We start from the raw sequence: 144,179 nt of genomic DNA, 5'->3' as shown, positions 1-144,179 counted from the left end.
GCCATACATGAACAACTGATTCGCATATTATATTTGTTAAATATCTTTGATAATGGGTTATTTTTGTTGAAATGTTTTTTTAATAGATTTATAAATTCTCTGCCGATGTTTGTTTTAACTGAAGTACAGAATGGGGGATTATACCAAATTATATTTCGCTTTATTTTACTTTTATTGGTCGTTTTGTTTTTTTGCTCCATTGTTACAAAATTAAGTTTATCATTGTAACCGCATTTTTTCATTATTAGTTCGTAATCTTGCTTTGTCTTCAAAAAGTTTTCTTCGTTGCTTGATCTTTTATTTAAACTTTAATTAATTATTTTTGGTATTTGGTTTATAATATTTTTTGGGTGGCTGGAACATTTATTTATATACATAATTTTTGCGTCTGCTTTTTATAAGGCATATAGGAGAGATCATACAAGTTGAGCTTCACATCCAGGTAGTCAGTCGTCAACATTGGTGATTCAATAGTGACTCGTAACCCCATAGACTTGAAGAAGGCGTGTGTTTGTTTTTTTAGCCTTTCAACTATAAAGTCAGAAGAATTGGGCAGTACAGCTAGAACATCGTCCCTGTACAACCCAACTCTTTCTAAACCAAAGATATTATTCAACCCATCTAACAAAAAAAGACCTACTAATTCACATAACTCTACACCCATGAACGATCCCTGCGCTACATCAAAAAGAGAGCTGGTGTTATTTGCTCTCTTATTTTGCCACAGGTTTCCTTGTTCATAAAGTACTGATTTACATGCGTTTTTTATTAGACTTAAGTCTTCAGTAGGTACGCTAGTATAAATACCAGCAAATTTTAGTGATTTTATTACCAATTCTTCGCTGATAGAAGGATAAAAATCGACTACACCAAACTTAAAAAACGCATGTACTAATGTACAATGGTTTCACTCTTAAAGTGGCAACCATGTAAAAGACTAATGAATACTATCAAGCTATTATTTTAAAGTATTTGAGCATTAATTATGTTAGAAAATAATTTTTACTTTTTTTACGATACAAGTAAGTATTAATTTTATTTAGTTAACTAATTACTAATTTTTTTAAAATTCAAACTATTAAAACGCAAAAAATGTTTTATAAAGTCAATGTTTTTCAAAGTGGAAAAAGTGATTCATAATATAAAAAATGTATAAGGTGACCAAAAAATGTTATCAAGCTCGGTTTTTATAGAGAGTTAAGTTGTAAGTAAAATAATAAAAACAGTAAGTTAACTTGCTTAAGTGATTTAGGTAGTACAAAGTTTATTAGACTTAGTACGTTAGTCACTTTGATTTTATTCCAAAGAATATGTATAACTAAATAGGCATTTATTGTGTAACTAAATGTCAATAAAAATAGTAAAACTGAATAAAACCAAAATTTACTTCACTGTGACTAAAACTAAAAACAAAATATTTTTTAATGCAACTAAAACTAAAACTGCGGCCCGCGAAAATTTTGAAAACTTGAAATTTGGCCCGCGAGCATCAACTGCCTGCCGACCCCTGGTTTAACATCAACTTTCATTTATTTACTTTAGATTTTTGGTGACAACATGTTTGAAGATCAAGATTTTTTAATACCTAGCTAATTTTAAACATGAATCAATACCATTTTTTAAACGTGATGACGACAATCAAACAATTCTCTATATTAATTGTTGAAGTAGAACACAAACACAACTGTTTGAACTAGTATCAAACATTATTCTAAAATATTGTCTGTGCAATTTCAATTTTCAACTTTGTTCTTTAAATAGTACTTTAATATGAGTTGAAATATTCATTTAATTTTGTATCTATTCTTGGCACACTTATTAATTAATTTCATTCTATACCAAAGACTAAAAAAGCTATCTGTTTTCATCACCATCCAAAGTTTTTTTGGTCTCTTATTACCGTGGACAAGACACTTAGAGACTAGAACCCAATTTAATTTTATAATATTAAATAGTTTCTGGAAAAAACTTATTAAGCTTTTATCAACATAAGAACAACTTCAGTTGTAAGTTGCAAGGTCTCCTTCACCAACTTTAATCCAAATTATAATAGATAATTTTACTTAGGTGCATTGATGGCGTGGGGTATTAATGACGGCTTTATTAAACCTTTCTAAGATGATCGTTACAAGATCAAAACCAGGTGGTCGACAAATATACAAAAAAAAATTAAGTCTTTTAGAAGCAAAAACGTAGTGTTTGTATTGCACAGTGGGCTAAAACTTGGTTCAAGCTGCCATTGATTTAGCTGAAGAAAATATTTTAAGTGTTAAACATAGTTCGACAGATCTTGATTTCTTTGTTTCAAAATTGGTTTTGTTATTTTTTTGCTTTAAGTATTTAAGAAGTTATGTAAGTTTAAATCCAACCAGTTTTTGCCTTAAACAGCTCAACAACTACTCCGAATTCTTCATAACTTTTGTCAAAACTGCTTGCATAAAGTTACAGAAAATTGTCTGTAAGACTTATTTAGAAAAAAAATTTTACTATTTTTTTTTCAATTTGGTTTAATTTGTATCGGAGTATAATATAATTTTTAAAAAACTAAAAAAACTTTTTCGTATATTCAAGTAGACTTTTTTTCAAAAAAAAAAAATTGCTCGTATAAACTAAAAAAATAGTTATACTCCTAATGATAGATTTATTCGTAAATTTGTATATAGAATCGTTGTCGAATTTACTAAAATATTATTATAAAAAGATATTTTACCACTAAGGCGATTGAGATGTTCTCTCTTAAAATTACCCTATATTGCCCTAAATACATCAATGAAGTTTAAAAAAAAAACAGTTATTTTAAATACAAAATATTTTTTTTTTCTTTTTAAATTTTCAAAGATTTCTAATTTTTTTAACTAACACTAAACCAAAGAAAAGAAAAAAGTCTAAAATAAAATAGTTTTTACAAAGCTTTTAAGGTATTTTTTAGCAGTTGCTGTAGGCCTTAGTTTAGACATAAATTTGAGGTTTTTTCAGCTTAATTTTATACTTCAAAACAGCAAAATTTTACTACATTTATGCTTAATAACTTTTAATATATTTAAAGCAGAATAGAGCTAAACCCAGTTTTTAAAGGAGGTAGCCCAGCTATGAACAACTAAATAAATCTCTTGAATTATTTTTGAAGTCACTAAAATGTACAAAGGCCACTTGCCAGCCCACGGCGTATTGCAGTCTTTTAATTATTATTTTTTTATTACAGTTTTTCTTTCAACAAAGCTCATACTGCCTTTATTTTTTCTTTATTATTATACATTTAGTTATCTAAATGTCTGAATTAAAAATGTAAAGTGTAGATGAGTGTAAAGGCATTTGTTCAGTGTGTTTTGCGTTAAAAATATTTTTGTACCTGATTTTTATCTTTTCTTTTAAACTTATGTGTTAAATTTCAAATATAAGGTTTGAGCATACCAATTCGATTATCGGACTACAAGCCTTCGGTAGAATGAGACCCGCACCCGGGTTTGATTCTTAATAAAACTCGTCAGTCAGCTGCAACCGTGAAACTTGGAATTGTCAATAAACAACAATTTATTATGCAATTTTACTTTATTTTAAAAACTAAGTTTAAGTAAAAGAGCTCGTCAGTGCTTAAATAAAATATACAAGTTGTAAAATAAAGTCTTGATAGAATGAATTTATTATTTCTCCTCTAGTAGTTGAAATCTCTTCATTTGTTTTCTGAAAATAAGAATATATAATAATTTTATTATATTATTGTTTTTTAGTAATATTGTTTTCTTATGTATTAGGGGATTTTGTGTATTAGTAATCTGATGGTAGTAAACAACTTAAACCAAAAATGTGATAAAAATAAACAATAATAAAGCACTAATATAACTTTATAATCATATAAAAAACCTGATGTAATTTTAATAAAAAATGTTTTAATAATAATGTATCCTGCTAAAAGGAACATCACAGGAAGCATATTTTTCTTTGTGGGTAGTATTTAGCTTGTGAGCTACAGTTTGACAACCCAAAGTACAGAGTAGTGAAAATTAGATAAGAATTTACCATTATATAGATATTAATATATTAACTATATTTTTTTATTGAAAATCATATTTAAACTAGCATTCAAGTATCTCTTCATTTACTTTAAGTTTACAATATTTTTAACATAAAAAATAAAAAAGAAACAGTGACCAACCTAATAGTTAAATAGTTGGTTAAATAAAAGTTTTAATATTATTAAATATCTAACCATACCTTTGTCATAGATTTTTTAAAGCTGTTTTTAAAAATATATTTTTGACTGCTAAAACTAGTTTGTAACATTTAAAAGTATACTTAGCTATGGAAAATACCAAAAAAATCTTTAAAAAGAAAAAAGGATCCATCACACTACAAAAAAATCAGGTGAGACAACTACAATAAATAAATATCTTTTTCTCTGTTGTAAATTTCATTTACAAAAAGAATCCAGTACGTTTTTATCTCTGTAAGTACTAGCTTGAGATCATTGCCTTTTATTTTGCTAAGATTACTTAAGTTTTAAATTTAATACACTTTCTTTTGATATTATTACAAACAATATACATTTTAAAATTTACTTAAGACTAAAATATTTTGTTAAATAAGTTATTAGTAGGTTTATAGACCTAGAAAGATTAGAGCAGGGTTTCCCAAAGAACAAATACAAAAATTTATGGAGCCATAAGCAGCAAAGGGGCCAAAGAGCATGAGCAGTTAAGGGTTACAAGGTGGCTATGAGGTCTTAATTTGAAACTTAAACTAGATATTCTATAGTTGATGAGGAAGATCAAAAAATGACTTAGGTATTTTTAGTAGTAGTTTTGAAACTTATAGTAGATATTGTGGTAAACTTTTAGGCAATTTAGGGGACCATAAGCTGTTAAAAGGGGAGCCACAAGGCCATAATTTGAAATTTACACTAGACATTCTGGAGTTGATGATGAACAACAATAAGAATAAAATGCCTAAGGCGTTTTAATGGTAGTTTTTTGAGAAATCTTGTTTTAGGGGACCATAGCATTTTTAATTGTCTATAGGGGGCCTTTTGAAAAAATGGTTTTGGAAACCCTGGATTAGAGGCTATTTCAATATTTTTAAATAGTCCAGAATTATGTTAACAAACAGAATTTTGATATATTGATTGACCATTTTGTTTTGTAAGTATAATACTGAGTCTAGTAGTTTTTTGTGTGTTGATTACTTTTTTTACTTGTGTTGTTCTCATTAATGACTAGTAAGTGTTAAAAGTTTTTGTTTTTATTAGTGAAAAACTATGTAATGTAGTATTTGCAAAATTAAAAACCAAATCACAAGAAAGCTATCAGACATTGGATTCAATATTACAATCAACGGAGGTGAAACCTTTACTAACTTCTTGGACATCCAATTAAACCTTCTAACTGCTGACTTCTGCTCATACATCAAACCAAATGCAAAAACTGTTTATGTTAAAAAAGACTCAAACCACCCTAGAAAGATTTAGGAAAATACTCCAAAAATGGTTAAAAAAGGAATTTCAAGACTAACAAAAAGCAAGGTCTCATTTGATAGGGCAAAACACATTTACCAGAATTCTTTAAACAAGGCAATTTCAATTATAAGCTTAAATATAATCTGACAATTGATAACATCAAACTTAAAATAAGAAAATGCATATTTCACTACCCACCTTTTTGCAAATTAGTGAAAACAAAATTTGGAAATCTATTTCTAAAACTGCAGGACAAACATTTTCCAAAATCAACTGAACTCTACAAAATCTTTAACAGAAATTCCATCAGAATTTAACAGACTTTTTTAAAAATTAATATCAAAATTTATACTAAAACTTTTATATTATTAAAATTTAAGACTATCTTAAACTTAAAATATCTTTATATAATATAACTATGTACCACAGGAAAAACTGGTGAAAGCTATTAGTACTTCGAGTTTAGAACCTTCTACAATAAATCACATAGTTCAATATTTTAATGCAAAAATTCCTAAAAGTTCAGATTATGTCGTTAGTCATTTTAAAACTGAACAAAAAATAGTGGTAATTGCAAAAAGTCAATACTGGTTAAAATGGCTTCATAGTAATCTTCTAAATGAAATACGGTAAGTTTATTACTGTATTATATATTATTCAAAAGTTTTTAAATATAATTTAATTATAAATGCAATCATAAAATGTACTATTGCAACTGTAAATATTCTTGTTTCTATTATGGAATAAAAGATCTTTTTAGTGTGTAACAATGCTAAGATATTTATAGCTTTCAATTTATATGATTGAATGTACAACTTGTGAAGCGGATCTAACCTATCAACAGAAATCTCTAGTCGAGAATGTATTATAGCTGGGAAACAAAACTTATAAGTTCACTTAAAATTTTTTCAGAACCAGTCCATCACTAGTTGCCAACTTCAATTGTTCAAATGTGTCAACAACAAATTTACAACCAACTCAACAGTATAACCAACCAATAGCAAATTTTAAACAGCACCCTCAACAAAGAATGTCTTTTAACAACAGTTTGCCTGTTTTTCAGCAGCTTCCAAGAAATTCACAACATTTTCTTCAAAATCAACAGGTGTATTTTTACCAAACAACTCAACAATCTATTACACAAAATCAAGAAAACTATTCTGTTTTGCAAAGTAGGTTTTAATTGATATTGTCTACAAGTTTCTAAAATACTTTAAAAGTTTTACTATTTTTGAATTAATCTTCAGTTACTTACTCGTACTTAAATAAGGTTTTCTAAACTAAACTATTTAACCAATAAATTTTATAACGCACATGGTATTTTGTTTTAAAACTAAACACTTTGTTTTTTAACACACTCAGGATTGTATTTTAACAATCCTAAGTGTGTTAAAAATTATAAAAAGGACAATTTTTCAGTCTTAGTGAGAGCGGAGAACTCTTTTCAATTGCATATTCTGGAAGCCTTATGTATACAATCTTTAAGGCCCAGTTTATGTAAGCAGAAAAAGTTTGTTTACCAAACTAGACTTTTTAAATCCTTATATTAGTAATTTTAAAGTAATAAGTTTCTTGTTAAACTTTATTTTTAAGCATAGTTTTAATTTAAAAAATTTTATTGCTTCTTTATTTAGATTGTTTTAATTCTACCGAGTTTTATTAGTAAACCAAATTTGTTTAGCATTAGCACTTATTTAATTTTTAACATTTGATTATTACGTCATTTTATATCTTAAAACTTTAAACTGCAGTATAATTTTATTTCAATTTGTATTCATTCCAATCCAGTAGGAAACAATTTCTGACGAGTCCTACTTGAAAGTACTTAAATACATTTAAAGATAATGAAATGCATTCTGTTATATATTTTTAGTAAGTTATGCACCGGAAAAAAGCTGTTCAAATCTTATAATTGAAATTAAAAATGGTGGACTTAAAACATATCAAAGCAGTAAATTTATTAAACAACACAAACTTTTTGTTTTACAGTTAAACTAGTAAGTTTTAATATACATTTTTTTAGATTTTAACTCTAACTGTTTATAGAAAACAGCGGAACTCATAAAGTGGCAAACAAAGCTTTTAAAAGGTCTAGAAATGAGGAAAATAAACAAATTCAACATCAACAACATGGTTATATATTTCATAACTTTTGTGTAAACCTTGTCGCAACAAATTGTCCTAAACCTATTAAAATAACTGACTGTAAAGTGAATTTTTACTATCTATAGTTAAAATGTTAAGGCCATAGGGGGGTTAATTAATATACTAAATATATTGAAAATTAACTTTGGCTTTTATATGAAAGCATTAAGTACAAACTAAAAGCCAGTTTTTATAGAGTTGAAAAATATCATTTAAATTTTGAGATATTTTATTTTTTGTAAAAAGTTTCTGATACAAATGTATGGACCGCAAATTTTTGTGGGGTCATTTTTCTTGGAAAATTTTTAAATCACTAAAAATCTATCTCCTCCTTTATTTTTCAAGCAATCTTATTCAAATTTTCAGAAATTGTTCCTTATATTAAGAGAAAAAAATATATATATATGAATTTTAGTAATTTAATAAAATAAAAATTATATGAATAAAATTAAAAAAAGAGTCTTTTTGTTTCAAAAAATATACATTTTTACTTAAAAATGTTAAAAGCCAAAGTAACTTTTTTTGTTATTCCATAAAGATTAGAATGCATAAGTTTGAAGAAGATTGCTTGAAAAATGTAGAAGGAGATAGATTTTAAATAAAATAGTATTTTTCGGCTGTTTTAGTTTTCCCTTCCTATAGGGAGCCTATTATGCGGCCCGACTTTGACTGGTCATATCTCAAAAAATTATTCAAGTTTTTCAAAAGCATCTTAAAGCTTAGAAAAAGTTCTATAAAATAAGATCAACCTGTAAAAAACATGGCTCACCCCCATATGGCCTTAAATGCATAATGCTATGTATTAAGAAAATATACATTTACTTATATTTTGAGTACATGGAAGATATTACAAAAATTTCTTAAAATAAAACGATAAATGCAAAATTTGTTAAACTTTATGTCTTTGTTTTAGTTGAAAACAATAAGAAGCAAGCACTCTTAGGGTCTTTAAATGAACGTGAAAAATGTCCTATTTGTTTGGAATCATTTGAAGGTAACGACCCTGTGAAAGAAAGTGGTGTATGCAGGCATGTATACCATGCTAGTTGCCTAAACAAATTGCTTGAAGTAGTATTAACAACTTATTTTTTATTTTAATATACTGTGCGTTTATATTTACTTCTTAAAATAATTTATAGTTTCAAAGGTCTACTAGCTTTAATTATTTTCTCTATTTACAGTTTTTGATTGGTTTCATTAGTAAACTTAAAACACTTTGTTTTCAAAAATAATTTTCTAAACAAAATTTTATCAACTTTTATATTTTGAACTATATCTAGTAAGAAGTTTTTTTGTTATTTTTAATATTTTATTTTAAATTTTTATGCTTACTAAGCTTTTTTTTTGTAAATAGTTGAAGAACATGAATATATCATGCATATATTTGCTAACTTTTCAAGCAAGACTAATTTTGTATTGTTTTGCGTTACTTTTTTCCAACTCTTTTCACAAAAAGTTGCCTTAACGCTATTAATGTAACTAAGCTAGTTGGCAACGGTTTATCATGACTATGTCTGCCTAATAATGAGTCCTAATAAAGACAAAATCAGGTTGCAGAATGCTACGTGGGTTGCTGTTGCTAGTCTTGTGGTCCATAGTTCATTTTATTGTTTACTTACCAGTTTTTTTTTTTGAAATTTATGATACATTTGTATCAATTTCACTCTAAAATATATAGATTCTGTAAGTTAACAAAATTAAATTAAAATACATTGTTTTAAAGTTTATTACAGCCTTCGATTAATGTATTTCAGCATGACAATAAGTGTGCCGTTTGTCGTTTGGTTATTGTCAAAAAGTTTGGTCCCTCACCCAATGGCAATATGACCCTGGAGTACTCTATAGCCTCTCTACCGGGATATTATGACTGCGGTATGATTATCATTCATTACATAATTCCTAATGGCATTCAAGGAGTTAGAGTTTTTTTTTTAAGCTTATATTAAAATTAATGTAAACTTTGTAGCTATTGTTTGATTGTTGCTTTTATACTTTTTTTAGTTTTTTTGTTAAATAAGTACTTTGTGAACTTAAAACATATAATTAAAGAAAGTTGAATGAAACAAGTTAAGGGCATAAGGGAACAAGTTAAGGGCATAAGGGAACAAGTTAAGGGCATAAGGGGAGGGTCCAACATTTTACCAAAAAACAATATTGGCTCTTATATGAAAGCTCTCAGTATATACTATGAGTCAGTTTTTATAGAATTAAAAAAAATTAAATAATTTTTGAGATTTTTTTGTAATGTTTGTAAAACATTTCGATACAAACTTTAGGACGGCAAATTTTTTGAGGTCAATTTTCTACAAAATTTTAAAACTTACTAAAAATCTATCTTTTTTTTCATTTTTTGAGCTAGAGGCCTCAAGTTTTAAGGAAACATAACTTTTTAAGATTAAAATACTTTAATGTTGCAATTTTAAGAATATTCAAAATAAAAATTTTAGTTAAAAAAAAAAACAAAAAGTTGGAGTTTTTTATTTAATAAAGTTTTTATTTCTCACAAAAAAAATACTGCATTAAATCAATTTAATTGTGATAGAATTTTAATAAAATAGTCTTTTTTTGGTTTGCGCCTTCCATAAGATTGCTATTGAGCAAACTGACTTTGATCGCTTATATCTCAAAAGTTACTTTAAATTTTTTTGAGCGGTTAAAAATGTCTGATAGCTGAGATAAAACTCTACAAAATAAGACCAACTTGTAAAAATCAAGGTGGATCCCCCTATGCCCTTAAATTAATTTTTATCCTCTAAACACTGGTTACAGGACAATTCAAATTCTCTAAAAAAATTAAAGGGCCATAACTCAAAAAATATATAAGTTTGAAAAAAAAGCGTTTGTAGGTTCAACTAATACTTATTAAACACTTTTTTTTTGAATGAAATGCTTATAAAATTTTTTAAACTAAATATTACCATATTTTCTAACTTAATTTAGCCATATCTTCTAGTTATTAAAAAAAAATCAGTGAAAAGAAGAGTGTTTTTAGGTATTAATAAAACCTACCCTATATTTTCCAAATATATCTTACTTTTTGAGTTATGGCCGTTTAAAAAATATTTTATTGTCCCAAATTGAATAGTCGTGCACCCCTTAATACTGTATCATATCTAAGTTTTGTTTATAAAAAGTATTAACTTATTTAAAAAAAAGTTTTTTGTGTTAATGACACAATCTTAACGGTATTTTTATATAAAATAATATAATAGTGCATAATTATATATACAAAAATGCACATTAAGTTATTTACAACATGGATGTACAAATTGTTACCCTTTTTTTTATAGTATTCTTTTTATATTTTTTTTTAATAAATAGTTTTGAGTATGGCCTTTTTGTCAGCTAATTGATTTAATATTTTAAACTTGTTAATATTTATATGCTAGTAGTCTTCATGACATTTATATTATCATTACAATAATTATAAACTTAACAATAACGACAACTTGCAAAGTACTTGACTTATAAACTAACATTGTTTCTCTATGCTATACTAATAACATATTTCTACGGAGATCTGAAAAAATATACTTCAAAGAGTAGAAAATATTTGTGTATTTTCCATAAGTATAAACATTTTAAAGTATAGTTTTAAGCGTTTACTTATAAAGATCCGAGCGAAACAAGTTCACTGGAATATTTATTAAAATAATAACAATTTTAAATAGTACTCTTCATTTATTACACTAACACATGTTTCTGTGTGTTAACAATTTAAGGGCATAGGGGGGGGGGGGGGTAAACACCCTTTTTTGGTTTTTGATCTTATTTTATATAGTTTTTAATAAGCTAAAAAATGCTTCTTACAGATTTAAAAAATTCAAAATAAATTTTGAGATATAACCAGTCAAAGTCAGAGCCAACAATAGGTTCCTTATGGGAGGCACAAACTAAAACGGCAAAAATAGACTATTTCACTAAAAATCTATCTTCTCCTACGTTTTTTAAGATAACTACCTATAACTTTTAGGAAGTGTTCCTTGATATATTTAGAAAATTATGTCAGAAGGAATTTAAAAAAAAATAAAAATTTTATATAAAAAATCAACAAAAAAAACAGTTTTTTTTTTGTTATAAAATTTTTAATTTTTTAAAACTCTGTTCCAACAGAATTTTCTAAATACTGCAAGGAACATTTCCTGAAAATTTGAGGTAGTTATCTCAAAAAACGTAGGAGGAGGTAGATTTTTAGTGATTTCTAGTTATTTTACCGTTTAAGTTTGCGCCTCCCATAAGGAACCTATTGTTGCCTCCAACTTTGACCGGCTATATCTCAAAAATTATTTTGAATTTTTTAAACCTGTAAAAATCATCTTGTAGCTTAGTAAAAGTTATATAAAATAAGATCAAAAATAAAAAAAGGTGTTTACCCCCCCTATGCCCTTAACACACTACTTCAACGAAGATCTGTAAAGGAAATACTTTAGGAAAAGAATAGAAGCTAAAGTAGGTGTGTATATGTGTTTATTAAAAATAAAAATAAATACTTTATTTCTTGCAGATTAATAATCAATAGTATGCAGGGTTGCCACTCGGTCAGGAAAAGTCAGGAAAAATTTAAAAAAATGACAAAAGTTAGGAAAAAATAGGGGGTTTTGAAAAAAAGTCAGGAAAAGTCATAAAATTTGATAAAACAAAAAAAAAAGTCAGTTTTTGTGAGTTTAAATTTACAAAATTCCTTGTTTTCCAAAGCCTTCAAATGGTAAAAATTAATTAAAAGTGCTTTAAAGTCAGAAAAAAATTCCAAAATTTTCATAGAAATTCAAAAATAAATTTAATTTTATTTCCAATGCCTTCACCTAGTATAAATTAGTAAAATATCCTTTATAAAACTGCAAAAATTTCCTTTTAACATATTGAACAAGTACCCTACTTGAACAAGCAGATTTTGTAAGCTTTTTAGTATTGATGATCTGTAGCAAGGACACTTCCATAGTGAAACTGTGATATATACACAAAAATTTATCTAGCATAATTTTAGAATCAAAATGTTTTTTAATTAAGTAAATAATTGAGTTCTTTATAATTAAGCAGTTAGTTTAGTATTTTATGTAACAAGTTAAGGTGTATACTTTACCTCTTTATAATTTTTTCAAAGTTGTTTAAATTTATAGAATAAGTTATAAGAGAGGTATATGCCAATATTAAGTTTACTTATTATTTGTATTTTTTGTAGAGTGACTTAAGTTTTTAAAGTAAATTAGATTATATTTATTTGTTTCAAATTTTATACTAAATGATAAGAGGAAATATTTTATACAACAGATATATAGTTTACTTTTTTATGTCTTTTTTTTACAGTTCCTTATATGTCGTTTCGTTTATTTAGAAACATTTATGCTAGAAAATTCTAAAAAATTGTGTTTTTTATTGTTTTAAGGTTTCAACTGTAAAAATTTGTTATTGTTTTAAGATTTTAGTTGTGAAAGTTCGTTATTAATTCAAGGTTTTATTTGTAAAAGTTCCTTATACGTGGTTTGTTAATCTAGATACATTTATGCTAGGAAATGCTAAAAAAATTGTGTATTTTTTCAGACAAGCTGTGTTTATAAGGTATAATACAAGTATTTTGCTGATAGAGCTGTTTATTACAAACATCAATCATACACAGATGGTTTAAATGATGTACTGGAAGTTTGATGATAGAATTCAGCAAAAAACTGTTGTTTTTAACCTGTATTAAAGTTAGATTGAAAGCTTTATATAGTTTCAAATGTTAGATTATGTATTTTAGAATAAGTTTAATTTAAGAGTTTGATTTAGAAAAGTCAGGAAAATCTTGGTGAAAAGTCAGGAATTTTTTCTCAGCTTGATCAGTGGCAACCATGAGTATGTTAGTTAAGCCTAAATTAGATAAAGTAAAGTAAAATACAAAATAATAAAAAATCATAATATAAAACAACTCACATGCAACTCAAGATATTAAGCCCTTTTCAAACATTCAAAAAAACATCCAATAATTACGTCATATTATTACGCTAATTATATACATTAACATTCAAACAAGTCATTTATCTTGCACTGCAAACGAGATAATTTTATACATAATGTTTGGAAAAAGTAGTAAGGCAGTTGGATTAAAAAAAAAATATTTTTGCAATTATTTTAAAAACACAATACACATAGTTTTTATTTCTTTTTAATAATTTATACATGTCACTTTTCATTCTCCAACATGGTCTTCGTATCTTACTCAACTATATATTTTTAATGTTCCTTTATGTGTCAAGTTCGAAGTTGGAAACATGCATTTAAATAAACGTGCTTTTTTACCTACTACGCCCAATAGATTGGCGAGATGATTTTTTACTGCAGGTTTATACTTAACACATAACCACTTTGTTGTTTTATGTTTTGCATTTTTTAATTCATATTAAACAGTAAGAATATTTTAGTTTAAGTGTCTCAAATCTTCCCTTGGTTGTGTGTTGTTGTTCGTGATTTTTTTGTCTTTATCAAAATCGTTTAAATAAAAAAGTTATTTTTTATTTAACAAAAAAATCTACAAATTTATTAGTATTCGTTATATTGCCTAAAGTACTTTCAAATTCTTCTTCAGTAGGTAATTAAAACTGATAAATTCAAAATTTTCTTGCATATAAAAGTTAAAAAAAAGGATATTATGACGTAAGTATAAATCAAGTTTTAAGATAAACTTTGTTTTAAAAGCCTGTCTTTTAAAAGTTTTTTCAAATAGTAAATCTTATTAGTATCTCTAGTTTAAACTCGCAAAAACTAAATGTAAAAAAAAAAAAAAATTAAATTAAATTAAATCAAAGAGAATGGACTAAATGAAATTAAATTGTTAAACTTTGATGTGTTTGACTTAATGTTTTATAAAACTTTAAAATGTAAAATAAAAATAGTAATCGAGCTTATTGTTGGTTGAAGTTAAAAAATCAAAAATAAATAGAGTAAATAATCATAATAAATAAGTCGATAAAAGTAGTAGTGCATATTACCTTAACTTGTTAAGATATTTTAGAAATGTATAATCAAAAAACTTTATAAACATTTAAATAATAGTAACCTAGTCAATTATCTGTAAAGTGGTAATATAGTTTTGTTTATATTTATTGTTGCTTGGAGTTTATTGATCCATTTACTTTCTAAAAAATCTAAGTCTGAATAATTTTTAGTGGTGTCTACAAAGATAATCGAAAAAGCTTCTTTTAAATCTTTTTTTGTGTTTTTTTGCGTAATTTATTTTAAGTGCTGCTCTATCACTAACATTATCTGTGATTGTACTCTTCTAGATGTGTCTGTGAGAGCACCATCTTTGCGAAAAGGACGTGATTGTCTGGCCGACATAGAACTCTTCGCATTCACTACATTTCGCCGCATATATCCTAAAATTTTTGAAATTTAAGTTTTTTTTTCAATTTTATCGTTTTTCTGTTTTTTAACTTTACTAAGCTTGTTTTCTTTACCATTGTATCTTTGAAAAGCAAACATTTACCACAAGGGGATGAAATCCCTTCTTCATTATTAACTTCATGAGCTAATTTCTTGTAGTTAGTTAGTACAGTTGCAATAGTCTGCGGTCGTTTGTATGTTATCATCACGTTTTGATTCAATTGTTTTTCTCTTTCTGTTAATTTAAGCAAGTTTGGAAAGATTGTCGTCCAATTGCTTACGTTTTTGTTACTTTCCTTCGTTCTTTTTGTTGGTGGTCTGAACCGATCTTTCCATTTTTCTGTTTTTTCCAGCATCTCTACTACTAAACCCTCGCAAAAGTATGATTTTAAGCACTTATCTTTCAATAGTTTCAAAGCTTTCAAATAGTCACAATCCCGTTCACACAACCTTCTTAATCTTATAGATTCGCTAAATAGAATAGATTTGTAAATTGAGCGAGGATGATAAGATCTTCCATTGATGTAAACCCTATTGATAGCGGTAAGCTTTATGTAATTTCTTACATAAAACCCACCTTTTTCTTTTTCATCTATGATGTGATTGACATCTAAAAACTCCAACTCTTTGTTTTTACTTTGGTGAGAAATTTCTCTAAAAATAGTTTTAAATCATACTTTTGAAACACAAATTTAAGCTTGTCTTTGATATTATCTGTGGCTGCTCTTGTTGGGTAAAAAAGATAATGTCATCGATATAACGCTTGAAATGTATTGATGTTTTTAACTTGTAATATTATATGATGTAGCGCAATATTGGCAATTGAAACAGAATTGTTATCTCCGGTAACAATTCCGTTTACTTGCGAATAGAATAAAATTAGTTTGTCAAATGCAATCGAAAAGTGCACAAACTATTCAAAACAAGTAAATAAAACTTTAGTCGATCTTACAATTTTTTGTTAAGAAAATGTAGTAGTGCAAAACGGAACATCATTCTATTCGCAAGTAAACGGAATTGTTACCGGAGATAACAATTCTGTTTCAATTGCCAATATTGCGCTACATCATATAATATTACAAGTTAAAACAATTTTAAAAAAATCAATACTTTTCAAGCGTTATATCGATGACATTATCTTTTTTACCCAACAAGAGCAGCCACAGATAATATCAAAGACAAGCTTAAATTTGTGTTTCAAAAGTATGATTTAAAACTATTTTTAGAGAAATTTCTCACCAAAGTAAAAACAAAGAGTTGGAGTTTTTAGATGTCAATCACATCATAGATGAAAAAGAAAAAGGTGGGTTTTATGTAAGAAATTACATAAAGCCTACCGCTATCAATAGGGTTTACATCAATGGAAGATCTTATCATCCTCGCTCAATTTACAAATCTATTCTATTTAGCGAATCTATAAGATTAAGAAGGTTGTGTGAACGGGATTGTGACTATTTGAAAGCTTTGAAACTATTGAAAGATAAGTGCTTAAAATCATACTTTTGCGAGGGTTTAGTAGTAGAGATGCTGGAAAAAACAGAAAAATGGAAAGATCGGTTCAGACCACCAACAAAAAGAACGAAGGAAAGTAACAAAAACGTAAGCAATTGGACGACAATCTTTCCAAACTTGCTTAAATTAACAGAAAGAGAAAAACAATTGAATCAAAACGTGATGATAACATACAAACGACCGCAGACTATTGCAACTGTACTAACTAACTACAAGAAATTAGCTCATGAAGTTAATAATGAAGAAGGGATTTCATCCCCTTGTGGTAAATGTTTGCTTTTCAAAGATACAATGGTAAAGAAAACAAGCTTAGTAAAGTTAAAAAACAGAAAAACGATAAAATTGAAAAAAAAACTTAAATTTCAAAAATTTTAGGATATATGCGGCGAAATGTAGTGAATGCGAAGAGTTCTATGTCGGCCAGACAATCACGTCCTTTTCGCAAAGATGGTGCTCTCACAGACACATCTAGAAGAGTACAATCACAGATAATGTTAGTGATAGAGCAGCACTTAAAATACATTACGCAAAAAAAACACAAAAAAAGATTTAAAAGAAGCTTTTTAGATTATCTTTGTAGACACCACTAAAAATTATTCAGACTTAGATTTTTTAGAAAGTAAATGGATCAATAAACTCCAAGCAACAATAAATATAAACAAAACTATATTACCACTTTACAGATAATTGACTAGGTTACTATTATTTAAATGTTTTAATGTTTATAAAGTTTTTTGATTATACATTTCTAAAATATCTTAACAAGTTAAGGTAATATGCACTACTACTTTTATCGACTTATTTATTATGATTATTTACTCTATTTATTTTAGATTTTTTAACTTCAACCAACAATAAGCTCGATTACTATTTTTATTACTATTTTTATTTTGATTTTACATTTTAAAGTTTTATAAAACATTAAGTCAAACACATCAAAGTTTAACAATTTAATTTCATTTAGTCCATTCTCTTTGATTTAATTTAATTTTTTTTTTTTTTTACATTTAGTTTTTGCGAGTTTAAACTAGAGATACTAATAAGATTTACTATTTGAAAAAACTTTTAAAAGACAGGCTTTTAAAACAAAGTTTATCTTAGAACTTGATTTATACTTACGTCATAATATCCTTTTTTTTTAACTTTTATATGCAAGAAAATTTTGAATTAATCAGTTTTAATTACCTACTTAAGAAGAATTTGAAAGTACTTTAGGTAATATAACGAATACTAATAAATTTGTTGATTTTTTGTTAAATAAGAAATAACTTTTTTATTTAAAACGTACATATTAAACACAAATTCGTAATTTATTATATATCTAAATACCGTATAGGATATTTTTAATCTTACACCCGACTCCCTTTTTTAAAACATTAATTAATTATTTTTGTTGTTATGTAATGTATATGCACTTTAAGTTGTGATGTTATTATGTACGGGGTAGCTTAATTGTTGGTCAGGGCTTTGAATGCTTAATACGAAGTTTAGTCTTTGTGATTTGTTTTCAAAATTTTAATTTGTTATTTTAAGTTGTATCTAACTTTATGTATGCTATAATTCAGATTTAACCATTATAAACATTTTATAAAAATATATTATCCCAAGTTTCAATAACTATTAATTGACTTATTAATTCAGTATTTAATGTTTGTTGTTTTACCTCTTTTTATTTACAATAGATTACTTATTATGTTTTTAGAATAATTGTAAAAAAAAAAAATTTATTAGTTCTTTTTTCTTGTTCATTAGATATTTAGTGTTACTGTCATTAAGTCTTACGTTTCAAACTTGCCATAAAACAGTTTTTCACTATATATTGTGTTTTAAATTTATCATTTAATATGTTTATTTTTTGACAACTTTTGATTTGTATTTGATCAAAATTGAAAAATATGCAATAAGCTAAAATCATCTTGCTTTAACTTTGTTATAGTTCAGATATAATTTTCTAACATTGATACCTAACTTACATTAAATAAGCAAGCAATCTGTTTTAATTGTAAAATTTATTTTAGTCAAAAATAACTTTGTGTAGTATATATAAAGTGCAATGAGGTGCTTTTATCACTGTTGTATTGTATATTACAGTAAGAATATTTTAGTTTTAAATATCTCAAATCTTTTCTTGGTTGTGTGTTGTTCTTCGTGATTTTCTTGTCTTTATCAAAATCGTTTTAAATAAAAAAGTTTTTTTTTATTTAAAAAAAAATCTACAAATTTATTAGTATTCGTTATATTGCCTAAAGTACTTTCGAATTCTTCTTCAGTAGGCAATTAGAATTGCCTACTAATTCAGTATTGTATATTAAATAGATTGATATTTTTTTGTTAATAAAACAGTTTCGTTTTATTGAATATGTTATTTTTTGTAGATATAAAGTTTACTGAGTTAGTAAAAAACAACTTTTAATTATTAAGTTTATGTTTGTGCAAGTATAAGTAATTCTATTAAAGTTTTTTTTTTAATGGTTTAATTTTGAAATATAGAAGTATTTTTTAGAACAGTAGTTTTGAATTTATTTAGATTGATAAAATTATTTCAACTATATTATTTAAAAAAGATCTTTTTATAGCTAATTAAAAAAGTCTCAAGTTAAGGGATTTTTTGAAAAAAAAAATTACTCACCCCCTGACCAAAGTACCACCCTACGCCACTGACATACACCTACTTTAGCTTCTATTCTATCCTTACAGTATTCTTTTTTTACAGAGCTCCGTTGAAGTGTGTTAACACACAGAAACATGTGTTAGTGTAATGAAGAAATAGTACTGTTTAAATTCATATATGAACTATAAATGTGGGTGAAGTAGTTTTGTAATACAACTTAAAATTATTACATACATCCTCGCTTATCCAGCCGGTTTCAGTCGAGAAGTAGATTTAATTAATTCAGATAAAATCAATGTTTTTAATTTAAAACCTAAAATAAATAAAAATTAAATAGTCTATGGTGTGATTTGTTTTCTATTAAATGATTTTAAACTTTTTCACATTTTTGTTTAGTTTATTTTTTGTCTGTTTTAATTAGTTGGTTCGTTCAAAAATTTGAATAAATTATACTTATAAAAGATATAGAATGCGTTTTATTACATTCATTGAATTATATAAGATAAGTATATTATTAAATAAAAGTGATGTCTTGTTATTATCCATCCTAAAGCTAATCCGGTTATAATTACACAAAATGCCTACCCAACATGGCCGGATTAGCGAATATGTATTGTACTTTAGGGTGCTTATTTTTACATCTACTTTTGATTTTCCAGCTGAATTTTTTTTTTTTTTTGGAAATATCATAAAAACACTGTGTACAAAGTTTTAAATGATTTTAAGAAATTTTCACCTTGGTATCAACCGATTTTCTAAAAACCACCCCAACTCAAAATGTATGAGATCCAAAAATTGTGACCTTGAAATGTTTAGCTCAATTTTTTTCAATGTGGCTAATTGTCACAAAAACACACTGTGAACATTTTAAAATTAATTAAAGAAAGTTTTATGGTGGAATTTCTTGTTTTTAGAAAGAAAAAAAAAAAGGAAATTTAGAAGAAGTTACAAAAAGTGATAAAAATTACATAAAATCAAGAAATTATACCATAAAATTTTCTTTAAATCGTTTTAAATTGTTCACAGTGTGTTTGTTTTATTTAAGTTTATGTTGATAGAAAAAGCACTAATAATTTTATCTTCTATTCGTTGAAGTACTTATTTTTTCCAACAGAACTCCCTAAAAGTGTGTTATAGTTTAGCATAGAGAAATAAAGTTAGTATTGATAAATCAAGTACTTTGCAAACTGTTGTTTTTTTTATGTTCTTATAAAGTTATTTCGTTTGGATCTCTATTAACAAAAATGATTAGCATATAGAATATAAATAAAATTTGGTCATGTGCTTTTGTGTATTTGTGACCTGTGTAAGTTGTTGTGAATTAAATGTTAAATGATTAAAAGTTTGGACATCATTGATATTGTACACTGTAATGAAATTTCTAATAATACATTTGAATATGCATAATAAGTATACTAAAATATCTTGAAAAAAGTTGTCAAACAATTGTTCTTTAAAAACTAAATAAGAAAACGTTCGTGTATTAAAAATAAAATGAGTAAGCTATACATACTTAGTTGCAAATGATACATAAATATATTAATAAATTTTCCTATAGTAGTATAAATAAGAAAAGTTTAAAAACTAAATTTATATCAATTTAAAAATTAAAAAAAAAGCAGAGCTTTGCTTAAACGTTTAAAGTCTTTATTTTTTAGTTTTAGTTAAAAAGTATCATAATTAGTATCTATTTAACTTATTATAAAATGATTTTATAAGGTTTTTTTTAATTGAGATTAAAGTTATTTATCTAGTAGCTTTTCAGTGTAATTTTAATAAGGTTACCTAGTTGCTAATAAATAAATCAAAAACCACGATATTAATATTAACACTTTTTTCTATCACAGTCTCAGCATCCTAACCCTGGCTTTCCGTTTTGTGGTACAAAAAGAGTTTCCTACCTACCTAATAATGAAGAAGGAAACAATGTTTTGAAGTTGCTACAAAAAGCTTGGGAAATGAAATTAACTTTTAGGATTGGCAGAAGCTTAACCACTGGTCAGACTAATGTTGTGACCTGGAATGACATTCATCACAAAACTGCAATCAGTGGTGGACCGTAAATAAGTTCTAGTTCTTAAACTTTACATATAATTTTATATCTTATCACAAAGTATATGTTTAAAAACACTTTTCAACTGTTGAAAATAGTACTAAAGCTTGAAATTTTCGCAATCACTTTATCAAGGGTGACTTTTCACAAATTAAAACAAAACTAAGTTAAAATTATGTAAAAATATTTTTTTTTATACTTAATTATACTTAAACTAAATCTAAATAAACGATAAGTTTAGGTTGAACTTAATTAAGGTTTGATTACAAGTCTAAAAACATTTATTTAGACCAGGGTTTTCCAAAGTGGGTCATTTTATAAGTTTAGGATAAGCTGCAAAGGGACCAAAGAGGGGGGGCATTAGTAGTAAAGGGGCCATGAAGCTTTAGTTTAAAACTCACTTTAGATATTGTGGAGTTGGTGATGGATAGCAAAAAAGGTCTAGGCGTATTTAAGGGTAGTTTTGAAACTTATATTAGATATAAGGGAAACATTTTAGGAAATTTAGAGGCATAAGCTGTAGAAGGGGAATCACGAGGCCATAAATTGAAATTTTCCCTAAGTATTCTGGAGTTGATGATGAAGAGCAAAAAAAGGTCTTAGACGTATTTACGGGTAGTTTTTTGAAAAATCTTGTCGGAGGGGGCCATAGCTTTTTTAATTTCTTCGAAGGGGGATTTATGAAAAAAAGAAAAAGAAACCCTGGTTTAGACTAATAATTTAAAATGCAATTAAAGTTACAAAACAAATTTTCACACGAATTGGGAGATTTTTTAACTATATAACAGTTTTTTTCACACTAACCTTTCCTGATTTCATTTTGGTAGCCATTATTTATTATCTACATAAAATATCTTGAAGTTAGCCGTTAGCATCAAACTAATGCATTAATCGGGTAATATTTCTAAATAAAAGATTAAAATAAGTAGGTTTTTTTTTTTGCTTTTTGATAAACTTTTAGCCATTTAACACTGCAGTAATTTTTGTTGTAATTTAACTTGAAGAGTTTTATCCTGACATTACAGTTCAACAATATGTGCGACAATTCTTACGTAAATAGTGCAGGGTTGCCAAAAAACCTGGAAAAACCTAGAATTTGAGAAATTTTGAAAAAAAAACTTGGAATTTTGAACTAAAATCAATAAAAAAACCTGTAATTTTAAACAACTTATAGATGTTAAGTAGTAAAGTTTTGCTTGACACAAAAAATCTATCATAGAGATAAAAAAGATTATCTTCATCAACATTTTTGTTTATTTAAAAACACATTTAAAGAAGCTTTAATATCTTTTCAATGTCTTTATACTATTTAACACAGTTTCATACCTTAAACTTAATTTTAAACTAAAAGTATACCCAAAAACGTGTACTTTATGAAATCTGGAAAGTTTTGAAAACCTTGAGAAAATTTGCCAAAAACATTTGGCAACCCTGATAGTGTTTTACAATTTGTCATATTTAGTTACATAATTTAAAAGAACAAGTAAACTTCTTAATCTAGAACAGGGGTCGGCAGGCAGTTGGTGGTCGCGGGCCAAATTTCAAGTTTCCAAAGTCTTTGCGGGCCGCAGTTTTAGTTTTAGTGACATTTGAATACTCGTTTGGTTTTAGTCTTAGTCACACTAGATAAAAGTTTTACTTTTATTCAACTTATTGTTTTAAATGACTTTTAGCTATACACAGAATGCCTATTTAAATTAAAATTTATTAGAATAGAATTTACATTGACTAATAAACTTAAGTGTTAATAAATGTACTTTCAGAAGCATTTAAAAAGTTAAACTTAATACTTTTGTAATTTTACTTACAACCTAACTCTCTATAAAAACCTAACTTGAAAGACAATTTATGGGTAACTTTTATACATTTGTTACATTATCAACCGTTTTTTCAAGAATATTAACTTAAAAAAATTTTTTGCGTGTTAAATAATTTACACTTACTAAAAATTTAGTGATCAGTTAACTTAATTAAATTAATACCTGTTTGTATTCCAGAAAGCTAAAACAAATTCTTCAGAATAATTAATTCTCGAATACTTTGATAAGATATTTTATTAGTAATTAGTCTTTTAAATAGTTGCCATTTAAAAAGCAAAAATGTCTGACTTGTATCAAACCAGCCTAAGTTTATTAAAAGTTAAAAAAGCTAATAAATAGTTGTTATCAAGCTAAAATACCTAGTTAAAATATCATCATTATCAAAAAGTACACAAAGTGTAAGAAAACAAGAAAAAAATACAATTAGTAAGCTACACTACAGTCATAAAAACTATTCTGAGAATTGGAAGATTTCTTTAAAGTGTTTGAAATAAAAGTTTCACAAACATCTGAGATTTTAAGCTTTTATAACAGCCTGTTTGTGTAGCAACCAAATTAAAAAAAGTTCACAACATATAGAAATAACGAAGGTTATTAACAGTAAATAAATTACTTGCCAAATAAAATATAAGTTAGCTGGAATGGATAATTAAGTTTCTTAAACAAATTTAACAAAAGTATAAAACTTTATTGAGTCATTAGCGAAGTAGAAAAACTTATTTTTTTATTAAACATTATAGCAATTCTTTATCTGCAATATAAATATTTCATTTAAAAATAGTAATTGTAAAATACAAGACGAGCTTAAAATAAAATTAGTTTGGAGTTATTGCGAGAAAAATTAAAATCAAATCACCAAAGTCAGTTCGAACAAAGCACATGATTACCTTCAGTAACTACAGAATGATCAGAAAAAATTGTTAAGTTATAAAGTAGCAAAATTTATTACTTAAAATGAGATACCGTTTATAGTTGAAAACTTTTTAAAGAATTAATGTTGGCGGTAAGGAAAAACTTTTGTTTATTTCTTTAATTACAACAAGAAGTGGTGTTTAGGAAATTCATTAAGGTTATAAAGTCGCATAAATCAAATTAGGACTTTAATCAATCTGTTAACATGGGAGCACTGATAGAAAAACTATTGCTCATCTGAGAATGTTAATTAGAGATGTTTTTACTAACTTTGACATTTTAGTAGAATTTCTTGGTTTAGTTCCAACACGAAGCACAACAATCGGTGAAATTTTACAAATAAAGGTGAAAAGCACCAATACAAAGTTTTTGGAAGTACAATTCCTACTTTTATTTTTAGTAAAAAGTTTAACTAAAGTTTAAAAAAATGTCTTAAAAAATATATCTATATTAAACAATACTGTTAAGTTACTTTAATATATTTTTTAATTAAAAAAAAATTCATTTGGTAATTTTTTTTTGTCAAATCGAAATTTTATTACTTTACATGTAAAAGTTGTTTGAAATTCCAGATTTTTCAAAAATTCTCAAATTCAATTTTTTTTTCCAAAATTTTAACATAAATTTTCAAATTCAAAGCTTTTCCGGGACTCAAATTTTTTGGCAACACTGATTGTTCACACTTAAATGTACACAATAATATAAACAATATGTTTAATTATATTAGCTGCAAAACTTAAAATTTAACATATATTACAACTCAAACTAACACTGTGGATTGAAAAAAACATACATCATAAGTTTAATTTGCCACTCTTTTAAGCAAAAAAGCCAGCCTGAGTCAACAAAAACTTTCCTGATATTTTTGTATACAAAAAAAAATTCTAGTCAAAAACTTAAAAAATGACTTAGTTGGCCTGAGATTTGTAGTCTTCAAGTAGTGATAGTCTGAGTGTGTGGCAATGTTAAATTGTTTATTTGCTTGAATTTGAACTATTTTGATTAAAAATGTACAAACTTAATAAAGTTACCATCCCTAAATCTAGTTTGTATTAAATAGATAGCTTTAAAAAACAGCAATTGTGTGAATTGATATGCAAGGCATTAAAATTAACTTAGTTTGACAAAAACAATGTTTGAAAAATGAAAATGTATACATAAAAAAAACTATATTAATTTATGTTATATATATTGTTTTAAATGTGTCTGTACAAATTTAGATATTACATGTAGAAATAACAATGTAGAAAATTATGCATAAACTAGACTTAAACTAACTAATATTAAAGTATTAAATAAAAAGTGGTTTAAAATATGAGCATCTTTTTAAGTTGGTGTGCATAGAAATTAATTTAAAGTGCAAAAAAAACTTATAAAAAATTAAAATGTGTCGAAACAAAAATAAAATAAACCTCATTTATTATTACTATGTTTTTTTTTTATATGTTTTTACACTAAAATATAACATTTACAAACAAAAAATCTACTAAAGAAACTTAGGTATAAAAAATATTGAAAAAGAATATCTAAGATATAAAGAAAAGACACTTCAGTTAATTACTGTGCATTACTTTTGTACAACATTGAAAACACTTGCATTTAGTTTGTTTAATAAATAGGTATTATGTAACTAACTTATTAATCCCAAGCACTCTTTACACTCATTTTTCAGATAACTTCTTGCTGTTGTAAATAAGAAGTTATTATGAAACTGAGAAAAAAATCCTGTTAGAATGCTAATCTGTCTTTTTCACATTTTTAAACTAAAGCAGTAATTTGTTCTAAATATTTTAAAATGTTATACAGAGACTTAAAACCAAGCTAATCAAATTAAGCCGAATTACCGAAAAAAAATTAATTTGAAATATATTTTTGCTTAGCGGGCCACATTTACATGCTCGCGGGCCACAAAAATTTCTTTTGCGGGCCGCATTCCATTCAAAAAAAAAACGTGCTCGCGGGCCGCAGATTTATCCTTCGCGGGCCGCAGTTTTCCGACCCCTGATCTAGAAGCTATGTCTAAACATAGTTTGTAAATCTCATTTTGATTTTGTTTGGTGTTTAAGTTATGTTTCCAGTAATATTTTAACAATATAAAAACTTCTTTACAAACTGTGAGCCCTTATCTTTTGTATATAGATGCTGTTTTATATTTAGTTATAGCTTATTATTTTACAAATTTAAGTCAAACGTAAAATGTTGTAATTGTTAGTTTTCTAGTAAAATGCTTTCCCTGATTCGTTTTTTAAAGCATTTCTTGATTTTATTTTCCGCATTTTAAAAGTAAATTAGTGTTCTCTGTGAACTGACTTAAATCATTATATTTTCAATAATGACAAAAATAAATATTTAAAGAAGACATTGACAAATATTCAAATTTATTAAAATTATTGTTATTATAAAGTTTTTTTTTTAATTATACTTCAAGTAATTTTTTTTTTTAATAGTTTTAGTTAATTAGTTTTAAATTCTAACAGTTAATCTGTGTTGAAAATAGAAATGCCATCATAGTCTCTTGTGAAAAAAAAAACTTTTTTAACAGCTAACAATGAAATGTAAATATTTATACCTGGAAGTAAACAAATAATTTATACCAAACCAAAAATAGAAAAGCTAGTGTGAAAAGAACAGTTGTATTAGTTTAAAAATGTATGACCTATTTATAGGTAAATTGATATTTTTATATTAGTGTAATAGACATTTTTATTCATTAGTTATCTTTTTAATTAGTTTCCTAATTTAATTTTTATTTAGGTTTGTTTTGATTGCAATTTAGTTTCAGACAAACTTTAAGTATTTTTTCATAATTTTGAAAAAGTGCCGTGCATATTTGACCCGTTCTCACAAAACGAGTTACATAAATTTTAAACTACTCCAGTATCTAACTACTAATTCTACTGAAGAAACACTGCTGAGATGTATAAAAAACATATAAAAAATAACAAGTAGTATTTGCCTGAGCTTGATAATATTTATAAAACCTTTTGACGTATTTCAAAATTTATATGAGTAGAACAAATTAAGTTATATACATATGAGTATGTAAGTTTTACTGGTATAAAATTTATGGCTCAATGCAAAACTTACCATATTTAATTGTTAACTTTCAATAAAAACTTTTTTAATAAAATAAAAATAAAAAAATTTAGTACCTACAGATTGTAATTGTTATATTTACAGTTATGGATACCCGGACGCTACTTACCTTCAACGTGTAACTGCTGATATGAACGCTCTTGGTATTAAACTTGATTTTTAACTATTCTAAGAGTATTTAATTTTTTTGTAATATTATTGAAAATTTTAATAAAAGGGAAACATTTGTTTTAATGTGTAATTCAAGTTAACTACAGAAATTTAATTTATTGTTTTTTGATAAAAGTGTTATTTAATAACCACAAATCATTCTGACTGTGCCTTGGAATAATTTGAAAATATGTTTGTTATATGCTAAAACTTATCTTTTTGAAATTAGAAATTTTTACATTACTAGTAAATTCTTTATAAAAGTAGACCAAAAGTAAAAATGTAATTTGTTTTTTTTTTAATCATTTATCACAAAGTTAATTTAAATAACTTATTTTTAAATTGATACAAGGATACAAGGCCCAAAGCTTTGTTTTTACATCATGATTTTTTTAATATGTAGTTTTATCAATTTAAACTAAAGTTCTCTAAAGCATTATATTCTATGCTGTTTTTATGCCTTATAAAATGTTGTAATTTTCTTAAATAAAATCTTGCAATTTTATATATTATTTAGTATTTTGAAACTTTTTACACAGACTTTAAGTTAACAAAATTAAGTTTTATTTTAGATTTTGTAGTAGTTTAAAACATTAATGGTTCTTTTTATATAGTTTATGAAATACTTGGATATATTTTCTTAAATTTAAACGTAACTATAAAAAGTAAATTTAAAAACCATATTTTTGTCTAAAAGTTTTAGTGCTATTAATACTTACTTATAAATTTTCAAGTATTTATTTTTGCTAAAATTTAATAACTTTATTAAAATTTATTAGTAATAAAAAAATAATTTTTTCATCACATAATAATAAACAGAATAATAAATGTCTTACATTTTAAGCCAGTATAATTTACACCCAAGTTTCCATAAAAGATCGATCTAATTCCCCTTTGGGTGAATTTAATAGGTGATTAGGCAATAAGTAGTAAATTAGAAAATAAGGAGCAATTTTAAGTTATTTGACAGTTACTTTTTTTTTTCGTTTTTGTAAGCAAACACCTAAGCTAACTATTTGATTTTTTTCAGTAAAAAAAATGTTCTACTAAATTACAAATTAAAAGCATAGTATTTTCAAACCATGGATTTTTAAAATTTTAAGCTTAACGTTTGTTAAAGTATTATAAAATATATTTTTATTGATACTAACTAAGGTGACAGTCTTTATGAAGCACAAGTCATCTTTTTTAAATTTTAAATAAGTTTTGTATTAGTTAATCATATTTTATCGCATAATAAAGCTGTGCTGAACTTCAGTTTCTTAACATATTTTCAGAAATTGAAACTTTTTAAGAGATGAAAAACATTTTTTCGGTATAAATTCTAATTCTTAGTAAAAGCTTTAGTCATCAGTTTTGCTGAATAGATACAAACTTAATTTAGATTGGTGGTCTTTACGGTAATTGAAATCTGTGCACTTTTAAGCAGAAAAGATTCTTTGGACCCCAAGCTCAAAACTTGTCGCATTTATACCAAAGACCATTTTTAATTAATCTTTAACACCGGAATATATAATGTAAATTTAAAAAGTACCGGAAAATTCTAGTCCAATTTTCTAAGTTTCTCTAAAAAAAAGGCCCAACACATTTTTATTTTCTGGTTCACCTCAAACTCCAGAACATTTAATTTTGAAAACTTATCGCAACAAACAGTGTTTGTTAAGCACGTTTTCTAAAAAAGGTTAATGGAGCCTACAATCATTATTGAATTTACTTGAAAAAAACTTAACAATTTGTTTTGCTTTGTAAATATAAGAATTTTTATTTAGATTAGAAATAATCATTGAAAATAGTATTTTTTTAAACTAAAAGTCGAACCTTTTTTCTTCTTTGTTCTATATAAAATAAACACGTTTTCTATAAAACTTAATGGAGTTCTTATTCAATTAAAAATATCTCGAACAATTTATCTTGAATAATATATATGAATTATTTTGTTAAGATGAACCAACTAAAAAATAACTATTTTGACCTAAGAGTCTAACTATTTTTTTCTGTTTATTCTTTATATAGCAAAAACGTTTCTAAAAAACTTAAAGGAGTTTACGGTTCTTATTCAATTTACACAAAACATCTTAAGCAATATTTGTAGATTTAACATGTTTTGTTTAAACAAAACAATCAAAAAAATGTTTTTATAACTTAAGAGTCCAAGTAATTTCTTTATCTACTTTTTCTAAAAATAAACTTCTAAAAAATTTTATAGACCTTACAATTCTTACTCAATCTAAATAGAAAAACATCTAAAAAACTTGTTTTGCTTTGTAGATGTGATATATTGTATTTAGATTACAAAAACAACGATTTTTTTTAACTTTTAAAAATGCAACTGATTTTTTTCTTGTTTATTCTAAATAAAATCAACATGTTTCTAAAAATTTTAATGGAGGTTACAGGTACAAACTATTAATAAGTGAATTAAAAAAAATATAGCTTAAAAATATACATTAAGTAATAGAAATAATTATTTATGTACGAAGCAATATAGTCAGTTTAATTTTTCAGCTTAACGACAAACTTTGGAGACTGTTTTTAAGTAAAAATAATTTAGTAAAAATACATATAAAAAGTTTTTAATGTAAAGAACCTTTTATTTTTCAGTATTTAAATATTAAAAATAACTACACTTTGGATCCCTTAAAAACAAGAGAGTCAAATAAAGTTTAAAATACAAAAAAAAAGGAGCCGTCAAACTGAAATAAAGCTTTTTCTACCTTGCGTTTTTTTATCAAAAATATATACTTTTTAACAGTTTTTTATATACAGTTAAATGCTATTTCTAAACAAGTTTATGGAAGGATAAAGTGGCTGAGTAATTAGGAAGTAGGTTTTATTCAGCATGAACAACAAATGGACGGGAAAAATTGTGACATTCATGTCGTTGTAACGTGTCGGCCTTCTCCGGCGTCAACAGGCCTGCCGAGCGGATATCGTTGAGGTTTAACAATTTAATATTTTAAGTAAACAAGAAAGTGCTCTAATTTAAGTTTAGTTAGAAACATTTTGATAAATTCTGTGCAGATGGCTAAAGAGTTCTGAGAGTATTTCCGATAATAAAAAACCAAATAATACAATAAGGTTTAGCAATACGGCACATAAATTATATAAAAAAGTAAAAAAAACTAGGTTATCTTTTTTAACTGTTTGAGGTTTGTAACAGTTGAAAAAGTGCTATAAAAAAATACTACTAAAGTATATTGCTAAAAATTTTTTTGCAGTTTCATTAACAGAGAATTAAAGATAGAAGCAACAAAAGATAAAAGATTACGAAGCGTATCGTAAAAATTTTCAAGTCTGTTACTTTTTTGATTAAAGAATAAAGTTGTTTTAGCTATATTTGAACATATTTAAATACTTTTTAAACAGTAGAAATTGATATAACTTTTTTTTTGATTTTTTATTTAAAGAAAGTTTTTTTTCGTCAAGCAAGACGAATAGCTTAAGTTGTTTTGTGTTAAAATCAATCAATAGTTTAAAACTCAATAAAAATTTTTTGAAACTTGGTCTATTTTATAAAGAAAAAAAAAATTACTTTTAGATCATCAAAAATTTTTGATGCTTTTGTTCAATCTAAATAAAAAATTATGTACCTACAAAACAAGACGATTCGTTTAAGATATCTTTTGTGTAAACTGAAAAAGTATTGCTAGTTCCATTTAATTGTTTTAAAACATTTTTTTTATGTAGAATAAACAAGAAAAAAAAATTTGGAATTTTACATCACAAACAAAAATTATTATTTTTCTTTAATCTAAATAAAAAATATCATATATATAAAGCAAGAAAAATCGCAGTAAGAAGTGTAAGATCCATTGAATTTTTAGAAGTATGCTTGTTTTATAAACAAACATAAAAAATAGCTCGACATTTAGGTCATAATAAAAAATTGTAAATTTTGTTTAGTCTAAACTAAAAAATTCATATTTATAAAGCAAGACAAATCGTTTGAGGTGTTTTTTAAATAGATTGGATAAGAGTTTTAAGTTCCATTATTTTTTTAGAAAAGTGTTTTTTTTTTATAGCTTGAACAAGAAAAAAAAAGTTGAGCTTTAAATTTCTTTTTGTCACTACTGTTTAGTCTAAATACAAATATCATATCTACAAAGCAAGACAAATTGTTTGAGATGTTTTCGTTTAATTTTTTATTTAAGAATTGTAAGCACCATTAAAATTTTTTGAAAACACCTTCATTGCAAAAAAATGTTCAAAATACAAGAATATCTGATATTCAATGTCTGCGAAACTCCATCTTACTAATATGCTGTAACAGTTTAACCTAAGTAACCTAAAATAAAGTAGAATGTAAAAAATATGTTTAAAAGTTTAATTTTTTGTCTTGCTTTGTAAATTTAGTTTCAAACTAAGTTATAGTTTAGTTGTAAATAGATGTAAAATGAAAAGAATAGTAATTAAATAAAATAAAACCTAGTTTGTGATAAACAATTTATTAAGACCTTTATTAGCAAAGTATTAGCAAATAGTTTTTGAACGTTTTTACCATTAGTAATTTAAAGCAGTGGTTCTAAACATTTTTAAATATTTGCACAATAAAATACTGAAAAAAAAATCTGTTCAAACTAAACTATATAAAGTATAAAGTTTGCTATAGAAAATATACTTTAATGTTTTGATTGACTTATAATATAACGGGCTAATATGTGTTGTTAATTTTATTTGTACACAAGTTCTTATCTTAAAAATTTATAAAACATTTTTTCATCCAACTATTCTTTTGTACAGAGTAAATGAATTTGTATGAAAACTGTTATGCAAACGTTGAGAAAAAGTAAAGTTCAATTAGTTTTTTATCATTCGCCACAGAAAGTTTAGTGAATTTTTTAAATAGAAATACTTTTATACTTATCATTATAAGTTGCATATTTCTGAAATTCATTCAATGAACTTAGCATATTGTATAATGTTTGGGACAGATTTTTTATTATAAAGTAACATGTTTGATATAGATGTCAAAAATATTAATCGCATGTGCGTTTTTTATCAGAGGTCTGAATTAAACAAGTTCATTGGAGTATAACAAAACAACAATTTTGAAAAAACTTCTTTTATTTAAGTGATGAAAGTTTCTATATCAACAAGAATCATGATATCACGAAATAAAAGCAAGCAGATTAATAACTTATTAAAAATAATAATCGTATAGAGCATTAGTTTACAAAATTTAACTAGTATGCTTCAAATATAATAATATAAAAGATTGTGTGATAGATAGCTAAAAAAGACTCAAAATAATTACTTCTATTATTTTAAACGATTAAATCAAATACAGTTTAAAAATACAACGATAGTTTTGGATCGTTTTAGATATTATAAGTACAGTAGTCTTCCTCTTGAATTTTCACTTCCCATTGAGTTCGCACACTTTACCCAAAAAACTTGTATTCAAAGTGCAAAATTGTATCTTTTAGATATAAGTTTTAGATAAACTATTTCTAACAAAGTTCTAATGAAAAAATACTAAATATATAGTTTAAAGGTTTTTTATATTAAATGAAGTTAAACAAAAAGCAAAATGAAGAAAAATTTGAAATACTATTGAATTGTAGTGAAATTTTGAAAAAAATAATTAAAAAAGAACAGTGCAGTTAAAAGCTTATATCTTTTGATTAATTATCAGTATAAATATTGTAAAAGTCATAAGTAAAACTAACAATTTAAAAAACAAGGTTGAAAATACTAAAAACTGTTTTTGAATATAAAACGTGAAACTTTATATGTAGTTTAATGGTTAAACATATTTAATTAGTTATTCAAAATATCATTTAATATATTTTTCTTTAGTGCTTTCAACATATATTACAAACTGTTTATATACTTTAAACACTTACTTTTGTATGTAGTTAAATATTTAAACATTTTTAATAACTTCAATAAAAAGAATACTAAAATTAATGTTAATGTTATGTATAGATTGTTTTTTGATTTCTTTTAAAACACAGTTGATTATAAACGTATTAAAACAAGCCATTTTGTAAAAAAAAAACTGATCACGATTTCTTGAGTTCACACTTACTGTTAAGTTCACACTATTGGGTATTATTCAAAGAGCGAGCTCAAAAAGAAGACCATTATAATAAGTAATAAGTTGCTATATTTAAAGCTTACTGATAAAGTTTATAAACTAATGCAGTATATGATTAGATATATTCCAACAATTCTTAGTTGTCATTTTGTTTACTTAAGTAGCAGTTTTAGAAAAGGTACATGTTTTCGGTTTTGTTGAAAAATATTTTTTGAAATTTCAGTCAGTTACTAAGTTTTACCGCTAAACAGATTATTAAACTGCATTTGTGTAACGAAAATTACAAAATGAAAAACTTTACAAAAACTAAAAAAATGTAGTTAAGGTATTGAGAAAAAGTTTAGAAAAACATGTTGATTTTTTTTGTGCTATATAATGGTTAATTAGGATATTGTACAAAACTTAAAATAAGTATAAATAAAATTGAGTCGGAATTTAAAAAAACGTTATAAATAAAGCAAAATTCATTATACGTTGTTTAAAAAATAAGTTTTAATGATTAAGCTTAGAATTGTATTACTATGCAGTTAAAATACATTCAAATGAAAAAGGCAAAAAAAAAGAAATTAAGGTAGTAAAATAAGCATAAATATATGTTTTTAGTTTAAAATAAACTAACAGAGAAAAGTTTAAAAACTAGAAGTATAGTATAAGTCATATAGAATCTAATAGAACCACAAAAAAAATTTAATGTCATCTTAAAAAAATGTTTGTACAGAAATAGAAAAAAATTAATACTGAGGGTAGATACGACATATAACTTTTTTAGAGCAGTAAATATTTTTTTCTAAGTGTTGACCCATAGAAAAATCTTCAAAACAACGTGGACATTGAGTAATAAGTTCTTCTCTTTTATTTACATATTATTTTCATCTGATACTAAAATATGAAGCAAACAAACTATAATGAAATATAATTTAACAACGTGAAATAGTAGTACGTTATTTCAACACGTAAATATGACGTTACATTAAATAAAGTTCAACTAGTAAAAAGTAAGTTAGTTTAGTTAGTGTTTAAATAAAAAACGTGTTTCATTGTTTAAAAAAACCAACATTAGCTTTAGTTTTTTAGATACAAGATTTAAATTTAATAAGTTAGATGTTTTATTGAAACAAAGGTGTTTTTATACTTAAAATTTCATAGTTATATATTAAAGGTTTTAAAATTTTCGTTAGGCAAGTTTATTTTAGTTGAGTTAAACTATAAAAGATATCCAACTAAAGCTAGGAATACTGTTTAAAAAGAGTTTACTATCCAACATTTATAGCTAGTTTAAGTGTTAATTTTCTACATGAAAACCTAGAAAAAATATTTTAAAATTTTAATTATATAAGATCCAACACAAAAGAATCTGAACAAAAACTTATTATTTTTTGTTCTAAAATGAGTTTTATTTATTATGAGAATGTTTTTTAAATTTGTGTAAAACTGTCACTGAAGATCTACTTAAAATTTAACTTTTAATAGTTCTACTTTAGACTATTTTTTCAATAGTAGAAGTTCTTAAACTGTTTACAAAATTCAATTATACTACAATTTAACTCGTTTTTAATCTTACTATTAAATAAGGAAAAGTTCATTTGTTATATTTAATAACGTTTTAAGCACATATTGTTATGTCAAAACAAAAAGAATAATTTAGCAAATTATTTTATTTTCTTTAAGTATAAAAACTACCATTAAATGTTTATTTTAAAATGAGTTTCGTAAGGAAAGTAGAATATTTTTTTTATAAAAGTTGAATTAAGATAAACATAATAACGTAAAACAAAATAAAAATAAAATTATTTGATTTCAGATTTAGACAGTTAATTAAACAAAGGGTTACTTTACAAATGTATAATATTTTTTAATGTAAATATGTAATATTTTATAGATAAAGCTATCGTTTTTTTTTTAAGTAAGAGAAGGGCTAATTGCAACATTGTTAATGTCCTCTAAATTTCTAAAGTATTTTAACTTTTTGAAGTCTTTTCATGCAAACATAAAACCAACCATCCTGTATGATGAAAGCTTTTTTGATTCCGTTTATAATGCAGGGTAAAACAAGGCAAGTACTTGGTTAACTTAAATCCGAGTTTACTTTTTAATATTTTTTAAGCGCGTTTTCTTATCGTCAGTTGTATGAGACATGCTTAGTTCAAACCTGCGCACTAACCCACCCGATCAATTCCAATCAATTCAAACCCTTATAAATCTAGCTTTGATCAATTTCCATCCTATCAATACCAATATGATAAACTACCACCCAAATCGTCCAGATCGATTATTTTTCACCTAGTCAATTTTGCACCTCACTTTTACACATCATCACTTTTGCACGGAGAGTTACTTTTGTACAGCCTCAATTTTTTATAGGTCTCTATTTTGAACGAGTTATTATTTTTGCAGGGAGTCATTTTTTCCCAAATATTCAACTTTTAATAGATGCACTTTTGCATTAAGCGTTATTTTTGCATCGCATCGCATCACACCTATGCAATTTTTTACCCAAGTCGTCTTTTTCACATGAGTGACATTTTTGTACGGCTTCATTTTGACAGGTTAACTTTTTTTAAAATTAAGATAAAACTAAGTTGACGAAAATTATCTAGTTACGTTTATAAAAAAACTATAATTAAAACTAACCTATTTAAAAATCAACCACGTATAAATGTAAAACTGAAGCTAAATAATAATTAAAATAAATTTGAGATAAAATTAAAATAAAACTAATTATAAGTTTTAAAAAAATCAAATTTATTTTAGCTTAGTAAAAAACTATATATTGAAACTTATTAGAAAAAAAACGCGGGATTTAGAAAATTTATTCTTTAATTACTTTTTGTCTTTTTAGAATAACTTCTATATTTTTACTTTAATATTCATTGTTTGTTTATTACAAGGTCCGATTATCAACACTGCTAAACGCAAACGATTATTTTTTGAAAGAGAGTCTGATAACGTTATTACTTTTCAAGACAATTTAGCTGCTGACAATAAAAGTTATACAGTTTTTTTTTGTTTTACTTGGAATTTAGCTACAAAGTCTAAAATCATACTTAAATTTTTTTAATCTTAAGATTGATATTTTTTAATGTTATAAAAGAATATAAATAAGTTTAAACATTTATAGTTGATAATTTTTAGTTTACTTTAAAATATTCATTAAGTATAAATTTATTCAAAGATTACACCGACTTACTTGTTAAACACAAAATACTTAAAGTAACTATAACACGAATCAGTACATACATTCTAAAATATATAACTTCTACGTTGTACGGTAAATTGAGTTTGTAAAACATAAACTTATAATAAAAATGTATAACAGTATTTTACACATGAATGTTGGCAGAAATTATGAAACAAAACAATAGTGTATTTAAATTATTTCTTAAATCTACACTTACACTCGATACGGAAAACAGTTATAAACTAAAGTAAAACATCAAATAGTTTTAATTTCTAGTCTATACGTTACTTTTATGTAAAAAATAACATCTACAAATGTTTATGTAAGTTTATTGAACGAAACAAAAGCGCTCAACATATTTGGTTCTAGGACCTTGTGCACGAAGAACCTTTCGGTTATCTAGTCACACACTATGGATACCTTTTAGCATCTTATCCAGGACAAACAGTTTCAAATAAATCAAAAAAAAATCGTAGAAGTGTCTTAACATACGAAATTAAACATTTTTCAGAATAAAGTGTAATAAAGTTAAACTACTATACTTTTAAACTAGGTATAATCTAAACTAAATCTAATATAAAAAGTATCAACTGATTCAAGGTACACATGCAAATACTGATTCTTGTTTTTTTGGTAGTTTTAGAGCAAAACTTATTTTCATATCAAATAGTCTGCAATGGAATATTCCAAAATCTAAAATGTTTGAAAATCTATAGTTAGACATATATATTTGATTCAACTTATAAATATTACTCTAAACTAGGATAACTGCAGGTTTTAATAATTTTACAACATACTATACTTTATAAAATGGTAGAAAAGTGTAAACACTTGATAGAATTTAACAAAAGACAATTCTGTTTTTGGAATACTGAGTCAACTTACAAAGAGAGCAAAAATTATTGCAAGGATTTAAACACTAAGCTTGTATCTATTAAAGAAGCAGAAACTTGGCTAAAATTGAAAAGTAAAGCAAACAAAACAACATATGATTACTGGACTGGGTTTGAATACTGTAGAAACAAAAAGTTTACAGAAAATGAAAGTTCAGTATGTAAAACGTACAATTTTTATGACGCTGGAATAAGGTACAATGAAAATTTTTTACGAAAAGCTTTAGTTATTCGTTTTGGGCTTCCTTGGACTAGTAAACCTAAGGCAACTTTAGGTTATATACACAAAAATGTTAAGAAACGATTTATATGTGAGCGTAATAAAAGTTTAACGATACATAATACGATTAATAGAAATACTTCTGTACTTGATATCAATAGAAAAAGACTCGTTAGTACTGGCGAAAATGTATCTATTTCTACAAACAACGTAGTAATGATCGCAGTTGTGTCAATATCTTTTGTTTTAATTTTGGCTTGTTTCTTTCTACTATTTTATACAAAAAAAGGTAAAAAGATGGTTGATAATAAAAGGTACACTGCTTCAAGAAGATGGACTGATGTAAAAGCGAACTTTAAAATAAAAAAAGTTAATATAAAAGAAGCTTTTAACAAAAAGAAAGTAAGATTACGCCTTGTACCTTTAAGTGACCGACAAATGGTAAAGTAAGTACTGAAACTTTCTTTTGTAAACTTAAGCTATAAATTTACTAATATTGTATAAATCAAAAAAAATCTCTTTAGTGTTGAAATGATTAATGTATTTTTTTTACCTACATTTCAATAAAGAAATAATCAGGCAGAATAAAAACCATTTTAAAACTATCAAAAGGTATAAACTGGGCATTCTTGATGTGAAGTAATATGTTTTATATCACCCCAGTAGATTTTATAGTTATGTTTAAACTTAATGACACATTTTATATTTCTAACTAAAGTTATGGCGCTTTTTTAAACATTTTAAAATTTATCTAGATTTTTAGATTGAGTAAACAAATCTAAAACTTTTGATAATTTAAATATTAAAAGTTACTACGTATGAGCTTTTAGTTCAACATATTAAGTTTCAGCTTTAAATATAGTTTATTTTTTAGTTATCGAGTCATACTCTACGTTTACAGTTTAATGTCTCGTCCTGGATTAAGACACTTTTAATATTGATGTTTTCACTCAGGGGCATTACAACTTTTGTTATAGTTTTTTATATCTAACTTAGAAAAAATCATTCTTATTCTAAAATCTATCAGATGTCATGTTTTCATTAACTAAAGTTTAATTTTTTTTATTATAAGCGATAAACCTTATACTTACTTGTTCAAGCAAGTTCACTGGAATATATAATAACACAAGTTTTCACAGTACTCTTTTTTATTAAAATAACATATGTTTCTGTGTGTTAATTATGAGTTAAAACACTTCAACGGAGCTCTGTAAAAAAGTAAATACTGTAAGAAAAGAATAGAAGCTAAAGTAGGTGTATATGTGTGTTTACTAAAGATGAACATAAATACTATAGATTAATATTTGTTAAAAGATACAATACAAATTTGATATATTGTTAGTGCTTTTGAACATAATACTGTGACGTAAATGTTAGTTAACTTTTTGTATACTTAACAACCGTTTAGTTTTGTCCATTAGTATCTCTTGGACTTGAATGTAAGCAGTTTATATTTTGGTTTGTTATTTTAATTTGTATTTAACTTTAGCTTTATTATAATTTAGATTTAATCGTTACTAATATCATATGGTTTTGGAGTGAAAAAGAGACCCGTTCCCGGTGTTATAACAGTCAGATTTAACTTCATACATAGTATGTCTTATTAACTATTAATCTATAGTAATAATGTTTATCTTTAGTAAATACACAATGTGAGTTTTCAGAATTCAAATTCAGAGTTTTACTCGTTTATTATTAAAAATTATTTTAATAACTAAACTTTTTTAGAAACTTTATACAAAATAACATATTAAAATGGCTTGAAAAATGGCTTGAAAAGTTTTTTTATTACTAATTAAACATCATTATGTTTTAAACAAACAAAATTTTAAGTGATTAGTTTTGTTTTTGAGATTTTCCACTCTTATGATGTTTTTTACTCGTTTATTATTAAAAATTATTTTAATAACTAAACTTTTTTAGAAACTTTATACAAAATAACATATTAAAATGGCTTGAAAAATGGCTTGAAAAGTTTTTTTATTACTAATTAAACATCATTATGTTTTAAACAAACAAAATTTTAAGTGATTAGTTTTATTTTTGAGATTTTCCACTCTTATGATGTCCTAATTAGATAAAAAATTTATGAAGGTATCTTCAGAAAAAATACTTGACTTTCAAGTTTTCCAAAATGCCCTTAAACATAGACCTACATAAAAAAAAAAGTTATAGTATTTTCGTGATATGTTTTGTAAAAAAAAATACAAATGAGGTCATTTTAGGTGTTTTTATTTTCAATTGAGTTAGCCGTGGTGAAATTTTCTTCACATCATCTAAAATTTTGCACAAGGTGTTTTTATGATATTTCCAGAAAACAAAATTTTTTTAAGCCGAAACATCAAAAGTGGCCGAAAAAATAAGCACCCAGTGTAATACACCTACTTAGTTTCTATTCTTTTCTTAAAGTATTTATTTTTTACAGATCTTCATTGAATTGTGTTAACTTGTTAACACTTATAAACATATGTTAGTTTAATAAAGAAAGTGTACTGTGAAAATTTGTTAATAGTAATTATTTGTACAAATATTATAGTCTAAATTTTAATGTTTTCAATCTGAATGTGTTAAACTTTATTTTTTGTTTTAAATAAGTCTGTATTATAAAAACTAATAATTTCGAGTATTATTAAGTAAATATAGATAAATTGAGAATAAATAATTGTTTTTTTTACAAAAGAGCAGAAATCAATTTACACACAGACTAAAATTAAAATAGGTTGAGTCTTTTGATCGAATAAAACTAAATAAAAAAATCTGAAATTTTATTTGTCATAAAGCTAATTTTTTTAACCTCTTAATTCTAACTTTTACCCTAACGTTTTTGATAAAAAATCCAAACCTAATTAAGCATATTCATCTAGTTTGAAGAGACCCAAATTTCAATAGAAAATGTAAGTATACTATATTTTAAATTAAGAACAAGAATAAGTATTTTACCTTTCAATAAAACAATATAAATCAGTATCGTTATTGAAAACAGCTACTTATAGAAACGTTTAATTAAAAATATAGTTAGTCTGAAAAAGTTTAACGATACTAAGTTTACACTAAAAATTTTATTCAAAATATATTTGAGTTAAAAAAAAATTTACTATAAAAAACTAAAAACATACAAAAAATATTACTACAACAATCAATTGAACGACAAAAACTTAAGTGATTTGTTAAAACAAAATATTAAATTAAGAGTCAAAAAAACTTTAGATATCATAAATTTTGAGTGTCACCTAAAGAACTTACCACAAATAACCGTAAAATTTTGATTAAAAAAAGTTTCAAGTATTTCTTTATGAATAAATAAAATGAAACCAAAATAAAGAAGCACCAGTTAAAGTATAAACGTAGTTAAAGAAATTAAATTCTACAAAGTTAGAAAGATTTTTATATTACCAAATAAAAGAAAAACGCTACTAAGTTAAAAAAAACATGGATAAAGCAACAAATACATTATAACATCCATATAGTTCAGGGTTTCCCAATTTGGCAATAACTAATTAGGTAAACATCTAGAAAAGAGGCAATAAAAAATTTGTAGATGTTTTTTTTTAATTTCTGCCATGTTTTTAAAATCCGGTTATATTTTGGGAAAACCTGGTTTATATGCAGTTGTCAATTTATTTATCGAAATTAAAATTGTCGTAACCTTAAATTTTTGAACTTGAGTTGTCAAATTTGAATAGTCGAATTTTAAAACATTGTAACTTGATTTTGAACAGTCAAAGTTAAGATTGTCATAATTTGAATTGTTGTACCTTATATTAAATCAGTTTAAAACATAAACTTTTTACTTTCATTTCACCCTAGGGCCTAGATGATAATTAACCCAATATATTCGCTGTTTGTAAACAGCAAGTTGCAGATGTTATAAAAGTTGATACATTTTGACCTTGATTTTTTTTTGTCAGATTAGAACTTTATAGTATTATTAAGTTGTAATCTACTTTTTTTAAATAATTTGAATAATGCACTTAACTTGTTTAAAAAAATATCTAAAAAATTACCGGCACTACATTTTTTATGGTTAAAACAGTTTTACTAAACTATTAGAATTATTTTAATTTCTAATTTTATTCTAAAACTCGACTATGATACTTTACAGTAGTACAGCAGTGAAAAATATAAAAGTGACAAGAAATCAACTTAGTGGGAAAATAGAAATGGTAGATAGAAAAGAAGAGTACAAAGCAAAAAGTTACCGAAAAAGTGATATAGTTTTAGTAACAAATGATATACAACCTTCAACATTACATGAAAATAAACGTGGTTCAAGGTCAACCTCTTCAAGACAGTTTTCTGTTTACGATGACTTTAGTTCTGATTACTTTAGTTCTGATTCTGAAGACAGGTTAAAAGAAATAACTACAACTCAAGCACAAATTCATGATAACAGCTATTGTACAAACAAAATAATAATTAATGAAGATAATGAACTAATAGAAAAAACAGCTATGTATGCTGTAGTTAACAAGAAACAAAACAGCAATTTGAATTGAAAATTATTAAGTATTTGGATTGTTAAACGTTTTAATCTTAATTAGAAATAAACCTTTTGAGCGTAATACTAAGGTTAAAAGTTATTAAGATTTGATTAACTTGACATCTAACGTAAAGATATTTAATTTTTTTCATGAATAGGTTGTAAATAACGTTTAACGTTTTTATATTGAATTTTATCCGTACAAAGTTTATGCTTCTACACTAAAAATATTCTACTCTTATAAGCTAAGAAAATATTTTTTCTAGTGTTATTTAAAAAAATCTTTTTCTGAAGTGTTGCTTATGGTGTTAGTATGATTTTAAATTCTAATAGTTTAGTGCTATCAGATACTGAGCAGTATTTTAATCAAGGAAGAAGTTAAAAATATAAGTTTGTTTAACCTAATTTTATCAAAATATTTAGGATTTTGATAGCTTAAATTTAAATGTTTTGTTAAGAATTTATTTTATTACTGGAGTATTTTAATTAAGAGTTAAAATCAAAAAGTTGTTAGAATAAATTCATTTAACAATACATTTGTTGTTTTATTAGACTTTTTAAATGTTTTAACATTTTTAAAACATTAACTCAATATACTATACGTTTTTTTATTTTAAGCTTATACTTATAAATGAAATTTTGATAAAACGAAATTACAAAAATTTTTTGATGTTTGCAACTTAATAAAAGCATTATTGCATAAATTACTATTAAATAGGTTTATAAATAGTTTATTTATTTTATAAAGCCTATATAAAGATGTATCATCATAAGATATATAAAAAATACAAACATAAATATTTTAGATGTAAATATTATTTAATTGTGTACTTTCAATTTTAGAGATTACAATTGAATGTGTTATCGCATATTTACTTTAATTTTTTCCAGATTTTATTAACAGCTGAAGACCTTGTTTGAGTGATACATTGTTTTGTTAGTAAAATTTTAAAATTTTAGTCACATAATTTTATAAACAGATAGATATATTCACTTTTTGAACGTGTTAATATATTGTAAATAAGAAACAGGTTAAAATTTTAAAACTTTTATTCAATAAAACGAAAGAAATCTGTAAATAAGGCAAAGGCATATATTTTTTATTTTCTAAAAGTTACTACACGTAGAGTTAAAAAAAAACAATACTAAGAAGGCAAGCTTAATAACTAAATCTAGGTGATATAAAAACATCAGACAACACATTTTTTAGCTAATAAAACAAGGAAAAAAATTTCTGAACCAATTATAACTAAAGTATATAAAATATTATAAATCAAAAGTACTTCAGCTCAGAAATCTACATTAAAACTTATTTATCATTGAATTTTAAGTATTTTATTAATTAAAGAACAACTTTAAAAAACAATAATCTCTGTTATCAACAGTTGTAATAAAAAGGCACAAATTAAGTTTTAATAAACTATTATTTAACTAATATTTTTATCAAATTAATTCTATAACAAAACAGCAAACATTTTTAAAACGTAAAAATATTTTTTAATTCGCAAAAGAATGAAAATATGATGTTAAAAAAGTGTTTCACAAAACTTTAAAATAAAAATTTTACTTGAAAACATTATAAACTTAAACTTTTATTTTAAAACTAAGATTATTAATTGCCAAATGGTGTAACTAAATTAGCCATTAAAAAAATAAGTTTACACTATTTAGTTATACAGCAGCTATAAGCCTAACAATTACAATTTTAAGTTAATTTGGATTTTGGCACATAATATAAACGAAAAATTTTTGAAAGCATTAGCTCCCAAACCTAAAATAAAACATTTATAATATATAAAATACAAATTTGAAATAGTATGAAAAATATATGAATTTAATTCACATTATAAAAAATTAATTTTTAATTTTTTTTTTTGCAATTTAAAAAGACCCAAAACTCAAATAACCATTTAACATTAACAAATTACCACTAATTATCCAACAATAGCAGTTTGTGGAATTGAAATATTGTTAGTGGGTGTCAGAGGTATGTCGTTAGAGGCAGTCTCGTTGCAAGTAGGTAAAAAATTGCTACTGACTATCACCTCATCAATAACTTCATAACCAGTAGGAGATTTGAGAAGGTTCTTGTGTAAGTCTTCTGGTAAATCAGTTTTGAAGTCGGTGTTGGCTAAAGTACTACTAGTAATAATTTCTTCATTATTTGACTTTTTATGTATTGCATCACTGTCAACAACAACATTTTCATTAATTATCAGTTCAGATTTTTGTTCTGTTACTCTATCGAGCTGATGATGATTAAATTGTAAAAAAACGTCATCATTTCGTTTTATCATCATTAGTTTTTTCTTTTTAATTCTCATCTCTTGCATAGCTTTCTTCCTCTTTTCAGATGCTTCTTTTCTCCGAGCTTCCACTTCCGGCGTTATTGAAATACTTTTCAGAGCTGGAACCTTGTCGAGAATTATTACTATGATAATCGTTAATTTACTATAACTCCAACATATGCATTGAAAAAACGCTTATTTTAAACTTTTTTATTAAAATGCTAAATAAAACATTATTCTTTAAATAAGTTAAGATAATTTTTTATCATTTCAAAAATTACACAAGACTCAAATTTCATAACAATATATATTTCGTACTTAACTCATCTATTATCTACTGAGCATTAAAAATAAAGTTTCAAATCTAGAAAATATAGTGAAAATGCAATCAATGTAAAGGTCATCATTTTGTTGATTACACATTTCGTTGATCTTACCTTGATTACATTTTCACTATATAAGCTAGATTTGAAACTTTTTTCTTATTGCTTAGTAAACAACTGATGGGTTAAGCACGAAATATATATTGTTATGAAACTTGAGTTTAGTGTATTTTTTGAAATAAATTATTGAATTTCAAATAAATGTTTAATTTAAAATTAAACATACATAACATTTTAAAGAGTATAGTTTTATGTGTCGATAAAAATATAAGCTATATCAAAATGTCACATAACTTATAGGTATTGTATATCGAAGTCTTTGTGTAGTAGTTATATAAAATACTGGTACACAAAATTTCAAACTACAATTATTTAAATTTTATATTATTGATTAGTTTTAATTTATTGTAGTTTAATTATTTTAATTGTTTTTATTCTATAACATTATAACCTATTAAGTTCAAAATCTTTTTTTTAAGTTGAAATAACTGATTGAACTATGCCTTTTAAAACTTACAAAAATATGGCTGTATATAGCAGGGTTGCCACTCTTTGAGTCAAAAAATCTTCCCTAAATGACCAGAAACTTCCCTGAGTAACCTTAAACTTCCCTGAGTTTCCCTGAGTTTTTTTCAAATCCTTAAAATTTTTATTATTCATTAAAAAATTACAATGTTAATTCTAAGAATATTGAAGAACTAGCCGGAAGGCTAAAAATTCTAAATAAGCACTTGAATATAAATAAAATTAACTTTTTTGAACAAAATATCGAAACTTGATATACTAAATCTCATTCCAGATCTAGAAAAAAAAATTCCTGAGATTTTTAAGAAATCTTAAAATTTCCCTGAAACTTTTAGAAAAAACCAAAACTACCCTGACTTAAAGAAAAAATAAATAAAAATTCCCTGAGTTTCCCTGAGATTTTCTATACCTGGGAAATTCCCTGAGTTTCCCTGTGTGTGTGGCAACCCTGCTCTAGCAAATATAAATTAAATCTTATAACAAATATATTTTTACCATCATTATGTTTTTTAACTGATCCTTATGGTAGATATTTTTCAAGCTCTAATTTTAAATTTTAAAATAATTTGAATTGTCATGCTATAAAACTATCAACTTGTGATAACTATTTAGTGATAGAAGGCTTATTTTTGTCTATTTTTACTATAACTTACTTTTTTAGGCTTCTTTTTGTTAACTATATTTATTGCAGCTTTAACTTCATTAGATTTCCAATTATTTACTTTCCTCAATGAAAGTTTTTCAAACGATTCTTTTACTTCTTTTACCTTTAATAAAAGTATATACTTTTTATTTTTTCTTAAAGTTTATTTAGCAAACAATGTTTTTTTAGTAATTAGCTTTCTAAACAAAGCTTTTAATACAACTTGATAAAAAAATATAATTAATTGAAAACATTTCAGAAGCAAAAATATAAAAGGCATATTTAAAGTATATAGAAAAATTAAAAAGAAAGCTGTTACTTATATTTATACTAAAGTTATAAATAAACACTTAAGTACAAAAGAAATAAAATAACAAGAGAATATCTTGAACAAACATTAAGCTATTCTTATGCAATATAAAAAAGAACACTTTTGAACGTGCAAATATCAATCACATTTGTAATCTCAACTAAATATTGTTTACACAGCAACACTTAAAGTATTTAAAAATTCAAAAAAAGATAAGTAAATAACTGATAACTCAGAAAAAACAACAAGTCAGTAGATAATATAAAAACGTTTATCAAATACAAAGACAAACAGTATGTAGAACTTTTGATAAATTATGACTAATGCTAACTTAGAATAAAAAATATCAAATACAAACATACATAACTTTTATCAACTAACAGTTATAATTATAAATATTAATGTTATTGCTTATATAGTTATATTAAAACATATATTACTGCTTTTTAAAACAATTTTAAGTAAAAAATAAATCTTTTAATATCAAAACAATATTTAAAAACAAAATTTAAGAAAAATTCAATAAGTTTTTTTAAATATGCTAATTATTTTAATATTTGAAAAATAAGTAGGATTATTTTAAAATAATTGAAATACTGATGAATGTGTAAAAGTTTAAACTAACGAATAAAAAAATACACGATTACTAACAAAGTTTGTCTAATTTAAAAGTTATTTTATTTCAAAAAACATAAAGTTTAATATTTAATTGGTAGTAGAAAGTAATCTGAAAAATAAGTCCTAAAGTGTATTTAATCAAAGCAAAAATTTAACTTATAAAATAGTATAACTATAAAATAAGTAATTTGATGAGCTCTGCCACTATACTGTACAATGAAATTTTTTAAAAGAAGTGTTTTTTGAAAAAAGCTTATAACTTTCATAGTTTTCACACTAAGATATTTAAAGCAGCTGCGAATACCTACGATATGCATACAATAAAAAAAAAAAAATTTAGTGGCTTAAATGTTTTTATTGATACGGATTTTAACTCTAATAAAGTAAAGTTTGTGTTAAACTTTAGTTGTAAAATTTTACTAAGTTATATAATATAAATTTAAATAATTTTTTTCAAGATTTATACTCATACTTTAAGAAAACTTTAAATTAATTTATTTAAAAGCTATTTTGACCAAAGTTAAAGAAAAAGAATCAAGTATTGATATACAATATGTTTTTACGAAGTTGTAAATATAATAATGCGAGCTGGTATGATTATTTAATAGAAAATAACACAAAATGTACTAGCGATTAAAAGCTTTGTTATACTAAGGCTTAAATCTATTTCTACGTTATAAAGAAAAAGTTAAACATAATGCATAAAGCTTTAGCATGTTACTGAACATTATATAAACTAAAATCTAGGTATTTAGGATTTAAATATTATCTTCATTCTCAAATAAATTAAGTTTTAATTAAGAAAATACTTGAATATAATCCATTTCCCAGAAACCATCTAAATCACTTTCAAATACAGGTCTAGTAATGGTTTTGTTGGAATTGTCTTCAGCTTTATTTACAAGTTTTATGAACTGAGTAAATCTTTGCGAAATTATTAATCTTGTTTTTCCTATCACAGCTCGTATTTCATCACAAACTGCAAATAAACATCTTTTGTTATAAGATACAACTGAAAGTTTTCTGCCATGTAACTTTGCATCCACATAAATTGGCAGTTTTCGAAAAAAAATTGAATATCAATATCAGAGTTTATTATATTATATAATAGATAAGGCGTAGGCAACATAGGGCACGATTCAGTCAAACAATAGAAATATCTAGTTGCGGAGTATTTTTAGCTTGAAAACATCTTGTGCCAACTAAATAAAATTGAGCTTTTTAATGTGTTTTTGATTTAGTTTTAGTACTATTTGGTGCTTATAAATTAATCATTTCATAAAAAAAAATTGAAAAGGAATTTTATACTTTTTATAGTACATTTTTTTTAATTACGCATTCCGCTCGGCATAATACTTTTTTTTATCAATCCTAGCCTGCAAAATATTTTTTCATAGTAAATATGGCTAGTCTTTTAGAAAAATTGCCCACTCTTATGATAGATAATATCTGAAATGAAGATCTTAATAAATAATTGTGATCTTTTATAATAAAAGTTAAGTTTTTTATGTCTTGCGACAATTTATGTTAAGTTTTATTGAGTTTTTATTAGTAGTTTAATAACTTATGACTTTTTTAGATTTAACAAAACTGTTAATTTTGATTGTAACTTTTTTTTGAGTAACTAAAGCTGCACAAGAATGAACAATAAAAGACCAATGGGTTTATATAACATCAGTTTAAAACCCAAGTTTAAATAAATTTGATAAAAAGATTCGGATCTTGTAGATCACTAGTTGAAGTTAAATTCAAACGAATCTGTTTTATTGTTTAGAAATTAAATTATTGATTATTCTATAAGCTTTTACATAAAAGTCAATGTCAGCTATTAGTAAAAAGCTTTTTTATCGTCTCTTAAGTATAAAGCTATTAAAAAAATAAGTCTTACTACAAAACTAAACCAGTTTTTTAATGGTATTTTAATAAAAAAAATACAGTTTTAAACTTCCGAATGTAATAAAAAGTGATACTAATAATACAGTAAAATTAATTCTTCAGCGATATTTTTACTTTCACAGAGTTCAAAATATTGTTTTCTTTGAAGTTCAACCTATAAGTACTAAAACTTAAAGTAAGCTTAAACAAACTTTCTTCAGGAATAGTAGTGTCAGTAAGCAATTCATTCCATTTGTTTACAAGTTGGTTCAATATACTTGTTTCTTTCTCAACGAGCTTTTTAAACTTATTTACAATATGCAATTTTCTTTCTTGATTATCTGTAAAAAAACTACTTGATCTATTACAATAATTAACAAAATTATGTCTAAAATATAGGATATAAAAAAACTATTTTATTATTTAAACATAAAACAAATTGCAGAAAAATTGAGGTAAAAAGCACGACTTGTAATGGCAAAATAATTCGGCTGATATGCACAAATATTCAAATTCTGAAAATTCAAATTTTAATAGTTCTTATTTATTGCGAACTAATTCTTATATAACTTTTTTACCATTGTAATATTATTTATATGATCTACAAAAGCATTTATTTATTTAGATGTCTCATTTTTGCTTATAAAAAAATTACCTCATTATCTTTTTTAAAAATACGTGCTACTTGGTTTATGTTGATAATCAACATAAGCCTGTTGCTTAATCGTTATAGGAGAAAGCAACAAATTGATGTTTTCTTCAAAATGGTCTTTATAGAGATGTTTCTTCTTCTAAAAGATTCTAGGGCATTCTGGTATGTACTTTTTGGATTACAAACCAAGATTTAGTAGTAAATGTGTCCCAAGATGAAATGACATATTATATCACAGTATAAAATTTCAGAATACTGTTTTTTTAACATGCATTGCCAAAACATCCAATCGCACTTTGCAAACCAAATCTTTTTGCTTGTGCATTGTACAGCAGATCCTTGTTACAATTTACACTGTGATGAGACCTAATTAAAAGAACATCATTTATATGATTACATAATTTTGCATGACCATATGAATAAGGTCTGTACACTATATGATGCCAGTTTTTAGAATGGGGATGTCTTCAAGATACTTTATGCTGAGGTACTGTTTTAAAAACTAATTTGTCACACAGCCAGTTTGCTTATGACAAAACTCTCAAAGGTATATATTTTTTTGGCTTTTTATGAAAAACTAAAATTTCCTAGACAGACTAGCTTAATAGTAATGACAATATCTAAACTTTGCATTGAAATCACTTAAAACAACAAGCTTGTTGTGTTTAAGTAAATTTTCACTTTAAGATTTTTCAGTATCCTTTACTTGCTTTTAAAAATATATGCGTATAGACTAAACACTAAAAAGAGTTGATGTTCCTATCTTGGTGTGTAAAGAAAAAATAAAGATACATTTGTAATCCTCAGATCCAACTTTCATAGATTTTCAATGTATATTCTTCACAGCAAATTCTACATTATGTCCCTACATTCTACACAGACTTACCACACCAAATAAATACACCATTTTTTTCACCTAATTAAGCCTTGGCCAGCAAGAAAAAATTCCTGAAGAGCTGCATTGTCAACCATAAGACACATAAGTTTTTTGTTTACAATGGCAGTTTTTCTTGCATTACTAATGTTTTCATGGTAAATTTTAGTAGTTGTGGTTTGCACGTTCCAGTTTTCCAGTTTATAATTTGGTATCTTTTCACACATTTTTTTTCAAATGACTACGTTTAAAAAAACTATTGTCTAAATAAATGTTAGAAATATTTATGTTATAACTATATAAATATTGACTTTAAACGTTGAAATTTTCTTTTCAATTTAAAACAAATTAGAAATACACTTGAAGTTCTAAAAACTATAAATTAAATAAAATTTAAAAAATATTTTTTTAAATCAATATGTTATAAATGTATAAAAAGATTCGAATACAAAATTTATTTATTTATAATGTTCATAACGAAACTACCTTTAACACTTCTAGAGATATTTTTTAGTCTAACTTCATCTTTTGTTTTTTCTGATATCTCTAGTGAGCTTAAAGAAACAATAGCTTCTCCACTTTCATCATCAACTAATATTTGATTGTTTTTCTCTTCTATTACAACTAAACTATTATTAAAGTCTTTGTTTTTTGCAACATAGTTTTGCTTTAAAAAGTCTTCACAATCAAAAGATAAATGATTGGTTGTAAGATTGGACTGTGCATCATTGACTGGGTTTTCTTCACAGTTTTTTTCATCAGTCTATAATTACATTTTAAGTATTTATTTTAAACTTTGGTAAACATTTTTAAAGATAAATTACTTACATGCATCAAAATAGGGAGATGTAAAAAAATAACAACAGCTTATCACAATTAATGCAGTAAATAAAACCAATCTGAACCTCAAAAAAGTCTTAGATAGTGTTTAAGCTAGAAAAATTAGTTAATCTCAAACGTGTTCTAATTTTAAAGAAATTTTTATGATATTTTTTCCTCAAGATCAATAATCGCAGCTATAAAACTTTACACTTTTTGAGACAAAAAAAAATTGAATACTGGTTTTGGGATGAGATACTTGATTTAAAATATAGTAAAAGGAGGATTTTAAAATATTTAAACTTGCAGAGTGTGTTCTCAATAAGCCTCTTTTCTTATTACCTTATTCATAGCAATTTTTATAATTGTTATGAATTTTTTCTTTAATTTTATTTAAAATCCTTCATTTCTATATCGATAATAGCTTGTTTTATACATCTAATACACATATAACGAGTATGTATACTGACGAACTTAACTAAAAATTTGTTTAGTATTAACTATGAAATAATGTTATAAATAAAAATTAAAAATATTTATAAACTAAAAGGTTGACATATCAATATAATAAGTTTTAAAATATTCAAAAAAAACTCTATCTCATATAAATAAGAGTTTTAATTAGCCTGAACTAAGGAATTCTGAAAACTATTAGAGCTGAAAAATTGTATTTTTACTAAAACTCTAAAATGATAGTATACGCTAAAATTAAGTAACTTATTTGTATTGACATAGTTGTTTTAATTAAAATTGAACTAAAAATATAATTTTAAAAATTCTCATTAAGCTCTATTTATTGCTAAACTACTTATATATTTTCATTTGTACAAAAATGTTTTATTTAGTTTCATTTTTAGCTATAACAATTTTAGCTTCAAAATTTAATGGTTCTTTTATTCATAAACCTTTTAAATTGTGTAAATTAACATGTATTTCACGAAGTTTGAAAGTTTATTTGACTAAAAAACTCAAATATAATAAACAAATATTACCTGATAAAAGTATTCTAATGAAAAAAAGCTTCCCATCGTTCAAAATTAAAATTTATTCTAATTAAAAATATCTATAACTTAAATCAACTTTTTGAAACTTTTTATACAAAAAATGTTTAAACTATGATATTTACTACTTATTTTGAAATTTAAAGAACTTTTAAAGTATAATTAAGAAATTCACTGCAACATAATCATGAAAAAAAACGTTATTCATATCATTTGGATTTACTACACACAAAATCTTAATTATAATTAAATGTAAAAACGTCAATATGCTACGCTACGGAAACAAATCAACCATCACTCGTTAATTTGTGACATAAACTACTATACAGATTACAATATTTTAGTTTATACTATGTTTAATATAACTTATTTAAATTTTATCTAACAGTTTTTGTTGTTTCACTAAAAATGACTTTATAACTCAAAAAGAAGTTTTTTTTTCATTTTTATATGTAGATATCATAATAAGCTACCTTTTAAAGCTAAAAAATTCTATAAGTTAGTAAAAAGACACGTAAAAAGCTCAGTTTTTAAGTCTAATCAGTAAATAAAAAGTAACAACTATTTAACCACTTAACTAGTTAAATAAAACAAGAATTAAAAAGCATATAAGCAACAAATACATACAGCAGCTGCAATTTAATAGAGATGTGTAGAAAATAAAAAAAGAGTTGAAATTGAACTTTAAAAAATCACTTTTAGCTAACTTTTTTTTTAATTAAAGCCTTGCTAGTTTTTAAGTAAACTTATATTACAAACAGTTAAATATAATATTTAGGATAAACAAGTATATCTACAAGCATGATTGAACGCAAACAGAATAAGACTGTAAAAGAAAAAGTTTTGTTGGAATTCGAAAAAAAATCTTGATTTATTCAACACACCTTACTTTTATGTTCATAATGACTTAAAATCTAAACATTAAACTGCAGGTACTTCAAACTTCAAAAATTTTTTAAATTTTAGAAAAGAATAACAAATTTATAACTTCAGAGCTTAAGATACTAATTAAAATAGTTTTAAAAACATAAAAATCTAATTATTTTTGTCAACCTAAAGTTTAAAACTAAATTTAGTAACTTATAACTAATAAAAACAACTTTAGTAATAAGTACAGTAGCTAATTAGTAACAGTAACTAGAAATATTCTAATACTAATGTGTTGCATTAAGATATAAAAAAACGTTTGTGATATTAAAACAAAAAAGTAATAATAAGATAAACTCAAAATACTTATCTATCATAATTTAATATGCTTAGTATTAACTATTAGTATTATCTAAACATTAATTACTTACATATTTGCTAAATGCATAAAACTGACTACCGTAACAACTTATAAATTTAAAGCTTTTCTTTTATGTAAAAAAGTGTTTATGTAAGTATTTTTAAATACAAATTTAATTTAAAAACAAACTTTTACAGAAAATACAGTCTACTAATCACTTACTTCTAAATTAAACCTAGCTAAATTGGCAGCAGGCTTTGTGACGTCATCATGCATGTTTGATGAAGCATGAAGATAACAGCTGACTTCAGCTGAAGAAGGTTGTGTAGCTTTAAAAGGTTTAAATTTTGAATTAAACACTTGGTCCGAAACAGAACTGCAATCAGTTTTATCTATTTGTTTATGGGGGATAGGTTGTGATACTTTACTATCGTTCATTTGAAAACCTAAACTACTGATATCTTGGACTATGACAGTTTGAATAACTTTACTATTAGAACTTGAATTATTCCAATTTGTTTTACTATTTTCCGTATGTTGTTTAAAGCCTAAACAAATTTGCACTGATAAACAAGGTGAGCAAAGCAATGGACTATGTTCAGCATTTTTTGAACTAGTTTTGACATTTGCTTTAATTTTTCTAGATTTAGAAAATCTTGTACCCATTTTATTTGTTTATAATCTAAAACAAAAACCAATTAAAATTTATTTTACTATAATTTAACTTATTACAAGGTAGTAACCAAACCACAGAATTTTAATGAGTAAATGTATTTACTCATTTTTTAAAAGTTTTAGTCTAAATAAAATTTATTAGTATGTTAGATAATTTTAATGTACTGTTTTATTAAAAACAGCTGAAATTAGTCTTCAAAAATCTAATAGATTTAATTCAAATTCAAAATAAGTTTAATTTAGCTACAGTTGTACAACTTCTTTATTAACATATGGTATAGACACATTTTAATAAAACTCTTACTTTCAGATACCTTGAATATTAGCCTAAAAATTAAATTTAAGCTACTGAGTAAAATTTTAAAGTAGAAGCAGCATGGGGTAAAACGTTATAGCCAGGTATATAAGTGCTCAAGTATTTTTTAAAATGAAAACTAAAAGTACAATATAAGACTGCACCTCACAAAACTAACAACAGTTTCTGAAACAATCTAAGACCAGTTTCATTTCTATTAGATCACAACAGGCAGATATAGTTGCAAGAAAACACTGTTTCATTCTAAACAAACAGGATTTAATACTACATTAATTAAGTATTTGTTTATGAGTAGAGTACAAAAAAATTGATGCAATTAAGTTAGTTGTTTACAACTGAATTTTCAAGACATTAGTAGTTTAAACGTGAGATTATAGTTTATTCTTTTGAACTAGTAGTGATATGTTGGCTTTATTCAGAAAAGCTGAGATGTTTTGTCATCAATTGACCAGTTGTAAACTGTCTCAGAAACTGTTGTTGATGATCGTGCTGTATATAACTTATTGTATATTATCAAATACACCTCAGCTTTTCTAAATATAGCTAAAAAATTGCTACTAGTTAACTATTAAGTACAGCAAATGCTTATCTGGTCCTCTCTAATCTGGTCCCTAGCTAATCCAGCCAGTTTCAGTCAAGAAGTAGTTTTAATTGATATAGCAAAAATCAATGTTTTCTTTTTTAAAATTAAAACCAATACAAATTAATTTGTTAACTGTGTATTATTTTTAACTATTTTGACTAAAATCTTTATAAAAGTTTGTTTTGTTTATTTTGTGTCTGTTTTACTTGTTTGGTTTGTCAAAAAAAACAGAAAGTTTATTGTCTATTTTTTATATGCACTGCATAATATAAAAGAGTTATATTATTAAAACAAAACAATACTTTTTTTATCCGACCAAAGATTAATCCTGCCATATTTAAGATTTCTAATACTTCAGTTTAATAAATTCAGTTTTGTCTTCCAAGTCCGTGACTTAAAAACTCAGTTCAACACTTATATTACTAGTAAGTTAGTAAGCCACATCAAGGTGTAACAATAAAATATTATTTTTGCTTTATGAGAGGAAGTGAAAATTAGTAGTTTTATTTAAGAGATTAGCTTTTTTTCTTTTAAATTATACAATTCTTCAAACTAAAATTACAATTCATTATTTTAGTATAAGTATTTTAAGTTTTTTTTTATGATGTTATCAGGGTTTTAAACTAGCCAAAAATAGTCTGTAAGTAAAGTTAGTAAATAAAACGACTTACATTTTTGACTGTTTTCTATATTCAAATAGATCATATCATACAACTACCAAAAACTAGAATGACAGTATATAGTAGAATGATACATATTCATAAAACAAGTAAATTTTTATCTTTTAATTTATTTAAAATTACTACATTCAAAGTCTTATAAACTATAAAAGGAACGTTTCCTGATAGTTAAAGTCTCTAGCTCAAAAAATGAAGAAGAAGATAGATTTTTATTGATTTTTTAAATTACCAAGAAAAATGACCCAAAAAAAATTGCGGTCCATACGTTTGTTTTGGAAACTTTTTACAAAAATTACAGTATCTTAAAATTCAAATAAGATTTTAATTCTATAAAAACTAGCTTGTACTTTATGCTTTCATATAAGATCCAATGTTATTTTTAGCAAAAAAAAATGTTGGACCCCCCCTATACCCTTAAAAAAAGCTCTTCTACAAGCACCATCATAGTAAAATAAATAGTGCAAGTATTTGACCAATCTTTTCAATTTCCAGTCTGTTGTTTCTGCTCTTTATTGAAATACCCCATACAAAATGTGTAGGCTACCTATGTGAATAGCTTGGGAAGCTGTTGGTTATCTTGTTCCTTACTTAAGGCTTAAACAATGCCCAGATCACAGCCGGACCAGCCATTGATAAATTTTTGGATCAAATTATTTTAATAAAAACTAGTGATCTACCAGATCTAACTATCCAGACCAGGTCAAATATTGCCTTTTTAGATCTGGATCTGGCTGGTTTTGAAAAAAAAATATTTTGATCCAGCAAGATCTTACTTTTTTTAAATATCCGTAGATTTGAGAGAAGATAACTAGATGAAACTCTAATGAAAATTACTGAAATTTATGTTAACTTTAATGATATGTTTGATAATAGTTTATTGTGTATTACATTTTTAAACTTTTTAATCTTAAAACTAAAATATGATAGTTGACTAAACTTCTTAAAGTTTTACAGTAAATTTTATAGACATAAAAATGTTGTATAAAACAATTTTACATCCATGATATTGTTTCAGTACAAAAACAACAAGTAATTTCAATCTATTTAATGAGATTATTAAAAAGAGGCATAACTTACTATGCTTTGACCTCTTTAAATTTGTAAATTGGCTGACTCTCTTTAATAATAACTAAATTATTAAATTAAAAATTTAAATTATTAAATTCTATTTGAATAAGATTAATTTAAGCACTGACAAGGTCTTTGACCAAAACTTAGTTTGTAAAATAAATTTTTGAAAGAATAAATTCATTATTTCTCCTCCAGTAGTTGAGATCTCTCTATTTGTTTTCTTAAAACCAAAACATATAATAACTAAATTATTTCAGATATTTGTAGAGATTATAAGCTTTAAAATTTAGATTTTTTTGTTCAAATTAATGAACAGTATTGAAGGTTTATATTGGATAAATCTTAGTTTTGAAACATGCATTTTTTAAACTATGTGTTTTGATTAAGGTTTTTTTTGATATCATCAGTTTTTGGTAAATTTGATCAGTATTAAAACTTTTTGCAAAGTCTTTAGTTAAACCTGAAAAACCGGAACTGTTACCATTTTTTTATATATTTGTTTAGTACAAATAGTTACCTTTAACAATACATGTTTTATCCAAGCTGTTAAATCATCCTCATCAAGCCACAAATAATTAAAGTGTGTTTTATATTTCAACTTAGCCATACTGATATTTAACTTACTATACTTTAATTAACAAACCTGCATTATTTTAGACTAATAATAAAAAACAAATATTAATCATTGACATACTTTCTAAATTATAAGCACTATCTATGCTAAGCTGAAAAACTTTTAGTTGAGAAACATAAACAAGTGTTATCTATCCTTATTTTAGGGAATAGAGGGGTTAAATTACCTTTTTTTTATTTTAGTCTTTTTCAATGAGTTTTAACTAAGCTACAAGTTGCTTTTTAATGATTTTTAAAAATCATAATAATTTTTGAGATATAGCCGGTCGAATTCAAAGACTAATGGGAGGACATATTTCAAAGACATATGTTCTTATGGGAGGCGCAAACTAAAAGGGCAAATAACTAGAAATCACTAAAAATTTATCTCCTCCTACATTTTTTGAGATAACTGCTTCAAACTTTCAGGAACTGTTTTTTCTTATTATTTAAACTTTTTTTCAACTATTTCCAACAGAATTTTCTAAATATTGCAAGGAACATTTCCTGAAAATTTGAGGTATTTGTCTCACAAAACGTAGGAGGAGATAGATTTTTAGTTACTTTATAAAATTAAATTTTAATTTTTTTTAATTATTTCTGACAAAACTTTCTAAATATTGCAAGGAAAATTTTCTGAAAGTTTGGGGTATTTGTTTAAAAAAGGGTAAGAGAAGATAAATTTTTAGTGAAAATAGTCTTTTTTGCCGTTTTAATTTGCAACTCCCATAAAGAACCTATTGTTGCCTTCAACTTTGACTTACTATATCTCAAAAATTATTTTGATTTTTTTAATCTGTAAAAAGCATCTGCTAGCTTTGTTAAAATTGTATAAAACAAGATCAAATTGTAAAAAAAGGTGATTTACCCTCCCTTATGCCCTTAATTGCAATTACCGAGGGAAACCTATAAGACAATGAAGTCTTTAACTGGATATAAACTTAGTACAGTGCTTATTCACTTATTCAGACATGTTGGGCATAATTTTTCTGTAAACATGTCCAGATAAGCATTTTTCCAGATTACTACAAAAAAAATTTTTTTCATAATAAATATAACTATTTTGTATTATGCAACGCATAAATAACAATAAAAGGTCAGCTTCTCTTTTTCTGCTTTAAACTTTTTTTTATTTTTCTTCACTTTTCAAAATGTTGCACAAAGTCCACCTGCTTATGCTAAACTGCTCCATCATAAAAGACTTTGGCACATTGTTTTTTACCATTTCACAAACTTTTTAGTCTATTTTCAATGATTAGTGCAACTCACTTTTCTTTTCTTTTTTTTGATATCTTGTCCATTTCTAAAACCTGGTATGCTGAGTGTGTCAAAATTATATATATTTTTAATAAAAACTAAAAAAGTTGTCATGCACCTCATCTTAAACTTAAGTTTTTAAATTAACAACTTTTTTTATATATTGAATTAAAAATCAAATAAAAAAGAACTGTTATACATTAGTCTTCAAATAAAAACTGGAATTTCAAATAAAAACTGGAAATTGAAAACTTTAAATCATATTTTAAAAAACATTGTAAGAAAAACTTTTGAAAACTCTCTCACTTTAAATACAAAAGTTTTGATAACTAAACTAGTTTTGAATAAAGTTTAAATGGAAGCTTTAGTGGTATTAATATGCATAAAAAAGAACTAGATTGCAGAATTTGTAAAATCACTTGAAATTTTCTTCAAGTATGGAAGCTTAAGTATTTGTATCACTCAAAAATTTTTTTGTTTTATATTGAAACTTGTTTGAATTTTCTTCTTGACTGAAACTGTTCAGACAAGTGAGTGTCCGGATAAGTGAATAAGCACTGTACAACAGAAAAAGTTTATATCTTATTCAGGGTTGCCACAGACAGAGCTGAAAAAAACATTACTGATTTTTCTATGTAATTTTCCTGGCTTTTTTTAATGTACTTCTAATCACTTTTTGTTAGTTTTTTTTGAATTTTCAGATTTCTTGTTTGAAAAACCAAGTACCACCATAAAACTTTCTTTATTTCTTTAATTATGCACAACGTGTTTTTGTGATGAGTGCCTCATGTCAAAAAATTTCAGGTAAAATCTCAGAAGTCCTTCAGAAAATCATTCCACCAAGGTAAAGCTTCTTCATTGAGATCTTAATTGGCTAAGATTTTTTTTGGCTTAGATTCAAAAAAAAATCAGAAAACGTTCTGTTTGAATAACTTTATCGAGGCTAATGTTGGCTAAATTAAAAACTTGGCTAATGTTGGCTAAAGTAAAAACTTATAATAAAATTTAAAAAATTAACAATATTTAATTTATAAACATTAATCACTTTAATTTATAAGAATTTAGCCAACATTAGGTAGTGAGGTTATTCAAGTAGAATGTTTTCTGATTTTTTTTGAATCTTAGCCAAAAAAAATATAAGCCAATTCTCAATATAAAAACCTAGTTCTTCAACAAAATAGTTATAAAAAAAAATGTTGCATTTAAATCTTATTAAAAATCTATATAAAAACTGTCCTAAAATATTTTAAAAATCCTACAATTATTTTGTGTTTTTTATTACACAAACAAAACTATCCTGAGATTTTTTTTAAGGTAGAAAAACATCAGAAAATACCCACTCTCAAGATATAATCTTGAAAATCTTGATATTTTTAAAATCTTGAAAATATCTTGAGTTATCATGAGTTTCCTGATAATCCTGAGTGTGTGGCAACCCTGTTTAATGACATCATCTACTTCTAGTAAAACATGTAAGAAAGGTAAAGTTAAAATGGTAAAAAATAAGAAAAATTAATCTTAATGAAAACAAAAAGCTGAACAATGTATGAAATTCTGCTTAATTTTAACAATGGAATTATGTTTTTTTTACTATTTAAAATATCTTTTAGTAGAATGATTTAAATATTACCTATGAATTTAATGTAAAAAGTCTTATATATAAGTTTAAAACAAAGTAGAAGATAAAATTTTAGTGAAACACTTTTTTTTCACATTTTAGCTTCTCCTTCTGATTCTATTGAAGTCATCTTTGAAAATTTTTTGTTAGTCTTTTAGTTTGGTTAAATTACTTATTTAAAACAATGTGGATCTCCTTCCCTAGGCTTTAACAGTGCTTTTATAAAACTTAAAGTTAGTTGTTTTTTAACTATTATGTCAAAAATAGTTATGTACTAATTATTAATTTGTATTTAAGAAATATAAATAATTTGGAAAATTTTGTTTCAAGCTTTGTTAGTACCAGTTTTAATGGAAAGTTTTTTTGTTTGTAACTAAAATTATTGAGACTTATAGAAAATTTTTAGAAGTCTTTTATACAGTCAAAAAAATGTGGTTTACAAATTTGAACATTTGAAAGAATTTAAGAACAAAATTCAGAATGATATTCAATATAGATCAAGAAGTAGTAATTAAATGGTAACTATAATGGTAACTATAAAGTTGTAGTTTGTGTTGTCAATTGGGTTTTGCTTAATGCTAGTTAATTAAAGAGCAGAAGCTAGAGGTGAAAATTATTTTGTTCTTAAAATAACTTTACAAAAATATAAGAAGCTATAATTTTGGGTCCGACTGTAACATTAAGGTTTTTCCCCTAATATTTGCAGAGTCATCAATTTTTCAAAAGTTGTTTTTTTATCTATACCCTTATCCATAACCCACCATACCCAAACATATTAAAAATGAATCATAAAACTTATTTTTTATAACTAGAAATAAAATAAAATTATAAAAAATGTTTTTTGCTGACTCAGCAAATGTTATAGGAAACACCTTAACGTTTCAACAAATAATTTTTTGTAACACCCCTTTGAGAGAAATTTAAAAAGCAATTTTTCCCCTAGTAGTTTTCATAAATCTACTATGCGCATTCTTTTTTGTATATAACTGTTAGTTGGTGCACAATAATGAAAATATAAACTAAAACCTTAGCATATGTTATAACCCTCCGCTGTTTAAGTGGGGTCTGATAACACATTGTGTTGGTCAGAGACTGTATTGAGCTCAGGATTACTTTGTTGGGTGCGTCTACTAGAGCTTGCTGACTTGTCAGCCGAATGTGCACGCTTAGCGTGCTTTGTAACCAACTTAGTAACCAGTTTAGTGAGGCTAGTGGCTGAAAGGGTTTTGGGTTTCTTACTGGTAGTACTCATCGCTTACCGAGATTAAAATATCGGTTACGGTGTCAACTAAATCGTTGGTTTTAAATGTATTCTTGAAGTAGGTCAAAACGCAGTAAGTTAATTTAGTTCTTAATAACTTTACTATTTGTTTGAAGTGCAGTATTAATTACGACTAGAAGTAAATAAGTAGCTTAGTTAAACTAATCGTAATATCGTAATAGACCGTTATATACCGAGTTTAAGATCTCGGTTACGGTGTCAACTAAACTGTAGTTTATTTTAAATTTAGTTAACCGTAATATACTGAGGTTAAGATCTCGGTTACGGTGTCAACTAAACAGTAGTTGATTTTAAATGAAATAAACCGTAATATACCGAGGTTCAGGTCTCCGTTACGGTGTCAACTAAACCGTAGTTGATTTTAAATGAAATAAACCGTAATATACCGAGGTTAAGGTCTCGGTTACGGTGTAAACTAAACTGTATTTTATTTTAAACGAAACAACCGTAATATACCGAGGTAAGGTCTCGGTCACGGTGTCAACTAAACTGTAAAAGTGTAAAAGGTAAATAAGTAGCTTAATTAAACTAATCGTAATGTATCGTAATATAAGGGTTATACTTCAATATAATAGTACTAATAATCAAACATTTACTTGACTACGTTCTATCATTAATAAAACAACTATTTAGCACTCAAAATTAAATCTTAAATTAAAACACAAAACGAAACTAAAAAGAAACACTCACACACGTGCAGGTCAAAGCTCGATGGTTTGTTTCTCGGCACTTTTCGCTAGATGTATTTGTACTTGACTTTCGTTAAGCTTGTTAGAAACACCGAACAACGCAAACAGAAAGCTGTATTGAAAATACGCTTGTCTTCGTTTCTTAGTGGCTCTTGAATGCAACACTACAAAAACAGTTCGGTGAACAAAAAAAAATGTCTAACAAAGCTTAAGATAATCGTTAACTCTACCTTGTAGCGTTAAAACTAGCTTGAATAGTCAGCTCAACAACAAAAATCAAAACAAGTGAACCAAATGAATGAATAAATCCGTCCCTCTCGCGGCGTTCGGTTTTATGCGATTTGCTACACGCGAAAAAAAGACTCTTCTCTCAGAGAGCAAGCGTACTGCTTACAATGCATTAAATACGACTATTTCAAAATAAATCTTTCAAGTTTAAACTAGTCTAAGTATTTTTAACCATTTGAGGTGGTCTGAGTGTTTGTCAACCATGATGAATAACCAAAAGCCGAATTAAAACTTTTAAAAAATCTTATCTATTTAAAAAATCAAAATGTGTTACGTTTTTTAATTCTAAATCTAACAAACTGTGTAAGTAATAAGACAATTTAAAAAATTTGCATTTTATTTGGTCCAAAATGTGAGTTTTCTGAAATCATATTCATAAACGCCCATTTTTAAGAAAATTATAGACTCTACTCATTACAAACCCCAGCATATCTGATATAAATTTCAAATCTTCTGTAAGTCAGGTCTAACACTTTTTTTTGCTCTGTAATACAAACCCAAGAATGTCTAATGTAAACTTCAAATATTTCTACCTAAGTATCCTCTTATTGCCCCTTTACTCGTTACGCCCTTTTCCTCTGTTTGACCGATTTTTATCATATCGGTCACTAACTTGCTAAGACAACCCATAAGGGACCATATATAAAACTTTGAAAATTCTTGCCATGGACCTATATAGTCTACTAACCCTTAATCTAAGTTTAACAGTCGGCTGCAGTTTTAAGGTTTTGGAATATATTTTTATTCATAATATTAACCAAAGTTATTAAAATAATAATAGAGCAGTATATTGATAAAATCTATTCCTAACCATTTTCACTCAAAATTTTCAATCTTTACCCTTATCTCTAACCAAAAAGTTTTATTAGTTATAACTTAAACTAAAGTATATAAATTATTAACTAATTCGAAGCGTATTATATTGGCAGTTGACAGCTAATAGTCTAATACAAAAAAATAATCAAGCATATCGGTAGAAAACTGCATGTATATAAAGCAATCGTACTAATTCAGCCAAGCTTTCTAAAAAAATTTCTACTTAATTTATAAGTTTTTAAACAGTCTTAACCAATTATATATCAGTTGGGATAGATTTTTTTTTTTTTTTTTGTGTTTTTGAAGTGATTCATCTTACAGATTTTTAACTTTTATTTAATTAGTTTATGTTTTTTTTGTATCTGGGTTAAAAACTTAGATGCAATTATTGCTTATTAGATTTAAGACAAGTTTTTAAACAAAATTTTTAAATTTAGCTAAAAAATTATTTTATTAACACACGAGAAGAGAAACACATCAATAAATCAAGACTTATTCTAAGATTTTATTTTATAGAAAACTAATTTTTTGTTGGTTTGTTTTGTGTTGGGAAGTTTAAATAATTAATGAAATTTTGGTTGTGTATTTTACAGTAACCAAGCAAATTTAACAACAATTGTAAACATTCAAAAAATTCCCTAAAATACAACTTAAAAAAATGAATAGATTATTAATTGCTGTTCTATGGAATTGTTATTGATTTATGTTCAGAGATTTGACATTAGCCATGACTGTAGTGTTATGTGTAACTATATTTTATTATTATGGGTTTTGTCGCCATGATTATTATTTTTTTATATGTTTATCTTTTTTTCTTAGTGTAATGTTATTTTATTGTTAGATTTTTTTTTGGCTTTGTTTATTAACTTCTCCTTTCTTTGAAAAGAGTGAGGAAGGAAAGTGTGATGTTACTGTTTATCTTTACTAGCATGTTTTTATATATCTTTTTCTTTTTTGAGAACAATACTTCATGAGATGGGTGCATGTTTTTTTTTTAAAGAAAAGTGAGGAAGGATAGTGTAACGATACATTATTTATTTACAATTTTCCATTTTTAAATTGGAAACACTTTGTTGTTGGGCAAGCTATAAACAACAACAAATGAGATGTTGACAAGTTATACTACAATAAGTTTGAAATTTTTGCTATAACAACTGTCATCACTCTGAAGAATCACTACTGTAAGCTTAGGTCATTGTTAAAGACAGGAGGAGTCTGAGTTCTGAGGAAAGAATTGGAGTGGAGTTTATTGTCGTCAAGTAGGTCCACCTTTTCCTGTGTGCTAGTTAAAATTGTATAACACTATTTATAAAATTTTATTGACTTTTTTAAAACCAAGTTACTTAAATTGACATTAGACAAATTTAAGTGTTTTCTTGATTTTTGATAATATTGTTTTAAAATTTTATAACAGTTTTTAAAATGTTATTAAATTTTTCAAACCTGAGTTTATTATTGTAATTTTTTTCTAATTTTAGCTACTTTATTCATTTTAAGATTTTTATATTTTGTTGCAAATTGGTTTACTTTTGAAATTTTAGTAATATAAATTTGTTCCAAACTGCATTGTATTTTATATTACTAAATAGTTTTGTTAAAGTAAATTTAAGTTATGTCACGAGTCAATCCAAATCCAGAGTGTCTTCCAGACACTATGATTCAAACTCGGGCTAAGAGTGCTCGCATTCAGAGCCTAAGACCTCTTAGCCATGATTCAACCACTAAACTTCCTACCCTTCTAAACAAACCCTTGGAAGTTGGCGTGCCCTACTCTTAGTTGGTTTTTACTCTATTCTTACACTATACTTTATCTAACTTTCACTACTTATACAAATTAGTTTTGTTGTTTTTTAGGTTAGAATATGTAAACAAACATAATTTTTTTTCTAAAATACATGTAAAAACCAACGTTATCTATTCAAAATTTAATTTATTTACAAATAAAATATTAAGATAAAATGAATGTCGTCAAATAAAACTTGTAATAATAATTAAAAATTTTAAATTTTATAAATTTTGTACACTTAATGTTAAACAAAATTACACGATTTTAAAATACATTTTAATAAAGAAATAAATAAAAATATTATATTTCAAAATAAATGTACTTACACAAAGGGATATTTTTAACATAAATTAATTATACCAATTTTAAATATAAACTAATAAAAAGTAGCATTTACTTACTTATAGTATAAATATAAATTGTATATAGAAAAGAATTTGGACTTTAATATATAAATTTGATAAAAACTGGTAAACGAATAAACTTTTTCTCTTAAAACTAAAAATAAACTGTTGAAACGTAAAAAAATAGATTTATAGATTAAAAGGTTGGAACTTGATAAGTTTTAACTAAAAAATGAGATTAATAAAACTTATATTTAAAAATAAAACAAAAAATCTGTTTAAACGTAATAACTAGAACTCATTTTTCGTAAAATAAATAATAATTTTAAAAGTTTCTATTAAATGTTTCAATTTTTAACACTTTCACTTTAACGAACCTGCATATGCTTACCCACTGTTTAAAACACATCAATTAAATAAATCAGAAGTTTTGAATACAAACATTTTTGAAATACCAACTCGACTAGTACAATCTGCAGGTAACATAACCACTTCAAGAGTTACAAGCTTTTTAGAAATGTTATTTAAACCAATAAGTATTAAATTTTGTAAATATGATGTAAATGAGTACTGTAAAGACAGCAAAAGTTATTTAGAAGATTTAGATTTATGGAAAAAAAGTTTTACCACAAAATTATTTGAATAAACAAAAAATATTTTTAGTCGCTGCAGATTTACAAGGCTTATACCCTAACATAAGTCGAGAATTAGTTAAAATTAGTTTGTGCACAAACTATTCAAAACAAGTAAATAAAACTTTAGTCGATCTAACAATGTTTTGTTTAGAAAATGTAGTAGCGCAAAACGAAACATCATTCTATTCGCAAATAAACGGAATTGTTACCGGAGATAACAATTCTGTTTCAATTGCCAATATTGCGCTACATCATATAATATTACAAGTTAAAACAACTTTAAAAAAATCAATTCAAGCGTTATATCGATGACATTATCTTTTTTACCCAAAAAAGAACAGCCACAGATAATATCAAAGACAAACTTAAAGTTGTGTTTCAAAAGTATGATTTAAAACTTATTTTTAGAGAAATTTCTCACCAAAGTAAAAACAAAGAGTTGGAGTTTTTAGATGTCAATCACATCATAGATGACGAAGAGAAAGGTTGGTTTTATGTAAGAAATTACATAAAGCCTACCGCCATCAATAGGGTTTACATCAATAAAAGATCTTATCATCCTCGCTCAATTTACAAACCTATTCTATTTAGCGAATCTATAAGATTAAGAAGGTTGTGTGAACGGGATTGTGACTATCTGGAAGCTTTAAAACTATTGAAAGATAAGTGCATAAAATCATACTTTTGCGAGGGTTTAGTTGTAGAGATGCTGGAAAAAACAGAAAAATGGAAAGATCGGTTCAGACCACCAACTAAAAGAACGAAGGAAAGTAACAAAAACATAAGCAATTGGACGACAATCTTTCCAAACTTGCTTAAATTAACAGAAAGAGAAAAACAATTGAATCAAAACGTGATGATAACATACAAACGACCGCAGACTGTTGCAACTTAACTAACTAACTACAAGAAATTAGCTCATGAAGTTAATAATGAAGAAGGAATTTCATCCCCTTGTGGTAAATGTTTGCTTTGCAAAGATACAATGGTAAAGAAAACAAGCTTAGTAAAGTTAAAAAACAGAAAAACGATAAAATTGAAAAAAAAAACTTAAATTGCAAAAGTTTTGGGATATATGCGGCAAAATGTAGTGAATGCGAAGAGTTCTATGTTAGCCAGACAATCACGTCCTTTTCGCAAAGATGGCGCTCTCACAGACACATCTGGAAGGGTACAATCACAGATGATGTTAGTGATAGAGCAGCACTAAAACTACATTACGCCAAAAAACACAAAATATCAAAAAATTTTAAAAGATTTAAAAGAAGCTTTTTCAATTATCTTTGTAGACACCACTGATAGTTATTCAAACTTAAATTTTTTAGAAAGTAAATGGATCAATAAACTCCAAGCAACAATAAATATAAACAAAACTATATTACCACTTTACAGATAATTGACTAGGTTACTATTATTTAAATGTTTTAATAATTATAAAGTTTTTGATTATACAATTCTAAATATCTTAACAAGTTAAGGTAACACGCACTACTACTTTTATCGACTTATTTATTAAGATTATTTAATCTATTTATTTTTGATTTTTAAGTTTAAAAACAATAAACTCGATTACTATTTTTATTACTATTTTTCTTTTCTTTTTACATTTTAAAGTATTATAAAACATTAAATCAAACACATCAAAGTTTAACAATTTAATTTCATTTAGTCCTTTGTCTTTGATTTTATATCATTTTTTTTAAATTTCATTTAGTTTTTGCGAGTTTAAACTAGAGATACTAATAAGATTTACTATTTGAAAAACTTTTCAAATTTTCAAAGACAAGCATTTTGAAACTTGATTTATAATTACGTCCAAATATACTTTTTTAAAACTTTTTATATGCAAGAAAATTTTGAATTACAGTAACCTCTCGCTTATTTACGCACATTGTGTCCACAGAATAAATGCGTAAAGATACGAGAGGTACCAAATACTATAATGGCTGTTTTTTGATATTGCTTCTAGTTAAAAGCAGACTAAGGACTTTCCCCCTTAAAACAATTTGTTTACTTTATTTATAAATATGAAAAAAAAAAGATAAAACTAAACATAGATTAAAAAAAGGTTTAAAATTTATGTAAAATAATAAAACTTGTAAAAAATTTTACTAGTTTTAATAATAAGTAAATTTTTGCTTCATCTTTATTTATATGTGACTTATTTGATACTTAACATTTATACCCTATTCTAATTAGCAAATTTAATTTATAATTAAGCATTTGTTTACAATTAAGAAATGGTGTGGTGTCTATATAATAATTTGTTTCTAAAGTCTTTTACAAAAATATGCACTTAGTGCTGAACTGGATTTCTTCTTTTGAACAAAAATATATATAGTATATTAAAATATTTAATTAAAATTGTTTATGTTACTAAAACTTTTTTTTATTTTGACCTTTGCCCACATAAGGATAAACTTGTCTTGGATGGTATTAAAGATGTATTAACTTAATGTTTATCAATAAGTCAAGGAACATAAGTTTACAAAGTCTAAAGATATAGAGAGGTGAGTTAGCATTTAAAAGCATATTTTAAATAAAAAATATACAATAAACTTATTTTATGAAATATTTAAAAAAATTATAGTTTCTATTTTTTGAATTTTTTAGAATTCTAAAATGCGTAACCAAACGTGAGTGCGTAACGTCACGAGTGCGTAAAGATGCGAGAGGTTACTGTAATTCAGTTCTAATTGCCTACTGAAGAAGAATTCTTGAAAGTACTTAAAGCAATATAACGAGTACTTATAAATTGTAGATTTTTTTTGTAAAATAAAAAAGACTTTTTTATTTAAAACGATATATTAATTTACAATAAATAAACTTTTTAACAAAAAAACACAGTTAAAGCGTCTTTAAAGTTATTTTAAACAAAGTTTTATAAAAGAAATCAGTTGCTGTATTTAATAAAAAAAAAAACAACTTTTCATAAAAAAATTTCTATCTACAAACCTTGTTGAGAAAATATATAACAATTCAGATAGTTTCATAATCCGTTCGGCAGTTATACTTCGTAACAGACGAGAGTGAAGTTAGCTTGATAACGTTTTTCAAGAATTAAAAAAAAAGTCCAAACTTTAGATCCAATTATATTCCTTATCCTATAAGTTAAATAAAAGCTTTTTTTTTATTTTAGAGAGCGGTCCTTTGTCTTTAATATACAAAAAAAAAGTTCATTGGATTGGGGCTTGACTTATAGTGTGGGGCCCCTTAGAAAAAAAAAGGTTTTTTTTCAATTTTTACTTAGCTCGAATTAAAAAAATGAATAACAAAACTTTTTTTTTTCTCTAATATTCATATTTATTAGCAAATAAATTTTATATAACACTTTTTTTTTCAACTGTTTATATTTTGTACTATTTAGCCTTATTCTAGATTTCCTAATTCCGAAATAAGGCCAAATAAAACAAAATATTAACAACTGAAAAAAAAAATTGTTTAACATTATTCACATATAAATAAATAAAAAATTTCATTTAACTTATTTATTTGTTTTTAGTTTGAGCTAAGTAAACGTCGATAACAAAACTCATATTTCGTACTGTATGGCTTTAGTCCGGAATTAGGAATTCTAGAATAAGGCTAAATAGTACAAAATATTAACAGTTTAAAAAAAAAGTATTATATAAAATTTATTTGCTAATAAATATGAATATTAAAGGAAAAAAAAAAGTTTTGTTATTTATTTTTATAATTCGAGCTAAGTAAAAATTGATAAAATAACTCATTTTTTCTAAGGGGCCCCACACTATAAGTCAAGCCCCAATCCAATGAATTTTTTTTTGTATATTAAAGACAAAGGACCGCTCTCTAAAATAAAAAAATGTTTCTATTTAGCTATTAAGATAAGGAAAAAAATTGGATCTAAAGTTTGGACATTTAAAAAAAAAATTATTCAAGCTAACTTCACACTCGTTCGTAACAGTTTGTACAAGTAATATAGTTTCCTATGACAATAAACTATTTAAAATGGTTTGGTAAGCAATTATAAAAAAGATAATCTTACAAAGTACAAACTTTTTGGTAAAAACAAGTCCAAAAATCTTTTAAAGCGTTTTAAGTAAAGGTTTTTATCGCATAAATTATAAAAATAGTTAAAAAATGTAAGTTAAGCATGTTTAATAATTAAATTCTCATTAAATGAATTTTTAGGCTTAAACAACCACAAAAGAGCATTTAAAACGACCTTTAAGTTGTTGTAAACAAATTATTTTAAAAATAACCAAGTCTGTATCTTATTTTTGTTTTATGAATTCATTTTTTATTTTGTTTTTGTACTATTAGCAAAATATATATATAGTCAATTGCTTTATTATATATTTCCTGAACTTACACTTAAGAATATAATTGCAGTTCAGAAATTTGTAAAAAAAATCTAAAGTTAAGAAAATTTTAGCAAGGCCCAATCGACGTGCGGTTGAGGCGCTTGGCTTGTAATCGTTATAACCTCACATGTTTGGGCTCAATACCTATCACTACCATACCAATCCTTTCATCATTAATTGGTGATGAGCTGGGCTCACTTTTTATGATCCGGAATTTTTTTAACTTAAGATCCGGATCCAGCTTTTATGTGTAAATTGAGATCCGACCGGGTCCTAAACATTTTATGTTTCATGTAATTTTAATGGGTAGCTGTCTAAATTGCGCGAGCGTACAAAATTGCACGAGGGGACAAAATTGCACGAAAACACAAAATTGCACGAAGATACTTTTGCACGAAGACTAATTTGCACGAGAGCACAAAATTGCACAAAGATAAAATTGCACGTAGACAAAATTGCACGAAGGCTCACTTTTGCACGAAGACACTTTTGCACGAGGGTATATTTTTGCACGAGCAGACAATTTTGCACGTAGACACTTTTGCACCAAGGGTCATTTTTGCACGAGTTACAATTTTACACGGAGGGTCAATTTTGCACGGGTTTTGTTTCCTTCCCAGGAACGGTTCAGAATTGCGCGTAGACATTTTTGCACGAGGGGACAAAATTGCACGAGAAGACTCTTTTGCACGAAAAAAATTTATATAATTTTTGAAAAAAAAATCAGAATTAAAAAATTTTATAACTAAAGAATAAAAAAAAAAAAAAAAAACTAAAATTAAGTAAACATTTTTAAACAAAAAATAACAAATCAATAAAAAATAAGAATAAATAGATAAATATTAATGAAAAAAATATCAAATAAAATAATTAATAACAAAAATAATAATTAAAAGCAAAAGGTTTTAATTAAAAAATAAAATATTAAATGTCAAATAGATTAAAACAAATAATAAAAAAAGTCAGAATTTAAGAAAAAAATAATTAGAAAATTAACAAACTAAAAAAAATAAAATAAAAAAAAGTTTATAGAAATTAAAAGTTAATAAATTTAATAATAAATACATTAAATAAAAGTCCAAAATAAAAGTTAATAAAATTAATAAGAAGATTCAAAATAAACGAAATAAATAATTTAAAAAATTTAAATGAAATAAGGATAATTAAAAAAGTCAAAATGAATAAATTAAATAGTTAAACAAAAAATTAATCAAAAAAAAAAACTATACAAATAAAAATAGAAAACTAGACAATAAAATTAGATTCTAATCCTTATAAAATATAATTACCAAAAAAAAGTTTTGTTTATAATAACAAATATTTTTTTGCTAAAAATTGAAATTAACTAATTATAGCTGTTGTATTATTTTATTTGTTTTATTTTAGTCAAACGCTTGTATATTCTTATTCTTCTCTAGTAGTAAGAAGAAAATATCTTTTGACAGTGCTTTTTCGCAAGTCTGGGTTAGATAAAGAGAAAAAACAGAGCAGGAGTAACTTAAGAGCTAATTAGAGTAAAACGCGTGCAAATAGTGATGCAACTGAAATAAAGTTTAGACAATTAAAAAATAATGATGTATAAATAATGTTTATAGTATTAGAATCCTTAGATTTTGTAGATATAAAAATAAATCTCAGAAAAGTGGCAGACTTTGCAAAATTTCAATCAAAAGATCTCAAAATTCCAGTATTTTTCACCATATAGAGCCTAAATCTTAAATTTACGTTAAATGTTTATCGTAGAAAGAATTGTTTTTTGTTACTTTAAGACCTTTGTATTTAGTATCTACTAAACATTTACGAGCTATAAAAAATCGAAATAATTAAAAAATTAGTTCAATATGCCTCAATTTAATTCTTAAAACAAAGATATTTATGATATAAAAAATTAACCTTGAACTTAAAATTATATATAAATTTTAAACTATAATACACTTAAAAGAATACTAAAATATCTAATTGAAAACTTTTATATAAAAGAAAAAATAATTAAGTATAATTTATGAAAGTACCAGCCATAACAGAACTTTCTGTATAATGCACAACAAAAATTTCATCAGACAGATTTTCTCCTTTCTGAATTTATCTAATTGTCTCACTATTTTGCATGCTTGTTTTTTTCTGTGCAAAAGTATCTTCGTGCAATTTTGTACGCTCGTGCAATTCTAACACCTACCTATGTTATAATTATATATTTATTATTTTTTAATCTTGTTTTGTTTCCTATTAAAATTTAGTATAATTTTAACTTAAGTTTACATCAATACATATTTATTCATTAATAAGGGTTTTTTTTATGAAAATAAAATTCTAGTTTTATTTTTATTAAAAACGTTTTTAATTTATATTAGTTTTTAAACAAAATAAATTAAATTTATTAAAATAAAGCTAAATACATTTTAAAAAATAAATAAATAAAGTTGATATAGATCTAATTAAATTAAAATTTATCACACTAATACATGGTTATTATTTTTTTTAATTATATATAGAGATTTTAATATATTTTATACTTAGTTATTTTAAGTTAGTATTCTTTTGTGCAAAATTGACCCTCCGTGCAAAACAGTCTTCGTGCAATTTTGTGCCCGCGTGCAAACTAGTCTTCGTGCAAAATTATCTTCGTGCAATTTAGTCCCCACGTGCAATTTAGTAACCTCGTGCAATTTTGCCTTCGCGCAATTTAGACCCGTTCCCAATTTTAATAGAGAAAAAAAAAACTTATAAAAATTAGTTATAATAAATCTTTTATATAAATATTACCTTATAGTAAATACTCTAAATTTTTAAAGAAGAGTCAATTTTATATTTCGTAAAAAAAAAAATCTAACTCCTTATAGCCTTAAAAAATGAATAGTTTGGTATAAGTTTCTTAATTTTTTTCAAACTGTTGAAATAGGATTTTTTCTACTAATGCATGAATCAAAGTTCATGTTCATACAAAACTATTTAGCTAATCACTATCAATAACTAAAGTTTATATATATATGGTATATACGTTAAACTCTAAAAATTGGATATATATTAACTAAATATCTTTTATAAATAATGAGAACTTCAACTAAACAAATGGACTTAAAATACTATAATATTCACATTATTAGATTAGGCTAACATCAATTTTATTTACCTATGCGCTGTTAACTGTGTCACCGTTACTACTGTTTATAACTTCTAATATTATATAATTTTGTTGTTTCACTCAAAAAATGTTATGTTTTACTGTCTAGCTGTTAGCATCAATTTATATGGTTGAATGATTTCACCTCATTAAAAAAAGCTATCTTTCGTGCTCAGTAAAGCGAAGGATTTGTTGGCTAAACGCGAAGCCACCCTTCAAAACCTATTTAGTTATCAAAAACCTTTGAATGTAAGGTAAGTCATTAAAATAAAATTAACAATGTAATTTAAAATATGGCTTAAAGTTTTCGTTTAAGTTTTTTTTCTAGTTTATTAAATTCTAAGGTTTTTTTTAACAAATGTTAGCAGTTCTTTTACTTTTGATTTTTATTTAAACTATATTATAAAAGTTGTTTATTCAAACACTTTATGTTTAAGATGAAGTGTATGACAATTTTTATTTATGAGTGATATAAGTTTGACACACACAACATACTAAGCTTCAGAAATAGACAAGACATCAAAAAAGAAAATAAAACAAGTTGCACTAACCATTGAAAATAAACTAGAAGTTTGTAAAATGGAAAAATATAATGTGCTTAATAATAATAGAGCAGTTAAGCAACGATTGGTCGACTTTGTACGGCATTTTGAAAAGTGAAGAAAAGTTTAAAGCAGAAAAAGGGGAGCTGAGCTATAATTATTCATTATGCATTGCATAATATACAGCAGTTATATTATTTTATCAAACATTTTTTTTTTGTATTTATCCGGAAAAATGCTTATCCGGACATGTTTACAGAAAAGTTTATGTCCAGCATGTCCGGAGAAGTGAATCTTTAAATTATAATGATATGTGTATTTCAAATTATTTTTGTGTGAAATTTACTCCATGTAGAATTCGTTTGCTAGCGAACCATTACTATTAATAAAAACGTAGAAAAAAAAAACTCGTTTGATTGCTTTAAATAGAACTTTGGGTTAATTAGGTGAATTATCAAACAACTAATCTAATTTAATCAATTTTTAGAAACTATAGCTAAGTAGTTAATTTAATGCATCATTTGAGAAAAATTAATCAAGCTTTGCTGTAGGCTTGATTTTTTTCAAATTATAAAGCAAAAATAATTATCTTCATTCCTTCTTTAAGCATTGTATGGCTTCTAATCAAAAAAAAAAACTAAGCTATGACAGTACAACTTTGTTTGAGAAATTTAGCAAATATAAATTAAAACAATACCACAAACATAATAATACGTTAGTTTCAAACCCAAAAAAAATTAAAACTAGAACAAACACTTCAGTGTACTTATTTTTTCAAAACTAGTATGGATATAAATAATAACTAAAATGAGCTATTCTCTAAAAAGAGCTGTGTTTATTCTTTATTCAACAAAAAGGCAAAAAAACTTCAATCGTAAAAAATGATTCGTCATGATAAAAAAATATAAACCCAGCATTTTTGCAACAACAAATAAAAGTTAATTAACCAAAACTTACAAGAGGCACTCGTAATTTAAGTCATTCTAAAATTTAAATAAACCATGATTTAAATGATAATTTAGAAAGCAACCATGAAGTGCTTAAATAATATCTAAACCATAGAGTAATATAACATTCAAACTCAGCTTAAAATGAAGTGACGTGCCAGTGTATAAACTTATACATATACGAAAATAATAATTCAAAATAGTCTAAAGCGATATATGGGAAAAAGTATATCAATTATTAAAGCAATAGAAAGTGTTTAAAAACGTTTTGTATAAAGAAAAAGATTAATTTCTAAAAAAAAAATTAATTATAACCGACTTTATTTTGAGATTTACATGGTGCAATAAATAAGGTATAAAATATTCTATTTACTTCAAGTACTTTTGGTAACGTTATAAGTAAAGATTTAGCTTACGTATATTTTAACGTAAATAAGAAACAAATCTAACAGTGTTATCGATTGTTTTCTTTAAAAAATTGAACTTTCTGTCAGGGTAATAACATGTTTTGCCAGGTATTAATCCAAAAATTTTTTTTTTCAAATATTTTAGTAATTGAAAGTACCGCTAGTCAAACATACAATAAAAAACTTTTGTTTTATGCATTATTTAAGCTTAGTAGCTAAATTAATGTTATTATATAGTAAGTAGATAAGCATATATTTTAAATTATCAAAGTGTACCGAAGCAACCATGTAAAAAACATGATTATAAAATTTAAAATTCAATTAATTTACCAAAAAGAAAATCATTTAAATTATTTAAGTTAGGTATCACTAAAAGAAACATAATCATAAAAGGATTGAAAAAACTACAAGTTCATTAAAAAGAATAAAAAAGGTATCTATATGAATAAAAGCAAAACGAGTTAAAGTGAATTTTTAAATATAAAAGTTTGTACAATACGGTAGACGCAAATTAAAATGTATATCTGAAAACAATTACTTTAATATGTTATCACACTTGAAGTCAAAAACCGTAATAGCCAATTTTTTTTTCAAAAAAACTAATAATTTAAATGAAACAAAGAATAAATTTCACATGTCCCACTTTATAGAAAAATCTTCAGGCGTAGTTCTATTTCTTAAAACTGAATTTTCACTTGAGCTTCCTATTGAGGCTGTTAAAAGGATACTTGAAAAAAAAGTTGTATATAAGTGTATAAATTTAACAACTAAATAAATCCAAAGTACTTTTAAATTAGATTATAACTTTTATAGTACTTACCAATGAGTATAATTCAAAAACTTTTGCAACACTAAAAACGCAAAATTTAGTATACAAACATAGTTGTTTTAACTTACAAGAAGATCTTGAGTCATAACTTAAGTTGTCCATTGTCCCACTATAAAAAGTACAAAATTTAAAGAGTACTTAAAATAAAGGTAACTGAATAAAGGTATCGTCCTAACCTAACAGGATCTGGTGCGGATTCATTTAAAGAGCTTCTATTTAAATCTACATTCAGAGTTGATGTTATAGTTGTTAAGTCATCACTCTGAAAGTCAATTAATTATTATTTAACAACAAATAATTTACAAGTAATTAAAAAAAAAAAAGAAGAATATATTTGTTTTGTATAAAGTATATCAGGACTTTTAAAATTCATTTTTATAATCGCCCGTTTGGTAGTTAATTAAAAAATAATCACCAACTTTATTCAGGGGTGAGCAGGCATTTGGTGATCGCGAGCGAACTTTCTAAAAAAACTATCGTAGTTTTACCTACAACTTTAACAAGAATACAAGATTCGCTTTAATTGTACAAAATTAGTTTAACACTTCTAAATAAATTATAAAAACTTAAGAAAGAGGTTTTACAATTGAGAGTTTAAAACTTTTATTGTGATATGACTAAGGGTAAACCATAAACTAATGGATGTTTAAAATACTGCTAAAATAAAATAAATATAAAACTTTTTTCTATTTAATAAACAGTTGAAAATAAAAAGTAGAGGAAAGTATACTTATAAAACAAAAAGACACATTAAAAAGTTTTTACTTTATATCGAATGAAATATAAAATTTCAATGTGTACAAAAAAATTTCTAAAAAATAAACTTGTAGTTTAAGAAAATCTGTATACATTAAGTTGCAAATATTTAAATATAATTTCTTTACTATTTTTTAATAAATGCGGCTATTTATAATTAACCTAGTTTTATTTGGTAAAATGACAATCATTGTTTGTATATCATGCACTAAATAAAATGTCTTTATTTGGAAAAATATTAAACTAAACTGATGATTGCAAATTAGCTGATAGTAAACAAATGGACAAACTTAGAGAAAGAGGTATTTTAGAATTAAAGAAAAGAGTTTTGAGAATATAAACATTTTTACAAAATAAATTAAAAATATTACCTATACTTTTAGAGTTGTTAAGAAAAACTATATTGGAAAATTGATTTTATCCCCCTCTTTGAAGAAACTTTTTTTAATCTTTTGTAACAATTTTTATGCATTTAATTCATTTTACAGATATCACATCAACTTAAAAAAAATATATTATATAAAATCAAATGATAACAATAAGTATTTATACAAATACTTAGACTATTTTAAATTTTTTGACTCGTACTTCTAAATTTAAGTAAAACCTATGTGATAACCTGTTGTAATCGAGAAGAAAAATCGTTAGATGTGATAAATTCATCGTGATTCTTTCTAACATCAGCTGTTTGCATGCCTTGTAAGCTAAGCAATTGTGCTGACCCCATTCCCATATCATCTGGACCTAAATGCGCTTTATGTACAAAATCTCTAGGTGCTGATATCAATTCGTTCTTCCGCTCAGGATTTTGTTGTAGAACGCTTTATAAATTAAAAAATTGCTATATAAATTGTTATTATGTATGCCAAAACTACTTCTATAATACATCTTAATTGTATTGTACAATTTTTTCAACCTTATTTAAGGGCAAAGGGGGGTGTAATAAATAAACTACATGGATGTTTATATTTAGAATAATGTGCTAAATACGTAGTGATTTTGAGTTCATAGACAAAAGATTTAATAGCATCCATAGCAAAACTAATAGTATACTAAACGATTTGTAAATTAAGAACAAGCACTAAAATATTAATAAGATCAAAGAAACTTCTTGAATAAAAAATAACTTTAAAAATAATTGGAAAATAAATTTGGATAGCTGTGAATAAGTAAGTAAATAATAATAAAAGGCCCGTTAACAGCCGGGATCGGCTATGCGTAACTGTGCATAGAGAATAAAAATAAATAATAATAAAAAATTAAAAAAGCACAGTCATGCAATAAATAAAACAAACAGATAATAAATAAAAACAAAATTCATTCTGCTTCTTACTTCTTCAGTTTCTTAAAGTATTCTTTTTTCCTTTCTTTCAGTATTTTGTGTACAGTAGATCTCCACTTTGCGTGGTCATTTGCAAGCAACTCTAACTCATCAGTTCTTATCTTCAAGCTTTTTAGGTCGCGCTTGCATACGTCATTTAAACGTAATTTTGGACGACCTCGGTTGCGTTTGCCAACGACCAACTCGCCATAGAGACTTTGGGATTCGCTCAGCACCCATCCTCAGAACATGACCAAGCCAGCAAAGTCTGCGCTGACTGAGGGTGAAGTACATGGTGGTAAGACTAGTACGTATCAACACTTCCTCGTTGGTGATCTTTTGTTGCTATGCAATTCTAAGGATGTGACGAAGGCATCGTAGGTAAAAGGTAAACATTTTCTTTTCCTGCACGCTAGACAACGTCCATGTTTCACTACCGTATAGCAGAGTACTGCATACACAGGAACGATAAACGTTAGCCTTTGTGCGAATGCTTAACTTTTGGTTATCCTAAACTCTTGCAGTCAAACGAGCAAAAGTGCCCGAGGCCTTATTAATGCGACTATTTGTTTCTGATGCGTTTAACGCAATATTTGAGCCAAGGTATACAAAGTTTTTCAATTTTCAAATCCTTGCCATTGATTTTGATAGATGATAAAATATTTATTCCTTAATTTAAAACTTTAGTATTCTTAAGACTTACAGTAAGGCAGAAATCCGAGCATGCCTATAAAAACTGACTCAGTAGTTTCTGCAGGTCTTGGGCAGAGTGAGCCAAGAGTACAGCATCATTAACAAAGAGAAGATCAAGTATTGTGACAATCTTCAAATTTCGCTTTGCTCTTAGACTAGCAAGATTGAAATGTCGTCCATCAGTTCTTGTATGGAGCTTACCAGTTGTTGAAGTACCAAAAGCATGCTTTTATAGCATTGAAAAGAAGACTTCTAATAGAGTTGGAGCAAATACGCAGCCTTGCTTTACCCCACTTTTGATTTCAAATGAATCAGAAAGACTACCACCATACTGGATGGTTACCCTTGTGTTTGTTTGAAAAGACTTTACAACGTTAAATAAATTTGGAAGTCATCCATATTTCAGCAGTATATAAGTAAGTCCGCTGGTATGCCGTCACTGCCTAGTGCTTTTCAAGAATCCATCATACCAATGGCTTCACTTAGTTCTTCAGTAGTTGGTTCGCAATCCAGGTCATCTATAATTGGTAGACTATCCATGCTGTTAAGTGCATCACCAGTAATAATACTCTGTGTAGAATACAGAAAGGAAAAGTGTTGAACACATCTACCCAACTGTTCATTCCTACTGTGTAAGATTTCTTCAGATTTTGATAGCAAAATTGATGTTAACTTTTTTGTTGGTCCAACTGCTTTTCTTATTCCTTCATAGACTGATTTGGTACCTCCTCTGTCAGCAGCATGTTGAATACGAGCACTAGCTTTTAACCAAAACTCAGTAGCGCATTTCCTAGCTGTTCTTCAAAAGTTTTTTCTGGCTTCACGAAGTCTCTTTTGACTCGTGCAACTCGGGTCATGCTGAAAATCAAAATGAGCCTGTCGCTTTATCTTTAGTATAGGAAACAAAACATTAATGTTTTCTCCAAACCAGTCTTTGTTGGTTTGTTTGTTCTTTCCAAAAGATTTGAAGGCATTCTGATATATAATTTTTTGGATCCTAGACCAAGACTTAGAATCAGATGTGTCCGACAAGGAGACGGATGGCATCAGAGCTGAGAACCTTTTAATATTTTCTTTATCATGCATTTCTTAAAAATTTAGTCGAAATTTACGAGCTAAATTATTTGATTTGAGCATGAACTTTTTTGTAATATGCATTTTACAGCAGACCAAAGAATGATTGCTGTTGCAATCTGTGCTTTGATACGATCTAGCTAGAATAACATCCTTAGATACGATGGCGTCTCACTAAGATAAGGTCTAGTTGGTGCCTGTTTTTAGAATGACGGTGTCTCCAAGATACTTTATGCTGAATTTAGTTTTAAAAAATGAATTGTTCACTCAGAGATTCTGTTTATGAAAAAACTCTTGAAGGCGTTGATCGTTAGAAATCATTTCTCCAAACCCAAAATGCCCTAGGGATCCCAAGAGTCGTGATCAGATCCAACCTTTGCATTAAAATCACCTAAAATAACAAGCTGATCATTTTTGGGTTCAATTTTTCATCACGAGATTTAACTTTTCATAAAAAGTATATTTTATTTGCTCGTCAGAGTATAGCGTGTGCGCATGTACGCTAATGAGAGTCGCAGTTCCTTTTTTTAGTATGTAAACGAAGACTAGCAATACGTTCGTTACCGTCAGATCCAACTTCCACAGATTGTAAAAGTGTGATTTTGACAGCAAACTCTACACCATGTTCCCTACGTTCATCAACAGACTTACCATACCGAAAAAATATATAATCCTTTTCTCTAATTGAATTTTGACCAGCAAGGCGCGTTTTTTAAAGAGCTGCAATATCAAGCTTAAGACGAAGAAGTTCATTGTTTATAAAGCAGTTTTTCTTGTATCACTTATGTTTTCGGGGTCTATACTAGTAAACATGGTACAAACGTTCCAGCTTCCCATTTTTAGAGTGGGTCTCTTTTTCAGGTGACTTATTTTCAGTTTACTTTTCACTTTAAGCTATCTCTAACCACCCAATGAGGAAGGTAAACTGTGGCGGAACAGCACCTTATTGGCTGAGGGCTGCTCAGTTTAATAATAGTACTGTGAATAAGTACGTAAAGAAAATTATCATAAACAAAAACTTTAAACGAAATTAAGTGGGTGGGTGTCACTTTTGCACGAGCGTCACTTTTGCACGAGTGTCACTTTTGCACGAAGGGACACTTTTGCACGAGGGTCTCTTTTGCACGAAGGGTCACTTTTGCACGAGGGGACACTTTTGCACGGCGACTCTTTTGCACAAGCGTCACTTTAGCACGAGGGGACACTTTTGCACGGCGTCACTTTTGCACGCAGGGTCACTTTTGCACGAGGGGACACTTTTGCACGGCGACTCTTTTGCACGAGCGTCACTTTTGCACGAGGGGACATTTTTGCACGGCGACACCTTTGCACGGAGGGTCACTTTTGCACGAGGGGACACTTTTGCACGGCGACTCTTTTGCACGAGCGTCACATTTGCACGAGGGGACATTTTTGCACGGCGACACTTTTGCACGATGGGACACTTTTGCACGGCGACTCTTTTGCACGGAGGGTCACTTTTGCACGAGGTGACAATTTTGCACGAGGAGACACTTTTTCACGGTGACATTTTTTTACAATGACAATTTTTTACGACAGCATTGTTGCACAACGTTACATTTTTACGATGAAATTTTTGCACAGCGACATTTTGGCACGATGACTTTTTTGCACGGAAAATCTATTCTGCATGCAGACTGATTAAAAGTTTTTTAGCAACTACCAAGTTTGTAACATAAAAAGAAACTGAAAACTAAAATTTTGTAATATACCTATATTAAAGGCAAAAATTTAAAGATCTAAAATCTTAAACAGTAAAAGTTAATGTTAGAAACAAACTAACGAAAAGATAAAATAAAAATATTATTTAAAGATTCATATCAGGGACAAAAAAGTTAATTTATTTAGAAACTAGGATAAAAAACACTTTAAGTGTAAGTAAGTTGTTCTACTTTATTTTGAATTTTAATATAGTAATCAACAACTATGCCTTTTTATATATTTTACTATACGATTAAAATTTTATTGTTCATATGATGAACTTAGGCATCAAAACCTAGACCACTTAAACTGGAAGACACTTAAAGAAAAAATAAAATAACACATATAATTTATTTATTATAACAAAGATAAAAACATAATTTGATTTAAAATTTATAGGTTAACATAAAGAGTAAAATTTTAACCACAAACTTATATTTATTTACGCTTTGATGTAGAACGAACAACATCAAATATTTGAATGCATTGACTAACAATAAAAATAAAAACCTAACGCTCCAAGGACATTAATGTTAGGGTGTCATTGGCTTATATTATGATCATGGAATGCTGGTGTAAGGATCTCTTGATACTTTTGATGAACATAAGTTCAAACTTTCAAATGTTACTCACTCATTGGCCTATCATGATCATGCAACATTATAGTAGTGAAATAATCCAAGTTTAAATCATGAAAAATAGGCTACTTTATTGCTTTTTTTATTCTCACATTACATTAAAAAATAAAAAATAAACATCAGGTAAAATCTGAAATACATTTACATTTCATAAACTAAGTAAATCTTTTTTATAATTTAACTCATGTTTGAAATAAAAAAAAATTAAAACATGTTTTTAATAGCTATATAATGTTAATTATAACATCGAGAGAAAATAAGTAAATATAATACTCAAAATTCGTGTTTTAAAGCCTTACTAAATTAAATTTATCTTTCTGTTTAAAAAGTAACAAAATTCAGATTATTTTCATTTAATGTATTCAATTTTTTTTTTTTAATTAAAATGTGTATTCAACTAGTTTATTTAAATTAACTTAATAATACTAATAATAATAATAATTTTGGTACGTCATTATATTGTTCTAAGTAAAACTTCAAATAAAAACTTTACATTTAAATTTCATTAAAAAACTACCACATATTATTTATTCAAAACAACTTGTGTTGAAAACGAACATTATTTAAGTTTAAAAAAAAAAATAATTTAAAAAAAATGTCGCCGTGCAAAAGTGTCTCCTCGTGCAAAAGTGACCCTCCGTGCAAAAGTGTCCCCTCGTGTAAAATTGACCCTCCGTGCAAAAGTGTCCCCTCGTGCAAAAGTGACGCTCGTGCAAAAGAGTCGCCGTGCAAAAGTGTCCCCTCGTGCAAAAGTGACCCTGCGTGCAAAAGTGACGCCGTGCAAAAGTGTCCCCTCGTGCTAAAGTGACGCTCGTGCCAAAGAGTCGCCGTGCAAAAGTGTCCCCTCGTGCAAAAGTGACCCTTCGTGCAAAAGTGACCCTCGTGCAAAAGTGTCCCCTCGTGCAAAAGTGTCTTCGTGCAAAAGTGACGCTCGTGCAAAAGTGACCCGTTCCCAAATTAAGTACAGTCACCTCTCGCAAATCTACGCACTCATTTGGTTAGCAATCTCGTTTAGTTACGCAATTTAGAACTCTAAAAAAAAATTAAATGTGTGTTAAACATAGTAGGAGATAGATATTTTATTCGATTGGGATTATTGCATTTTTAGTTTGTACCTTCCATAAGGATCCTATTGAACTCTATGGATTTGCCCTTTATATCTTACGTTTCTTTACCCCTCTTTATACCGTTAAAGCAAACAAGGTATCATGTTTAATTCCTCAAAATATTTATGGCATAAAATTTCATTTGAACGCAACAAATTCCTTAATCTTTTTCTAATACTATGCAAGAAAAGCCTAATTTAGTGTGGACTAAGAACAAGTTAGAAAAAAAACTTTGTTAACATATAAATAATTTTTCATATACTTCATCATTGTCTTTTCGAATAAAGATAGCCATTACAGCAATAAACTGGTTGCACGACTATTTAAATTTGGACAATTCATTAACTTGAAAAAAATTAAAAGGGTCACAAATAAAAGAGTAATGTACATTTGTCAAAATAAAAAATACATATGTAGGTCCTGTAAATATCTAAAAGCCGTTTTTTTCTTTTTGCAAAACATTAAATATTTTTTGAGATATGGCTTAAATAAAGTAAAAACATAGTTATTTTAGTAACTTTAAAGAATTTTTAAAAATACATAAAATTTTGGACTAAAGAAAAAAAGTGGCTTGTACATTTTACTAAGATCTATATATGTATTTTTTATTTTTTTTACTTATAAAACTTTTTGAGGTATAGTCTTTTAAATATGTTTTTAGAATTTGAAACATAAACTATATGCATATGTGCAACTTAAATGAAAACTAGTTAAATAAACAAGTGATTTAAAGTTGGGAAATCCTAAAAATTTATTTAACCAAATTTATTATAAGAAAACAGCCAATATAGTAAGTATATTTGCTATCTCTCGTTTCTTTACGCACATTTGCTGTTGGCATAATATGCGTAGATTCGCGAGAGCTAAATGTATGCTTTCAAAATTTAATTTGGACTAAAGGAATTAGTCAACGGTATAAAAAACATTACAAAATAAAATATCTTGCCAACAATTTCAAGTTCTATTAAAGAATAAGTAGTAAAAGTCATTTCAATAAAACGTATTAAATTTCAAAAAAATAGGTTATATAAGCTTTATAAAAAAAGAATCATACTCTACAATGTTGAAAGAACTGTTCAAAGTTGTTCACATTGTGCTCAGAAATCAAAACTAGGGCAACTATTCAAATATTGGTTCTAAAAATTCAACTTTAAATTACATTTGTATAAATTAAGTATAGCAAAAAATTAATGAATAGTTTGTTCCTAAAAACTTACAATAGATAAAACCTTCTATAAAACATTTTTGTATGTTTATAATTTCTTTACTTAGACCATTTAACTGATCCAACCCAGAAAATGCAAAAATTGAAAAAATATGTTAGCAATTTGACGTTTGTATAGAACTAAAGTCCTTAAGAAATTAATTTTTGTACAGTCATACATGCACTAAATAATTAACTTTAAAACTTCAAACGTATACAAAGATATTTATATTAAATAAATATTATGTTTATGTATGTAACTGTATATTCTTTTTGTAAAGTGTTTAGGAAATAAAGAGGCTCACCATAAAAAATTGTAGGTGTTCACAACGCTTTTTGTGGTTAAATTTTTTCAATTGTCTATAAAATAGACCAGTTTATTATTCACAAAATAAAGATAAATCAAAACGTACACTTAAAAGTATGTAAGCAGCATTTTTCAGGAACGGGTCAAAGTTGCACGAAGACAAAATTGCAAGAAAACAATTTTGCACGGAGGATCATTTTTGTACAAGAGTAAAAAAAAAACAGAAAAATTATAAGAATAAATAAAAATAAAAGATAAATTAATAATAAAAAAACAAGGATAAAAAAAGTTACCGATTGAGGGTAAGGTTTATGAGTATCAGTGATAGTAAAAGTAAAACTAATAAAAATTAGTATTATAAAAAAACAAGAAAATAAACAAATTAAAAAAAATAAAAAGCTACCGACCGAGGGTAAAGGGTAACAGTAATAGTAAAAAAAAATAAAAATAATAAATATTTTTAAATAAAAAATTGAAAAAGATTTCAACCCGTGCAAAAGTGACCCTTCGTGAAAAAGTGTCTTCGTTCAATTTTGTCCCCTCGTGCAAAATTGTTTTTGTGCAAAAGTATCTTCGTGCAATTTTGTGCCCTCGTGCAAATTTGATACCTACCCGTATTTTTCATAAAGTCTTTACTTAGGATATATTTGCGTTTACAAGGATAGAAAGAAGTAATAATTTCGACCGAAAGCAATAAAGTTTCATGGCGCAGAATTATCTGAATTAGTTCGAATTCTCATACTGTATGAAATAAAGAAGGAAAACATTTTTGATCAGACCATAATTGGACTGTATCAGGGTTCGTGCGCAAATTTAAAAAAAAATAGTCAGATATTTCAGAATTTTCATCGATTTAGTCTGATGTTTACCTTCCTCTTGTGTAATTGTTTTGAGTACGCACTTCTCATTAAATATACATTTTGAGTGCGCATTTCTAGTATGCATGTTTTGAAAATTACGCGTTTATGTTACGCACTTTCATTAAGTACATATTCTAGTACGCATCTTTTATTAGTTACAAATTTTTAAACCAAGATAAAAAAGTTCTGTCAGTATTCTTTTTAATTAAGACTAAAAATTCTTAGTTACAAACTCTCTATTAAGTTAAGTAGCTGCTGTGTTCAGAATGTGTTAGTCTTGTTAATAACTTCAATAACTTTTAATAAACAAACATTAAAACATATTTTAAATAAACTAAAGTGTATTTTTAGTCTAAAGTGTACTTAGTATTGAGCTTCTAATTTAGGAAATACAACAGTTAAATTATCTAAGCTTTAAAAAACATAGCTTATAATATAGCTTTTAAAACAAATTCAAACCAACAGCTAAGTTGTTGTAATTCAATTGTTAGGTTACATGACTATTTGAATTCCTGCAATTCAAGTTCTAAAATTTTGTTTAAATAAGCTATACCTCTAAATATAAACTGAAATTGAGATGAATAAAAACGGGTACCTAGATCTGACCAAAAAGAGTATGTTGATAAATAAAAAAAAAATATATTGCTATTTTAAATTTTATTAAGAAGACAATAAAAATGTTAATTTTTTTCAATTTTCAAATTTTGTCTTGAAAAAAATTTTGAATTTGAAATAAATAAAAAATGCACACATAGGTCTGATTATTATCATCATGATGGTGAAAAAAAAATTTGAAAAATAAAAGTTAAAAATAATTGAGTTTTGTTTTAAAAATAAGAATTTAAATAGTCGGAATTTGAATTGTCCGAATTTTAATCGTCGTGCACCCCAACTGTAATGTTTAAACTATATAATTCTTAATTAACTTTTATTATTATGACGTATATAGTCTACTCAAAACAAGATAAAAAAGATACTTAAATTTCTATAAGAAACTCAAATAGTATCAATCATTTGTTTTAATAAATACTGACTGATTTTGTCTTTAATAACTAAAATTATATTTAGAAAAAAAATTCATAACTCAACTTGATCTTTAAAAAAAGTTCTCGATTTTTCTTGATCAAAAATTTTCAAGCATTTGAACTGAGAAAAACTGAGATTTTCAAATTTTTAAATAAAAAACTTTTTTAGCCTGATTTGTTTCAACTTTTTCCAAAAAACCTGATTTTTAGCCTGATGCGCACGAACCCTGCTGTATGGAGACGATGGTTTATCTATTGTAGAAATTAATTTAGATCCAATTATTGAACGACTTTAAGAATACTTAGTAAGATGTTTGATAGATTCGACTTGATAAAAATCAGAGTTCAATCCTGTAAAACTTTTTTTTTTGGATGTAAAGCTAGATCTTTAAAACGGAACTTACGCACCATATAGAAAACCAAACTTTCAAACTACGTATGTCAGTCATTGTATAATCAAATCACTCTCAATACGTTGTCAATCAACAAAATCCATTGAAAGATTGACAACTAGATGTAAGGATTAATAATGTTGTAATAAAGGGAAAAAAACTAATAGTAGGTGTTAGTCGCAAGAACGAGTTCAAGTACATCGATAGTAAATAAAAAACAGCAAAATTAAAATCACTCTACACTTTACGCCACCACAATATTGTTTATAACCAAGACTAAATTGGTAGACGTTTTTTTTTGAAACTGCCAGGTAGACTTCGTTCAATGGTCCAAGAGTATTGGTCAGAAAACTGTTGAAAATTTGTACTGGTGCATGCCAATCATGAAGAACCAGTTAATGTCTCACAACCGGAGAATATTAGAGAATAAATCAGAATACTCAACCCTATGCAATTGCAAAGAAAAATGTATGTGTGATGGCAATTGTTTACTAACATATTTCATCTATAGATATCTAACATTGATAACAGCAGAGAACATTAAGCAATGTATTAGCTGATAACTTAAATTAGTAATACAAGTTTATTTAAGCTCTAAAAAGTAAACTCAACCAACATCGATAATTTATATAATATACGTAACTAATCGTGTATAATAAACACATAAAAAAGTAAATCGATAAAACTATAATAAGCAAACTAACTTGCGCAAAGTAGACAGGTGTTCTCGACTAGGAACTTTAAATTGATGACGCTTTTTTGATTTTCTTATCATCTGCCTCTGACCAACACTACTTGTGCTTGACATAAATATTTCTTCTTTTGCTTTTAGTAGATTTGTTATGAAACTTCACATTTAAGTTTAATAAATCTTATAAAGAAAACTTGATTTGAATTAATTCACTAAACAAAATATTTAATTATGCTAGTCTTGTTCATAAAAAGAGAAGAAAGTTATAAGTTTTAAAATAAACCTTTTGGGTTCTTTCTAGCCATATATATTAATCGGTGGGGATCAAAATGGGTTGCATAACTGATGGATCCAGTTTTGGAAAGAGGCCTAACTCTTTTTAAATTAATAGTTTGAACCCAAGCTACTTCTTCAGGATCGAATATAGTAATGAAATTTTCCGAATAAACAATCAGATTTCTACCATTGCTCACTGTTTTTAATGAGGTATACTTTAAGCTTGTTATGTTTAAACGTGTTAAGAAAATCTTTACGTATTTAAAAACATAACTGTATATTATTATAACTTTTAAACAAAACTTAATAACTGTATAAAAAAAAACTTAAACAAAATTATATACGTGCAAAAAAACTTAAACTAAATTAAATTATCATAGGTATTAATATACGACTTTAAATTCCAAAATGCCAACAAGCAAGCTTTCAGTCAGAAAAGTAAAAAAGCTGTTTTAAGTGAATAAATAAATTTTTCGACTAAAGAACTTTTTTTTATCTAAAAATAATGAATAGCACAATGTGTAAATAAAATTTATGTATAAAATATTTCTAATTATAAATATACAATTAACATACATAGTAGTTCTACTAATATTTATGTTCATTAGTACAATAAACTATGATATACTCGTTTTGTTAGTTCCATTACATTAGAATAATATTTCTAAAAAAGTTATAAAGTACCCACAAAATAAAACAAATTTAACTAAAAACATTTCATGTTTAAAACAATTATGTTATAAAACAATGTTTCACTGTATTAAAGATCTATAAGTGAAAATAATATAATAAAGTAAAACATGGCTTTAAAAAGGAACACTAGTGTCCAATAAAAGCAAAAAATCAACAAAAAAAATCCAATTAATCTATAGAATTGTTTTCTTAGTATACTTTTAATGTTAAAGCAATATACTAAAAAGTATATTTGCGGAAGATAATTAAAGGAAAGAACTGATAAATATGTTTTTAAACAACAAGAATAATACAATACTTTAAACAATGCTTGAAATGTACTGGTAGTTTTGGTAAATCATTTTAAAAGAAATCATAAATATATTTCACTGAATTTACAGTTAAATATGCTAATCATAAAAGAAAATTTTTACGTAAAACAAAACTAACAATGTTAGGAAAAATAAAAAAAATATATACTTATGTATTAATAAAACAAAACGTGATAGTATTGTAAAAACACGTTTTAAAAAATATTATGGTTTTATATAATATGGTTTTCATTTAAGACAGGTAAAAAGTTGTATATACTTATTGAGTATATTTAAACTATACTAGAAAGATAACTTAACGATAAAGCAAAAAGGATATAAATAACAAAGTGTTAAGTTAACTCAACACATAGTTAAAACGTTATATTAAATTAATAAATCTGCTAACTTAAAAACGCATTAGATATTTAAGACTTTTTATCAACTAATAGTGAGTGACTTTCAAACCGACATTTATATCATGCATGGTTGCCACTGATCAAGCTGAGAAAAATTTCCTGACTTTTTCCTGACTTTTTACCAAAATTTTCCTGACTTTTCTAAATCAAACTATTAAATTAAACTTATTCTAAAATACATAATCTAACACTTGAAACTATATAAAGCTTTTAATCTAATTTTAATACAAGTTAAAAACATCATTGTTTGCTAAATTCTATCATCAAACTTCCAGTACATCACTTAAACCATCTGTGTATGATTGATGTTTGTGATAAATAGTTCTATCAGCAAAATACTTGTATTATTACCTTATAAACACAGCTTGTCTGAAAAAAGACACTATTTTTTAGCATTTCCTAGTATGAATGTATCTAGATAAACTAACGACATATAAGGAACTTTTACAATTAAAACCTTGAATTAATAACTGAACTTTCACAACTAAAATCTTAAAACAATAACAAATTTTTACAGTTAAACCTTAAAACAATAAAGAACACAAATGTTTAGAATATGTAAACTTTGGCATAATTAAAATATAAAAAAACAATTAAATACTGATCTGAAAAAAAAAAACAATGGTTAGTCTGAGTTTGAAAACCCAATACATAAAGTAATAGTTTTCTGTACAAATAATTCTAATCTAACACCTTAAGACGAGAATAAATTTACTCTCTACCAGTAATAAGCTATTTATCTAACTAAAAGTAAACTTTAGTCAGACTTAGCATATAAGTTGTAAAACAACCTATAAGTTAAAAATATCTAATAATAAAAGTATTTACTTAAAACATGTTTTACTCATATAAACTGTTTACTTAGTTTAATGAAATACTACCTAAACTATTTAATATAGAATCCTTAAATTAAAAATCATTTAAAAAAGAATATACTTAAGTAACTGTAAAAAAAAGACATAAAAAAGTAAACTATATATCTGTTGTAAAAAATATTTTCTCTTATCATTTATTATAAAATTTGTAACAAATAAATATACTCTTATTTATTTTAAAAACTTAAGTTACTCTACAAAAAATACACATAATAAGTAAACTTAATCTTGGCATACACCTCTCTTATAACTTATTTTATAAATTTAAACAACTTTGAAAAAAATATAAAGAGGTAAAGTATACATATTAACTTGTTACATAAAATACTTAACTAACTGCTTAGTTATAAAGAACTCAATTATTTACTTCATCAAAAAACACTTTGATTCTAAAATTATGCTAGATAAACTTTTGTTTATATATCACAGTTTCACTATGGAAGTGTCCTTGCTACAAATCATCTATACTAAAAAGCTTACAAAATCTGCTTGTTCAAGTAGGGTACTTGTTCAATATGTTAGTAGAAAATTATTGCAGTTTTATAAAATATATTTTACTTATTTATATCTCATGAAGGCATTGGAAATAACATTAAATATTTATGTAAATTTCTAGGAAAATTTTGGATTTTTTTCTGACTTTAAAGAACTTTTAGTTAATTTTTACCATTTGAAGGCTTTGGAAAACAAGGAATTTTGTAAATTTAAACTGACAAAATCTGACTTTTTTTAAATTTTATCAAATTTCCTGACTTTTCCTGACTTTTTTTTCAAAACCCCCCGTTTTTTCCTGACTTTTGTCATTTTTTTAAATTTTTCCTGACTTTTCCTGATTTCCTGACCGAGTGGCAACCCTGATCATGACGTATATAAAATTATTTTTCATACAATCAAAATAGACAAAAATGTTTATATTAAATGGTTGACGCAATTAAATTTAATAGAAGAAAGTTGTATAGTTATTTGCCTTAACTAAAAAAGAATGCTCAATTTACTGGGATGTAAAGAGCTTATATAAATAGATTTATGCAAATTTTATATTTTATTCGCGACCGGTTTCGGTGGCAAGAGATTGCGACCTTTTCAAGCAAAAATAAAATATGAAACTGCATGTAACAATGTTAGTTAATTATACTGTTGTTTAAAAACTTATTCATGCGTGAAGAATATAAACAAAAATGTTGCATATTCGAAAATTCAAGCATATCAGAGTATATTTAGGTAAATTGGTACAAATCATAATTATAGTAAAAAATAGGTCATTTTTCTTGATTTTTTCATTGAGTTTTTGTTGACATTTGACTTAAATTGGAAAAAAAAAGTTTTTTTTAAACAGTTCTTAATTCAACTTAGATAAATTTTTAGAATTTTTTTTTTTTTTTTTTTTTTTTTTTAGATAGTTATCAAATCCGTTTAAATTTTGACTGTTATGTTAACTTAGCACAAATTAGATTTTGAAACCTTCAGCGACTTTGAGTTTTATTAATGTTTTGTTGACTCTTGGCTTAAAACCACAATTCTAGACAATATTTAATTTCATTTAGATAAATTTCAAGGTATAAACATTTTATTATTATTTTTTTTTAAGAAAAGGTATTATTTTATTATTATTATTTTTTTAAGAAAAGCTCTGGATTCAGTTTTTTTATTTGACTCATTATATTAATATTAATTCAATTTTTTTTTTTAACAACTAGTACCAATTTACCTAAATATACTCTGATATGCTTGAATTTTCGAATATGCAACATTTTTGTTTATATTCTTCACGCATGAATAAGTTTTTAAACAACAGTATAATTAACTAACATTGTTACATGCAGTTTCATATTTTATTTTTGCTTGAAAAGGTCGCAATCTCTTGCCACCGAAACCGGTCGCGAATAAAATATAAAATTTGCATAAATCTATTTAGAAGAAAGTTGTAAAAAAAGTTTGGAAACAATAAAAAATTTAGAAATTAATTAAGATAAAATTATTTGTAGTTGAATGATAAAAAGTTTACATCTGAATTTAATGCTGTTTAAAATTTTCAAACATATACATTTTTTAAATATGGCCGTTACCTTGATTGGCCATAATAGTTTTAAATACGAATGAAAATATACTTTAAGGGTAGGTGTCAATATGCACAAAAGGACACTTTTGCACGGTTTGATTTTTTTTCTTATTTTTACTATCACTGTTACCCCTAACCCTTGGTCGAAACTTTTTTTTCTTTTATTTTTTATTATCATTTAGGATTGCCACAGATCAAGCTGAGAAAAATTTCCTGACTTTTTACTAAAAATTTCGCGATTTTTCTAAATCAAACTCTTAATTTAAACTTACTTCAAAATACATAATTAAACACTTGAAACTATAAAAACATTTCAATCTTATTTTTATACAGGTTAAAACAACAGTTTTTTTTTGCTGAATTCAATCATCTAACTTCCATTACATCACTTGAACCATTTGTGTATGATTGATGTATTTGCAATATTATTGCCAATAAACAGCTCTATCAGCAAAATACTTGTATTTTCAAACTTATAAACACAACTTGTATGAAAAAAGACACGATATTTTAGAATTTTCTAACATAAATGAATCTAAATAAACAAAAAGACATATAAGGAACTTTTAAAATTAAAATCTTAAAACAATAACGAACATTCACAATAAAAACTTAAAACAATAACTAACTTTTACAATTAAAACCTTAAAACAATAAATAACTTAATCAAACATTTTTTTTTACTTCAAGTACTAAAATTGATTTTATGTTTCTTTATTAGCACTTCAACCTCTTAGTCTAATGAATATGGTTTCCTTCATCTGGTCTGCAAACCACTTAATTTTCTTGGCAGTAAAAACCATTTACCTCATTTTATTTAAATCGTTCTCATCTGCTGCCCCTACACTTGTCGAAGAGAGTCTTTTCTCTAACATTTGTGGGCTTCATTTCTTTTCTTTTTGCATTCATTTTATCAATTTGTACTAGATAAAGGCATTGGAAATTTAAGTAATTTTGTAAATTTATCGGAAAACTTTAGTCAGAATTTTTAATTAAATTTTTACCATTTGAAGGCTTTGGAAAATAAGGTTTTTGTAAATTTGAACTAACAAAATCTGATGTTTTTTCAAATTATGTTAAATTTATTGACTTTTCAGGACTTTTTTTTTTGAACCCCATTCTTTCCTGACTTTTGTAATTTTTTAGTTTTTCCTGAATCTTTCTGACTTCCTGACCTTGTGGCAACCCTGATCATTGTAGCCCCTTACCCTTGGTCGGTAACTTTTTTTTCTTATTATTTATTTATTTTATTGAATTTTTATAATAACTGAAACCCTTAACCTTATCCTTGGTCAGTTTTATTATTATAATTTTTTTTAAACTATCACTGTTACTTTAAAGGCCTAAACCCTTGGTCGGTAATTTTTTATTAACTTATTTTTATTTATTTTGGTCGTGCAAAAGTGTCTTCGTGAAAAAGTGACCCTTCATGCATATTTGACCCGTCTTCATAAAATATAGCGAAAATAGCTTTTTTAATAGTCTGAATTTAGTTGGCTGAAAAAGGATGGTAAGGCATTTGAATTTTGTGTGACTAGAAAATTAAACCAAGTGTTATACATAATTAGATAGAACTGAATTTCTAACTTTTAAACTTGGTTTTCTGCATCAAGTATTTTAAAAGTTATATAAGTTTGAGTTCCATCAGTTTTTGCTTTAATTCAACCGTTATCAATTTAAAAAATTCTAAAACTCTTCATAGCTTTTGTTAAAAATTTACTTGCAAAGATTAAAAAAAAAATCAAAACTATTCTTTTTGCCTATTCTATTCAATATGGTATAGTTTTATTGGAAAATAAGATAAGTTGTTTGAAAACTTTATTTATATTTTAGGCATCAAAATACTTCTTGCAAAACCTTTTAAATATTATTTTTAAATTTAAAATTAATTAATTGAAACTACAAAATTACCTTTTCTAAAAAACTTGTTGGTAACGCTATTGACTTTTTAAATTATCAAATAAAATATACTTTAAAACATTAAAACCAATAATAACAGAAATATAACACATTTGACTCATACTGTCTGAAAAAACCACAACAGAGACATGTAGGGAGTTTTAAAATTAAAACAGGGTAATGAAGTTAAAATTATTCTTTAATGGTTTTTTGCTTATCCAAATTTTTGAATGAATGTTAAGATAAAATCAACAAACCAATGTGTTGTGGTTGAGCTGGCCACATAACTTCACGATTCCGACTTCTTTTACCATCAGGGGTAACATAAATACCACAAGTATTGAAGCATAACAAAAATTCCTTTTTGTTTACGGGCATCATGCACATAGCATCGCTGTTGACTTGTTGAACAAATGACAATGTTGCATCATCTGAATTCACTAATTCTGTCAATTATAATCATTTTTTTAAAACACTATATTTAACTGTTTTTATTATAACTTCGGTGTGTCTAAAAATATAAATCACGTTACTTAAGCATATCTTAAATACTACACTACATTTTTAACTACAATTGAGCTAAATATACAGCTGCACTGAAAAGTTTAATAAACAATTATTTAATAATAAACTTTATATTTTTACATTTAAATCTATTTTAGACGTTTATTTTTACTAAACTTAAGTTTTTTATTACATAAAGAAAAGTAAATACATCATTTCTTAGCAGGTGCGTCGCGTGGGGTGTTGCACTGCCGCAATTGCACCAACTTAAAAGTTTGTAAGAAAAAAATTTAGTATCTATAACGTTTTCGTTTATTTTTAGAACAAAATCTCTTATAAAACTCCAATTTAGAAAACGACTATTTTGCTCACTTCACTGCCGCAAACTATTAGCTGACTGCCGCAAATGAACTCAAAAAAGCAAAATTTCTTCAAGAATTACCGCAAAATAAACATCTTGCGGTAATTAAGCTAAATTAAAAATTCCCTAAATCAGAACAGGCTCAAGTATCATTCCACAAGCTACTGTAAACAAAAAATTAAAACAAAGCTAAGCAGAGCAGAGGTAACTCGAGTAGAAGCAACACAAGCAGAGGCGATTCGAGCAGAAGCAACTCGAGCGGAAGCAACTCGAGCAGAAGCAACTCGAGCAAAAGCAACTCGAGCAGAAGCAACTCGAGCAGAAGCAACTCGAGCAGAGGCAACTCGAGTAGAAGCAAACAAGCAGAGGCGATTCGAGCAGAAGCAACTCGAGCAGAAGCAAGTCGAGCAGGGACAACTCAAGTAAGGGCAAATCGAGCACCGGCAATTTTTTTTTCTGCACCACCTAGAAAAAATATCACGCGACGCCACTGGTTTTTAGTATTTAAGGTTTACAACTATTGATTTTAAAAAGTAAGCAGTTATGATAAATAAATGTTTAGTTATAACTTAAGGTAAAGTTTATGCTTTTAATTAGCACAGGCTTAAGTTTAACTAGAACACAAAACTTCTTTACGATCCTTTCAATACTAATACTAGTAAAAAAAAACATTAACAGAAAAGTGGTCGGTAGCTTTAATAAGTAACAGGTAAATTTTGCTGAAAATTGCTCGCGGGACTATTTGTATAGAAAACCGTTTTTTGCGTTCACAACTACTTAAAAAACTATGTTTTTTTATAGAAAAATATTATTTCAAACTAAAATGTTATACAATATGTAATAATTATGCACTTCTAATCAACATTGATTAAATAAAGAGCACAATTGTAAGTTTTCACAACAAAAAGTACATTGCGAGCCGCAGTTTACCAACCTCTGAGTTGAAGTTTTGTTTTACTGTCATATTACTTTAAATGCATTTTATAACAAGCAGAATTCTGAATAACATATATTTTTTTAATTTTATACAATAGTTATTTCTTATCAAGTATAAATTTAATTATTTTAGAAGTAAAATATGTTAAAAAATCTAGGTTTTTCTTTTTCAAAAAGTATTAAACTCCAGGTTTTTTTTTTGCTTAAATTTTCAAGCTCCTAATTAAATGGCCACCCGTATAGAACTAGATATTGTCGAAATAAATATTTTCACTAGATTTTATCTTTCTACAACTGTATAAATTAATTATAATAAAGAATAAAATGTTATTTATTAACTGATTGCAACCTTTCTATAAATTAAAAATTTTTTAGTACAATAGTTATTTTATAGTAACCAATTATAAAAATTTTCAATAAACCTGACTTTATACAGGGTTGCCACTCGTTTTTTCAAAAATTTTACAGATTTTTCAAATTTTTTCCAGGTTCTTAAAAGTACACACTTAAGGTAAGAAACTGTGTTCAATAGTATAAAAAGATTGAAAAGATACTGTATAGCTACTTAAAATGTATTTTTTAATAAAAAAACTTTTGGTGATGACAAATTTTTTTATCTGTATGACAAATTTTTTGAGTCAAACTGAAATTTTACTACTGAACATGTTAAAATTAGTAAAAACTCCAGGTTTTTCTCAAAATTTCTTAAAGTCCAGGTTTTTCCAGGTTTTATTGCCTGGATAGTCAAATTTCAGGTTTTTCCAGGATTCCAGGTAAAGTGGCAACCCTGATTATATAATAATAGACTATAACTTAAGCACATAGCAAACAAAAATGCTTCAAAGTACATATACTTCAACGTTACCATATTTTATAAAAATGTACTAATTATAAACTTGATGCTTTTCCCCCTTGAATAGCAAAAATGCTGAATCCTCCAGTGTAACCCATGCACAATTGCTCATTGAAAACAGATAGATATTGTATGCTCGTTTGTATTGCAATTTCTCTTATTTTCTTGTACCTTTGCTTCGTTTTATTGATTTCAAATACTACAACGTGCCTATAAATTTATTACATAACTTTATTACTAAAACAAACAAAGATTTCTGAATTTAAAGTCTTTTGTAAATTTCTAAAATTATAGTGCACAAGGAAGATCAACAACTATTTTTTTGATAATATTATTTTCAAACAGACTTTTTAATAGCAACAGCAATGCAGCTCGAAGTCCCTTGACAAAAAGTACCCCACGCAAACATTGAACAATTTTTTGACTCATCAATTTTTATACAATCACCATCTTCAATGGAGTTAAGAAAGTAAAGTCGGATATTCCTGTTCCTTCCACACAACACCACCATTAGCTGTTCGTCACTTAATACTTCAACTTGATGCACACGTTTACACTCACCGACTTTTAATATCTCTAAACAAATTGGTATGGAAAATTCAGTTATAACTTAATTCACTAAAAATAATTTTTTATTGTCGAATTTAAAAAAATTACAATACATTAAATAAACAAATTAAAGTTTAAAAAGTCTTAGTTAGAGTTTTTTTAAGAGTTTGAAAACTAAAAATTAAAACTAACCATCTTTTTTAAGCTCAATTACAAATAATCCATCTTCAGTACCAAGGGCGAGCCTGTCTTTATCAACTACACAGCAACTTAATGATGATTTTATTATAGGTAAATTGTAGTCATAGGCTTCTGTTGGTCGGAAAACCTAAATGAAAATAATTTTTATTACTGATAAATTATTCTTTATTATATATAAAAAAATTCAAGCCAACCGTTTGTAAATAAAGATCCTAGCGAAGCAAGTTCGCTGGATGTATAAAAAAAAGAAATTTTCACAGTTCTTTTTCTTAATTGAACTGACATAAGTTTCTGTGTGCGCAGGGTGGCCAATGGTTTTTGAGAATTTCTTTCAGATTTTGAAAGTACACGTGTTTTCGGTTTTTTTTAGTTTAAAGTAAAGTGTAAGGTATAAAACTGTGTTAAAAAGTATAAAAACTCTTTGTGTTTTTAATTAAAAAAAAAATTATGATGACAATTCTTTTTCAACCTTTATGATAGATTTTTCATGTCAAATCAAAACTTTACTACTTTACATGTGAAAATCGTTTAAAATTCCATGTTTTTTAGTGATTTTTGTTAAAATTTCTCAAAGCCTAAATTGTCAAATTCAAGGTTTTTCCAGGATTCCCGGTTTAGTAGCCACCCTGTGTGTGTTAACAAGTTAAGGGCATAGGGGGGTCCAACTTTTTTTATTTTTTACTAAAAATAACATTTGATCTTATATGAAAGCAGTACAAACTACAAGCCAGTTTTTATAGAACTAAAAAATCTTATTTGACTTTTGAGATATTGCAATTTTTATAAAGAGTTTCTCATACAAACATATAAACCGCAAATTTTCGACGTCAATTTTTCGGAAATTTAAAAACCACCAAAAATCTATCTTATCCTTCATTTTTTGAGCTAAAGACGTCAAACTTTTAGGAAACGTTCCTTTTATAGTTTACAAGACTTTGAAAGTTGGAATTTTTAAAATATTAAAAAATAAAAACTTAAAAAATAAAAAAAGGTGGTGTTTTTAATTAAATTTCTATTTTTCATAATTGAAAAATTCCGGCATTCAATATTTTTAAAACTTAATAATACACTTTCTGTAAAAATTTGAAGAATATTGCTTAAAAGATGAAAGAAGAGATAGATTTTTAGTGAAATAGTCTTTTTTCGCGTTTTTAGTTTGCGCCTTCCATTAGGAATCTATTGAGGTCACCAACTTTGATCGCTCATGTCTCAAAAATTGCTTTGAAATTTTTCAAGCAATTAAAAATGTCTGATAGCTCAGATAAATTTATATAAAATAAGATCAACTTGCAAAAATCAAGGTGAACCCCCCTAAATTCTTAACACACTTCAACGGAGCTCTATTTAAAAAAATACTGCAAGAAATAAAAAGAAGCTAAAGTAGGTGAATATGCTTGTTTACTAACGATAAGCATAACTATTATATACTACTATGTGTCTATTATTAACTATTAATCTATAGTTATTGTGCTTATCTTTAGTAAACAAAAATATTCATCTACTTCTTCTATTCTTTTCTTGAAGTAGTTATTTTTTACAGAGCTTCGTTGAATATGAAGATAACTTGTTAACAAGGAAACACAATTCGGTTTAATAAAGAAAGAGTACTGCAAAAATTTGTTTTTGTTCTTTTATTAAACCTATTACAGCTAACAATATGGTGCTTACATGGTAGCCACTGATCAAGTTGAGAAAAATTTCCTGACTTTTCCCTACTTTTTACCAAAATTTTCTTGACTTTCTAAATCAAACTCTTAAATTAAACTTATTCTAAAATACATAATCTAACACTTGAAACTATATAAAGCTTTCAATCTAATTTTAATACAGGTTAAAAACAACAATTTTTTGCTGAATTCTATCATCAAACTTCCAGTACATCACTTAAACTAAATGTGTATGATTGATGTTTGTAATAAACAGCTCTATCAGCAAAATACTTGTATTATTACTTTACAAACACAGCTTGTCTGAAAAAAGACATTTAATCATCAATTTAGTATAAAATTTGTAACAAATAAATATACTCTTATTTACTTTAAAAACTTAAGTTACTCTACAAAAACTACACATAATAAGTAAACTTAATATTGGTATATACCTCTCTTATAACTTATTTTATAAATTTTAACAACTTGGAAAAAATTATAAAGAGGTAAAGTATACACATTAACTTGTTACATAAAATACTAAACTAACTGCTTAGTTATAAAGAACTCAATTATTTACTTAAACAAAAAACACTTTGATTCTAAAATTATGCTAGATAAACTTTTGGGTATATATCACAGTTTCACTATGGAAGTGTCCTTGCTACAGATCATCAATATTAAAAAGCTTACAAAATCTGCTTTTTCAAGTAGGGTACTTGTTCAATATGTTATAAGAAAATGCTTGCAGTTTTATAGAGGATATTTTACTAATTTATACCAGGTGAAGGCATTGTAAATAAAATTAAACATTTTTGTAAATTTCTAGAAATATTTTGGATTTTTTTTCTGACTTTAAAGGACTTTTAAGTAATTTTTACAAGGACTTTTGAAAACAAGAAATTTTGTAAATTTAAACTGACAAAATCTGACTTTTTTTTTAATTTTATCAAATTTTCTGACTTTTCCTGACTTTTGTCATTTTTTAAAATTTTTCCTGACTTTTCCTGACCGAGTGGCAACCCTGTAGCTTAACAATATGGTGCCCACAGAAGTTTTATTTTACTTATATTTCAAAAGCTACTTAGAACTTTTAAAAACGGTAAGAAACAACAGGTCGTTTAGTGTTTTTATGTAAAATAAGGCTGAATTAAAAAATAAAAAACAAACTTGGTATTGCTTTCTATGAGCTAAAACTAATAAAAATTCAAACCATTTTTCTGTAATTCTTATTACAAAAATATTAGAACATGTTTTAACAATTATCAAAAAACAGCTTTTGAAATCTAACTTTAATGTATTTTATTAATTATAATAGTTTTGTGCACAATAATTTTTTCTATGAGTATTAATAAGTCAATTATTTATACAAACTATTTAGTAATGTATCAATTTGTTTCTGTATATTTACATATGGTTTGTAGACAAATCTAACATAGCTTTTACCTTTAAAAATAAATAATAAACTTTAACGTGAATACATTATTTTGTACAGACTCATTAACTAATCGTTTTTAAATATTTTTTTATGCAGAAGGCATATCTTACACTTTATTACCCTATATTTAAAAAAATATTAAATAACTTCGTTTTCAGACGTACAACAAATTTCATCATATTAATATAAATGCTTTTACAAGTCTGTTTTTAATACTATAAATAACATTATAATTAAAAGTTACATTATGTAGATGTATTAGTTAGAAAGAAAAATTAGTCTATATTGATTAAGATAGAACTGTGTTCTAGAATAATTTTCATGCATTGATAGTACTTAAAAAAGTTAAAGTTTGAACTTCTGATTTTGTCTCAGAAATCGGTAAGAATTAACTCAAGTTTAGTCTTAAACCGTGCTGTCGGCTATTGATAAATTGTTAATCATCTCTCTTGTACGATCAATCATGTCCATCCATTTACGTTTAGATTGTTCACTATCCGCTAGAAGGAGTAATGGAGTATAATAACTTGATTCATATGTGCTAAAGCTCTCATTTGCACCGCGTTTCGTTTTCCACAAACACGATGAAACAATCTGATTAATTATTCTATTAAAATGTTGTTTATTTATCTTATATCTTATTTCAAACTTAATAAACAAATTTCTCAAATTGAATCCAAGTAGATGATTACAAATTTAATAATTCGAATTTTTTTCATAAAACAATTTTTCATGAGATCCTCAGTGAAATAAATTATATTTGAATAAAAAATTAATTGTAACTGTCTTGAGGAACACATTAATTGCATTGATACCTGAGTAAAACTATATTAGTGTTATGAACTAATTTTTAAACTAATAAATTTGTATCAAAAGTATACTAAAAAGTAAAATTATCAATTTAGCATCTAACAACTTTTTTTTATGATTTGAATTTAACATTAGAAATATTATTTTAATGGATAACTTTAAAACTTTTCGTGCACTCAGCCAAAAGAATGGTAATAAGCATGTAACTTAATTAAAACTTATAAAAGCTGCTTTGAATAAAAAAAGAATACGAAATAAGTAATACATAACTTACTAATAATCTGAAAAGCAATGTTTTATAAATAAAACTCACTCGAAATATGCAAGGTAAATCTTTCTTGCTTGCGTGTATTACATCAGAGTCAGTGACGTTGGTACATTCAAACTTTTCATCACGCATGTCAATCACGTGATTGGCTATTACGCTTGGTTGTGCTTCACGGTGGTTGTTATGGTTTCCAAGACGGCCAACACTACCTGATTCACCCATGTCATATAAAAATATCTGTGATTGAATAAAGTAACATAAAAGTGAACTTCTGTCAAAAATAGCTGAACTATATTGTTCAAAAAAAGTTTGACAATCAAAAAAACAAAAACCTTAAAGTCACAGATAACAGCAAATTGTTTCACCCATCCTTTTTTAACTCCCATTGGTTTAGGAACCTTAAGAAAAAATACGTAAAACACTCTATCTTATATACATTTCAATTAACTTAATGTTTAAAAGAAAAAAAGAAACCTTTATATGTCCATCGAATATAGTTCCAGATCCTGTTTGTTGGTCAACTCCATAGCTAACTTTGTTCACTAGTAATTTTTTTTACTTAGACAATGCTTTAAAATTTGTTATAAAATACGCAATTACAACAATAACTAACAATCATCAAAGGGTAATGGGCATACAGCAGGTGCATATTGTGCGCAAGCTACATGGCATTCGAAAGGACACTCAGAACAACTTACGCCCTGCCTAACAAGTCCAACCATTAAAGAACCGCATAAGTGACATTTCTTTGGCTAAAAAAAGTATGCGTGTATAAAAAGTAGATTTTTTAAACTATGAAAAATATCAAACAAAATTTGTTATGTTTGATAATACTAGAAAAAAGTATTCATTACGTGAGCATTTGTAAATTTAAAGAAAAACTTTTTTCATTAAATTATTTACTTATACACATATTTTTAGTAAAAATTAAATGAGATAAAAACAATTACAATAACATATGTTTGTTAAAAAAACAATGGGAAGATTTAATTGGCACATTTATAGTTCTCAAATTTAAAGGACTTTAAAACATTCTAGAAATAAACTTTAGATAGAAAAATCCTAAAAATTTAAAGTATAAGTATTTGTTGTGAATACCAATTAAGCTTACTCAACAAATATAAAGTCTAGTAAATTGAATTAAATTTTAATTTACTCTAACCTTAAATTTAAGTATAAATTACGATTTATATCTCATACGATTATATTAATATTCGAATTAACTAACTTCAGAAAAGGTCTTCATTACAAATTGATGAGCGGTAGGAATTGAAAATTTAGCATCTGAACTTGGAGATCTAATTACCTGTAAAATATTAAGAGTTTATTTTTGAAGACTTCAGAGAAGCAAAAGCACGTAACACTCCTAACTTTTCTGATTTCAGTAGAGCTTATACGCGAGCGAAGTGAGAGCGGAGTAGAGATTTTTACAAAGTTTTCAAGTTGTTCTGAAATTAATTATTTTTTTAACATCTTACAATTTATAAAGAAGGTAGAAAAAATAAACCTTTTTCGAGTTTTTCGATCTTTGTAAGTAGTTTTCCTTTCTCAGTTTGAAGGTCTTGGTTTTCTTTTTGAACTTTTTCTAAAGTATTTTCTGACTCGTCTAAACGTCTAAAAATTAAATGCTTAAACTAAGAAAAAATTGAGTTCAATTAAAAACTATGTAACTTATACTTTTAAACATTAAGCTATATTTATTTGGTAAAACAACATTACTACTTTTTCTCGCTTTGTTATATTTTCACAATTTTTATCTATCACTAAAAACATTTAAATTTCTAAATTATAATTCGATAGTGTGTAAAAAAAATTATATATGTATAATATAATTTAAAACTACGTATATGATTGCTAGCTCAGCTACTGTATTTTCAAATTAAACTTGTCAAAAAAATGTTTTAAAATAGAATCTTATTAAAAAAAAATGTATTAAAAAAAACAAGGATTACTTTTGCAATTTTAACTAATAAAAAGCCTTTAATTTTAGTTTTAAGAAAGTAAATATTCTTCTACCAACTAAACTGGCAAAACATAGAGCCTTTAAAAACAAATTGGTAAACATAACTTATGCAAACTAAATAAATATGAATTTGTCAGCTGTGGAGCATAGCATAAAATAAACTTAATTAGTTTAAATAATTTTAAATTCAAACCTCTCTAAAACTACATTTTGTTGTGTAGATTTATCAAGGTTATCTTTGATCGCTTGTTTTTCTACCATTTCGGACTGAAGAGTTTGCTGTAGGTCTAGCAGCTGCTGCTTTTCAACTTTTTGTCTTCTTTGTGTTTGCCACTTGTCCATAGAATTAGCTCGTTGACTGGACTGTCGCAATATATCAATTTCGTCTGTCATTTTTGTGGCTAGCGCTTGCAAGTAACCTCGTGTATCTTTCTCGTCCGTAACCCTTTAAAACCATTTTTTTTTCTTACAAATACAAAAAAGACAGTCAATCATAAAACACCGTTTTTATATAGAGTTGGTTTTTAAATTCTGTACCAAGTTTATTACATTATTTCTATTTTTAAATAAAAAAATATTGAATGATAAAACTTTTTTGATATGAATAAAAGCAGATTAAGTTTACCATTGTATAATTTCAGTGATTTGAGCTTCCCAATCTCTTACAGACTTATCTTTGTCTTTTAGATGCAGATTTTCATTGTAAAGGGAATCCTTTTCTTTTTTTATAACCTCTAAATCACGCTTACAAGATGTCTGAAGCTCGCTAATTTCTTTCCTTAAAGCAGATATTTCAACGTCCTTTGCGTGTTGATCATCATAATGTTGTTCAGCTTGGGTTTTACTATTTATTTAAAAAAAATTAGAAAGAGAGCTAAATAATACTGAATATATCTGTTGTTGAAAGTTTTTATAACCAAACATTGTTTATTTATATATATAACATATAATGAAGCTATGATAAAAAACGGGTGTTAATTAAATATATAAATAAAATACTTATAAATCATTTGGAATATTTCTAAAATTTTTGAATAAAAAAATTAAATATAAAAGTTTACTATATGGTCATGACATAACGAGTCAAACTCTCAAAAAATGTTTAAAGGGCAACATCTCAAAAGCAATAAATACATAAAAAAACTCATGTAAGTCTAAATAATAAGATTATGATGGTAAAATATTTGTTTTTTAACATTTATTAAAAGACATGAATAACAATAACTTGGAATTATTAAAATTTCAACTGTCGGAATTTGAATTATCAGAACTTATAAACTCGTGCACCCCTATATAGTAAGCTTTTATACTTTAGTTCTTTATTTTAAAATATAAAAAAACATACATCAAACATTTGGTTTCTTTTTTTACTTTTGTACCTTAGTTATTAAACTTTTATATTGTATTGATGACTGCAGCTAACATAATTTTTTTTTTTACTTACATATTTTTTTTATATTTAAAAATAGTATAAAATTTACTCTATTAAAACTAGCTTTAAGAAAAATAAATAAAACGACACCTATATATTACTTAATTAATAAAAATTCAAATGACTTTTTTTTAATAAAGTTAATACTATTAATAAAGTAATGTTATACGAAAGATTTAGATAGATAAATTAACTTCTGATTTTAATTGTACAAAAAGTAACGTACGATTGCTTTTTTAATTTTTCTAAGTTTTCATTGAGCTGAATAATTTGTAGCTCTTTTTCAATTGAGTTAGTCTCATGAGACAGTTTGTCTTGCTTCAAATTTTTCAGCTCGTTGGTATGACGAGTTTGTAATTTTAAAATGTCCGAATGATGCTCTAACTGAATAAAATTGCTATTAAAATTCTAATGGCTAAAAAACCCTTAACTACAACTAATGAGGAAACACTTGTTATAAAAGTAGTTTATAATTAAGTACAATTAATTATATACTAGCTGATGATTAAATTCTTTATATGTTTTTTATTTTCAAAACTTCGTAATTACTACAGTCTAAACTAAAAGGTTCTGTAAAAATAATTAAACGAAACAAACTAAACTTTATTTTATTACAGTTTAAAAAACCAGACATGTTTTTCTTTTTATAAGTATTATCATGTAGTTTAAAAAAAATTCAATATAGTAGCTATTTTTATTAATATTTTTATAAAAAAAATCATTTAAAAAATTGTTACTTTTTTATTATTGCACTGGTTTGTTGTGCAACAATGGACTTGATCATCAAAACCTGAGTCACTTAAATATATGTGTAGCAAAATAAATTTAAATAAATTTAAGAAATTTATATAAGTTTTAATAATACAAACTTTATCTTTTAAATAAGTAGTTTTACTTTATTATAGTACATACAGTTTCGTCGAACATATATGGCACCTACTTTAATATTTTCAATTTCTTTTTTTAGTTTTTGAACTTGGCTACCATCGCTAACTTCAACATCTGCAACAATTTATTTTTTATAAAGCTAGCTTGTTTAAAATTTTGTAAATAAAAAAAGACTATTCAAAGATAAAAATAAAAAACAATTTAAGGAATGATCAATAAAAATTTAAAGTTATTTAGTTTTTTTACTCTAACCTATTCTGCTTGGACTAGAGATAATCTCTTCCCTTTTTTTTCTTTCAATCTTTTCATTTTCAAGCTTGGTAGTTTCTATCTTATCTTCAAGGTCTTTTGTTTGTTGTTTCAACTATATCCATGAAAAAAGATTTTACAAATGTTGTCTAAACATTAAGAACTTTTAACTTAAACAAGCTTATTCAAAAACTTTAAACTGTGTTTTCAGAATGAAGTGAAGGTATTTTTGGAATTGGTCGATTATATTTGCTAAACTTTGTTTTAAGAATAATACTGTTGATGTAATAAAAGTACGAAATTAATATGATTTTGATAATTTGGATTTTTTACTTGTTTGTTAGAAGACTCTGTTTTCATCAGCTTATTTCTTATTTCTTCTACTTGAGACTGCATTTCGTAAATTTCTTCTTTTTTTTCCCGAATTTCTCTTTCTTGCTTACATTTCAAAGATTGTATATCACTCAATCTGGAAATTTAAAAAAACATAATTTACTAAAAAAATTTCAAACCCTAGCAAATAAGTTTAGTGGTAGTACATATATTTCATATGACATAAGTTTTTATGTTTAAATAAGTAGAGGTTTTATAAATATAAAAAAATATTGAAATATTATTTATTGTTAAAAAAGTTTGGTAATTGAAGATCTAAACGAAACAAATATTTTAAATATAATTAAAACAACTTGAAAAAGTACTCAAGTTATTAAAAACTAACGACATTCATTTATGTTAAATTACAAGGTGGCCACTGGTTTTTGACAATTTATTTCCAGTTTTTCCAAATTCTTCCAGGTTTTTCAGAACTTTTTCTAGATTTTTGAAAGTACATCTTTTTTTGGCTAGTTTTAGTGGTTAAAAATAGAGCTTTTTGATAGATTTAAACTACCTAAACGATACATTATTACAACTTTTTAATATTTGTTTTATTCTATTGCAACATGTATAACTAATTAAAATCAATTTTTTCAAAGCTCTTCTCATATAATAGTTCAAAGGTCTTTATGTTGATATGTAACATAAATAGCCATACAATCTAGTCAAAATTGTAATTTAATTGCTTAACTTATAGAATTAACGAAATTAAACACAACAAAGCCTAAAGTCTATAAAATATAGATGACATAAAGCTAAAAAATTAAACTAAATAACAAAAGGTCTTATAACCACACAGAGATACTAGATTACTTAATTTATATAAAAAATTGTATTGTTTTATCATAGTCTAAATCCAAACTATTAACCTTAATAATTATTAAAACCGTTTTCAATATACAAGGCAAAACTAATATCTTACAACTTATACTACAAAGTTAAAACTTATTATAGCTGCTATAAATACATAAGGCGTAAAACATTGCATCACACAATTTTTTTTGGCTCTGCTCTTAGTTTTCTCTTAATCTAAACTCTATTAAGTTGCATCAGTCAGAAATAGGTTCTTGTTGACCGACTTTACATGACATTTAAAACAATGGAAATTCAAGTAAAAAAGTAGTTTCATTAATTAGTTATATAGTTTTGTTAGTTAAACTAACAGTTTATCAATTACTAATTTATATATATATAGTAAACGTTTTTTAAAGTCCAAAAGTTATAAAATTTACAATTTTTATAAACTATTGGAAAAATAAAACTTTAAAAAAATTCTAGGTTTTTTACGACTTTTCTACAAAATTCAAGCCGTTTTTTTCAAAACTTCCCAAATTCCAGGTTTTTCCTGGTAATTTTGCCTAAATTTTCTATTTCTAGGTTTTTCAAGGTTTTGGCCACCCTGTGAATTAGTAACAGAGTTCTAAAAATTTTTTTTAATGAGTTTTCAAAAGTTGTAAAACAGTAATCTTTTAATAATCTTATCAATAAAAAGGGTTGCCATAGGTTTAAAAAAAAAATTAACCAGGCTTTCTGAATTTCATCTTGGTTTTTGAAAATAAAGTTTTGTGTTCATTTTAAGTATAAAATTAAATTTAGGATAAAAACTGTCCTATATAGTATAAAAATATTGAAAGGTTATTGCAATGCTACCTTTAATGCATTTGATAAATAAAATTATTCGAAATCATACAGAAAAAAAATTATAATATATTTTTCGTATTTAATCAACATTTAATTATTTAACATGTAAAAATGTTTTTTAATTCCAGGTTTTCCTGTTTTCTTTGCTTGAATTGTCAAATTTTAGGTTTTATGGAAACCCTGAATAAAATACTTATTATTTAGTAAACCTAACTTAGTTATTTTTATTTAAACAACCTATCAAACCTTAAAGCAATAACATATAATCAATGAAAGACTAAACAAATTATCATTAAACGATAATCATTTAAATGTACAAAACAAGACTACCAAAAGTCTTCAAATTTAAAAACCAAAAACTTTTTTAGTATACTAAAAAATAAACATATAACTTACTGTGATAACAAAAATATGTAAACAATTTTGAAACTAATCAGTCACTATTTCGACAAAAGTACACTTACAAAAAAGTATTCAACAGAAGAAAAAAAAATTGTACAGTTCTATATAAAACTCCCAAACTAGAATTCTTGACTACAACAGCAAAGTAGTTAACAATCGAACCTTTTTAAAAACATGAAAGAAGTTATAATTTGAAAACCAAAAAATGTTTGGTGAACAAACTTATTTATATAGCTAGAATACAAACGAAAGTACAAAAACGATTTACACAGGTTCCACTACTACAAAACCTAAAGATATATACCGAAATTACATAAAAAGCTCAAAAAGCATACGAAAAATATATAGCACAGACTTTAAATAAATCAACAGGAACTATAATTAAGAATAGAATATAGAATGCTGGACTAAAAAATAAATTTATATAGCTTAAAAAAATTGAACTAAAGCAGTAAGCAAAAATACAACATTAAACAAAAAAGGAGACAACAACAGGGTTGCCACAGATCAAGCTGAGAAAAATTTCCTGACTTTTTAAAATCAAACTCCTAATTTAAACTTATTCTAAAATACATAATTTTACACTTGAAACTATATAAAGCTTTCAATATTATTTTACAGGTTAAAAGAACAGTTTTTTTTTTGTTGAATTTAATCATCAAACGTCCATTACATCACTTGAACCATCTGTTTATGATTGATGTATTTGCAATAAACAGCTCTATCAGCAAAATACTTGTATTATTACCTTTTAAACACAGCTTATCTGAAACAAGACACAATTTTTTTAGCATTTTTTAACATAAATTTATCTAATAGGAACTTTTACAATTAAAATACATAAAAAAGTAAGCTAGATATCTGTTGTATAAAATATTTCCTCTTATCATTTAGTACAAAATTTGTAACAAATAAACCTACTCTTATTTATTTTAAAAACTTAAGTTATTCTACAAAAAATACAAATATGTAAACTCAATCATGGCATATACCTCTCTTATAACTTATTTTACAAGTTTAAACAACTTTTAAAAAAAATATAAAGAAGTAAATTGTACACATCAACTTGTTAAATAAAATACTAACTTACTTAGTTATAAAGAACTCAATTATTTACTTAAACAAAAAACACTTTGATTCTAAAATTATGCTAGATAAACTTTTGTGTATATATCAGTTTTACTATGGAAGTGTCCTTTTATAGATCATCAATACTAAAAAGTTTACAAAAACTGCTTGTTCAAGTAGGGTACTTGTTCAATATTTTAATAGAAAACTTTGCAGTTTTATTTAGGATTATTTATTTATACCAGATGAAGGCATTGGAAATTAAATAACTTAGTAAAATTATAGGAAAACTTTGCAATTTTAGTCTGATTTTAAATAATTTTTTATTAATTTTTTATCATTGAAGACTTTGGAAAATAAGGAACTTTGTAAATTTAAACTGACAAAATCTGACTTAATTTTACGTCAAATTTCCTGAATTTTCCTGACTTTTTTTCAAAAACCCCCATTTTTTCCTGACTTTTTCTGACCTTGTGGCAACCCTGAAACAACATACATAACTAAGATACTTATTTGAAAAGCATTAAAATTGAAAAACCATTTGAAAAAATAAAATATTTGCACACGTGTATTTTTTAAATAAACTTACGCATAATAATAAATGTTGTGCTAATTATTCATTATAATTGTAATATGTGTATTTGAGCAAATAATTTGCTAAAAAAACATTAATTGTTTTTCAAAGTTGCAAAACAAAGTCAATAACATTCAAAAATTATTATAATTAATTAAAGTAGTTATAAGTATTAAGAGCTATAAGTGATATTTTTGAAGTACTGTAGGAAGTGTTTGTGGTTCAAAACATTCGAACTAGTTCGGTTTCTCATACAAAAGGAAAACATTTTTGATCAGAACTTATTTCAACTTTATGGATACGATAGTATAGAGATCACAGATAGTAATTAAGGTCGAACTATTGAACGATATTTAAATATACTCAGTAGGTGTTTGTTCAATACATTTGACTTAAAAATAACCTTTATAAAAAAACTATTGAAAGTTTTGTACTCGTACATGCTAATCATGAAGAATTCGTTAATGTTTCACGATTGAAAATGTTACACGATAAATCAGAAAACTCAAAGCTATGCAATTTCAAAGAAAAATGTATGTCTAATGGGAACTGTTTACTATGTCATTTATAGAGCGACAGTGGTAACAACGAAGAGAATTAAGTAATACCTTGGCTTATCGGATGTTAACACTAGATACACGAGGCATAAATCAGGGTTGCCATAGGTTTTTTGAAATTATTTTTTAGGTTTTCCGAATTTCTTCCAGTTTCTTTAAAAAAGAAGTTTTTTTTTGGTCCGTTTTTAGTAAAAAACTAAATTTAAGGTAAAAAACTGTCTTAATTAGTATAACAACAGTGAAAATATATTTTAAAACTACTTTTTTTTTAATTTTATAAATAAAATCTTAAATGATAGAAAATTGTTGAATATAATCAAAATTTAATTACTTAACATGTAAAAATAGTTGGAAACTTAAGGTTTTTCCAGGCTTTTCTCAAAATTTATCAAATATTAGGTTTTTCAAGGACTCCAGGTTTTTTGGCAACCCTGATAAATATTCTTTGAATAAAATTAAATGCAAATTTAAAACCACACTTTCTGAGGATATTAAGATTTTTAAAAATTCATTAATGATTTTTCAAACAATTTTAAACCTTGATGCTATTCTATCTTTTAAAGCTTATTTATCTAGTTACATAACAATGCTTACAAACTTAAAGTTTAAAATATTTATGTTTTAATTTATGCTTTGCTTTGTTTAGTAAAAAGAATGATGAACTGGTCTGTATTAAAGACCTTTGAAACTATCGTTTCAACAATAAAACGTAGTGTTTTATTTAACATACATATACAGAAGACTATTTTTTCTCACACTCATTTTTGACAAGTTTTTGTTTATGAAGAGGGTATGGGTTGTTAATAAACTAGTATTATGTCTAAGTAATTAGTTTTATTCTGATTTTAGATGTCATGTAAAAATAGTAGTCATAATTAATTCTTTTTTTTTTTTGTTTATGAAAAAATTAAGCAACTTTTTCTGACTTTTGTTTTTAAAAGTACATATATAAAAATACTCTAGAGCAGTGCTTCTGAAATGGGGTTCCGCGAAGCCTGTCAAAATTGAAAAAAGAACATTTATTTAATTAAACATTTTATATTAAATTAAAATTAGGGGTTCCGCGGAAAAGGGTTCCGCCACTAGAAAAAGGTTCAGAAGCACTGCTCTAGAGTTTATATTATATATAAATATGTTAACAAAATTTATTATAAAAAAATTTTAATTCACTTTTAATCAAAAATTCATAATAAACAACAACAAAATCAGATTTATTAAGAACTAACGCAACAGTTAATGGCCTTATCAAAAATATTTTCTGCAAATTTTAATTTAGAAAACTTGTAAAGGTGAATTAAATGTTTAAGATTCAAAAAACTTAAGTTTTAGAAAATAAGAATTGAATAAGATTTTTATTGTAACTAAGGATCCCATTAGTCTCATTAATTTACTGAGTGAAAAATTGTTTTATAAAAAAATTCGTGATTGAAACTTTTAATTTTTTTATTATATCCAATTTGAGAATTTTGAATTATACTTTTGAAATATTCTGAAATTATATAATTTTAAAAAACTTAAAATTGTACATATTTATTTTTAAAATTTCATTACATATTTTTTAAACAAAAGTACGTAAGGACATTAGGAATCTATCTTAAAGTTGATCTTAGTTTTGTAGAATGTTAATTCAACTTTCATTACTTTTTACTGCTTAACAAAACAAAATAACTTTTTAGAGGAATTAAAGTTGGTGAGTGCAATGGGTGTGCTTATGTTAACTAATTACTTAAAAAAAACTATTTAAATAAATATATATAAATTCTAGTAAGTCCATTAAAATATTTAAAATATTCCTCCGAAAAGTTTTTTTAATATCTAAAGTCTATTTCCTAAAAATTTTAGGTTTAGCTTAAAAAAGCTGATAGATTAAAGTGAAATTTTCCAAACAAAATTGACTGTGAAAACATTTCAATTCATACATTTTAATTTTTTATTTTAAAAAAAAACTTTATTTAATAAGTTAATAGATACTTTTATAATCTTTAGAAATTGGCTAATACTTTTTACTCTTGCGTTTATATAGTAACAAATGTTTCTTTTAACCTTTTACCTTAACCACTTGAGGCTTTATGGCCTTCATGTTTATATTTCTAAGAACTTATAATAAGACTAAAAAGGAATTTTATAAATGTGTACAACTAACTGATTCTTTATTTCGTTGAATTCATTAATAGCAAGTTTTCGTTGTGAATTGGCATCATCAAGCATTTTGTTAAGTTCTTTGTTTCGACTTTTAAAAAATGAGTCAGCATTTTTAAGCTGATCGTTTTCAATCGTTACCTGTTTGATGTTCATTTCCAATACGCAATTTGTCCTCAGTAACTCTGAATGTATTTGATTTAATCAGTTTTTAGAACAGTTGTAACTTTTAACTTTTACTTGTTTAGTTAATTAATTTTAACTTTTTAATCAACGGCATTAGGAGGTGAGTCGCTTCTTTTACAAATTGATCTTAGTTTGTATAGTTTTAACTAAGCTAAAAAACGCTTTCACAGCTTTTATATATTCAAACAATTTTTTGAGATACACTCGTCTAAAGTCAAAGCGTACAATAGGTTACTTAAGGGACTAAGGGACAAGAAAACTATACCGGTGTTTAAAATAAAACCACTAATAATCTACCACCTCCTACGTTTTTCAAGCAATTTACGTCAAAATTTCAGTAAATTTTCTTTTTAATTTTATAACAGTTTGTAAAAATCAAATTCTTTTAAAATTTTATAATTAAAATTAAATTATAATCAACTATTTTGTTATTTTTTCGAAAAAAAAAAAGAAAAAGACTTTTAGATTTAAATCAAAAAAATCCATTTTCCCTAAGTTGTTCGTAATTGATTATAAATTAAATTATTTAAGCTTAAAAGATTGCTCAAAACTGTAGATTTTTAGCAAAATAATCTAATTTTGCCTTTTATAAAGAACCTACTGAACTGTGTAAATTTGATCGTTAATATCTCAAAAACTACTTCGAACTTTAGAAAATGCTAAAAAGTAACTGGTAGCTTAGTTACCAACGTAAAAGTAAAACTAAAACATAAAAAATAGTGTTTATATTTTAGAAAACTACTGCTTTAGGTCTGATAAAATTTGTTCAAATATAAACTTTTTTATTTAGATTTTAAAATTGATTCGCAAATTTATTTTTAACCTGTTTTTGAATTTTTGCAGAATTTTTAAGCATTTGTACTGACAACCGTAAAAAATGTTAAAAAAAAATTTTTTTAGAAATTTTAAGTTTGTTCTTAATTTTGAATTTATACAACTAAAGTTTTAAATTTGACTTATTTTATTTTTTTAAGATGTATAACTTTACATGAAACTTAGGCTACTGATTCGAAAATCTTTTTAAAAATTTTAATTCTAAATACATACCAATTTTTAAACTCACTATTTTCATGTTTTTATAAAATTACCATCTTCCGTAACTAACTCATGATGAAAGTACAGTACAAAATACAATTAAGTAAAAACCACAACATACAATGGTTTTATTAAAATGCAAATTGATATTTTTCATTAAAATATAAAAATGAACAACGCCTCTTTTAAAATATTTGTATTAAGTTAAGTTCTTTTTTTTTGGTAGCTACACATTATAACTCTAAGGATGTCTAAAAGAAGTGCACCTGGCTGTAAGATCAGGGTGGCCACTTTTTGAGTCAAAAAATCTTCTCTGAGTGACCAGAAACTTCCCTGAGTTTTTTTATGGCTCCTTTTTTTTTTGCTTCTGGTGCAAATTACTTATACCTTATGCTCATTTTTCTTCTTTAATAATAAAAGGGAGGTTGTATGCGTATGCTCCTGCATTAGATGCTTACTAAACTAATGAAAAAATCTGTTTTCAAAAATTTAATGTAAAAAGGTTAAATCAATCATAATTAAAAAACAAAATTTGTGCACAATTTTGTGTAAACTTTTTAGCTAATTTTATACATAATAGAAAATAGTTAAATTTTTTTGACATTTTAATTGACAAACTTAAGTTATTCTATAATAATAACTTCCACATGAAGTACTTACTAAAATGAATATATAATAACTACAATGTATGTCTTTCCTAGCAACTGTTCTGAATGCAGTAAACAAAATTTAAAAGCTTAACATTACTGTAAAAACACCTGCAAAAAAAAAAATTGAAGAACTAACTAAAGAATTACCTCATATCAAAGTACAACTTAATACCTAACAACTGATACAATATAATCTAAAAGTAAAAAGTTTATATTTTTAATGGGTTTAAGATGTTCATACACAATCTATTTAAAAATTAAAAACATAATTTTCATCTAAAAATAATTTCACATTACCTAATAAAAATCTATTGTCGATCAAAAATATCTTAATATTTACTTTTTTTTTAGGTAAGCAATTTTTGAATTAGTATTTTAATTTCATTTTCAAGTTTATCAGCGTTATCCTTAGCAGCTCTTCTCCTTTCTTTCATTGTATTTTTTTCATTGCTTCGGAATCAGATTGTTTGTTGGCATCTGCAGTATATTTGTCAAAGTCTTCATAAACATTCGAGTTGCTTTGTTAGTTTACTTTTTTGAGCTCCTAACTTGCTCAAATCATCACCTTTATTTGGAAAATCTTTAACAAAGCGCTGTTGCTTAAAGTATGCTAAATATTGGGCCTTGCAAGATTTTAAAAGTTTTAACAAGGCAGAACTTAGTTCCAGTGTACTTAATTTTAAACTGAATGCATATAAATGATCGTTGATCATTTTTTGGGAACTTATTGTCATCTCTGCCATATTAGTTAATATTAATTCTTTATTTAAATTAAAGCCCCGTTCAACACTTGCCTAGCAATTGTGAAGCAAAAACACAGCCTTAAGGACTTTTGTTAAATCTTTATACATGCATAGTTAACCACAACTTTTATATCTTTTAACTGCTTGTTTTTGTTTAACTTTAGTCATAATAAATATAAAATTAAAAATTGAAAAAAAATTCAATGTTAATTCTAAGAATATTGAAGAACTAGCCGCAAGGCTAAAAAATTTCTAAAAAAACACTTAAAAATAAATGTTTTTTTTTTTTTGGAACAATATATTGAAACTGAATCAACTAAACCTCATTCTAGATCTAGAAAAAACTTTCCCTATGATTTTTTAAAAAAATCTTAAAACTTACCTGATTTTTTTAGAAAAATATCAAAACTGTCCTGAGTTCCCTGAGTTTAAATAAAAAACTAAAACTTCCTGAGTTTCCCTGAGTGTGTGGCAACCCTGTAAAATGCTAAAAAGCGCTTAACAGTAAACAAGTTTAAACATGTTAAGCTTTAAATGATATTATAAACTGCAACTATTTTACTATAAATTGTTGAGAACAACTTGATGACTTTAAAAAATGATGTATGAAATTAAAAATAAATTCAACAATCAATAGTAAGTTTAAATTGCATCGCATCATGAGCACGCACGACCCATTTATAAAGAGAAACGAACCTTTTATTTCATCTCGTAAGGAAGTTGTTTCTTTCGTTTGTATACTCGCATGTTCAAGCTGTTGCTTTAACTGTAATAGTTCCGCTGACATCTCCGATATTTTTAATTCATCTGTTACAACATAAATTTTTATACTAAATAAAAAACTACTTATTTCATATTTATACAAAATAATACTTTCGTTTACAAAAATAAACTTTCTGAAGTTTCATATAGAAACTTAACAAATTTCCACAAAAAGAAAGTAATATTGTACAACTTTTAAGTCATAATAAAAAAACTATAATAAATGTTTTCGTAAATTTCTCTGTATATATAAATTCTAGAAACTACAAACTTAGATGTACGAAATTACACTTATTAAAAAAAGTTCAGAAACAGACATAATTCAATTTTTTTATTAGTCTGAAATGATTTTTAATCAATTCTATTATTCTTTTTCACCAAAAAACAGTTATCTTCGTTTATGAAAATAAATGTTTCATCTGCTTTTTTATTTTAATAATTTAAAAGTTTAAGGAAAAATTGAAACTAAGTAATAAAATTTTTATACTTTAATTATAAAGTTCTTTCACAAGGAACTATTAAAACCTTCAACATACTAACTGAGAAAGAATTTAGTCTTTATAGTAATACATTTTAATTGTAGTTTATTTTTATTTTGTATTGTAGATTCAACGGATTTAAAGATTAATCTTTTCTAAAAAATTAATTAGTTTAATGTTATTTCAAAAAGTTTAGACCAATTTATTATTTACGAGTATATATGGTGACTATTTATTTATTAGATACTTAAGTGAGTTTTTTAAACTTTTTACTAGAAACTTAAACTGATATTGCTTAAAACCTATATTATAGTACACTTACTTATAATTAATTTTAATGCTTTCATTAGCTAAAGCAAGTTTAATACTAGTTCTTTAACTAATTTCCATAATAAAAGTCTCTTATATAATTACTTTCAACATAAAAAAAAGTTTATATAAAAAGATGGCTATGTGGTAAGTTGTAAAAAAAGATTCATAACAAGTAAAAAAATAAGACAATCTCTTATAACTTAAACTCTTTATAGTATATAATCAATATGATAATATAGTGTTTTAAGAATTAAAACAACAACTTTTTTGTGAAGTTTTCATACTTTAAACTGTCAATATTATACTAAAATATACAAGTTTAAGAAAGTTTGCTTTTTCATTAAACGCATAAAGATATAAAAATACACTAACTTAATTTATTGGGTGGTTGTTTACCACTATTCTGTTGGTCCACACTACAAAAAAGCTGTTTCGTTGTATCACCATTTAGTTTTTGTATAGACCGTAAAGGATTTTTGTCACTCAAGTATCTATAAAAATTGATTAGTCTTGTTTAGTATTTTTTACAGTAAACAAAAACTGAACTTTTTTTAAACAATACAATTATAAGATATAACTGTAACCAGATGCATTAAACTATTATTTTAAGTTTCCAAGAAGCTGTATTTAACCTTAAACACAGACCTTGTCTTAACTTGTTTAATGATATCTTATATATTTAAAAACGAAACACAAGTACAAAATTATTCTTATTTTAGTTATGTTTTTAGAAAGAAAAGTATAAACACAGTTAAAGTTTTAAAATATTATATAAGTTACTTTATGTGTAAAATGTTTTATAGAATTTTTAATACTCAAATTATAGTTTATTTTAAGTACTTAATAAAATATTTAATAATACTACAAAACTGTAATTTATAGTAAAACATATAAACACTAAAAAATAGCAAACTTAATAAAATAATACGTAGTCAATATAAATGATAAAAGTTTTAAATGATGGATTATGATTAATACATATTTCAAAATATGTTTAAAATAGTAAAAACTTAAAAACAATTTTCATATAAGAACAAAACACTTATACATATCACTTAAACAAATTGTTATACTAGAAATCAAAATACATTTTTTTAAATTAAAAGGGTAATACATTGGTTGAAATAAAACAACATTAACTTGAAAATATAATTAATAAAAAAAAACACAAAAAGCAAATAAAATACGATTATAAACAGTAAAGGTAAAAACATTCTGGTAGGGTGTTGGTTAGACTGCGTTGTGCGAAGAAAGGTAATTGAGCGAGTGATAGGCAGCTGTATTTTTTAAAGTGTTTACGCGATGCCGTCGTGCAAAAGTTTGTGACGAACAATTCAGCTTTTCGCAGTGCGACTTATGATGAAAATGCCACTGAATTACGTGATTGTATATTTTATTTTCGTTTTTAATATTACTTATTTTGTGGCTAGCCGTTGCTTTATTTTTTTAAAGAGATTTAATTTTTCAGAAAAATAATTTTATTTTAAACACTAAACTCTATAACCATCTATCAAGTAACATGATACTGATTTTTTTTAAATATTTTTCATATTTAAAGTTTAGAAACTTTAACATTAACGGCTATGGAAAAAAATGAAATAAAGTGCTGTAAATAAACAGAGAATATAAAACTTATAACTTAATGGCAAACTAGAACTACTTTTAGTGTTTCTTTAGAGTTTTTGTCATGTAAAACTAGATAATAATACTTAAGGCTTTGAAATAATTACAACATATTTTTCTAATTTACCATTTAAGAATTATAATATATTTCAACACAAGCAGGTAAAAGTCTGCTGTATAATAACTTCTTAATCATATGTGTTCATTCAAAGAAAATTTATTGTTGTATTACTATAAAAAACATCGACTGACGAATTAGAAGTGTACCCAAATCCAACAAATGGAAGGTGATAACCACTAAAAGCCTTGTCAGAGCGTGGTGGCGGTCGAAAACTGTCCTCAGGTAGTTTTTCGTCCATATCTTCTGTATCAAAATTTGAAGTATCAGTCGGGGAGGAGAACTCTGGTTTATAAGGAGGTGAGGTTTGGTGAATATTATCCCAGTCTATTTGTGAAAAGAAGGCATGCTGTTTGAAGTCATCAATTCCACCTCGACCTAACCGCCCGTCTCTACCACAAATCAGCCTGTTTTTTTCAGCATTATACTGATGTGCTACTAGTTATTTTATTAGAAAAAGACTGATAAATTTACAATTTATTTTCTTATCGCTTTCAACAAGTTTAACTAGCTTATTTTGCTATAAACACAATATGGTAATCATAAAGTGTATAAACCTAATAAAAGCTTAAGGAAGTTTGCTAAACTTTTTATACTTCATCAACTTTTTAAGTTTAGATAGCAATAATTTTAGAAATATAAAGAACAACAAAATAAAATTTTTAAAGATTCTTAGAAATAGTGAAAGTAAAAAAACGAAATCAAATACCTTATTAAAATGTATGTTATCTTATGTTATCTACAATCCTTTAGTTAAAGTATTTTCATTTAAGTTAAAAAAAATCAATTTGAAATGGTGCGACACTTAGATTTTATAAAAAACATGTATTTCATTAATTGTTTTATGTAAATAATAAAATACATTTTATCATGCAAGAAAAACGTTAATCCTTTTAGGTCAATTCTTACTTTAAAATGTGAAATAAATATTAACTTTTAGTAGACTTTGAGTTTCCTAGAAAGCTGATAACTGAAATTCAAATTGGATTCGATAGTTAAATAAATATTTTACCGCTGATTTATTAAGTTTGATTATAATCTAACGAGTTTTAATAGTACAGCAAAGTTCTACAGTATAAGCATTTAGTTAGTTTTAAAATTCGATTATTACGTCATTTTATATTTTAAAACTTTAAACTACAGTATAATTTTATTTTAATTTCAATTCAGTTTAATTTATTAAGATACAATTTTTGATAAGACGTACAACGAAAGTACTCAAATAAATTCAAAAAATATATAAATGTGTTTTGTTATATTTTTTAAACAAGTTATGTACCGCAAAAAATCTGTTCAAAGACCTATAATTCAAAAACGTTAGAATAAACTGTAAGTAAAAAATAAAATAAAGAAAAACATTTAGAATTCATTAACATACTTATTAATGAGATCTTTAGCCACATCCGATACTGGGTTGTCAGTCTCAGGAAAATTTACCATTTTACCCTGTTAGTTTAAAACTAACTTTTATTTTAATCAAAGTAACAAATAATAACATTATTAAAACATAGCAACCACGGAATATTATCAAAATATATTGACTTTAGACTAATTTCTGTATTTTTCCAAGAACAATATATAAGTAATAATATCACTAAGTAACTTTATTTTTAAGTGCCTAAAGTATTAATCACTAAAGAGTATATTTAGAACTCTCATAGCCAACTGCTTTTTAATAGTCTGCATTTTAGAGAAACTACCTAATAACTTAAGAGTATTTCAATATAAAAATATGCATTAGTACTAAAAATAAAAACACAACTTAAAGTATAAAAACAAAAACTGCTAATAACATTTTAATTCTTTCAATCAGGTTACTTCTTTTAATAATTATTTTACTTTGATTTAAAAGTTTGGGATAACTAATAACTAAGTATCTGATTAAAGTTTAAGGTTTATTGCGCCTGTATGCAGTATTCTGCTATACAGTAGCGATACGTGGACCTATTCGAGTGTGCGAATGAAAAAAGTTAGCAACTTTCAATTAAAAAAAACATTAATTTGACTATAAGCTCTATACTTTATAAAAAATTAAGAAATAGTGCAAAAAAAAAGTTATAATTAAAAAGAAAAAACTATTGGAATTTAGTTAAAAGTTTAACGTGTAATATTTACTGAGGATCGCTGCAAGAAAAACAAAGGTGATAAATAATTTTTTTGAGAAATTTCTTCTAGGTTCTCAGAACTTCTTCCGGGTTTTTAAAAGTACACGTTTTTATGTCTATTTAAGTTTAAAGCTAAGTTTAAGGTTAAAAAACTGTGCTGAGTAGTATAAAAATATTGAAAAGGTACTGTAAAGCTATTCTATATGTGCTTTTTACTAAAAAGAATTTTTGATGATGACAAAAAAAATTTATCTGTGTGGTAGATTTCTCAAATTCCAGGTTTTTCCAGGATTTCAGGTTTGTTGGCAACCCTGTAAATAAAAGGTTTAAAACAAAAACAAAACACATTACAATTTTTTTCTACTTCAAATACTACCTACTTTATTAAAATAGGTAGTATTTGAAGTGACTGACCTCTATTAACTTGAAATAAAAAAATATGACCACTTTCTGACACACAGACCAGGTGATAATCATTTATACATTTTAATATTTAAGCTATTATACAAAAGTAAATTATAAAAGAAGAAATTTATAAAAATTATAAAAAACAAACTGATATAAAACCAACTTTAACTTTTAGTATTTCAAGAAAACTTGAATTTTATTTTTGGTTTATGAACCTACTGATTTTTAGTAGATTCAATTTAGAGCAATACAAACCATTTTTCTTTTTTAATAAAACATTTTATATAACCCTATATATAATTTTAAAAATATTTAGAGTTTCATATTTTATCTTTCAGTATAGAAACCTTGTGGTTCATTATTTTTCCATAAGTTTCTATCAAAGACTCAGCATAAAAAGGAGTTTCTCCAAACAGCATTTCATAAAAGCAGATTCCAAGAGACCACCAATCAGTTTCATATCCATAAGCATCACTGTTCTCGTCCATTGCTTGTAGCATTTCAGGTGAAATATAGTCAGGTGTACCAACCGCCCGGCTTCCACTTTCAACTTGAAACTTATTATTAAAAAATATCATTAATTAAAAATTATAATAAACGAGCTTTAAAAATTTAACATACTTTGTTATCTTGACTGAGCTTGCAACATGAACCGAAATCAGCAAGTCGAATATGACCATCTACATCTAGTAAAATATTGTCAGGCTTCACATCTCTGTTGAACAAAATAAAACTTTCATTTCAAAATTATGTTAATATAATTCATTCGTCTTGTATGTTTTTTTATTTTTGAAATATTGTTAAATTAGAAATTAAAGATTTGTTGGTCATATTATAACTATTTTTGCCATATAAGTATGTTAAAGTAATTTTTAATTATAACTAAAACTAAGATATTTATATATGGTTACATAACAAATAACAAACATATGTTTATGTAATGTAATAACACTACTGAAGTATAATACTTTTCCCTCTACTAAAAACATATATGTAACGAGAAAACGAAACCAAGTATTTCTTCAAGTAAAGAAAAAAAACATTTATTAAGGTAATGACTATCAAAGATTCAATAATTCTAATATGTATGAAATGGACTACTTTCGATGATATCAAGTTACAACAGTTTATGAAGGTTACATGACAATTCAAATTTGGACAACTCAAACTCTTAAAATAATGTTTAAAGGCCATACTTCAAAAAGTAATATAAATTATTTAGAAATAAAAAACGAGTATGGATCTAATTAATAAGATTATGATTATAAAAAAACAACTGAAGGAAAATTATTAAAATTAAGAACTTTAATAATTAATAAAAATTACTACATTTAATTACTTTAATAAGCCATATCTCAAAAAATGTTATAAAATTTGCAAAAAAAAAACCGTAAGTAATTAATAAAGTTACAACCGCTTCTTTCTTCAAATATATATTACTTTTTGAGATATGGCCTCATAAACGTTCTTTAAGAATTCGAACTGTCCGAATAAAAAAAATTGTGTACCCGTTTAAGATAGATAAATTTTCTCTAGTTCAATGCATAAATAACCTTAATTGGATTCTAACATTAACTAAATACTTAATTGTAAAAAAATATTTAGTCCATTTTAAATATACTAATTTGTAACAAAAGCCTCCTAATATAAATGAGAAAAACAATACTTTATAAATAGTATAAGCTTAGTAATTTTTTAATCAGCAGGCCAAATTCACAACGATTTTTTTGCGGGTTGCCGAGTAAATAAAAAAGTTTACAATAAAACTTGAAAACCTCTTTAGAAGCAAAACTTTATAAAAACTAGACAATAAGAAAAACACGACACGCTTTTCTTTAAACTAGATATTTTTCGAGTAATTTTCATCAGTAGAATACAAAGCTAACATGATATAAGATTTTATTAAATTTATATAGTAACAAAGTAATCATAAAGTAATCAAAAGATTAATAAAAGACAAAAACAATTGATAACAATCAAAACTAATTTAACTGACTATCAAATAATTAACTTATAGTAAAACTAAACTTTTATACAATGACAATACAACGACTAAAATATACCGTATTACAAAAATATAAAAACAGTATAATCAAAATAGTTTTGTAATAAACATAAAACAGTTTTAGTAAGTTAGGTTAAATTTTAAAAATGATGGAGGGCCGTGTAATTTTTAAAAACTATACTATAAAAATTTTAAAAGAACTCTATAATACCTAAATTGTGATGAAATATTTATTTTTTAAGCACTACTGTGTGTTAAAAATCGCTATAATAGCACATTTTGAGTTATTTGTTATTAAAAAGGTTAATTTAATTTACTTTCTAAAAATACTTCGTAGGCCAGGGGTTTTTGATGGCAGGCCAGATCTGGAGAGCGGGCCGTACGTGTCCCAACCCTATTATAAGTCGTTGTCATAATATAGTTTAGAAACTTTATCATGGATGTTATATAACTAGCATAATTACCTATTGCAACTTAAATTTGAAACTTTTTGTACTTTTTTCTTTAAGAGATACAACTTTGCTGAAGTATTTGTATATGAAACTTTTTTTAATTACTTTTCTTCCTTAATTTGTTGCTAATAGTCACTTTTATTTTATATTTTAAAATATTAAACTTTTTAAAACTAATAGGATATAACAACTAATTAATAATTATATAGGATACTTCTTTGACATAATTATATCTAATTTTGATTTAACAAAGTCGAGGATAAAACTTGTTTAAATATTTTTTAGTTAAGTAAGGTCAACTAATACATAGATTCACAACTGATAAAATCTAAGAAAGTTAAATTTAAAATAAACACTTAGAATTTGGTTTTTGAAAAACTTAATCTTTGAAATATATTTTTATGAGACATAACGTAATAAGGCGTTAAACCGTAGAGATCCAATCAATCAAGAGCTTGTATAAAATCTAAGCAACTAGAAAAAGTTAGGAAGTTTGACTATGTAGAGCTGTTTATATTTTACGAGCAAACATTGTCAGTAAATAAAATATATTTTACAAAAAGAGTTGTTTTTAAATAATTTAATAGTATATACTATTAATTTTTAAGTTACTCAAAGACTTGAAAATATATTAACAACAAACACAAACAAAGCAACTTGTTCCTTAACAACGACAATAAATTATTAAAATATTGTTTAAACACTTAAATAAGTACTGACAGTTTTATTCAAATTTTTTTTGCACATAATTTAATTTTAAACAAAATAAAAATTTAAGTAAAAGTATGCAGTAACAGGCATACAACAAAAAAGAATTAAAATTAATTTTTAACTAATCGTTGAGTTTTAATAATTCATTTAAAATATACTAAAATACTTTGAAAATTATAGCAAAATCAGTATAGAATCATTTTGTTGAAAATATATATCACTTTAGAATAATTTATATAACATTAGTCTAAGCGAACTGTTAACAGTTTTAAATAAAAAGTGTTCCTTTTTTAACTTACATTGAAACTAACAAATTAATTAAACAATAAGATTCCTTTTTTACATCATATCATCCTTCAAAATATTTTATTAAATTTATTTTAACCTGTGAACATAGTTGATTTGATGAACTGAGTTAATAGCTATCACCATTTCAGCTAGATAAAACTTAGCCATTGATTCGGGAAGCTGGTCGTTATTTTTTGCTAGCAAAGTTAGTAAATCTCCTCCAACATAGTAATCCATAACTAAGTACTGAATATTTAAAAAACTAAATTTTATGGACAAATTTTAGATAAATGTTATTATTATATTTTTTTAGAAAACTAGATTTGATCCAATGATAATTAAATTTCAAACCCCATTCTAAATAATAAGATATAAAGAATTATTATAACTTGTAGCTCATTATAGTACATTTGTGTTTACATTTGTTTTTCTTTCAGGTTATTCGTTATCAAAAAAATAGTTAAATATATACAGTAACCTGCCACCTAGGCATGGTTGCCACTGATCAAGCTGAGTAAAATTTCCTGACTTTTCCTGACTTTTTCCTGACTTTTTACCAAAATTTTCCTGACTTTTTTAAATCAAAATCTTAAATTAAACTTATTCTAAAATACATAATCTAACACTTGGAACTATATAAAGCTGTTCAATATGTTAATAGAAAAATGTTTCAGTTTTAAAAGTATATTTTACTAATTTATACCAGATGAAGGCACTAAAAATTAAATCTAAAAGAATTGTAAATTTCTAGGAAAATTTTGGAACTTTTTTCTGACTTTAAAGGACTTTTAATTAATTTTAACCATTTGAAGGATTTGGAAAACAAGGCATTTTGTAAATTTAAACTGACAAAATCTGACTTTTTTTCTTTTTTTTTTTATCAAATTTCCTGACTTTTCCTGACTTTTTTTCAAAACCCCCCATTTTTTCCTGACTTTTCCTGACTTTTGTAATTTTTCTAAATTTTTCCTGACTTTTCCTGATTTCCTGACTTTTCCTGACCGAGTGGCAACCCTGCCTAGGTTGCACTTTCAAAGCGCAAAAAAACGTACCCAACCGGAAGTGTGTACCTAGGAAATGTTGGTCTTTAATTACCTACACTAAGCCAAATTCAAACATGTTGAAAACCACTCAAGTTTACAATGAACTAATAAAGCAACATCATTCACAACAAAAATTTTCATCATTAAAACAAGACATATTTGTTGAAAGAATATTAGAAATCTTGAGTATTCATCTTATATATGTATTTATATGTAAGTATTTAACAATAACAAACTATAGACTATCCTTCTTTTATTACACTAACACATGTTTCTGTGTGTTAGTGGATTAACACACTTTAACGGAGCTCTATAAAAAATAAATACTTTAAGGAAAGAATGGAAGCTAAAGTAGGTATATACATGTCTCCATTAAAAATAAAAATAATTGCTATAGATTTTTATAGGTTAATAGTTAATTATAGATAAAATACTTAATGTTAAATCCGACTGTTATAAAACTATATAATGTTTGTAATTATTAAGTCTAAATTTAATAAATTAAAGTAAAAATACAAAACAAAATATAAAATCATAATACAAACTACTTACATGAAATGAAGGAAGTACTAATTCTAAATATTTACCGGTTAGTAATCATTCAAAAATATATATTTTAATTACCTCACAATATCAAGCTGTTATATATAGTATAGACATCAGGACAAGCTATTATTATATTATAATTAGTTATTTTATTTTGTATTTTTACTTTAATTTATGTAACTTAGAATTAATAATTACAAATATTATATAGCTTTATAACAGTCGGATTTAACATTAAGTATTTTATCTATTATTAACCATTTAACTATAAAAATATATAGCAATTATTTTTATTTTTAATGGACATATGTATATACCTACTTTAGCTTCTATTCTTTCCTTACAGTATTTATTTTTTATAGAGCTCCGTTAAAGTGTGTTAATCCACTAACACACAGAAACATGTGTTAGTGTAATAAAAGAAGGATACTGTATAATTGTTACTATTATTTATTCCAGTGAACTTGTTTCGCTAGGATCTTTTGTTAACAAATGCTTTAACCTATATTTTGAATAGTTATGTAAGTATTTATTTAGAAATGTTATGATTATATAAACTATATCACCTTCCTCAGAGCCCACTAAATAGTTTATTGCGAATATTTGAACTTTATAAATTCAAATATTTTTACTGTTTTTATGAAACATATGTACTGTTCTTTTATAATTCAAATATTCGCAATAAACTAAGTTTTTGTTTATGTACATATACTTTTTATTCAACCAACTAAGCTTTTAGTCTATATTGTTCATATACTTTTAAATTTTAGTCATGCTTTTTTTAAATTGTATATATTCAAAAAAGCTATTTTAGGGTTCTAAAATTTAACTCCCGCTTACTTATTAGTTAGCAATGTTTGCACTTTAACTGGTTGTCGTGGTAAAAACACAACAGCAAAGAATAAAATGGTAAAATCAGCTACAATCAGCTTTAAAAAACTTTTTAAATATTTTGAAAAGAACTTTCGAGCAACAAAAGTGTCTGCTAAGCCCAAACGACAACCTACACCAACAGAAATGTTTTTATAAGTATCTAGTTCTAAAATGACTCATTGTAATTGTCCTTTAGTATATAGGTCTTTCTCTACACCAATCCATTGACCATAGATGTGAGGGTTCACTTTTTTTTTAATTTCGATTTGCATACGCTTATTACATTTATATTTCAATAATGGGGTATGTAAGTGTCAATTTCAATGTTCTTTATTTTCATTAATATCGTTACTTAATGGCTCTTTTACATGTATGTTGCAATCATGGGGTGTGTAAACCTCAATCGCACTGTTCTTCATATTTGTTTATCAAAATTTTATTTCTAATTTTTATATGCTTTTCATATTTATATTTCAATCATTGGGTATGTAAATGTTGATTGCACAGTTAAATTTTTTTCGTTTATATAATTTAGTATAAATTTCTTAAGAACTTTTTATCTCCATGTTTTTAAATTAATCATGGGTATATATATTTAAATTGAGCTGTTCGTAATTCTCGTTAGATAAATAAACTGTGATATATTTGTTTTAAATATTGAAATTTATATACAATCTGCAAAGTATTTTCTGGTTCTTTTAGTTTTAAATTATTTTAATTCAATACAGAAAATTTATTTATAAATATATTACTTTTGTACTACTACTTTTAAAAAATCTTTTTTGAAAACATCGTTTTTTAGCTAAAAAGTGCGTACCATAACTGCAGTGCGTACATAAATGGCAGGTCACTATACTTGAAATTATTTTTCAAAGTAATTTTATACAACTAAAATTAACGTCAAAATATTTACATACATAGTTTATTTTTGTATATTATCCTATATGTATTATGTTTTAAGATCAAAGGCTTATAGGGCTGCCACGGATCAAGCTGAGAAAAATTTCCTGACTTTTCTAAATCAAACACTTAATTTAAACTTACTTCAAAATACATAATTAAACACTTAAAACTATACAAAGATTTCAATCTTATTTTTATACAGGTTAAAACAACAGTTTTTTTTTTTTGCTGAATTCAATCATCTAACTTCCATTACATCACTTGAACCATCTGTGTATGATTGATGTATTTGCAATATTATTGCCAATAAACAGCTCTATCAGCAAAATACTTGTATTTTCAAACTTATAAACACAACTAGTCTGAAAAAAGACACGATATTTTAGCATTTCCTAACATAAATGTATCAAAATAAACAAAAATACATATAAGGAACTTTTAAAATTAAAAACTTAAAACAATAACTAACTTTTACAATTAAAACCTTAAAAGAATAAATAACTTAATCAAACACAGTTTTTTTTATGTGTACTAAAATTGATTTTCTGTTTCTTTATTAGCACTTCAACCTCTTCATCTAATGAATATGGTTTTCTTCATCTGGTCTGCATACCGCTTAATTTTCTTGGCAGTTAAAACCATTTACCTCATTTCATTTAAATCTTTCTCATCTGCTGCCCTAACACTTGTCAAAGAGTCTTTTCTCTTAATCTGGCCACAGTTTGTGTGCTTCATTTCTTTTCTTTTTACACTTATTTTATTAATTTATACCAGATAAAGGCATTGAAAATTTAGTAATTTTGTAAATTTCTTTGAAAATTTTGCAATTTTAATCAGACTTCAAAGGATTTTCAATTAAATTTTTATCATTTGAAGGCTTTGGAAAATAAAGAACTTTGTAAAATTGAACTAACAAAATCTGATGTTTTTTCAAATTATGTAAAATTTCCTGACTTTTCCTTACTTTTGTCATTATTTTAGTTTTTCCTGACTTTCCTGACCTTGTGGCAACCCTGCTATTGTAGCAAACTAAGTGAATAACTATTATGTTCAACAAAACAGTTAAATATTTTTATTAGTAAAACTTAGTGTTTAATCAATATTAACATGTATTATATATTCTTGTATACAATTTTATAAGCAGGGTCCGCTGAAAATTTTAGAAAAATCATAGAAACCCACAGCAGAAAAAACCAATAAACCAAAGAGAACTATCGAAAAGTATTAAAATAAACAAAACAAAACTCTGAAAAATTCAAAATTTATATTGCCCTTACTTATTGTGTACTAAAAGGCCATAGGGCAGGTCAAACATTATTAATTTTTAAATAATAACATTGGTTTTATATGAAAGCTGTAAGTACAAACTAAAAGCCAGTTGTTAAAGTATTTACAAATTTATTTAATTTTTAAGATATAGTAATTATTATAAACAGTTTCAGATAAAACATTGACAATTTTCTCATAATTTTATAAGTTCACTAAAAATCAATCTTCTCCTCATTTTTTAAGATAAAGACCTAAACTTTCAGGAGACATTCCTTTTGTAGTTAAAAATATCTTGAATGTTGGAATTGTGTAAATGATAAAAAAATATTAGAAAGAAAATAATTTCATTTTTATCTTTAGTTTTTAAAATTAATCCTACATTAAAATATTTTTATAGTAATAAATAACATACTGAAAAAATTTAAAGAAAATCGGTAAAATTGAAGGAGATAGATTTTTAATGAAATAGTTTTTTTTCGCGTTTTTGATTTTCTCTTTCTATAAGTAACCCATTGAGCTCACTAACTTCGATCGCTTATATCTCGAAAAATACTTTGAACTTTGTAAAGCAGGTTAAAATATATGGTAGCCAAGATAAAATTCTACATAACAAGATCAATCTATAAAAATAAAAGTGGACCCCCCTCCCACTTTGGCCTTAAAAGCTAACAAAGCATCTAAAGTGTATAAATACTGTTTAGTCTAGATGCAGCATAACTATTATATAGTAATGTTATTAACACAAACTCTTACCAAGTTACTTTCGTCTTGAAAGGCATAGTGAAGTTTAGTTATCCAACTTTGGTTTCCTTGTACTAGCGCGTCTCTTTCTTCTTGAAAACAGGCTGTATCAGCTCGTTGCAACATGTCCCATTTATTGAGAGTCTTTAATGCAAAAACTTGATCTGTCTGCTTCATTCGAACAACTGCAACCTAAATATTTTGTTTTAATCACTAAAAGGTCTGGTAGCTAAATAAAATAAAAACCAAATCAAACTTATTTACTTCGAAAAATAACTTTACGAACGTATAAACTATTTTAAAACTTAGAAAAAAAAACATAGTTTACAATAAAAAAGACAACACATTACTTTAATATTTATAATTGCTCTTTTTTTGATAGGAGTTATTACTAAATTTAAGCTATAACGAAAGTATTAAGTAAATTCTATTTGAAATTTTTTTTAAACGTAAACTTTTTATTATCCCACGACCCTTATCTTATGATTATTTTCAGTACTCTGTTGTCAAACTCACTAATTTTTTATGGTTAAAATTGTTAATTAGTTTTTTTTTTTAATTGTAACAAACTTATTTCTAACATCAATTACTGCTTTCATTTGTCAAAATCCCTAAAATTTCTCTAAAATTAATCCCTAAAAGTAGATGAGAAATGGTAGGTATAGAATTACCTAAAAATTGGTATATTCTTGATTATTTTAAAGTAAGAACGTAAAATTTTTAAAATATACTCCTTGATTGACTTTAAAATGAATACCGGTAGATATAAAAGTTAGAAAGTAAACAGACATTCAATTACTAAAACTTAAAAAAGTGCATGTATTTGTTAATTTTTGAAAAGTTTTACTTAAAACATTTCACAATTAAATTTTTTTACTTAATATAATCTTTAATAAACAACAAATACTGGACTAAAAATTTTTGAAACAATAGTTTAAAAACTGAAATTTTATTTAATATTAATTGTTTTAATTTTATATTCATAGATAAGGCGTTCTATTATCAAAAACATGCATTCAAGTAGACATACTTCAATTTACTAATATAAATAAATATATTTAAGAGGTTAATCTAGCTGTTAAGTTTTTATTATAAAATGACAAAAAATTTTATTGACAAAAAACTTTTCAACAAACATTAGTTTAAATTCAACTAGAATATTTCAACAATTATTTTACAGAATAACATATTGAAATTATAAGAAAACTATAAAAACCAGATAGTACAACAAATAAATAAAAAATGGTTGTCAGTTTATCAAGGTTGTCAATCTTTGAGGCATAAAAACCAGCATGAGTGAGCAAAAACTAGCTTGAGTTTATAGGAAAATTGAAATAAAAAAGTAAAATGTGCCATAAGCTTCAAGGTTTTTTAAAAACAAGTTTTTGGTTTATTTAAAACCAAACTTACGGTAAAAAAACTGTCTTAAATATTATTACAACAAAGAAAAGATATTGTAAAGCTACTTTAAACATGTCACATAACATAAAAAAAAAGTACATTCTTTTTTATCTTTATGATAGAATTTTTGTATCAAATTAAAATGTTGTTATTTTATATGTAAAAAAATTAAAATTCCAGGGTGTCAAAGATTTTTGTTAGAAATTCCAGGTTTTTTCATAACTTACTATTTACTTTTTTAAAATTATTAGATTTAAAATCAAACTAAAATCAACCAACCATAAAAAACTTTCGATAAGAAAATTACACCTTTAAAATGTTTAAGAAAACGGTTATAAAAAGTTTAGAAAGTCTAGTCTGATATACAAACTTTTTCTGCTTACAAAAACTTGACTTTAATGATAAACACATAAGGCTTCCAGAATATGTAGCCGAAAAGAGTTCTCAATTCTTATTAAATCTTAAAAGTTCTCCTCTATGTAATTACTCACACACTCACGAGTGTCAACTAAGTGTTGTCCAATCCGAGAAAAAAAATATTGCATTTTTCTAATAGACCATTAACCAGCTTTAGAAAATTTTTTGCTTATACTTATCGTATGTGAATTCTTTCATTACGAATTGATCAGCATGTGCCAATACAAACAAGCATACTTTATAAACTACAGTAACAAGCCAACTAAGTACGCACTTCCTAGGTACGTACTGCCAGTATGGTACACACCTTTAAGCCAAATAACACTGTGTTCAAAATTATTTTTTACTCTTGAAATTTTAAAAATAAACCTAAAATATCTGATACAAAATTGTTGTATTATAACATAAATTATACTTTAAAAAACTAAAACAAATTCAAACTATAGGAACCAGAAAATTTTATGCATTTATAAATTGTATACCCACGGGAGTAAAAAATTTACATATACGAAAATAATAAACACTGCAATTCACGTTTACATACCAAATGATTGAAACATAAATGTAAAAAGGATACAAAAATAAAGCCTAAAATGAAATTTAGATAAACAAAAACAGTGAATAGTGCAATCTGGCATTTACATACCCATGATTGAAACATAAACGTAGAAAGTGTATATATAAGAAAAATTAAGGAAATAAAGAACATTGCAATTGATATTTTCATAACTTATGAATGAAATATTAATAACAATTATTTTGTTTTAGTAGTCGTTTGTAAACTTAAATGGCTTTTAACATGTTTGTGTTAGGCTTAATCTATATAATTATAGAAAAAGATTTCTTAGGTAAAAACTGCCGGTTGGGTACACACTTTTGTGTTGTATTCAAAGTGCGTACCTGGTTGGCAGGTTACTGTATTTACGTTCTGACTACAATATACTTATAATTCAGTTTGATTTACTTAGGTAATGTTTTTGATGAGTCAAAAGTAATAAACAATAAATCAATAGTTATGAAATGTGTTTTGTTATATTTATTGAAAAATTAAATTGTAAAGTTTTAAAACTGTACTAAATGTATAATCATATATCTACAGAAAATATTAAAATTATAACTTATTATGTAATAGTTTACCACTTTTTCTTATTATTTATGTTTGTATTAAATATTAACTTTTAAAGTTAAAAGTAATTTTACATATATGATGAATTACAAGTACTTTCTATGTATATATATGGTATAAAAAGTTTTCATTTTCGAACTCCATTATACTGAAAAAGTTTTAAAGATTAGCTAAATTCTAGTAACACTGATGAAAATTATATTTAATTGTTTTTAGAAACAACTAACCTCTCCAAAAGCTCCTCTTCCTATTACTTTAATAAAATCAAAATCATCTATTTGAATTTTGTTTTCTTTTATTGAAAGAGCAAGAGGCTGGGCTAAAATATTTATTTTTGACTTATTTATATTAAATATAATTGTACAACAATACTTTATTTCAAAACTTTCAACATACTTTAACACAGTGGTCGTCAAGGTGTACACTGGTGCACACAAAACATTTTTTTTGGGGTGCACGGAATTTTTAGGGTACACAAAACTCATTAAGGGGTGCACAAAATTTTTAGATTACAAAAAAATAAATAGAGTTAGATTAAGTATATAGTTAAGGGCGTAGGGGGGGGGGAGGGGTAAACACCCTTTTTTAGTTTTTGATCTTATTTTATATAGTTTTTACTAAGCTACAAGATGCTTTTTACAGATTTAAAAAATTCAAAATAATTTTTGAGATATAGCCGGTCAAAGTCAAAGCCAAGAATAGGTTCCTTATGGGAGGCGCAAACTAAAACGGCAAAAATAGACTATTTTACTAAAAATCTATCTTCTCCTACGTTTTTTGAGATAACTACCTCAAACTTTTAGGAAATGTTCCTTGCAATATTTAGAAAATTCTGTCGGAAGGAATTTTGAAAAAAATAAAAATTTTATACAAAAAATAAACAAAAAAAACAGTTTTTTTTTAGTTTTTTTGTTATAAAATTTTTATTTTTTAATTTTTTTAAATTCTGTTCTGACAGAATTTTCTAAATACTGCAAGGAACATTTCCTAAAATTTCAAGTAGTTATCTCAAAAAACGTAGGAGAAGATAGATTTTTAGTGATTTCTAGTTATTTGCTGTTTCAGTTTGATCCTCCCATAAGGATCCTATTGTTGCCTCCGACTTTGACCGGCTATATCTCAAAAATTATTTTGAATTTTTAAAACTTGTAAAAAGCATCTTGTAGCTTAGTAAAAACTATATAAAATAAGATCAAAAACCAAAAAAGGGTGTTTACCCCCCCCCTATGCCCTTAATATTTGATAATGTATTTAAAGAATACTGAACTGGGGATTTTGTAGTAATTGCGGAGAAGTGTTCAACTAATAAGTATGTAAGACAAAGCCATATAACTAAAATATCATTGTGAAAATAAGGTAAAACAAATAAAGAGGTCAATTAAAAAGAGGATCAAATAAAAAGTTTCAGCATCAGTTGTTAAATGGTTTGTATGTAAATACAAACTGAGTTATGACTTTTAAGGAGAAATGCACTAATAAAAAAGTTTATGTAGTCCCACCACTAGCGGTGCTTATCAAAATTAAATCTTGGGGTGCACCAATTTTATTTTTTGCAGCTTGGTGTACACAGAATTTGATTAGCTTGACAACCACTGCTTTAGCATCTCAAAAAAATATATTAATCAAGTATTTAAATTTCTTATATTAAGTAGAGACAATAATAAGCTTTTAGAAGACAAAGGTGTGTACCTTACTACATGAATATCTCACAGTTATTAGACAAACTTTAATCATTTTATACAGAATTATAACTTATTTTCAATTAATTTTTTTTTTTAATACAATTTACTTTAGTCTCATGTAGAATTACTAATATTTTTCAAAAAAAAGTGTTACATTTGCACTACTTTTAATAAGGTAATGTTTTTGTTCATCTAACCTCATTCTGTTAATAAAAATATTCATGAAACTTTTTTTTTTTATTTAGTTATTTTTAAGATTTATTATTTTAAGTGGTACCTACCCAACTAGGTGGTAACTAACTTCATCATTTTTAGCATTAATACATACACATAATTACAGCTAAATAGTATAAAAATGTTTATTAAGTAATTTCTATTTCCTGTGCAATATAAATTAAAATTTTGGTTATGTCAAATAATATAAATTAAAAATGTAAAGGTTTTACAACATGTAAAAAACCCAAACTAGATATTTTTTGAAAAAGATATTAATAAAATATTCAAAACAAACTCCAAAATTATAAAATAATTTTAGAGTTTGGATAACTAACAGATAACAATTTTTTTATACACTTTACTTGAACAATTTTTTTTTTAGATAATATTGTATACCAAACATATTAATTCTTTAATATAGTAAATAATTAATTTTAATTTTCATAGTCTAAAATTAAACTATCTTATGTCAAACTAGATATATATAACTTATATAACATTTTTAAACCTTTACGAATAAACAACGATATGAATTTATCTCTTTTATGTATGGAATTGCTTAGTTCTTCATAAATCAAAAGTAATAAGTCAGCTAAATTCTCTACGGTAAGCTTAAAGTTTTGTGAGCCACAAAACAAAAGGTTTTCAAGTTTGTGGTTTCGATCCTCAATTGGAGGTCTTCCATGCCCCCCTGAAGATGTTGCCATTAATAATATTACAACCTACAATTTTGTGTTAAATTAAAAATTAAATATGAGCTAAGAAAATAAATATTAAATAATTTAAAATAGAAGGTTATAAAAGATTATTTTTACTTATAGAACATATAAAATCAACAAAAACAAAGATTAAATATCAATTATTTGATATGAATAAAACACAAATAACTAAAAAAAAATATGGCATAATATATGAAAACTAACAAATTAGTCATACTATATATTTTTTGACTTTTATGATAACAGTCATTTTAATAACTTTTAATCAGATTAATAACAAGTAATAATTAAAAACTGACTATTCTTTATTGTATAATTTCATAATAGAACTCATGTACTTGATCTAAATTAATAATAGCAAGAACCAATAGCAGTTATGAACTTTTTAAAATTTAGAAAGAAAAAACCATAATTAAATTACTATAATGAATATGAAACTAGTCTAAGTTAACACTCTTTAACAAGCTACAGTTATACTGGCAAAGTAAATAAAAATATGGTTTTGTAAATTTATAAAAAGTTTTCTGTAAACTTTAGTCAGTATCTCAAACAAAAGTTTTATACAGTAGAGGCAAACATTTTTAAAAGAATTATTATATCAAAACTTCTCAAAAAATAGCTATAACCATGGTTCTAAAACTAAATATTTCAAACAATGTATATATTCTTAAAGTTAAGTTTGAAAAAAAGATAGAGCTTGTTACAAGCTACTACATAATAAAAATAGTTTTTTAATAGAACTATTTAAAATAAATAGTCTACAGTGTAGAAAGTCTTTATCAGTAATTCATGTGCAGATATTTCTATTTGCAGATTGCAGTTTTATTGTACACTTTTTTATTAAAGCGCACATTTTATGAGATAGTTAGAACCAAACTTCTAGCTTAAATATAATTAGTTTATTTTTAAATATTTATGAGGACTTTTTTTCCTTCTTTTAATGTTTACAGAAGAAGAAATACCTTTGTTTATCTATTTACAATTATTATCAAAGAAAAAAATTAAATTTAAATTAAAACCAGCACTTTAGAATTAACAAAAATAAAATAACACAACATAAATTAATAATTAATGTTTTTAAAACTTAATCAATCCAAACTCCTTAAACATCTGACAAAAAACTAGCCTGAAATCTTAAAAAATTTCAAAATAGCCTTAGCTGGTGGCAAATCTGAGAGTAGTTCTGGAAGGGGGTAATCATGGGTGATACTGCTTACTATGGATAAATATTATTTATTAAATACAAAAATGATTATGAATAATTGTTTTATTAAGGGCATAGGGGGGGGGGGGGGGGTAAACACCCTTTTTTGGTTTTTGATCTTATTTTATATAGTTTTTACTAAGCTACAAGAAGCTTTTTACAAGTTTTAAAAATTCAAAATAATTTTTGAGATATAGCCGGTCAAAGTCAAAGCCAACAATAGGTTCCTTATGGGAGGCGCAAACTAAAACGGCAAAAATAGACTATTTCACTAAAAATCTATCTTCTCCTACGTTTTTTGAGATAACTACTTGAAATTTTCAGGAAATGTTCCTTGCAATATTTAGAAAATTCTGTCGGAACAGAATTTTAAAAAATTAAAAAATTAAAATTTTATAACAAAAAAACAAAAAAAAACTGTTTTTTTTTGTTTATTTTTTATATAAAATTTTTATTTTTTGATTTTTATTTTGCGCCTCCCTATGCCCTTAACAACACATTATAACATTGTTATAATTAAAAATACTTTGAACAAAATTCAAAATTTCATGATTCAATTCATCATCCTGGATGTGTAGCACACAGGGTTGCCACTTGTTTTTTCAAATTTTTTTCCAGGTTTTCAAAATTTCTTCCAGGTTTTTATAAGTACACATTTTTGGTATAATTTTAGTTTAAAGTTAAATTTAAGGTAAGAAACTGTGTTAAATAGTATAAAAAGATTGAAAAGATACTGTACAGCTACTTTAAATGTGTTTTTTAAATAAAAAATTTTTTGGTGATGACACATTTTTTTTCATCTATAGGATAAATTCTTTGAGTCAAACCAAAATTTTACTAGTGAACATGTTAAAATTTGTAAAAACTCCAGGTTTTTCCAGGATTTTTTCAAAATTTCTTAAATTCCAGGTTTTTCCAGGTTTTTTTTACCTAAATTGTAAAATTCCAGATTTTCCAGGATTCCAGGTAAATTGGCAACCCTGATATTAACAATCCGCAAAAGAAAACTAGTATAGCAACTTCAATGCAATGAATAGATCTTCAATAGCAGAACAATAAATTAAAAATCCCATTTGTGGAAAAGGGTTATAAGGAAACCAAATTTAGAATACTAAGAAGTTGTAACAATATATTTGACCTGGTCAAAATTGAAGCCGTATACATTCATTTAAATAAACCAAAGTTATGTAAGCAGAAAGATTTTGATTTTTCATTATCCTTGTTTAGTTAATTAGTGGTCTTATGTTATATTTTATTATGTACTTTTTTTTATGTTTTGCTTGATCATTTAATTCAATTATAAGACTATATATGTTAAAAAAAATCTTTTTTTTGTAACAATTGTATCACACTGATGAAAATTTGTTGAAATACATTTGTGTTTATAAAAATACCTTGTTTGTTTTTAATCAAGTATAAGAGCAGACATATGTTTAAAATATCTCGTTAAAACATACAAACAGTTAACTTTTTTTTTCTGGCAATCAGCTAGAAACAATAAACTTATATACCTCTTTAAAAAATTCAATGCAGTGATCTACCATATTTAGGTCCTGGTGGAACAAAATTTCAATATTATATTTGGATCCAGAACTAGTCAAATCAGTTTCAAAAATGGTTTTGGTGTATCATTATTTTTAAAGATACATCAAAATCCATCCAACTTTTTTTATATTTTCTTTATTTATCAATTTATTTTATATATATTTTCCTTTTTTTATTTTATTTTTTATTTATTTTTCACTATCACTGTTACCCCTAACCCTTACCCTCGATCAGTAAGCCCCTCTCAAATTTGATTGGGTGGATTTTGATCCGGTGGATTTAAATGTGCTCCCTTTTAACAAGTTTTATTCTCCCTTTTTAAACTGTGCACAGCAAATTACTTGAAAATAAACTCTTTGCACATTATACAGCAAAAATTATAATATATCAAAAAAACATTTTACATGTATGAGTGTCTTAATCAGAATTGCTACACGCACAGGCTACTCAAGCTAACTCTGGGTAGTTTGAAATTTTTTGAAAAGTTCAGGATGACTTAAGCCAATTTATTTTTTTTTTGCAAACAACAGGCAAGTTTGGATATTTTTCCTAAACATCAGACTATTATTTTTTTACTTATTTGTATGTAAATTGTTTGCCCTTCAAAGTTTGCCCTTAAACGTTTGCCCTTTAAGTTTTTGACTGGAATTTTTTTACACATAGAAATCATCACAAAAACACATTATACATGTTTTTGGAAATTTGAAGTTTTTTTGGGAAAATCAAAAAGTGACTAAATGAATATTTTTTTTTAAATTGTCTCAAAACAAGTAGAGTGTGTTTTTGTGATGGTTGCTACATGTACAAAAATTTCAGCCAAATAATTGAAAGTTGAATTTAAGGTCCCATACAATTCACATGGGGGTTGTTTTAAGAAAAATGTGAAATGTGCAATGGTGGAAGAAGCTAAGCTCCACTCAAAAATTTTCATTTTAGAGGGCATACAGATGCACCCTAATGTTTATTCTTCAGCATTAAGGGCATAGGACATGTTGCCTGCAACTTTAACCTGCTATATCTCTAAAATTATTTTGAACTTTTTAACTCTGTAAAAAGCATCATGTAGCTTAGCTGAGTTTTCTCTATTAAATAAGATCAAATTGTGAAAAAGTGATTAACCCCCCTATGCCATTAAATGTTCACTAAACTTATGAGATTCTATTTGAATAAGACCTGTTTACAACAACTGAGGATCTCCTATAGGCAAGTATAGGATTAAAACATTGTTTTGTTAGTAATAAACTGTTAAAATAAATATTGGATAAAAATCTTCTTAAAGACATTAAGTCGAGAACTTTAAATTGTTTTATTTAAAACAAGTTACAATATTTTATTTTTTATGATAAATAAACTTTATTTCATTATTTATGTATTCATAACATGTCATTTTTAGTCTAAAATTATTGTTAATATAGACCTCAAATAAAATAAAATTTCAGTTTAAAATTGGTGCAACATCAAGCTAGGTAATTACCCATGTTTTTTTGCCTATATTTTTAAGTTCAAGGTTTTTTGAGGTATTTTGGCAACCCTGTATATCATCTCTGCAATGATCAACTTTTTGAATTAAGATTTAATTTTTATTCAAACTAGTATAATAAATAAGCTTAACTTTTAGACTTCTAAAGTAAAAACGGTAAACTAACATTTTTTAAGATAGAACCTTAACTTTTTTTTATGGTAAAAAAACATTAGTCTCAAACTCTACCCCTTGCAACAATAAACGTTTTCTGGGAAAAGTTTGATTTGATTTTGTTAAATTATTCAAAAGATTTTAGTTATTTGACCTTGTTATCTGTTATGTTTTTGAATTAAAAAAAAATTTCTAGCCCTAACATTTCTAAAAGAATTCTGGATTTTACACAAGTTGTTTAGACAAAATTTATATCAATTAAAGTTTATAACAAGTAAACTCTTATGTAAATAGAATTGCAATATTTGATGTGATGTTCTAAAAAGATAATATCACTAAAATACATGCTTTTGGTTTGTTTGAAAGTTTTAACTAAAAAAATATTAATTTTCTCAAAACTTGTATACCATTTTTTTATGGTAAAATTAAATATTTAATTTTATGTAAAGTAGTCTAAAAATAATAATTTTACTAATCAAACTAAAAATATGAGCATATGTTAATCTATAAATGTATTAGATTAAATGATTTTTTTAAACATACAATATCTCAAATTAGTTACAATAGCAGATTATTTATGAACAGCATTAACTTTAGGTAACCAGTTGAGTAAAATGTATTTTCAAAGTTTTTATTGTATAAGTTTCGCCCTTAACATTTCATTTATAATAAGTATTTATAAGTGAAGTAGCAATAAGGGTGTTTCCCATACTTTAAAATGTTTAAGGACATCAAAGACTAACTTATATCATTCAACCTAATTCTCAATAAAACTAGTTACCAAATAAACAAAAACTACAAAAAAAATTACTATAACTCATTTATTTCTTTTACAAACTCATCAAAATCTATAAAATTTGTTGTGCGTTGTATTTTTGATTAAAGATAAATATATTTTTAGTTCATACCAAACCAACCTTTTACGCCTACTACAATTTAAAAAAAATTGATAATGAACAAACTTATATAACTTTTCTTATTAAAAGTAGCGTTTTTCTTTAATATATAAAAAAACTAAAATTTTTATTTAGAATTAACTTATGAATTTGCAGTGTCGATGTTTCGAGTTATTTATCAAACAAGAACGATATTTTTTAAGCTTAAAGTAATAGAAAAAAAACGAGTTTCACATCTTTCAAGAAAAAATATAAAGAAAATATTAGTAGCTCAAGTGAATTTTTAGCACCATTAATACAATAGATTTAGTCCTAATACATTAAACAAAATTTTAGGTAATCATATCATAAACAAAATTAAAAATAAACAATTTTTTTATTGCAGATTTTTATTTGCAACTACTGACGTTTAAGGAAAATTAACTATTTAAGAAAAATGTTTTTATTTTGAGCTATAACTAAACTTTCAGTTTACTAACAAAGTTAATTTCTACTATACTGTTGCGACTTTAAGCAAAAAGTCTTTTTATTTTGGAGTAGAAAATTAAACATGTTTTTAAAATATTTTAAGACACTTATTTCAAAAATAAAGTGTTTTTTTTATTTATGAAAGTAGTTTCTACTTCATTTTTAAATTTTTTGTTACTCCTAAAACAGATAAGTATTTTTATTTTATATTAATTGAAAAAACTGCAAGTCTAAAGTTTAAATAAACTTTGACTTTTCTTCCTAAACAAAAATTGCTAGTTCTATACAACTAATTTTGATTTCTAACGTTTTACTTATAAGTTCACTAAAACGTTTGTTAAACTTCTACAACGTATGAAATTCTTAAAACTTTCTCATTATTTATGAATTAAGAACTCTACTACACTTTTAAATATAAATTTTATAATATATTTAAAGTAGTGACCTAAGGGATTCAGTATCTTAGTACGATCTTTAGATTTTGATCCAAGATGATTATAATTAGAAATTATAGCCGGATCCGGTCGTATACTTACTTTGAAAGTTTCATCCGGATCCTACCGGATACTAATTTTTAAAAATGATCTAATGCTAATGTTCTGCATCCTGTAAATCACTGAACTTAATTTTACTTGTTTTAGCTATTTCAAGTTATTATTATATTATACTCCTTTTAAAGCAGTTGTCTGCACGACGAGCGTAAACTTGTCTTGAATAGCTTTTTTTGTAATTTTTTTTCTAAAATTTTATTCTAAAGGAAGTTCTTTTGCTTTGCTTTTTACAATAATTTCTAACGATTTGGGGTTTGATTTTTGTAGTGGGGCCCCTTTAAAAATTTTAAGTTTTTTTCTATTTTTTCAATTTTACAAGTTTTTCTCCGAAAATAATATATTTTTTTCAAATTTATTTTGACACACTTATTAAACTAAGTTTAAACTTGTTATTTTTTTTTTTTTCCTTTTTTTTTTATACCACAACCTAAATAAATTTTTCAGAAAAATTAAAATTTTGCACGTCTTTCGATTTTTAGGTTCACAGACTTTTATGCAAAAATTAAATTTTTTTGAATAATTTTTATTTTTAACAGACTTGTATAGTTAAGTTTCATGATGTATTTATATATTTTTCCAATTAATTATTGTTATTTAGATATATGACCCATACAAGTTTTACCTAAATTCTTAGCAAAGTTATTTGAGGGATTTCTTTCTCAAGGGCTAAGAGTTTAGGCAAAACTTGTATGGGTCATATATCTAAATAACAATAATTAATTGGAAAAATATATAAATACATCATGAAACTTAACTATACAAGTCTGTTAAAAATAAAAATTATTCTAAAAAATTTAATTTTTGCATAAAAGTCTGTGAAACTAAAAATCGAAAGACGTGCAAAGTTTGAATTTTTCTGAAAAATTTATTTAGGCTTGTGGTATAAAAAAAAATAGGAAAAAAAAACTAATAACAAGTTTAAACTTAGTTTAATAAGTGTGTCAAAAAAAATTTGAAAAAACATATTATTTTCGGAGAAAAACTTGTAAAATTGAAAAATAGAAAAAAACTTAAAATTTTTAAAGGGGCCCCACTACAAAAATCAAACCCCAATTCATTAGAAATTATTGTAAAAAGCAAAGCAAAAGAACGTTATTTAGAATATAAAATAAAGTTCAAAGTTAGCATTAAAGAATTTGAAAATAATTGGTTTTAAAGTTTGGTTAAAAAAAATTGCAAAAAAAGCCATTCAAGCCAAGTTTACGCTCGTGTCTGCACGGGATGCTTGTAAAAAGAGAACTAAGGCATACTTGAGGGGGTTTTCGAAATTACCCTAAGCATTAAGAGAAAATTTATGAGAAAAATCATATACTAAATATTCTGGAGTTCATGATGAAAGCGAAATATAGGTCTTTGGCGTATTTGAGGGAAATTAAAAAAAAAAAAGGTATTACATAGAAATTAAAACTTAAAGAAGATTCGACCGGACCCAAAACTAAAAATATGTTTCGGCCAGATACTGAATTTAAAATAAAATCCGGAATTTATTTATTTAAAAAATATCGGATCGGATACTAAGTTTATGGATTCAGTAGATCGCTAGCTTAGAGTTTAATCTTCTGCTTTTAAAAGTCTAAAAAAAATTAAAAGTCTAGTTATAAAACAATAATTTAAATAATTAGCTAATATTAAGTATATTTATAGTATTTTTATGATTTTATTTAATTTTTTCTAACTTTTAAAAATTCATTAATTAAACCGCTTAGTTTATTTTTTAAATAATATTACAGTTTAGTTTTATGCTTTTACATTTGTTATACTTAGTTAAAAACATAATGAATTTAACAATTAAGCCTATGACAAGTTTTCAAATGTAACTTGTATTTTTGTTTACAAAAAGAAAGCAATGTATGCTTTTTAATTGTCAAACTTAGAATTCTGTCAAAGTTTTTTTTATAGCACAAAAACTAAATAATTTTCGGAGCATTTTTTGCAAATAAGCTGTAGTTTTG

General features: G+C 25.4%; 3 protein-coding genes across 5 annotated transcripts; 1 reads left to right on the top strand and 2 right to left on the bottom strand.

Annotated features, from left to right (window-relative positions):
• The first annotated feature begins 4,222 nt into the window (after positions 1–4,222).
• LOC145838139 (uncharacterized) lies at positions 4,223–27,562 on the top strand. 2 transcript variants are annotated; one of them, XM_082945685.1, is made up of 8 exons: positions 4,223–4,362; positions 5,879–6,078; positions 6,362–6,621; positions 7,496–7,582; positions 8,508–8,662; positions 9,349–9,510; positions 20,924–21,135; positions 27,042–27,562. In XM_082945685.1, the coding sequence occupies exons 1-8, from the start codon at positions 4,300–4,302 to the stop codon at positions 27,118–27,120; spliced, it is 1,218 nt and encodes a 405-aa protein (XP_082801811.1). In that variant the 5' UTR covers positions 4,223–4,299; the 3' UTR covers positions 27,121–27,562. The 2 variants fall into 2 exon arrangements, with proteins under 2 accessions (XP_082801811.1, XP_082801812.1); XM_082945686.1 differs by lacking the exon at positions 9,349–9,510.
• Positions 27,563–43,322: 15,760 nt separating this feature from the next.
• LOC145838298 (uncharacterized) lies at positions 43,323–53,812 on the bottom strand. Of its 2 annotated transcripts, none has more exons than XM_082945866.1 (6): positions 53,357–53,812; positions 50,573–50,849; positions 48,773–48,901; positions 47,495–47,664; positions 45,768–45,881; positions 43,323–44,332 (listed from the first exon to the last, which is right to left on the bottom strand). In XM_082945866.1, the coding sequence occupies exons 1-6, from the start codon at positions 53,798–53,800 to the stop codon at positions 43,853–43,855; spliced, it is 1,614 nt and encodes a 537-aa protein (XP_082801992.1). In that variant the 5' UTR covers positions 53,801–53,812; the 3' UTR covers positions 43,323–43,852. The 2 variants fall into 2 exon arrangements, with proteins under 2 accessions (XP_082801992.1, XP_082801993.1); XM_082945867.1 differs by lacking the exon at positions 53,357–53,812 and adding an exon at positions 51,898–51,978.
• A 20,778-nt stretch (positions 53,813–74,590) lies between these two features.
• Positions 74,591–135,929, bottom strand: LOC145838490 (serine/threonine-protein kinase MRCK alpha-like). The gene is made up of 35 exons (XM_082946093.1): positions 135,720–135,929; positions 133,541–133,632; positions 130,382–130,561; positions 125,092–125,240; positions 122,160–122,253; positions 121,886–122,095; positions 120,404–120,471; positions 119,160–119,432; positions 117,657–117,775; positions 116,428–116,538; positions 113,122–113,302; positions 106,695–106,830; positions 106,365–106,476; positions 106,165–106,226; positions 105,451–105,608; positions 104,418–104,636; positions 103,986–104,237; positions 103,337–103,443; positions 103,201–103,277; positions 103,058–103,135; positions 102,443–102,581; positions 102,304–102,371; positions 102,162–102,227; positions 101,875–102,066; positions 101,163–101,345; positions 97,656–97,791; positions 97,262–97,490; positions 96,958–97,124; positions 94,518–94,706; positions 88,033–88,221; positions 87,763–87,883; positions 77,336–77,537; positions 76,137–76,222; positions 76,029–76,069; positions 74,591–75,844 (listed from the first exon to the last, which is right to left on the bottom strand). The coding sequence occupies exons 1-35, from the start codon at positions 135,916–135,918 to the stop codon at positions 75,762–75,764; spliced, it is 4,968 nt and encodes a 1,655-aa protein (XP_082802219.1). The 5' UTR covers positions 135,919–135,929; the 3' UTR covers positions 74,591–75,761.
• Positions 135,930–144,179: the final 8,250 nt, after the last annotated feature.

The sequence above is a fragment of the Thalia democratica genome, chromosome 6 (assembly GCF_965202585.1).
Source record: "Thalia democratica chromosome 6, ktThaDemo2.hap1.1, whole genome shotgun sequence".
In the NCBI taxonomy this organism is placed as follows: domain Eukaryota; kingdom Metazoa; phylum Chordata; class Thaliacea; order Salpida; family Salpidae; genus Thalia; species Thalia democratica.
Note: the sequence above shows the minus strand (reverse complement) of the source record. Positions and strands in the feature narration are given on the sequence as shown.

What these genes read in the sequence shown, in the direction of transcription:
- LOC145838490 (XM_082946093.1), bottom strand. Translation starts at nt 135,918, where the DNA reads ATGGCAACATCTTCAGGGGGGCATGGAAGACCTCCAATTGAGGATCGA. An exon ending in AATTGAGCTTAAAAAAGATG is followed by an intron (nt 97,491 to 97,655) that starts GTTAGTTTTAAT and finishes CAATTTGTTTAG; the next exon opens with AGATATTAAAAGTCGGTGAG. An exon ending in GGCTAGAAAGAACCCAAAAG is followed by an intron (nt 87,884 to 88,032) that starts GTTTATTTTAAA and finishes ATCTACTAAAAG; the next exon opens with CAAAAGAAGAAATATTTATG.
- LOC145838139 (XM_082945685.1), top strand. Translation starts at nt 4,300, where the DNA reads ATGGAAAATACCAAAAAAATCTTTAAAAAGAAAAAAGGATCCATCACA. An exon ending in GCCTAAACAAATTGCTTGAA is followed by an intron (nt 8,663 to 9,348) that starts GTAGTATTAACA and finishes AATGTATTTCAG; the next exon opens with CATGACAATAAGTGTGCCGT. An exon ending in TTCCTAATGGCATTCAAGGA is followed by an intron (nt 9,511 to 20,923) that starts GTTAGAGTTTTT and finishes TTTCTATCACAG; the next exon opens with TCTCAGCATCCTAACCCTGG.
- LOC145838298 (XM_082945866.1), bottom strand. Translation starts at nt 53,800, where the DNA reads ATGGGTACAAGATTTTCTAAATCTAGAAAAATTAAAGCAAATGTCAAA. An exon ending in CACTACTATTCCTGAAGAAA is followed by an intron (nt 47,665 to 48,772) that starts GTTTGTTTAAGC and finishes GTTTATTTGCAG; the next exon opens with TTTGTGATGAAATACGAGCT. An exon ending in ACAAAAAGAAGCCTAAAAAA is followed by an intron (nt 44,333 to 45,767) that starts GTAAGTTATAGT and finishes ATTCTCGACAAG; the next exon opens with GTTCCAGCTCTGAAAAGTAT.